Source organism: Silene latifolia, chromosome 2 (genome assembly GCF_048544455.1).
Source record: "Silene latifolia isolate original U9 population chromosome 2, ASM4854445v1, whole genome shotgun sequence".
NCBI lineage: Eukaryota > Viridiplantae > Streptophyta > Magnoliopsida > Caryophyllales > Caryophyllaceae > Silene > Silene latifolia.
This window is the reverse complement of record NC_133527.1, coordinates 191808122-191952300: the sequence shown is the minus strand read 5'-3', so window position 1 is coordinate 191952300 and position 144179 is coordinate 191808122. Positions and strand designations below refer to the sequence as shown.

The following is a 144179-nucleotide window of genomic DNA, read 5'->3' as shown; positions in this document are numbered from 1 at the left end:
TAAAAGAAATATAATCTAATAATCAACTTTAACATATGCAAGTTATTCTAAAAATTGAAAAATTTCATGATACACTACATTAGTAGTCGTAGTAGAAGTACACATATCTGAGTCACGAATTAAAATTTTCAAGCCTTCTTTTCGGGTGACCCTGGAAACTGCGACATAAAGCTGGCCATGACTAAACACTAGTCTTGGAAGATAGATGCTAACCTGAGATAAAGACTGCCCTTGACTCTTGTTTATCGTCATTGCAAAACAAACAGCGATGGGGAATTGTCTTCTACTGAAACGTACCGGAAATCTACTGGTGTCCGATGGAGTAAGTGTTAGTCGAGCAATATGCACTCTATCACCTTTATGACTACCAGTTAAGACAGTACATCTTATCACGCGTGCCCCTAGATCAGTCACAATTAGTCTCGTGCCGTTACACAACCCACGTGATTGATCAATGTTTCGCAGAAGCATCACCATAGCACCGACCTTCAACTTCAATTGGTGATTCGGGAGTCCGGCACATTTAATCACTTGTAAATTAAAATAAAATTTATTTATTTGTTTTTTAGAGTAAAAAAAAATTAAAAATAAATTTAAATGCTTGTTGAAGACTATATTAACTCGGTTTCCTATCATTGTCGCCTACCAATTTCGGTGTGCGCGGCTGATAGCTAAGATGTCGAGTTTTATATTCCAAGTACATATGCTGTCATTATTGTTTTTTGAAAAAAAAAATTTGTACCCTGTAGTTTTAAAAAATTATGTTGTGAATTTGTGGTACAATAATATTAACAAAAATACATGTAATTCATTTTTGTAATTCATTTCCGTTGTATGTTCGATCCCGTATATAACTGTAATTCCTTCTGTAATTTTATTGTGTAATTTTGTTTTAAAAATTATGTAATTTAATCACATTTACTCGCATTTGTAATTAATTCTGCGTAAATTTTATGCATTTTCTTTACACGGAATGTATTAATTCGAAGAAGTATTCCATAAGATTATTTTATATAATTTGTTGCGACACAGAATTTAGCGCATGTTCGAAAAGACGGATATCTGAATAATTAAATACGTTGCACACTCATGGGTCCCCACCATAACCTGGATTTTCCAAAAAAAAAATGCATTTATGATGTGGCGCGTTGTACAATGAGTATTGTCTTCTGAATTTATATAGATAAGATCACTAATTTTGTGTAAAAAAAATTTTTTTTATTAAAATACACATTTCATGTCACTAAATAAATCTTTTGATTAATTTTGTTGTTTTAATTTATTTTCTCAAATAAAATAAAATAATGAGAAACGTTACAAAAGTAATGACTTGTAAATTTATAATCTATAAATAATATACTAAAAACTAAAACTCTATAAATACCGTGAATGTAGTACACGGGGTCTACACTAATTTAATATACTAATGCACTATTTAGTAAAGAAAAATTACCGAGAGTATTACTAACTTCAGTAGATCCTTACCCATCACATGTGGCGGATACGACAACGATTTCCACTTATGGCAACGACGATGACAATGACGGTGAAGGTGAAGAGGAGGAGGAAAATGAGAAGGCGTCATCGGGTATTACCCAGTTTGTGCGCCACCGGAGTTATAATAGGAAATTGCACATGTAATTTCAATTCCCTCCTTAATTTTCAAATTTAAAACAAATTAATGATAGAGCGTAATTTAGGCATTAATATAATATATTTGATGAAAAAACTGTTTTAAATAAGATAACAGAATAGAAGATTTTATCATATAGCTATTTTCTAGGCAAGGAGATAAATTACGCCATTGACATTCATTGTTAGCATCTATCACATACATCAATGTTGCATTATCTCACTAGGTGGATTATAAATCTGATGCACTACCTCCAATTTTATAGTTTCTGAGCATTATAATAAAGTTTTTGAGTTTTGTTTCAAAAATTAGGAGTTTTACTATAAAATTTCTGAGTTTATTCACTTAAACATTAAGCTTAAAAAAATTACAATAAAACTCAAAAACATTACAAATAAATTTAGTTAAATTTGAGTTTTGAGGGAAAAAAAATAAAAATCTAGCATATAAACTTTAATATGCTAAAAAAAATACACATATGCTCAAAAAAAAAAATTCTTAAACATTGGAACTAATAAAATATAATATGACATAAGAAGAACTTAATATAAAATTCTTCTATTGCTATTTACTCTAAATGAGCGAGTGAGAAATTAGCGTAATTAATACTATTATAAATCCCGCGCACACGCGGTTTGTTTAGATAGGGACATTAGAGAATTTAACAATTATTTAATTATATTTAACTTATTTGAACTCCATTTGAAATTTTAGTATAGAATAAAACTTAATATTAGTAATATTTTGTATTAAGAGATAGAAAAAAATTTTTTTTACTCTATATAAAATTGTTGAAACTATTTTGTGTGTATATGTGTAGTAATAAATGTACTTATGTATATATTAAATTAAAAAAATTAAAAAATTAACCAAAATTTAAATACTCGCATTGTATAGAGTAGAAATAGATATTAAATTAGAGTGTGAGAAAAATATATATTATTGACAATTTTTTTGTTTTAGAAGTAAAAAAAATATATGAACGCTCTTATCTTGTAGTAGGTTAGTTATTGTATGTAATTAATCAGTATTGGCCCAGTTGTAGGTATATAAATGTATAAATAAAATGGAATTATATGAAATTAAGCAGTTTGGCCCAATTGTAAATAGAATATAATGAAGCCCAAATATGGAATATTCATTTAGGCGGGAAACTATTAGAATTTTCTTATTCTTTTAGTTTAGTGGGGATTGGTGTAGATATTGACTCACAAGATACTTATGTGCAATGATTTTACGACTTTACACTTGCATAATTGTTAAACACAAATTCTCATTTGTGACGGGTATATCCGTCGCAAGTTTGCGACAGGTCAAGTATTAATCATGTGAGATAGATAAGACAAATCAAATTGCCTAGGGAGTAGCAATCTGTTTTGTCTTATCTACCCACATAAGATATTACTTGAACCGTTACAACCTTATTACAGATATGTCCGTCACAAGAGAGACTTGTTGATTATTAAAACCATCTTCTCTTCTACATTACTACATACAATGATACAATCACAAAAATCGATATTATAAACCGTCACACACAAGACCTTGGGAGCGACTATGATAAGCTAATATTCCAGATACCCTCATTTGGGGGTTGTCCGCAGACGGAACTTTCTCTACCAAGACAGCAACTTGGTTAGCGCAAGGTTTGTTCGATCAAGCTCTTGACAAATGTGAATTTCAGTGGATTTGGAAATTGAATATTCCTCCAAAATTGAAATTTTTTCTTTGGAAAACATGTGTTGACGGTCTCCCAACGAAAAGTAGACTTCTTAAGAGTCATATTGATGTCCCATCTCATTGTGTTCTATGCAACAATCCTATTGAAAGCAAAGATCATTTCTTTTACGAATATCCCTTGATTGGATCTGTCATCCAAGACCTGAACATTATTAGTTTCAATGAGTTTGTGTCAAAATATGATAATATTACAAGTTAAAGTTTTCTAACGAAACTTAATTTTCTCAAAGATTTAATTTCAAGAGATGATTTCACTAAGATTATCTTTATTTGGTGGAATGCATGGTTTCATAGAAATGATATTATCTTTAATAATGTTAACTTAAATATCAGCAAACTTATTACTTTATGTAATAATAACATTAAGACCTGGAATGTGACGAGATTTAAGGATCTCAACAATCCCGAGATGGAAGAGTCAGCTAGAAACAATCCTAGGAAGGAAGAAATTTGGTGGGAAAAACCTAGAAACGGTTTCCTAAAGCTAAATTTTGACGGATCGAGAATAGAAGGTAGTAAAGCTGCCTTAGGATATTCAACAAGAGATCACAATGGTAAAGTCGTTTTGTTAGGAGCAAAAAAGTGCGGTTCCAATAGTATTCTTGTTGCGGAAGCTCTCGCTTTAAAAGAAGGCATTTTAGCAGCTAAATATTTAGGAATCTCAAAGTTAATTATGGAGGGTGATAATTTATGTGTGATTAACTCGATTAGAGGTACCTAGCAAATTCCTTGGGAAATTTCTAGTATTATTAAGGATGTGAAATTGGACCTTCATTTTTTCGATGAAGTGATAATTAAACATTGCTTTCGTGAAGCCAATAAGGTTGCTGACTTCATGGCTTCTATTGGACATTCATGTCCAACTCTTTCGAGGTGGTTTGATAGCCGGTGGCTTCAACTTACCTCCCTCATTCGAAAGGATGAGATAGGTTGGTCCTACCCTAGAGGATCAACCTAGTTTTCTTACCTTATCAAAAAAAAAAAAAAAAAAAAAAAGATGATGTGCTAAACTTATTAGGAGTACAAAAGTAGGACAGGGTCCCATGCCTAGTCCTCTATTTTTTTGGTACTTGTGTGTACGAAAAAGTGACTAAATAAATCATTACTACTCATAATGACCCACACAGCACACCATTTCAGTCAGCACAACACCGTTATTTAATAACTCGTCCGTATTCAATAGTAAAAAATGCAGGGCTAATTAAAATGGGGAGTGCTAGGGCGACACCGGGTGTTACTGAGTTCGGTAACACCCTAATAAAAAAAATAGAAAAAAATAAAAAACAGAAAAATGATTTTCGTTTTGCGTCAAATTCGTAGGGATAAAACCGTAATTTGCAAATTTATTATATTAATAACATAAAATATAAAAGATGATAATTAAAACTAAACTAAATCTAATATCTCCTATCTAATAGACAACAATAATCATAACAAACACATATCTTCATCTCTTCTTGATCATCGATAGTTGTATTCATGTCAAACTAAGCTAGGTATACGTTTACCAATTATCAAAAAAAAAAAAAAAAAATTGTACTGTCAAACCTGAAGCAACAAAATACGTTACAGAAATTTCCTCCACTGGATCGATAATTATTAAGGTACGTTCAAGTGTTGAATGAAAGATGAAATATAATTTTTTTCATTGAATTTGTTGTGTATAATTGTACAAACGAAAGATGAAATTTGCTCGATCATATTTTTACTACTCTGTAGATTCAATTGATTGTTTAACATGCTTCTATTTTACTTTGGTTTATGAGATTGATTCCGTTAAACATAAACATCAAATTATTTTCCCTGATGCTCGACGGTATTAAACATACACATTTTTTTTTGGTGTAAGGTAAGGTATATTGATCTCAAAAAAATAGATACAGAGTGCCAAAAATGTTACAACCAGTGCCTATATTTTGCAAAAAACTGTATAAAGACGACATTTTAATAGTCAAATTCGCCAACCACCTACAGTCACTTGGCTTCATAGTGCTTGCATTCATCCTCATTAATTTGGCTTTGATCTCCCTCCTAAGTTTTTGGATAATGACTTCAGGCCGAGTAACCACCTGATGCATCCGTGCATCATTTCTAGCTTTCCACAGTGCATACATCAGAGCAACATGACATGCTCCAATATAATTCCTCACTAGCTTTGATTTTGCCCTTCCATTTCTATACCAATCAACCAGGTCCTTACTGCACATTAATCAGATCCTGCAAAATCTGCAGACACTTCCCACTAAAGACACAGTCACATAGCAAATGATCATGAGTTTCAGGTGATGCCATACATAAATCACAGTTGCCATCAATCTGTAAACCCATAGCAATCAGTCTATCCTTTTGTGAGCAGCCTGTGATGCATCCAAGCTTAAAAAATAAACGAATGCTTAGGGACATTGAGTCTATTCCAGCAAACATACCTCCATGATACTTCGGGAGCAGCCTGCCTTAGCCAATTGCATCCATCAGCAACAGTATACTCAGCATCAGAATTCTCAACCTTTCTAGAACCCCTACACCCACATCCCCAGGGGCGGATCTAGGGGGCCCGGGTGGGCACGTGCCCACCATGAAATCCTAAAAATCGATAATAAGTATTTAACATAGGCTATAGTATCAATAAGATGAAATGGCGCATTGGTAAGAGATTTGTACAATCTCCACGGTGATCTGGGTTCGACTCTCCCTGCCAACAATTTTTTGATAAATTATCAAAGAGGAAGTAAAGGTTATATAAAATTAAATGTTTATGTTGGTCGTGGGGTTCGAACCCCCACCGTCTTTATCAAGGTTTTTAAGGTATGAGTTTATGACCACTTTTACAACCGCCATTCTTGTTGATAAGAGGAATTAAAAATTATTATAAACTAGATATTTAAGGTTATTCCTATCATATTTAAATCATGATTTATTGTCATTCGAGTTTGTAGCCTAATATATCTATAGATATAGACAATAAGGGTGGTGTATTAATTACATTAATAATGTTTTATTTTCAAAAATTCATTCAAAATTTACTAATTTTGCATCAAGGATTTTAACAATCGAGTGAAATTCCATTGTTCGATAATCGATTTTTCCGTGTTTATCGCAACCATATTTTCAAAAGATATTTTCCGCGACGGAAACAAATTTGTGCCCCCCTTGTAGGAAAATCCTGCGTCCGCCCCTGCACATCCCTTTCTTAATTCTCTTGTTTTCTTCCTTTTTTTCGTCCTCTTTTCTTTCTATTATAAACTCTACATATATACAGAAATCACAATATATCTCTACTCTCAAACTATCTCCATTTCCTCAGGAAAAAATCTTGCATGAAAATCTTTCCATTATGATACTAGAATCTCAACAAAAGTGCATATATTCTTCCATAATTTTCTAAGAACTATTATTATTATTTTTGTTTAGAAAAATCATGTATTCAGGTTCATTTTTATCAGGGTTTTATTGCTGGGATTGGGAATTTTTAACTGCCCTTTTGCTTTTTAGTTCTCCTTCTTTTTAAAAAAAAATCAAATCTTTCTTCATATAATCATATTATTACTGATTAACTAGATTAGATTAGCGAAATTAACAGTATCTCTTATAAAGCGGTTTTACACAAACTCTTGCGTAAGGCGGCCTTAACACAAAAATTTACTATTAATTAGAAGAAATGGGGCAGAGATCAGTACCAGGATGATCCTGTGACAAATGATGTGATATCCTGGGGAGATGAAGGAACAACGTTTGTTGTATGGAATTATATGTATATGTGTGAAGCAACATTTGATTTACTCTTTAAAAATCCATGCCTTCAGTAGTTATAATCAAAGGACAAGGAATTGGTACAGATGACCAACAACGACCGGGTTTATTCTTATAATCAGTATAAATGACAAACGTGCTAGTACCTTATTAAAATTGATGAATGTTGATAATACTATTAAGTTATTAATTTTTCTTTTCTTTTGATAATGCAAGTTATGGACTCTCAAAGTTATTAAAATATTAACGAGACGCAAGATAAAGTAAATGATGAAGCAACTCATTGGGAAGAACAAGATGGAGAAATTAATTTTGAAACCATTGACTTATTAGATGATGAAGAAGCTATTCCAGAAGATTATTTGGCTAGTTTAGAAGAAAACATGAGTGATGACGGTGAAGAAAACAGTCCGAGCAACACTGAAGATGAATTCGATGGTGATAATAATGATCATTCAGTTATTGAAAATGTGGAAGCACCACAAGATGGCATGGAATTTGAAACAAAGAGAAGAGTTAAAAAAACACCTCCGTAATTATGCTAAGCAATGTGGTTTTTCAATTCGACAGAGAAATGTGAAGCCGTCACCGAAAACAAAGTTACAACCTAAGCATATTTTATGGGTTTGTAACAAGGCTGGAAAACAAGTGAACAGGTCGCAAAATAAAATTAAACCTAGACCATCTCAAATGATCGGGTGCAATGCGAAATTCAATGCCAAGGAGTTTGAGGGTCGGTGGAGATATACGAAGGTAGAACTGGGTCATAATCATGACCTTAACCCCGAGGATGTGAGATATTTGAGAGCTTATAGAAAATTGCCAAAAGAAGTAGAGAGGAGAGTTTTGATAAATGATGAGGCTGGCATAAGGCCATCTCGATCCTATTTGGCAGAGGCTGTGAAAAATCATGGTTTTCAAAACCTTTCATATTTAGAAAAAGATGTGAGAAACTTTTTGCAGAAGAAAAGACAAGAGAAATTGGCCGGGCCGTTTTCCATCGCTATGTATCACTACTTTATGAAGTCCAAGAAGGAGTCAGACAATTTTTTTTTTCATGTTAGATTTGGAACGTGATGGCCACCTTCGCAATGTAATGTGGGTGGATGCTAGGAGTAGAGCGGCTTACAAAGATTTTTGTGATGCCGTTGGACTTGATACCACATATCTGAATAACAAGTACGAGATGCCATTCGCTCCTTTTATAGGGATAAACCACCATGGTCAAACTATACTTTTAGGTTGTGCACTACTATCTAGAGAGGATACAGAGTCTTTTAGGTGGCTTCTCAGAACTTGGGTAGATTGCATGGGTGTGGCACCTAGAGCCATTATCACTGATCAGAGTATCCCTATAACGAAAGCTGTTGAGTTGGAAATGCAAAATACTAGGCATAGGTGGTGCCTTTGGCATATTATGGAAAAACAACACAAAAAATTGAAGAATTACAAGAACTTTGAGAGTATCCCTATAAAGGTCGGGTCGAATAGGTCGGGTCGAGTTTCGAGCCTAAAATAAAGGGTCGTTTCGGGTTCAAGTTCTTTCGGGTCACAGGTCAAGATTTACTGGTCTTTGACCCTAAAAAACATGTCGGTAATAATAATAATAATAATAATAATAATAATAATAATAAAATGTAAATTATAATTCAGTTTAACATAGTTCAATTCAGTTTAACGTTGTTATTATTTAATTGGATTAGGTTTAGGTTGAAGGGGTTCGTGACCCGTCCTAAGCCCTCAAACTCGCTTCTCTGTAACCGAGAAATTTAACGTTAGCCCGCTCATGTCGGGCCCAACGCACTTGTCCACCTTTACTATTTACTTGTTATACGAGCACGAACTCGACATAACCCTATTAGTTTGCCTTGTCTATGTGTAGGCATGTAGCTCATCAATTTAGCTAAACTCAATTTAGGCCCTGTTCTTTCTGGCTTTTTAGAGTGAATCAATCAATCGAATCGAATGGAGCTGAGCTGAATGAATCGAATCGAATGAATTGAATGAATCAATAAGTGAGCTGAGTGAAATCAATCAATCAATAATAGAGCTGAAATAAATCGAATCAATAAAGTTAATTGAATTGAATCAATCAATAATAATAATAATAATAATAATAATAATAATAATAATAATAATAATAATAATAATAATAAATAAATTATTAATAACATTATTATTAACAATATTATTAATTATAATAATAATAATAATAATAATAATAAAGAATAAAAAATAATAATATTAAAAAAATAGTATTATTGATAACAAAATTAATAATAACTATTAAATTTAAGATGAGTAAAGCTGAAAATGAGCTGAACTTAATGGAGCCGAATCAATCAATCAATCGAATGGAGCTGAATCGAATCAATGGAGCTGATCTCAATCAATCAAATCGAATGGAGCCGAATGAATCGAATCGAAAGCTAAATCGAATCGAATAGAGTGAGCTAAAAAATGAAATGGGCTGAAAATAAGCCAGAAAGAACAGGGCCTTAGTCTAATTCAATTAAATTTAGTTAGTTAAGAACAACTTAGTTCAACACACTTCAAAAGTGAAAGTTTAACTTAACTTAGCTCAATTCAATTTAGTATGTTTTTGTTTAGCTCAATTTAGTATAGCTCAACTTTACTTATTTCAGCTTAGTTCACTAAAATTTATAAATTATCGTTATATATTTTAAACAACGATACACTAGAATATATTTGAACATATAGTTTTGTCATCAATATAAAGTATAAAATAAAAAATTGTCAAAATGAAAGTTTAGCATATGATATTTGCTTCTTTAGGCCCTGTTCTTTTGAACTTAATTTCAGTTCATATAAGTTCTATTCAGTTCAGTTCAGCTCTGTTAAGTTCAGTTCAGCTCCATTCAATTCAGTTCAGTTCAGTTTCAACATTTATAATACTATTCTTATTTTATATTCTTACTGTTATCATATTATTATATTAATCTATTTAATATTTTTTATTATTATATTAATTTATATTTTTTATATTTATTATATTACTATTGTTTTTATTATTTTTTTTCTAATTATTTTGTTTATATTTAATATATTTATTTATTATTATATTATTATGATTAATGGCAATATAGGTAGTATAAATTATTAATATTTATTATTATTATTATTATTATTATTATTTATTAATATATTCATTTTGATTAATATTATTAATAACATATTTATTATTATTTTTATTTTTATTTTTATTATATTACATATATTTTTATTATTTATATTAATTTTTAAAATTATTTATAATATTTATATTATATTATACTTATCGTATTTCTTTTTTTAGTATACTTAATATATTGTATTATTTAATATTATATTATTAGTAATAATGTTCTCGTTTGTATTACTAATATATTATTGTTACCAATCGTTGGTTGGCGCAGTGGTAGCATGGGGCTGCGCTTGGTAGGGAGGTCTGCGGATCAATCCCCCACAACTGCGATTGGGAGGGGTTTAAATACCGTAATCCTTGGACACGCCCTGAAATCCGGATTAGTCGGCCCAATGTGGTTCGGATTACCGGATGGTTTAGACAAAAAAAAAACTAATATATTATTGTTATTATTACTGTATTTATTATATTGCTATTTTTTATATATATATTATTAGATTATTATTATATTATATCAATATATTAATAATAATAATAATAATGAATAATATTGTTATAATATTTAGTATTACTATTGGTATTAATTTTATTATTATTATTATTATTATTATTATTATTTTTTTTTTTATTATGAAGGGATGCGCGCAGCTTTCATTAAAATAAAAATAAAAGTTTACATGAAATTGGTGGGGAGCCGAGAGACAATCTGGGCTCCCACACCCTTAGCAATAGCAAGTGGACATATCAATTATTATTATTATTATTATTATCTTTTTTTTTTTCAATTCAGTTTAGTTCAGTTGAGTTCATATCAAATCAGATCAGTTCACCTACTTCATTTTTGAGTGTCTTAATGAATTGTTTAACTTTCTATTTTGGGAATGTTTTTAATGAACAATTTGAAGATACGTGGACAATTTCGTCCACTTGTTATCTAATAATTGTCCCCTTACAAAGGCATACAAATGATCGAGACGGGGGGAGTAATATGTAAACAAATGACCACACAAAGACTGTATAAGATAAAGTATGCTTTAAATCTTTTGTTTTTTGTCTCCTATAAAACAATAAGTCACTCTAATATGAATATCGGTTTCAATTACTTAAATACGTAAACCCATATTAATATCCAAAATTTAACAAAAATATTTTTTTAAAAGAACAAAATAATAAGTTAACAAGTCTCGAACCTCCAAGTACTCCCTACTGACTAGTCAGTATGTAGTCACTACCTAACATAAGTCAATACCACAATGACGTGTGTTTTATGTGCTCTTAATTGAATCATCTATTGCTAAGTTTAAGTTAAGTCATGTTCTTGCCAAAGACAAGGAAAGATCACTAATTATGCACGTGATAATGAACATGTATTCCCAGTAGCGGACCTATGATTTATATACCACAGGGGTACATTTGTTTTTAATAATTATTTTTCAGTTAAAAACTTTTATTTTAGAATTGTTTACGTAAAATAACATTAAAGAGTAAAACAAATAGAAAAAAAATTAAATAAACGAACTTATTGACAAATAATATTTCTAAAAAGTGGAATACTAGTCTAAGATATAACCTTTTTTTAAAACTTTCTAACAATTAACATTAGTTGTTCAATGGTTTAGAGTTTTATATATTGCTCAGAGGTCTGAGGATCAAATCTTCTTTCAAACATTTTTTTACTCTAAATAAGTAAATAAATGGAGATTGTCTGAAAAAGCAAATAAATCTTGATTAAAATCAAAAATTGCTGCAAACTGGATTTGAACCGCCGACCATTCAATCACAAGGGGAGACAACTACCAACTGAACAAGAAGACAATGCTGCTTATAGAAGATTATATTAGATATTTATTTCTATATTGATTACAGGGGCACGTTCCCCGCCCCCACCTAAGGTCCGCACCGTGAGTATTCCATGTACGCAAATAACGCTTAATCGGTTATGAATATTTTTTTTTGGAAGGGATTTTTTTTTTAATTTATTATTATTATCTTAAATTAACTAACTAATGTTAGTTTTCTAAACTACCCTTTACCACCAATAAGTTTAAAATTTGAATGTTGATGGAGGGAACACAAAATACATGAGTAAGTTACAATAATACCCCGGGTGTCGCTCACTTTGAGTAACACCCGGTGTCGCCAAATCATTTTCCAATTAAAATTGAAAAACAATGGCATTTTCGAAATCGTTACATTCTAGGATGTCATTTTAGTTTAATGTTTTGAGACATTTTCCCATAAAAATATATAATCAAATAATGTGAAAGCAATGTATAGTCATTAAACTAAATTAACCGTGTACACACCATGAGTTTCATACTTAGGCTCTGTTCTTTTGGACTGAAACGAATCTGATCTGAACTGAACTGAACTTATAGGATCTGAACTGAATCGAACCGAACTGAACTTATAGGATCTGAACTGAACTGAACTTATAGGATCTGAACTGAACTGAACTTATAAGATCTGAACTGAACTGAACTAAACTTATAGGAGCCGAACTTAACTTTATTTTATTTTATTTAACTTAACTATTATTATTATTATTATTATTATTATTATTATTATTATTATTATTATTATTATTATTATTATTATTATTATTATTATTATTATTATTATTATTATTATTATTATTATTATTATTATTATTATTATTATTATTATTAGCCAAGAGAGAACATTGATAAAAAAAATTATAGTCTAAAACACAAGGTAAAATAATAAAAAATTTACCAAGGATGTCTTAGTCTAGTGGTTAAGACGGAGGTATTGTCGACAATAGGTCCCAGGTTCGAATCCCCCCTCCCCCTTATTGTAATGCGACTATGTGCGCGCTTCGTGAGACCAAAAAAAAAAATAATAAAAAATTTCCCCTTTATATGCATTGGTTTGTTCATACATTATACTACAATTACATTACGATAACAAATAAATCACATATTATATCTTTTTTTCTAACCATTTATTTCTATATTATCATAATCCTCATCACTTTCATCTTCACTATCACTCTCAACAACGGATCCATTGCCTCCCCAAATATTTTTGACTATGTTGTTTCGTACCTAATACATGGTCTTATTCCGCTTTTTATCAAACATGCCCAAATCTATTGTGACGCTGAAATTATTAATGAGAGGAGTGATTTTTTTTTAAATAATAATGTATGTATCGAATAATTAATGTCAAATATTTTTGTATCGGTCTTTAAAAATAATACTCCGTATATAGCTTTTCTAAACTAAATTTATAGGATCTGAATTTTTCTGAACTGAATTTATAGGATCTGAACTGAATTTATAGGATCTGAACTGAACTGAACTTATAGGATCTGAACTGAACTTATTGGATCTGAGCGAATCGAATCGAACTTATAGGATCTCGAATCGAACTTATAGGATCTCGAATCGAATCGAATCAACTTATAGGATCTGAAGTGAACTGAAATTAAGTGACTTTAAGTCCAAAAGAACAGGGCCTTAGTAAAGTGGTCCACGAGAAATCATTAGAAGGTTGTTTAAAAGCTGTCATTACAAGTTGTTATTATAGAGAATTGTTATTTACCTTTGTTCTTTTCTTCCATTAATTCTCTCTTTTTTTATGTTGTCTTCTACTTAATAGGTTTTATTAATTTTTTTAAATAATTAGTGCGGATGTAAATAAATCAAGTTGGATCGATTTGTATGGTATAAAGAGTCGATTTATATCCAAACTTGATTGATACTCCCTATTTATTTCGGGTATAATTAGATACATACAAGGTTAAATGCAAGTATTAAACACGATTTTGTTCTGCGATTAATTGATTCGCGTAGTGGACTCAAAATTTAAAACAGCCTTGTATTTACTCCAAAATTTTGTCATGCGCCCATGCTCTTGTATTTACTCCCAAGATTTTGTCACGCAATTAAATTACTCTAAGTTGCACGAGGATATTTTCTTTGAAAATTGAAGAAATCGAGTCACTGCCATTCTTCCCCTCTATTTATACAAGAGAGTTTCCATCACAATTCACAATGTAAAACATTTTGTAATATCTTCCTTTCTTTTAAGATTATCTACAATTAATTAAAATTTTGTAATATATTAATGACTTTGTTCTATTTACAAATGTATCATTTTATAAACTACGGAGACTATTATCAATTGGTTATGAGATTTTCCTTCCCTCCAGGCTCCAGGTAAGGTTCATACCAATTTTCATATTATATTTATCAATATCAAGCGATGTCGACCTAAAATTTTATGGGACTTGCTCAAATTTAATCATTGATTGACAAGTTTAATTTCATGTCAGGTCCATGTAGTCCGCACAATGGCAAAGATAATTTGGTCTTGCACTTGCATATATAGACACAGAGTAGTTACGAGTTACGACTGGTATAAACTTGTTCGAAATTGGAAAGAAGACTTTTGAGAAGTTCAAATATGTGTGAGAGTATGTGATGAAAAAGGTAATCCCAATACAAACCTTGCATTTTTTTTTTGGCGTTTAACAATTCAAATTATCTATCAGTAGGCATCTTCTATGTCTTTTCCGACAAGTTGGAAAAAGTTCGTCCAACAAGTAAACGGAGTTGTAGTCGTTTTACTACTATATGGGCTCCCTAATTCTTACAAGATAGAACAACCGCGACCAGTGAGGCTAGCAACACACCGGCAACTAAAGCAAGATGGCCTCCAGCACATTTGGGTATTAAGAGCCCATATATTAGTAAGACGACTATAACTCCGTTAATTTGTAGGACCGACTTTCCCCCATTTGCTGTGAAAGCCATAGAAGACGCCATCTGATAGATACTTTGGATTGTAAGCCCCAAAAAAGCAAGGCCTACGTTTGGGGTGACTTTTTCCATAACATAATCTGACACATTTTTGAACTTTTCACAAGTCTTCTTCCAAATATAAACAAGTTTATATAATCGTAAGTTGTCCTTGTTAATAGAGTCCGTTTTTGAAATAATGCTCAAAAATAAAAGAATTGTCGTTTTGGGTCGGTTTTGAAAACATTTATCGAAATGGTGTCCACGTAGGCTCGGTTTTGACGAGCCTGTATGAGGCTTAAACACGCCATACGTATTGGCGTGTTTACTTCAAAGAACACGCCATATGTAATGGCGTGTTTAGGCGATCAAAAATCTAACCCAAAGTCGATGGTTGAAAAATATAAGCAAAGGAAACACGCCATTACGTATGGCGTGTCTTAAGAACAAAACACGCCATTACGTATGGCGTGTTTAAGTAGCTATATTTTCCAGCCCAAGTCCAGTGGCTGTGTTTTTGGAAAGAAAGAGAACCCGCCATTACGTATGGCGTGTCTTATAGAAGAAACACGCCAATACGTATGACGTGTTTGCTGAGATTCTTTTTTTTTTAACAACTTTCTTTTTCCCGTCACTTTCTACCACAAAACACACACCATTCACCATCTCCGCCTCTCAAACTCCCCAAGTGCGATACAACAAACCTCACTCCCCTTCTTATTTCTTCACCTCACACTCATCTCCGGCGAATCTCCGTGTCTCCATTATATTGGGTTTTTGCTTTTCAAATTATACATTCTACCTAATTAGCAAGGTAATTTAATTCTTTTAACTTATTTAATTTCATCTTTTGAATGTAGATTTTGCTTTTTTGTCTTCATTGTTGGTAATTATGTTGTTTTGTGCCTAGATCTACAACTTATATGTGTTAATTTAAGGTTGTTTAAAAAAAGCCCCAAATTTTCGAAACCCTAATTAGGTAGGATGAACGATTTATGATTTTTAATTGTTGTTTAGGTATGTATTTTAGGGAAATTAGGTTATTGGTAGTTGATTTATACTAATTTGTTCAATTTTTTTTTATAGAATGGAAATTTGTGATTTTCCTCTTATTTGTTATTGGGATGGAGAAGTGTTGGAGCAAAATGGATGTGTAACCTATAGAGGAGGGAATCAATGTTTTATTCTAGCTAGTACAAAGATGACATATCTTGAATTAGTTGAAGAGATTTATAAGGGAATCGGTGTTCAAAGTTTGGGTACTCAATTGAAGGTAATGATGAAATTTCCGAGTGCTTAGGGTGTTTCAAAATTGTTCCCCTTAATAATGAGGGAGCCTTTAAAGCGTTATGGGCAAGTATTCGTCATTCACATGCTCCTTCAATGGACATATTTGTAGAAGTTTCTACTAGTCAAATTGTCATTCCTACACCAAGTATTAGGCTAGATGATGTTGCTCAATTTGTTTCACTTGAAACTAATTATGTAAATGATGGGGAATTTTATGGTAACTTAGAAGGTGATGAGATTGATGAGGAATTGGCAATACTTGATGAGAATTTGTTGGCAAATGAAAAAGATGGTGGTGATGATCTTGTCTTTGCTAGTGCTCCCATCGTTGAGTTTAATAAGATTGATCAATTAGATGAGGATGAATTGAATAGCTGGAAAACTTGGGAAAATATGGTAAGATATGAACATGGGAAAGAGTTTGCGGTTGGACAAGTGTTCCCAAACAAAGCTTCACTTAGCGATGAGGTGACATCATATTGTGTTAAAGCAAATCAATTTTTCAAAGTTGCCGAATCAAAGCCTAATACTATTACCTTCAAATGTGACCGGATTCCTACACCATGTAATTGGCGGTTAAGGGCTACACAAAAAGACTTTCATTCTGAAGTTTTTACCATTGTGACATACAAAGGTCCTCATGATGAGTCTTGTGTTTGTGACATGGTACCTCAAGACCACATGAATTTGAAACGAGCATTCATAAGTCATGAGATTCGTAACCTTGTTGAGGGAGATTGGGGATATAAAGTAAACTCTGTTGTTACTTATATTTTAGATAAGTATGGTTACACAATTTCATACACCAAAGCTTGGAATGCAAAACAAAGAGCAATTGAGGAAATATTTGGAGATTGGGATAAATCATATGAGTTGCTACCTCGTTTCATGCAAGGCTTAAAAGAATCTAATCTTGGCACTATTGTTCAATTTTATACAACACCAACAACTAACCCAAATGTGCAAAAATTCAAGCGTGTTTTTTGGGCATTTAAACCATGTATTGATGGCTTTGAACATTGTCGGCCAATTTTAAGCATTGATGGAACCCACTTATATGGAAAGTTCAAGGGAACAATTTTGACAGCTATGTCAATTGATGCTAATAATGAAATGGATGAGAAGAGTAAGAACAAGGTCACATGTAGTTTGTGTCGTGGTTTAGGCCACAATAAAAAAAAACATGTACTTTGAGAGTTAACAATTCACAAGGGTATTCTACTACTTACACTTGTCTTTAATTTTTTTTATTACCATAATTTTTTTAATTATTTGAACATTTATTTTCATGCTAATCTAATAATCTTCTTTTAAATGTGTAGGAATAATGGAACAACATCAACAACAAGGCCCGGTGAACCCGGAACTTCTCACACAACAAGAGGTACACCAGAGCAAGACAATATTGGAAGGGCGGGACGTTGGTTCCCTTCGATGTAGGTCACACTTAGTTTCGCACAAAGGGTTTTTGGTAAGTGATCATGTAGTTGATTTCATTAGGGACACTCAGTTTTTTTTTATTCATAGGTTAGTGGGGTTGAAGTTTAATGTGGAATTAATAAGTGCTTTGGTTGAGCGATGGAGGCCGGAAACCCATTCATTTCACTTGACTATTGGCGAGGCTACTGTGACCTTGCAAGATGTTCAAGTGTTGTTAGGGCTACGGATTAGAGGGGATATTATTAGTGGACCAACCGCTTATAATTGGCCCTTGTTAATAACTGAACTCTTAGGCAAAACACCGAGTAGTGATGACCTTAAGGGGGCTTCTTTGAGGATTGGTTGGTTGTTAGAACAATTTAGTGGTCTTCCGGAAGATGCAAATGAAGATGTTCTACATCAATATGTGAGGGCATATTTGCTTATCTTAATGGCAACTATCATGTTTCCGGATAAGAGTGGTAATGACATACAAGTTGTTTATTTGCCTTTGTTGAGGGATTTGAGCAACTTAGATAATTACTCTTGGGGAAGTGTTGTACTTGCTACTTTATATCGCAATTTATGTAGAGCAAGCAACGTAAAGTCCAGAGACATTGGAGGTCCCCTTGTTCTATTGTAATTGTGGGCATGGGTGAGGATTAGTATTGGTCGACCTACACTCATGAGACCCGTTAATGCTACCCATCATGGACCGAACCCATTAGGTTCTCAACATCAAATCAGGATTGACTCATTGGGTCGTAGGTGGGCAAGTGTGATTCGTAAGAGGCCGGAAGGGGTGACCACACTAATTGGGTATAGGGATGCTTTTGATTCAATGCGACATGATCAGTTTACATGGCAAACTTACTCCCGACAGATTTTGTCTTTTTTGCCCCCGTTTTGTTATGATGACTCCGACGATTGGACAGTGATGGCCCCTATGATTTGTTTCGACATTGTTGAGTGGCATTTTCCAAATAGGGTAGCTCATCAATTTGGGTGGAAACAAATTATCCCGTTAAACTCTGATACCGAACCAAAATTGCACAAAGTAGACAAAAGGGGTGCCTCTTCACGGAATTGGATGAAAAAACATCAACCCTACATATCAAATTGGGTTAGGAGGGGTGATTTTCGGTTCCGTGGTGAAGAGGATGATATTGAAATGAGCTACTACGACCCTTACATGGTTTGGTTCCGGGATCGCACTATTCTTCGCTTGAACCCTTTTCCCCCACAAGCTACTTATCAAGCACCCTTTGGAGCCACAGAATATCTTGTAAGTACACTTAATACACTTGTCTTAAAATTCTTAACCAATATATCATAAAATGTGATTAGCTTATACTACTTATTTTGTTTTAGGCGCAAAGTTTCGTCAATGTCCATAATACATGTGATACGGAGCTTCGACAAATGCCTCTTGAGGTGCCTCCTCATTTCCGGACAATGGTTTCACACCTACGGGACTACTCCTCTCAATCGCTTGAACATGTAGGCTATTCCCATCTCCTTCAACCAACCGTAGAACCAAGGGAAGAAAGTTCACCAATGGTTCAAGAGTCCCTCGACTCAATGAATGTGGATGACGATGCACCATTGGTTCAATACACAAGGAGGGGTAGACGCTCTAAGTCATCCATGCCGGCTAGACACTCTATGTCTTCCATGCCTTCCATGTCTTCAATGCCGGCCATGTCTTCAATGCCTTCCATGTCTTCAATGTCACCCGTCAATGAACAAGGTACCCCGGAGCCTAAGAAAGGGTTTTGGAGTCGCATTCGAGGAAAAAGCAAGAAGAAGACTTGAGGACTTGATGTAATAGTTAGAGGATTAATGGTTTGTTTGACATTTTAGATGGTTAATTTGTTTGACATTTTAGTTGTAAAACTTAGAATTTAATCCCCTTGTGCGAAGCTTATGCGGTGTGTAAACTCGGTTTTTATTTATAATAGGCAATGGTTTGTGTTGTCCTTTGCATTGTTGAGCATTGTTGAGCATTGTTGAGTTTGGTTTTCTGTTTTGGCAAAGGAAAGATACGAGAACGAAGGGAATTTGTGCAGCAATAAAAAAAAAAAAAAAACTGGCTAAACACGCCATAGCGTATGGCGTGTTTCTTGAGTAAGACACGCCATACGTAATGGCGTGTTTAGTATTTGGCATTTTGATCAGTTACTGGAAAGGGGCTGGAAAATAGAGCTGCTTAAACACGCCATACGGAATGGCGTGTTTTGGTCTTAAGACACGCCATACGTAATGGCGTGTTTCCTTTGCTTATATTTTTCAGCTACTGACTTTGGGTTAGATTTTTGGACTGCCTAAACACGCCATTACATATGGCGTGTTCTTTGAAGTAAACACGCCAATACGTATGGCGTGTTTAAGCCTCATACAGGCTCGTCAAAACCGAGCCTACGTGGACACCATTTCGATAAATGTTTTCAAAACCGACCCAAAACGACAATTCTTTTATTTTTGAGCATTATTTCAAAAACGGACTCTTGTTAATAAGCAAGTTCTTCATCATTGTGAGTACCTGGCAAAATGAAAGGAGTTCACATAAGTTGGACTAAAACTTGTATGATCAAAGATCAATTACTTGGTAAATTATACTCGTCCGACCCGATTAATTGTTATCTCATATTCCGTATCATGGTTTCATTTTATATTTCACTAGCAATATAATTCATTTTGTATTCATATAATTATCGTATACAAGATTAATTATCGGGTAGTATATATGAATTGAATAAATACAAAATAATAAATCAAACTCACGCATTATACAATTGCTCTTTTATAAGACGGTTTTACATAATAAATCAAACTCACGCTGAGTCTGATTAATACAATGATAGATGAACCATCTCAACCAAAGCCTTAAGGCTATAGTTAAGGCCCACCTATTATAATTATTCTTATTAGTCGCGTTGTTGGGGGTAACTCCCGCATGATATTAGCAATTGCATGCACGTCTCGGTCTCGGGAAAATGATTGTCATCCATAATATTTCGAATCGTATCCATCGGTTCTACATATATACGTTGATGAAGTCCATGATGACATATTGACAACCCATATGTGATATGTCGTTGCTACTTCCTTCATAAAAGGGACCTTACAAAATGCAAAATATATAAGTTCATGTATGTTCAGGTTAAACCTAATTTAATTACAAAAGTTGGCTGGACCCAAAAACTAAAGACGGACCTAGTTGAATTTCGAAATTGGTGAATGATTAATGAGATTGGAATCAACTCGGCCAAACTCTTTTCCTACAACAACTATTGGAATAGATGATACAGTTCCATGTATCATCTTGGGAATTAGCATTCAAACATGGTTTTTTGCACAATCAATGATTAGTGAGGTTCGGTTCAGTATAGATAGTTCAGTTCAGTTCAATTCAGTTGATATAAGTGTAACACCCCCATACTCTAAGTGCCTTACCAGGACCACTCAGGTATGAAGACATTACCATCTCGGTTACCCGAGGCAATGATAATCGAACAACAATAAAGAAACAACGTTTAATATAAATAGTTTAGTGAATAGATACAATCCTCAAACCAAACCAAAAGTACGATACATTATTTCAAACTGACTGTCTAACTGAATTATAAATAAACTAAAGGCTACAGCGGAAGACTCCTATCATCATGTCGTGGCATCCCAGCTATCCCAGTACTCATCTCAATACCTGCTCAATATCTGCTCACCATCCCCGAATGGATCACCGCAGTTTACAAAACAACACCGGGTCGATAAATCACACAATCAATATAGATAACAATAATAAGATAAACAGACAATTTGAATCACACACACACACACACACACACCAACCAATTCCCATCATCTCAATCTCGATCGTCCACCGGACCCGACCACACCGATGGGGGACCGCACCGTTCCCACCTAAGCCCCGCTCATCATACCGAGCGATAACCTTGTCCATTAATGTGCACATCCCCTTCCGTGGCGGGTTCCACGAAGGGCGAAACTAGGGCGTGAAGTCACTCCCGCAAGTGACCCCACTCACCGAGAACGCATCTCGAGAACCATCAACAAAGAATCACAACCACAAACACAAGACAATCATTATATCAAACAACTGAATACAACACATCACCAATATCCCATTATGGGACTAATACCGAGTAGGAAATCCTACCTGAAAGCACAACATCAGACGGTATCAACAAATTTGTATCAAAAAGCCTCTTCTACGAACCCTCCTCCTATCATATAACACATAAAGGCTACACATCACATACTACACATAAAAACCCCCAATCTCTAAATTAGGGTTTAACCAAAACAAGGGAAAGACAATAAAAAGGGTACGTAGATCTTACCCTCGACGCAAGGAACTCAACGATACGAATAACGACAAGAACCGACCGTCCCGAACTCCGGAATTGCTAAGAATGCGATTAGGAAGATGAACTGGTTGCTTTCTCTCTTAAACGGGGTTTTAGGTTTTGTAAAAGTGATTTAAAACAATGACGACGATACTTAAATACCTAAATCGCATAATTAACAAAACCCGAGAAAACTCCCCGTAAAAACCGGACACTCGATCGAGTACCCAAGGTACTCGATCGAGTACCTTACTCGATCGAGTACCCCGATTACTCGATCGAGTACCCAACAGTCGAAACTATTTTATTTCGCAACTTGCCCTTACTCGACAGAGTAAGGGCTACTCGATAGAGTACCCCAAGACATATAAATACGGAGTATTACAGTCTTCCCTCCTTAAAAAGAACTTCGTCCCCGAAGTTCAAACCACTACCAAACCAAGGTACTCCCACAACATTCCCGACTCAACAATCAAACAAAATTCAACATAAAACATGATACTACCCTAACTCATCCCGACAAACATACCGACACAACATATAAACGGGGTATAAAACTCTTAAAAACTGCTCGCGATCATCTCCTACCCCCCTAAAAGAAACAAGGTTACGTCCCCGTAACCATACATACCTGATCAAAAAGGAAAGGGTAACGCTCTTTCATGATATCCTCTGCCTCCCATGTAGCTTCCTCAGTCTCGTGGTTAGACCAAAGGATCTTAAGCAAAACTGTCTCACCACTCCTAGTCTTTCTAACCTTTCGGTCTAGAATCTGCTTAGGCACCTCAAGATATGATAAGGACTCATCTAACTCTAAACTCTCTGCCTCCAACACATGTGACGGGTCACTCACATACTTCCGCAGCTGCGATACATGAAACACATTATGCACTCTCTCTAACGCAGCCGGTAAAGCCAGACGATAAGCTACTTCCCCAACTTGCTCTAAGATCTCATAAGGCCCTATAAACTTCTGACTTAGCTTGCCTTTCTTCCCAAATCTCATAACTCCGCGCATAGGAGACACTTTCAAAAGAATTTTGTCCCCAGCTTGAAACTCTATGTCCCGACGATGTAGATCTGCATAACTCTTTTGTCGATCCTGGGCTGCTCTCATCCGTTCCCTGATCATCTTAATCTGTTCCACCATCTCATGCACCATCTCTGGTCCTAAAACCACTGCCTCAGCACTGTCGTCCCAACAGATTGGACTCCTACATCTCCTCCCATACAAAGCCTCAAACGGTGCCATGCCAATACTAGTGTGGTAGCTGTTGTTGTAAGAAAACTCTATCAAGTCCAACCTCTGCTCCCAGCTACCACCAAAATCCATCACACAAGCTCGCAACATATCCTCAAGGGTCTTGATTGTTCTCTCGGTCTGCCCGTCTGTCGCAGGATGAAATGCTGTGCTCATCTTCAAAGTTGTTCCCAACGATTCCTGCAACTCTTTCCAAAACCTCGATATAAACCTCGCATCTCTGTCATACACTATGTCCTTAGGGACTCCATGTAACTTAAGCACGTTCTTTCGATAGGCCATAGCCAATTGTGCCTTAGTCCATGTATCTTTCATTGGAACAAAGTGAGCTGACTTGGTCAGACGATCCACTATCACCCAAATCATGTTGTTACCTTGTTGACTCTTAGGCAAACCCACAATGAAATCCATGGAAATGGATTCCCACTTCCACTCAGGCACCTCTAAAGACTGAATCTTACCTTGTGGTCTTCTCTGTTCCCCTTTAACTCTCTGGCATGTCAAACAACGGGACACAAACTCAGCTGTCTCTTTCTTCATCCCAGGCCACCAAAACGTTTTCTTCAAATCCTTGTATAGTTTGTCTCCACCTGGATGAACTGAATATGGTGTGCAATGCGCCTCTGTCATGATCGTCTTTTTCAACTCCTCATCATTAGGAACACACCACCTACCATCAAACCTCAAACTACCATCTGTATGAATAGAAAACCGGGACACTGTCCCTTTCTCTACTCCAGCTCTCCACTCAACTATCTTAGGATCCAAAGCCTGTTTACCTCGAATATCATCATAAAACTCAAGTCATCTTTGTCATATCACCCATGGCATCTCCTTTCCGCATCATATGTATCCCAAAGCTCGCTACCTCATCCCTCACCTCATCAAAGATAGAGCTGTACACAAGGAATGTACACTCTTCCTACTCAAAGCATCAGCAACAACATTGGCCTTCCCTTCATGGTAGATGATTTTCATGTCGTAATCGCCAATCAACTCCATCCACCTCCTCTGTCTCATGTTCAACTCCTTCTGCGTGAAGATGTACTTAAGACTCTTGTGATCAGAAAATACCTTAAAGATTGCTCCATAAAGGTAATGTCTCCAAATCTTGAGAGCAAACACCACTGCACCCAACTCCAGATCATGAGTAGGGTAGTTCTCCTCATAAGGCTTCAACTGCCTAGAAGCATAGGCAATCACTTTACCATTCTCGCATTAACACACATCCCACCCCCATTCTTCGAGGCATCCGTATAAACCTCGAAATTCTCGCTCCCTTCAGTAATGCTAGGACAGAGCGTGGTCAAACGCTCCTTTAATGTTTGGAACGCCGTCTCACAACTCTCATCCCAACGAAACCTGTTCTCTTTCCTCATCAACGCTGTCATCGGTCTAGCTATCTTGGAGAAATCTTTCACGAACCGTCTGTAGTATCCAGCTAAACCCAAGAAACTCCTAACCTCAGCAACATTCTTTGGTGCTTCCCACTTTGTCACTGCCTCAATCTTCGCCGGATCCACAGCTACCCCATCTTTAGAGATCACATGCCCCAGAAAAGCAACTTTCTCTAACCAGAACTCACACTTGGACAACTTAGCATACAACTCATGCTCCCTCAAAGTCTGCAACACGATCCTCAAATGCTCCTCATGCTCCTCCTTAGTCTTAGAGTAGACTAAGGTATCATCGATAAACACCACTACAAACTGGTCTAAAACTGTCAAAGATTCTATTCATCAAATCCATAAACACTTTGCCGCGCATTAGACAACCCAAACGGCATCACCACATACTCATAATGGCCATACCTCGACGTGAAAGCTGTCTTTGGTATGTCCACCTCTCTAATCTTCACCTGATGGTACCCCGACCTCAAATCAATCTTAGAAAAGACTGTTGCACCACTCAACTGATCAAACATGTCATCTATCCTTGGCAAAGGATACTTCTTCTTTATCGTCACACGGTTCAGCTCCCTGTAATCTATACATAACCTCAAACTCCCATCTTTCTTCTTCACGAACAGGCGGTGCTCCCAAGGCGATACACTTGGTCTAATGTATCCCTTCTCTATCAAATCATCCAACTGCTTCCTAAGCTCCTCCATCTCCTTAGGACCCATACGGTGCGGTGCCTTAGAGATTGGCCCCGTCCCCGGCTTCAACTCTACGGTGAAATCTATCTCCCTCTTCTTGTGGCAACCCCGGAATCTCCTCTCGAAAAACATCTGCAAACTCTCCCACCACTGGTATCTCATCAACTGTCGGGCTCTCTATCCGGTCATCTCTCACATGGCACAAGATCGAGGACGTCCTTCCTCGATAAGACTTCAAGGTAACAAATGTTGTAATCAACTTAACTTTGGGTTTGACGAGAAACCCACGGTAAGACACACTAACACCCTTTGGACCTCTTAAGGACACTTTCTTTTGATGACAGTCTATCTTAGCTTTATACTTTCCTAACCAATCCATCCCAACTATCATCTCAAAACCGTTAAAAGGAAACTCTAGCAAGTCTACAGGAAATCAACTTGCCCAACTATCAAAGATACATCTCTAAACAACCTCCCACACGATACAGACTCACCCGAAGGTATGAAAACTTGCTCACTAACAGATTCATATACTCTCAAACCCAACTGTTTAACATGACTCGAAGACACAAACGACTGAGAAGCCCCCGAATCGAACAAAACAAAGGTAGGAATACCATTAACAAGGAATGTACTAGGTGATAACATGCGCATCTTCCTCACCGCTTTCTTCTCCATCATGAATAACTTGCCATCGGTCTTCCGCCCACCTCCCGGACAAGATCTTGGGCGATGCGGTCGGCTTAGCACCCGACCCTTGATTGTTGTTGTTGTTTGTCGGTGTTTTTCGATAAGAATTACCGCCGTTGCGGTTGCCTCCACTCAACTCGACTTCCCGGTTTGGCCATGATCCAGCCGGTCAGTTGCTCGCGAAGCTCAGTGCAGGTCTCTGGAAAGATCTGTAGACACCTCGTTTCTGCACCTCCCGCAAACCACCCGGTGATGATTGGGCCGCATGTTTGATACGCGGAACGATTTGTGACAGTTCGTAAGATTATCGTCAAGTGATTGCTCAAACATTAATGTCTACCTCATTGTTGTCATCTAGGTGTCATTACGGTCGTTTTGGCAGTAATTAGAGTACATTTGGAGTCCGGGTCAAAAAACCGTCTTCATTTCTTAAAACTGTCAAATCCCGAGTCAAAGCAATGTGCTTGTCTGCCTAAGGTTAGGATGTCATAAAATGTTGAGATTATATCTCATTTTGAGTCTCATGTCATTTCTTTAGGCTAAACTTAAAGTTTACATTACAAAATGTGCATTTCATTTAGTTAAAATGACAACCCGACCTTTAGGCCCATTTTACGAGGTCATAACGAGTTTTATGGGTCAGGCCTATTTCACAGAAAGTTCTAGATCTCTCTCTTAGCTTTCCAACGCCACCGAAATCACCTTAATACGAGTCTTGTAGAGAAAGTTATGCCTAAAATAAGACAGGCTGTCAAACGCGTTTTCTACGCGCAGAGGAACCTACCCGGGAAAGGACGCAGCAGGTGCTGCGCCTCTTCCAAGGGACGCAGCACCTGCTGCGCCTTTTCCTAGGGCTTTTCTTTTTGTCCAAGTTTCCGTGTTTAACCTAAGTCGGTTATTTCCGGATCTTTCCTTCCGTATCCTAGTCTTACCATAATTCCGTCACGTGATTAGTATAAATAGGAGCCTTCGTTCCTCATATTTCTCACGCGAGTGTCCGCCCTTCTCTTCTCCCTTTGCATTCTAGACTTTGTTCTTACTAATTGGCGCCTACGTGCTTGAACATTCGACCACGTAAGCTCGGATCCTTCCGGTACCGACCTCTCCCGTTGCATGACCGACCAATTTGACCAACTACACAATAATCAATCAATTTAATCAATCAACTTAATCGTTTTCCTCTTACGAGGGCACTCTCTTTGCATTCGCGTCGAGCATCACTAATCGATATCTTAGTCCTTCTCGTTTCGTCAACATGTAAGTCTGAGGGTGTATAAATCCTTATTTATTTATTGTACTTTTATTTATCGTATCACAATTGTAAGATTTATGTCGAAAATACCGATTAAAACCGATTTCTAAAACCGTCTTTAAAACCTCTTTTTATGGATTTTCAGAAGACTGACAGTCGAGAAAAGACGCAAGAATCGCCGCCTCTCTTGAAGGAGCGCAGCCTCTGCCGCGCCTCTTCGTGAGGGCCGCCGAGCTTCTCGCTTCTTTTCTTCTTCTTCGTCCTCTGTAAATTCCGTTTTGCTTTTATTTATTTTGTTTGTTTGATTAATTCTTCGTCATAATCATCATCAATAATCATGTATATAATTCATCATTCATCCATATGTTTTAATCATCATAAATCCGACTTAAATCCCTTATAATTCATATTTGCGGGTTTTCGTCATTAATATTCAATTCGGGTTTTAGAAATTCAATTCGTTCATATTGAGTTTCTGGGATTCATTGTTGATATATTCTCATCTGTTTATTCATTAATTCGTCATATATCATCACGTTTAGTCTAATTAATTTGTTTAGTTAGTTTGTAATTCATTAATCATTCGTTCATTCACGTAATTAATCCATCTTAATTCCGGCTCACTCATGTTGTACTGTTTTATGACCCATTCACATGTTAAATAACCTATTAATCACTTTCATCCGAGTAAATATTATCAATCAACCATTAAAATCACCAATTGACATTAACGGCTTGCAATTACGGCTTCACAGCCAGAACTGAGCCAAGAACAGACGCAGCAACTGCTGCGCCTATTCAAAGGGACGCAGCTCTGATGCGCCTGTTCCTGGCTGAGTTCTGTCCCTGAACTCCGTTTCTGCCTTGACTTAGTTTAATTAGTCTACATATTAACTAACTGTTATCCGTATTATCGCGTTAATTCCTGTTCGTTTAATTTTTTAATTCATTCTTTTATTTCTTTTTCTCAAATTATCCGTTTTAAAGGTATTTTCGACATAAATCGCCTAATCCGATGTAATTAATGTAATTTTCATTATTGTAATTTTCTTTTATTGTATTTCTCCTATTCGTTTGTATGTTTTCACATGTAAATCAATATTAAATCCTACTTCGACCCAATTGTATGTTAAATTAATTGTTCACCAACTTAGCTAAATTCTCACATGTTAGGATTAAAACATGGATGTTGCATTGCATGCATACAATCGACGATATATCGAGTACGAATAACTTCCCTAATCATTAGTAGAGGCCGCTATCGAGGCGGGCGGGATTAGGTGTTCGATCAAAAGAGCTTCCTAATACGTACCCTCACCCCTTACTCCAGATCTCCGTGAGCACCCGTGTTCATTGGCATCCACGAGAGTCATTCTAGACATAGAATGCTAAGGGTAACGATTGCTTAGTGTTCATGTCACTACTTTATGTCTTGACATGACATGAGGTATTCGAACGGTTCCAATTTCCCATAAAAATTGGTGGCGACTCCATACAAAATGCAAACGCTTGTTTCCGCTTCTCACCAAGCGCCTCCGTGGGCGGCCCGCTGTCCACAGTTTGGCGACTCCGCTGGGGATAATACACTTACGTGTAGCTAGGGTGAAACTCGAACAAGGTTAGGGAATAGTTTGTACAAGACAATTGTCGGTTTTCATAACTCGGTCTTCCTAGACCGTTTAATTCGGCCTTCCTAGGCCCAACCCAACCCATTCGACCAATCGTCCCGTCTAAACGGTCCTAATTCTTATTTGGGCCTATGGAGGGATAGCGATTGACGTCATCCGTACCATGATGCTTACTCTTGTTTGTGTCAAGGACCTTCACTACTTGAGGAAATGGACTAGGAATCGGCCTTACTCTTGTTTGGTACGAGCCTCTCCACAGACTTCGGGTTTGATGGTTCGGTATGGCAACCCACCCTTTAAACCAAAACCCTTTTAAATGCACTCAGCATCCCGTTATAATGCTTGTATAAATGTGTAAACCCTACGTGATCACCACTTCTAAACAAAACCATGACGATTTTCTGTAAAATCAAAATCCTTTTAAAAATACAAATTTCGAAAAAAAGGGAAGGCCTATGATTAGCGCAAATTAAGTCGAAACTCTGTCCAAATGTCGAGTCAAACTTCGGGCCTAAAACCCATTTCAAAACTAAAGACAAAAAAAAAAGTCCGAAAAAAAAAAGTCCGAAAAAAAAAAAGAGTCCGAAAAAAGAAAAAAACAAAAAACCAAAATATTTTTCAAACCTTGTAAATGCAAATATGTAAATTCAATTGGGCTAAGTTAGAGTCAAAGTTCAAACCGACTATGTCCTAGTCGAAACTCCGTCAAGTCATGAACCCGTCTCTCCCTTTACATTTTGGGTCTTTTCAAATTCAAGTCAAGTCCTAAGGCGTCACGTCGTCATTTTGGACCCCATACCCCAATTCAGTTAGGATCTAAAGATTTCCGACACTCGAGTCACACGTTCCGAGGCTTAACACACGAGTCTCAATGGGCATCATATTTGAGTCTAAACTACAACAGTCTTCTTAACACCTATAAGCAAACCTCGAGTCCAGAATCAACACGTGTCATCAATCCCGTCAATAAGGTCAATCACATAAACATCACTCTGTCAAAGTCAACACTCGAGTCTAAAGGTCAAGGTCAAACACCGTGAATTCAAACACGAGAAGTCGCTCACGACATTTCACGAGTTCACAAGTCAAGTCTAGATGTGTCATTTTGTCCCTTCCTTGTTTGTTGCCTTGGTATGCGTGATCCCATGTCGAATCGAGTTGTAATGCGCGTCATTTCTGTCGAGTAGGAATCCAACAAGTTCCGTCAATCAGCAAGGTCACGAAAGAGTTCAAGCCACAATCACCATGTCTCTCCAAGACGTTTATGCCATGGTCCTACGAGTCCAAGCTACAGTGGAAAATTTGAGCATTCGCGTCCTCACCCTCGAGAATGGAATGGTGGAAAAGAACACACCAACTAGAGAAACCTCTAGTATAGGTCGTCCAAAGTTTACCTCTTGCAATAACCATCGTCCTGGAAAGCCGAAAACAGCTGAAAGGAAACCTGGGAGGCATCAAAGGGTTCTTACCGATTTAGGCATGTCCTTATGCCGATGCTTTGAAGAGACTCTCTGCCCAAGGCAAGCTACATCCAATAGGTCCGACTCCGGATCCACCTTTAGAGAAACATGTAAACCTCTGGAAGGGCAACAAATACTGCTTATATCACCAAGGTAGAGGCCATGATATTGAAGAGTGTTTCCTCTTGAAACACACCATTCAGGATATGATCGAGGATGGCAAGCTTCCAACGCCACCATTTGTGGAGCAATTCGAGGGGACCGACCCTCTTGGGTCTAACAACACTAAATACGATGAAGGATCATTCCTAAACTTTTCTCATCTCCTCGATCCTCGTGATGACAAAGAAGTCAAAACGCCAAAGCAGGACGATGTCCAAAGTGGAATGCTCATGCTTTCCAAGATAGAGGGAGCCATTGATACTCTAAACTCTCGGCTTTCCCACATGGGGAATCAATTTACTGAAATGGATAGGAAGCTTGAGACCCAATCTTTCAAGATGAAGAATGTCCAGACAAACCCTCAACCTCATGGTCTCGAGGAGAAAGCAATAAGTGAGCGATCTATTCCTAGTTCTTCTCATCTAGGAGTCAAAATCAAAGGCAACCTCATGGAGCCTTCCTCAAAGGAATTAAACAACTCTCCCAGGTCATTTACAAATCTAGGAATACCTTATGCCCTAGCCTTGAACCAATTATCCTCTCTAGGTCTTCTTCAACCAATAGGACCCACATCAGATCCAGAAAAGAAATCTAAATTGTGGGATGGCAATTCATATTGTCAATACCATAGGGGTAGGGGGCATGGTACCGAAAATTGTTATAAGCTCAAGCATGTTATACAAGACGGGATTGAGGATGGTAGGATTTCTATCTCACTCCTGAAATGTTTGGGTACAGAAGTTAAGCGATCTTATAGGGAGTTCAATGTCACAGATGATCAAAAAGATGAAAGATCCACCAATCATTTGGTGAAAAGAAGAAAAATAGATTCACAAATGCCCAATCAGTCGAAGGAGGCGACATTGGTTGAGGGCGTTATTGACTGTCTACACCCAGTTTACGCCTCTCATTTGAAAGGTGGCATCAAAACCATTGAAAACCTATCGGGAGAGATTGTTCGTATCAATGAAGTCATTCAAAAAGGTTCACCGTCCACATCTAAACCCAACAATCAAACAATCTACATTACCGACGTAAAGGTTATAGAACCTTCACCAGAAAGAGGAACTCGGCATTCAAGGTCATTCTCCAATTTAGGCATGCCTTATACGGTAGCCTTTAAAAGACTCTTTGCCAAAGGACTGATCCAACCAATCGGTCCAACCCCAGACCCTAGGTACGAGAGGAGAGGTCGCTTCTGGGACGGTTCTCAATATTGCTTATTCCATAGGGGTAATGGACACGACACTGAAGAATGCTCCAAACTCAAATATACTATCCACTATATGCTCGATCACGGCAAGATATCTTTATCGACCCTCGATCCGTTAAGAGAACAGAATGACCCTCATGGGTGTCCTACTCTTCAAAGACAGGAATGTCTCTTGGGCCTTTACCCTTCTAGTATTCCCAATGATGAGGATGAGGTGCTCAAATGGGTGAATACTCAAAGTCAGATGCCAAAGCCAGTTGCTGGAAGAGAAAATGCTCAAGCATGGGCCGACGATTACGAGTCTAGATCTAAGATCACGTCAAAGTCCGAGTCCGAGTCCGAGTCTTAGGCTTTCTATCCCATAATATTTATTCTAGTGTCTTTCTTTGTGTCCACTTCCATTCTTAGTGACAACCTGGGGGCTGTCCCACGAGTCACATGTCTTCTCAAGTCTATGTTAAATACATTCATTACTCATTTCAATAAAAATACAATTTTCAATCCACATATTCTATCCTATCTCCTCCTTTACCATTTCCTGTGACAACAAGAATTGATTTGAGACATTTTTTTAAAACGAACAACGCATGACAGTCGATGTGAGTACACTTAGATGATGTTCCATTCCAAGTTGTAGAGGACCTGAAACTCCGTGTTCTTTCTTTACCTATTCCATGTCTGGCAATAGAAACCACAATATAACCCCAGTTTAGACGAGCATATCTCTAGAGATTCTAGGACGAATCCAGACCATATCCCTTGTTAACGATCCATGACGGAAGGCAAGCCCATTCCCCACAATAAACAACCCGTGTTACTAAAAGACCAACCCGTTTCACACTAAAGGTGCTAGCTTGACCCAAATCCGTGGTAACAAGAAAGTCCAAGACGATACGAGCCGTGATCAAAGATAAAGGCTCAATCAAGAGAAATGACCAAGATCAATATCCAACACAAAAGAGTCAAAATAAGAACAAGGCTCAATCAAATCAGCCTATGTAAATACCCAAGGTCAAAATCATCCTCAAAAAAAAAAACCTGAATCAAAAATATGAGCAAAAGCCGAAATATATCATAGACCAAGAATCTGAGTTTGAATCAAGACCGAATATGAAATCAGATGCTATATAGAATACTGCTGAAGTCTATAGAATCAAGACATCAATGAAGATGGTCAGCTAGCACCCTCATTTAGCCTTTCATACATCACACACCCTAAGTCCTTCTCGAGACCGTTACAAGGAGATAGTTAGGAATTTTGAGAATCCTCTCAAGCTCGTCAAGTATACCCATCCTTTAGGGCCAAGACATGGAAACTTGATCCCACGTCGTTTTAACCTACCTTTATGTGCTCAGGCTACATCAAGCCAAGAGACTCCATTTCCAAGCCGCATTACAAGCCTTAACCCCATCAAGCCTTAACTCCACAAAATCAAGCTCCAGAGATTTTGTTCATCAAAGCCTCTTATTACCGAGCTCCACATTCCAAATATACAATCCAGTTTCACCTTGACCCAAACACGGAGTCTTCAAATACTTTGCTACCCAGAACAGGACATACCCATATCATCCTTAGGGTCCACTAAGTGTGCTCACGCAACAAGGAAATTTTTACAAACTTAATTACACCTCTTTGGTCTATGATCAGAGGGAGTTATCTCAAATCGATTCTTCGAGTCACCAAAGGAATACACCCTTATGACCCCTGCACTTTAAGGCCCTGACAGCATAGCTTAGGCACACACTTGAACTACGAGCATGGTTTGATTTCACCTCTTCAGGTGGATACGTAGGCAGTCCTTTCTTACACAAGAAGGATACAACCACAACACCCAAACAAAATTAACCAAACCTAAGAACTACAATCTGGTTTGATTTCACTTCACGTGAATACGTAGGCAGTCCTCAAGGACAAAACCATCCCCACCTCCAACTTTCAATCTCAATTATCAACCATCCCTTTCTAATTTCAACCTTCCAATCTCAATTACCATCACCTTCCAACCTCAATTAAACCAACACCTCTATACTGGGGGCTCCTTATTGTCGCCCAACCTCTTTTTTATCAAAGTCCAGAGTCATCTTCTCATCCTGGGGGCTTCTCTTCCAAGATACCACCCTTCCTTTATTCCTCTAAGTCTAGCTAGTACTCGGTCCGGACAATGACAAAGGTCTTAGATCGATTCTCAAAGTTATCGTGCCTCAAGAGGGACCTCTTTTACAGCAAACGGTGTCAAAAGAAGTCCAAGTGAACAGCTGATCTATGGCTCATGTCTTGCTTTTATATGCCCCCATCTTTCTTGCAATTCTTCTACCTTTGGAATTGATACGCGTTGTCACCCATACTTGGCTAGGGGTTTCGCATACTTAAGCAAAGTCTGTCAAGGTCATCCCCTGTGTCGCGTCAAATCTAAGTCTACATTTCGCGTCAAGTCCATATAAGGTCTACGTCGCGTCAGTCACGTGTCTAAAGCCCATTGAATATGCATAACGCATTACAAACGACAAATTTCTTTGAACAAGTTTTAAACGACTTTTATAAAGAAACAAGTTTTGCAAAGCCTGTGTGTTTCCTCATTCGAGGTCCATGTGATAATTGCTTACGTGCATATATTAGATTGCATTCTTGTGTGGCTACTAACCATGCAGGTGAGCTTCCAAATGCAAGAATATTTTGCGATTGCTCGAATCCTTATATCCAAATATAAGATTTTTGCGGATTGCTCAAATCCTTATATCCAGCGCAGTAGTATTTTGCAGTATTGCTCACTCAAGATTTCTCCCATGACGATCAAGATGTTCCTAGTCGTCAATATAATCACCCAGCGAGAGTTTGCTTGAGGACAGAGACAGGCAGATTCCCCAAAGTCATCGCTTTATTCCCCAGTGAGAGTTTGCTTGAGGACAGAGACAGGCAGATTCCCCAAAATCATCGTTTTATTCCCCAGTGAGAGTTTGCTTGAGGACAGAGACAGGCAAATTCCCCAAAATCATCGTTTTTATTCCCCAGTGAGAGTTTGCTTGAGGACAGAGACAGGCAGATACTCCCTGGCGATCATTCATCCTTTTAGTTAAGTCCCCTTTCAGTCCTTTAGAGAGAAGTATCCTTCAGCCTTCCCTTTGGAGAGAAGTATCCTTCAGCCTTCCCTTTGGAGAGAATTGTCCTTCAGCCTTCCCTTTAGTGAGAGGTAGCCTTCAGAGTTAGCCTTCAGAAGTATTAAGAGATTCCTTCAGGTTCCCTATGACCCCTAATGCCTTCAGACACCAAGTTATCTTCAGACCAAAGAGTTTTGTCGAAGCGTCTTCAGTCCCGTTTCACCTAGGGGTATCTCAGGTATGGTCTCTTCTTATGGCTGGCGAGCTTCCTTACGTAGTCTAATGGACTTTAAACGACCCTCCCGATAGTCGACGGACTCTAAAATGTTCCCGACGACAGTCCTTGGTTCGACCCCTTGAGCCGCCTCGCGTCGCCATAGTCGTGAGGTTGTAATCTTCGATTGAACTGATGGCTATACTTTGACTTTCGCCTTGTCCAAGCCTCGGTCAAAGTGGGGGCTCAGAGACACCTCGTTTACGCACCTCCCGCAAACCACCCACTGATGATTGGGCCGCATGTTTGATACGCGGAACGATTTGTGACAGATTAAAGATTATCGTCAAGTGATTGCTCAAACATTAATGTCTACCTCATTGTTGTCATCTAGGTGTCATTACGGTCGTTTTGGCAGTAATTAGAGTACATTTGGAGTCCGGGTCAAAAAACCGTCTTCATTTCTTAAAACTGTCAAATCCCGAGTCAAAGCAATGTGCTTGTCTGCCTAAGGTTAGGATGTCATAAAATGTTGAGATTATATCTCATTTTGAGTCTCATGTCATTTCTTTAGGCTAAACTTAAAGTTTACATTACAAAATGTGCATTTCATTTAGTTAAAATGACAACCCGACCTTTAGGCCCATTTTACGAGGTCATAACGAGTTTTATGGGTCAGGCCTATTTCACAGAAAGTTCTAGATCTTTCTCTTAGCTTTCCAACGCCACCGAAATCACCTTAATACGAGTCTTGTAGAGAAAGTTATGCCTAAAATAAGACAGGCTGTCAAACGCGTTTTCTACGCGCGAGAACCTACCGGAAAGGACGCAGCAGTGCCGCGCTCTTCCAAGGGACGCAGCACCTGCTGCGCCTTTTCCTAGGGCTTTTCTTTTTGTCCAAGTTTCCGTGTTTAACCTAAGTCGGTTATTTCCGGATCTTTCCTTCCGTATCCTAGTCTTACCATAATTCCGTCACGTGATTAGTATAAATAGGAGCCTTCGTTCCTCATATTTCTCACGCGAGTGTCCGCCCTTCTCTTCTCCCTTTGCATTCTAGACTTTGTTCTTACTAATTGGCGCCTACGTGCTTGAACATTCGACCACGTAAGCTCGGATCCTTCCGGGTACCAGCCTCTCCGTTGCATGACCGACCAATTTGACCAACTACACAATAATCAATCAATTTAATCAATCAACTTAATCGTTTTCCTCTTACGAGGGCACTCTCTTTGCATTCGCGTCGAGCATCACTAATCGATATCTTAGTCCTTCTCGTTTCGTCAACATGTAAGTCTGAGGGTGTATAAATCCTTATTTATTTATTGTACTTTTATTTATCGTATCACAATTGTAAGATTTATGTCGAAAATACCGATTAAAACCGATTTCTAAAACCGTCTTTAAAACCTCTTTTTATGGATTTTCGAAGATCGATCGAGAAAAGACGCAAAGAATCGCCGCGCCTCTTGAAGGAGCGCAGCTTCTGCCGCGCCTCTTCGTGAGGGCCGCCAGCTTCTCGCTTCTTTTCTTCTTCTTCGTCCTCTGTAAATTCCGTTTTGCTTTTATTTATTTTGTTTGTTTGATTAATTCTTCGTCATAATCATCATCAATAATCATGTATATAATTCATCATTCATCCATATGTTTTAATCATCATAAATCCGACTTAAATCCCTTATAATTCATATTTGCGGGTTTTCGTCATTAATATTCAATTCGGGTTTTAGAAATTCAATTCGTTCATATTGAGTTTCTGGGATTCATCGTTGATATATTCTCATCTGTTTATTCATTAATTCGTCATATATCATCACGTTTAGTCTAATTAATTTGTTTAGTTAGTTTGTAATTCATTAATCATTCGTTCATTCACGTAATTAATCCATCTTAATTCCGTCTCACTCATGTTGTACTGTTTTATGACCCATTCACATGTTAAATAACCTATTAATCACTTTCATCCGAGTAAATATTATCAATCAACCATTAAAATCACCAATTGACATTAACGGCTTGCAATTACGGCTTCACAAATGGGATCGAAAGAAGAACAGACGCAAAGAATCGCTGCGCGCTTATTCAAAGGACGCAGCTCTCTGCTGCTGTTTCTCGGCCGAGTTAATCCCTCGAACTCCGTTTCTGCCTTGACTTAGTTTAATTAGTCTACATATTAACTAACTGTTATCCGTATTATCGCGTTAATTCCTGTTCGTTTAATTTTTTAATTCATTCTTTTATTTCTTTTTCTCAAATTATCCGTTTTAAAGGTATTTTCGACATAAATCGCCTAATCCGATGTAATTAATGTAATTTTCATTATTGTAATTTTCTTTTATTGTATTTCTCCTATTCGTTTGTATGTTTTCACATGTAAATCAATATTAAATCCTACTTCGACCCAATTGTATGTTAAATTAATTGTTCACCAACTTAGCTAAATTCTCACATGTTAGGATTAAAACATGGATGTTGCATTGCATGCATACAATCGACGATATATCGAGTACGAATAACTTCCCTAATCATTAGTAGAGGCCGCTATCGAGGCGGGCGGGATTAGGTGTTCGATCAAAAGAGCTTCCTAATACGTACCCTCACCCCTTACTCCAGATCTCCGTGAGCACCCGTGTTCATTGGCATCCACGAGAGTCATTCTAGACATAGAATGCTAAGGGTAACGATTGCTTAGTGTTCATGTCACTACTTTATGTCTTGACATGACATGAGGTATTCGAACGGTTCCAATTTCCCATAAAAATTGGTGGCGACTCCATACAAAATGCAAACGCTTGTTTTCGCTTCTCACCAAGCGCCCCCGTGGGCGGCCCGCTGTCCACAAGATCCCGGTGCACTCGTGCACTCATGTCTCTTGTGGCCTACACCACCACATCCAAAGCAGGTCACTCCCCAACTATTACTCACACTCCCACGGCCACGCCCAAAGTAAGCCCCAGCACTAAACCCAGACCCAGAAGAAAATCCTTTAGACTGATTGTGGTTGCCTTTCTTGTAGTTAGATTGGCCACCACCCTCGCTCTCAGACTTCCTCTTCTCACCACCAGACCTCTCCTGAGCCATCTCCACCAACCTCTCGGCTCTCCCAGCCCTCTCATAAGCTTCCTTAACATCGGTAAGGATTCCCACGGGTAACTTATCCATAATCTTGGTGGTCAACCCCCTCTCAAACCTCAATGCCAGGTTCTCCTCACTCAAACCCATATCCTCAGCATACCTGGACTTCTCATTGAACTGTCTGTAGTACTCGGCTACCGACATCTCAGCGGTCATCTTAAACTTATCAAACTCTTCCCTCAACTTACTCCTCACATGCTCCGGTACGAACTCCTTCCTCACAGCCCTACGAAACTCCTCCCAAGGTATAGCAGGTAAGCCTTGGTTAGTGTATATCTCCTTAGCACTCACCTTCACTGAATCCCACCACTTGCCTGCTGCCTCCCTCAGATAGAACGCAGCCTGTTCCACTCTCATCTCATCAGGACAATGAACCAGGTCTAAGATGTTCTCCATCTCTCTCAGCCAACTATCAAGCAGATTAGGCTCCCCAACTCCCTTGTACTCTTTCGGGTTAAACCTCGCAATATAGAGGCTGATTTTAGAATGATCAACCTCATTTTCCTTACCCTTATCCTTATCCTCATTCACTCTCTTCAGGGTCTCAGTAAGAGCATCCTGGTGCTCTAACATCTTAACGATGTCATCCGTGTTCATAAGCTCAGTTCTCGCATACAAAGCAGTTCTCTTGGGCGGCATCTTGAAGCTATATAAGAAGGGTAAACATAAACACACGTACTAAACCTCAAAACACGAAAACACGCTGCCCAGAACCCACTCGATCGAGTTCCCAAACACACTCGATCGAGTAACGGGCTACTCGATCGAGTGCCCCACGTACTCGATCGAGTACCCAAACTCCAACCCAAACAGGACCTTCCGATCTCTTACCTACTCGATCGAGTATCTAGGCTACTCGATCGAGTGATTTCTACTCGATCGAGTACCCCTAGCTACTCGATCGAGTGCCCCAAAACTCGATTCTGGACTCAAAATCGCCAAAAACCCACCCGATCGAGTCAGTCTCACTCGATCGAGTAGCACTAATTCGTAGAAGCTACCCGCATGTTACGTCATATGCTAACATGCTAAACTTTATAAGTCACATTATATCATAATAAGCATACTACGCATTTTTTTTCTACTATCCGCGAAATCATTTCATCATATTATTAAATGCCACATTGTAAATCATCCAACATGTTATCATCTCATCAACAAGTTTCCTCATATCACCATTTTCTTTCACATGCTCAACTTTCTACTTCAACATCCAACAATTAACACATTCCATCACATTCATAAACCAGTTAACCAAACACACATACGACTCGACAAACACTTCCCCCATGTGACCGGTTCAAAGTTGTAGGGCGACCCCTGCGACTTTAGGACGTCTCCCAAGCCTTTGCACTAGCTCCTATAACTTTTACCCCGGGTTCATTTTAATTGACTCCATATGTTCATTAAGTTCATTGGTTACAGGTTTCAGGATCGTCGCTCTGATACCATTTGTAACACCCCCATACTCCAAGTGCCTTACCAGACCACTCGTATGAAGACATTACCATCTCTTTACCCGAGGCAATGATAATCGAACAACAATAAAGAAACAACGTTTAATATAAATAGTTTAGTGAATAGATACAATCCTCAAACCAAACCAAAAGTACGATACATTATTTCAAATCGATCGTCTAATCAATTATAAATAAACTAAAGGCTACGAAGAAGACTCATATCATCATGTCGTGGCATCCCACTATCCCAAATATCCCAAGATTTCATCTCAATACCTGCTCAATATCTGCTCACCATCCTCGAATGGATCACCGCAGTTTACAAAACAACACCGGGTCGATTACTAATCACACAATCAATATAGATAACAATAATAAGATAAACAGACAATTTAATCACACACACACACACACACACCACCAACCAATTCCCATCATCTCAATACGATCGTCCACTTTGGACCCACCGCCGATGGGGGACCGCAGCCGTTCCCACCTAAGCCCCGCTCATCATACCGAGCGATAACCCCGTCCATTAATGTGCACATCCCCTTCCGTGGCGGGTTCCACGAAGGGCGAAACTAGGGCGTGAAGTCACTCCCGCAAGTGACCCCACTCACCGAGAACGCATCTCGAGAACCATCAACAAGAATCACAACCACAAACACAAGACAATCATTATATCAAACAACTGAATACAACACATCACCAATATCCCATTATGGGACTAATACCGAGTAGAAATCCTACCGAAAGCACAATCGATCGACGGTATCAACAGCTGTATCAAAAAGCCTCTTCTACGAACCCTCCTCCTATCATATAACACATAAAGGCTACACATCACATACTACACATAAAAACCCCCAATCTCTAAATTAGGGTTTAACCAAAACAAGGGAAAGACAATAAAAAGGGTACGTAGATCTTACCCTCGACGCAAGGAACTCAACGATACGAATAACGACAAGAACTCGACCGTCCAACTCCGGAATTGCTAAGAATGCGATTAGGAAGATGAACTGGTTGCTTTCTCTCTTAAACAGGGTTTTAGGTTTTGTAAAAGTGATTTAAAACAATGACGACGATACTTAAATACCTAAATCGCATAATTAACAAAACCCGAGAAATCTCCCCGTAAAACCGGACACTCGATCGAGTACCCAAGGTACTCGATCGAGTACCCCCTTACTCGATCGAGTACCCCAGTTACTCGATCGAGTACCCAACAGGTCAGAAACTATTTTATTTCGCAACTTGCCCTTACTCGACAGAGTAAGGGCTACTCGATAGAGTACCCCAAGACATATAAATACGGAGTATTACAATAAGTTCAGTTTAATTCAGTTCAGATCGGTTTCAGTCCAAAAGAACATAGCCTTATATTTAATAGTTTATAACTAATAAAGAGTGAATGAATTCACAAAATACTTGTGTACAATGATTGTACGACTTTACACTAATATTACTGTAAAACCGCCTCTTATTAAAATACGAAGTAATTATCCTTTGTATGTCTCTTTTGATAATAAAACCGATATTATAAAACCGTCCAACCAAAGACTTTTTGGAATGTACTATGATAACCGGACTACACAATCTTTGATCAACCGGAAAAACTTAATCAAACATTAAAAAATCAGTCATCATCAAATCATGTGCCAAACATGAAGAGTCCAAAAGCATCCTAGACTAGTCCTCTGTTTTTTTGTATTAAAACTTATTTAAAAGTGACAAATTATGACTAAAGTCAAAGACAATTTATTTGTAATTATTTTGTATGACAAGTTATTTTATACATGCGCTGACATAAAAATTGATTAATATTCATGTAACATGACCCCTTTAAACATATACTACGTATTGATCAATATTTATCGTAATATGATTATCTTTTCCGTCGCATAATACAAATATACTCGTATAATTCAATGAAAAATTGGTAGAACTCAGAAATTGGTGGAATGACGAATAAGAATCAACTCGACCACACTCTTTTCCAAAGTGATATTAGTAATACAATAAGTTTTGCTTGTGACGGAATTTGTCATAGCCTAGCCCAACTACAACCAAATTGTGAAGAACAATGGTGACTAAACCGTATAAACAAGCCAATGAGAAATTAGCTTAATTAATATTATGTAGATAATGGCTCACTAAATACTTATGTCCAATGATTTTACAACTTTACACTTACATAATTGTTAAAACCATCTTCTCTTTTACATAACTACATACAATCAGAAAAGGTCGAGTTAATCGGGTCACTAATAGTTTCCCTCTTAATCACACCTTAATTATCTTGACCCACTTTAACCCTTTCAAACAGAAAGACACGACCTAGGTAAGCAATCCAATCATTTTCCACTTTCTAGCCAATAAGAGAGTGACACCTATCAGGTCATCATACTCAATCAAAGGTCGATCACCTTCCCTTTGTTTTGACGGCGGGTCCTTTTATTGTTTCCAGCCAATGGAAGAGTGACACCTACCCGGTCACCAACTCAACTGAAAGTTACCAATTGACCCTGAGTATTTCAAGGTCACTAAAATCATGCCCCTTAATCCTAATTTAAGGTTTAAGGTGTGTTATACAGAAAGTATAACTAGTAGCGAAATAACATAACATGTCTCGGACAAATTAGCTTATGTATTATAAAGTAAATAATATAATTGTAATTATGATAAATAGTTATGAAATAGTAAAAGGAGAGAGCTTATCTGGATAAGGAGGAGGTTGTGACGTGACTTGAGGTCACTGTCCTAAAGTCAAATATGCCTCATCTACTACACACGGCCTCAATGGCATTCGACCCCCAGGATTAACACAATCGCTGCGACTTCGGTGTAGACATTCGACCCCCAGGATTAACACAATCGTTGCGACTTCGGTGTAGGCAAAGACTCAGATGAGAATAACCAAGATCATTGACAGAAAACCTCAAAGAATACTCCGTATTTCTTAAGAATGTATGGGAGAAGAATGATTTTTTGTTGTCCCTCAAACTAAAGGAGAAGACTTGTTTATATAGGCTAAAAAGACTTAAAATTAACGAAATCAAATTTTGGAAAATAAGAAAGCATGGTAAATCGGGCGATCAGTTTGGATGACCACAACAGTCAATTCCATAGACTGCGCCAATCAGTCTCGGAAATTAAACCTATGAAAACATCTAAAAAAAGTTTCAAAAACAACTTAATATTTTTCCAATGTGGAACAAAAAGACAATTAGAGCCATTATCCAACAAGGTGACCCAACAAAATTACACAAATTCTCATTGAAGACATGACATATCCGTCACAAGCTGAAGACGGATACCATTTTACCTCACAATGTACCCACTTTTTCTCTCTCTGCAACACTATTCATGTGGTCCCCTTTCTCCACTAACCCATTTTGTTACCATTTTATCTCACAAAATATCCGTCACAAATGGTAACCCGTCACAAGGGAGACCAATTGACAAAATTATAACCCAATCGATACCTTATTTGGGGAGGGAATAAACCGTCACAAACACAAAACCTTGGGAGGGAGTAGGGACTATGATAAGCTAACCAGAATAATATAGTGCAACAGAAAAACGTTGTACCTCGTGTGACAAATTGACAAATGATATGCTAAACTTTTAGGAGTACAAAAGTAGGACGGGGTCCCTTGCCTAGTCCTCTGTTTTTTGGTACTTGTGTATACCAAAAAGTGACTAAATAATCATTACTACGCATAATGACCCACACAGCACACCATTTCTGTCAGCACACTGCACAACACCTTTAATTAAGGAGCAAAGAGTCAAGGACACCGTTAATAACTCGTCCGTATTCAATAGTATAAAATGCAGGGCTAACTAAAATCGAAAAACAATTACGTTTTCGAAATCGTTTCATTCTAGAGCGTCATTTTAGTTTAATGTTTTGAGTTCAATAGTGTAAAATGCAGGGCTAATTAAAATTTAAAAACAATCGCGTTTTCGAAATCGTTTCATTCTAGAACGTCATTTTAATTTAATGTTTTGAGACATTTTTCCCTTCAAAATATATAATCAAATAGTGTACACATCATGGTTCCCATACTTAGTAAAGTGGTCCACCAAAAATTGTTACCCTTAGCTGTCATTAGAAGGTTGTTTAAAAGCTGTCATTGTAAGTTGTTATTATAAAGAATTGTTTCTTTTGTCTTTAATAAAAATCTCAACATTATTTACCTTTGTTCTTTTCTTCCACTAAAATTCTCTCTTTTTTATGTTGTCTTTTACTTAAGGTTTATCATTTTTTTCACATAATTAGTGCGGATGTTGTATGGTATAAAGAGGCGATTTATATCCAAACTTAATTGATATTCCCTATATGTTTCGGGTATAATTAGATACATACAAGGTTAAATGCTATTAAACACGATTTTGTCCTGCGATTAATTGATTCGTGTAGTGGACTCAAAATTTAAAACAGTCTTGTATTTACTCCCAAGATTTTGTCATGCACCCATGCTCTTGTATTCACTCCCAAGATTTTGTCACGCAATTAAATTACTCTAATTAGCACGAGGATATTTCTTTGAAAATTGACAAAATCGAGTCACTGCCATTCTTCCCCTCTATTTATACAAGAGGATTTCCATCACAATTCACAATGTAAACATTTTAACAAGTCATATAATAACTTGAGAATTCCAAATATTTAGAATGGTACAAATATCTTCCTTTCTTTTGAGATTATCTACAATTGTAATATATTAATTAATGACTTTGTTCTATTTACAATCTAATATCTACCCACTCTGTACAAAACACAATCTTAATTATGTATTTTATCTATTCACAACTTCTATGCATATTTCACCTATATAAAGGCAAGAGATATTGCCGTTCCGGACATGAGAAGGACACCACCCGTCAAGGCAATGCGCCCCCCGGCATGTCTGGGCATGAAAAGCCCAAACAGTAAGAGTAGAACCGCAATCCCGTTCATCTTTTGGATTAGGTTCTGTTTCAAGGCAATCCCCTGAGCATATTTAACCTCATAGATGTTCTGGATGCCGACCGCTAATAACGCCAGTCCCATTGTTGGCGTGACTTCGTCTATCACATGCAGGGTACCATTTCTAATCTTCTGGATAATATTCATCCATATCATAAGGATTTGCAGCCACTGGTTACGCAGAAATAAGTTGATGAAATCAGTTACAAAATGGTTGTTATTGCTTCTTCCTGCAGGAGCGGAACCTTGCAAAATGCAAATAAAAAAATATCCAACCATGTTCAGATTAAGGTTAACGCAAACATAGAAGTTTGCTCGATTAAAAAAAATAGCTTGATTAAACTTCCCCCATCCCAATCATTTGTTTACTTTTAATCGAATCTAAACAAATATTGGGACGGAGGGAGTATCAAGGATATAAAATCATTTCATGGTGAACACGATTCCGTTTCTCAACGGAGTCCTTTTTCCTCTCCTTAGTCTTCTCCTAGATTTTCTAATCTTTTGAAATCACAAATACAATCAATTTGGCCATGAGACGATTTTATATTCTAGACAAATATCGCCTCTTATTGTAACTCATATAGTGAAAGTAGTCATCTTTTGTATTGTCTCTTTTGATAATAAAACCGATATTATAAAACCGTCCCACCAAAGAACTTTTTGAAATGGACTATAATAACCTGACCACACAATCATTGATAAACAGGAAATCTAACATTAAATAATCAGTCATCATCACATAATGACCCAACTTCAGGAGTCCAAGAGTATGACAGAGGGGTCCCCTGCTTACAAGTCCTCTGTTTTTATAAAGGGTTTAAATCATACTTATAATTTCAAATAAATATAAACAGTAAAGTCTCCCTTGTGACGAGAATATCCGTCTCAATCTTATGACGGGTCAAGCATTACCCAAGTGGTTTATTTGACCCGTCAAAAGCTCGTGACGGATATTATACATAACAAATGAAAAATTATGTATAAACAAATGATTGATATAAAGGAAGTAGTTTATTCGATTAGAATTGTAAACCCATTTCCCTTCACATGTCCCAATGAAGATTTTCAGATTTATTGTCGTCAGTGAAGTAGAATAAAATAATGTAATTAGCCAATAAAATCCCTGGACAATTAAATTCTCTTCTTTTTTCAACTGAAAAGTGACAATCCATAATAAATTGGAATTTCCCAGATTCCATGTCCCACAACTTTCAGTGACGCACCTACACTTTTAATTAATTAATACCATAAAGACACAAATTTTAACTAATCCATAACTATCATGCTCCTCAATAAAGCAAAGTAGTACTAGAATTTAATACTATACTACTTGAACTATTTTAGCAAAGAAAATTTACCCTGAGTGTTACTGACTCCAGTAGATGTAGTAGATCCAGACCCATCATCTCTTACGACAATGATTCCCATTGATGGCGGCAGTGCTGACAATGATGGTGAAGATTGGTTATTCTCCATAGCATGGATTAATTGATTAATTGATTAAGAAAATAAAAGTTGATTAATTGATTAAGAAAATAAAAATTGAGGTTAGGGACAAAAGTTTAAGGAATGAATTACTGTGCACTGAATATAAGCTGTTGCATGATGGTCACATAGAGTCCACATATAGGTCGCTTTCAGCAAAAAAATAAAGGAAAAAGAATTGTCATGACCCATAAAGTCAACATTTTTTTAAGCACAAATTCTGATTATAGACGGGCACTATCCGTCTATACGTATAGACGGATACCATTTTCCCTCACAAATGACCCATTTTGCCATAAAGTGGGAAGCACATGAGGGGTGCCCCACCTTGTCCCCCCTACCCATTTTATTAGAGGTCTTTACCCGTCTGTTCGCCCCACCCGTCTATACCAAGACCTATTGTGTTTTAAGACATACCCCTTTATAGGAAGTAATGGATAATGACTAATTAAAATGGAAAATAAATTTTATTTGACAGTAATTTGCAGTTTGTCATGTGCTTCCCACTTTATGGCAAATTTCTCTCTCTGCAACACTATTCATGTGGTCCCGTTTCTCCACTAACCCATTTTGTTACCATTTTAACTCACAAAATATCCGCCACAAATGGTAACCCATCACAAGGGAGACCAATTGAATGAGAATTTGTGTTGACAGTAATTTGCAGTTTGTCATACAATTTAAATTCCAGGTTAGACTTGAAAGTGATAGGAGGAGAAGGAAACGCGGGATAGTGACATAGTGTACTACTTCTACCTACGTAATAGACAATTAGACATCATTATGTTCGATATGAAAAAACCCTATTATACAAGTATACATTTCATAATAATTTTTTTACAATATTTTAAAATGAAAAATAATAAATACATCAAAAGGCAGTTCAACCCAACTCTCAATTAGTCAATACTTAAGGTAATCAAAGTTCTATTTCCTTTTTAGTTTGGGTTATCACGTAGGCGTCGAGAGTAACCCGCTCTCATATGAACTGTAACAACCCGATTTTCCATACAATAAAGAAATTGATATATCCAAGTTCATTATTACAAATGCCCTAGGTGGCGGAATCATCGAATTATAACTAAACTTAAAAAATTCAGCTCGCTCACTAGCCCAACCAACCCAAGCAGTTAATAAATCATCCAAGTATTTGCGACTCCATCATAAATTATGGCCACATTTCACTGGGGAGCAACTCACACGATCTCCAAAGTCATATTACATCATAATAACTCCATACACGACCAAACAACATCATAAGTAGACAACTGCAGTTATCATGTTAAAGCAAAATAAGAAGAGAAGCCAAAGTAGCGTTAATCCCCCACGCTGAAACCTTGGTTTGTCAATACCACTACGTGTAACCCCTACAATGGGATGACGATAAAAATACTGTCCTAGTCTAAGTATGGTCGTACACTCAAGCCAAACATAACTCGATTCAACAACTAACTAAGTCGACAACTGGATAGATGAAATAGATGAGACGTAACATAGAGGTAAATAGACAAATTTGAGAAGATGAGAAAATTACGGTTAAGGAGCATCCCCGAATATCAGATATATGTGTTGAAATAAGAAGTTTATCAAATTTTGGTGAAAAATATTAGAAGTCATAATTAGGAGAAGTTTAAACTGAAAATTTAACCGTGCCCCCTCTCATTCCCAAATAATAAAATACAAACAACAAAAAACTCCTCGTGCCTTCGTACATATTCCGATCCCATAAACACCAATGCTCCAACAATCCAACTAACTTCCTCTAACACCGTCGAACTCTACTCACTCATCTATCCCCTATGACTCTAGTCTTTCGAAAGTCAAATCATTTACAATACTAAGTGCCATCAAAAATTATTATTGACTGCACCTAATCAACCATAACTACCACAAGTGTAACCAATTACAAACTAATGACCTCGAATAATATAACCACATATCAACATGATTGATTACCAATACGGCTAATCCGGCTACCAAAGTTCAAACATGCGTTTGCCCGATAATTGCAAGAGAGTTTGAGTAATACACTATTACTGGTTACAGGAGTAGCTGGCTAACCATTAGATGGTCAGAAAATTTAAATTGAGACCCAAAATACAAATGAAAAATTGTTCATCCATAATACTGAATTTGAGGAATGAGATATTTCCATTATCAAAAAAAATTCTTAAGTTCATACTGACACACAGAAACAACAAGGACACAAACAGTCTATACCTCATCTCAGTCACAAACATAGGTCGGTCTGTAATGTTTTCAATTATCATAATCCATGGTACATCACCATGACCTATACGGCAATACCCAAAATTATATTACGTAGCATCAATGTCCCAGGACAGAGATATTATATCCCCACCCCCTCACACCAAAAAAAATTAAAAAAAATAAAAACATATAAAAATATGTTACAATCATCTTCACAAAAAACTGCCTACATAATACATCGAAGAACATTATACTGATTATAGCTAGAGCTGGCCATCAGCACAGGCTGACCCGGCCCGTCTTGGCCCGTTATTTTATGCAACTTGGCCCGGCCCGGCCTCAGCATGCCGTTAACCCTGGCCCGGCCCGGGTCCTGAAATTCCGGCCCGGCCCGGCCTCAGCCCGCCAATTTAGCAAAAATAAAAAATAAAAAAATAAAATGGTAAGGCCCGCCAGCTCGGCTCGCCCTTAGCCCGCCTCGGGTCCTGGCCCGGGTCAAGCATGTCTCAGCCCGACCCGACCCGACCCGACCAAGCCCATCCCTTCTCCCTGGCCAGGCCCGGGTTTGATCAGGAGAGACCGCCCCGCCCACTGGCCAGCCCGGCCCGGCCCTAGCCCCGGCCCGAGCACAGGTCTAATTGTAGCATTGTTTCAGAAAGCCAAACAGTGTAGCCCATTCAAAAAAAAATTAACTAAAAGAAACACGCAAACGCACTATAACATTTGATCAAACTTTAAAAGAAAGAAAAAAAAAATTATCTCCTTGAAATCTAGCTCTAACATATAAATGTGATTATTTGCCATTTCCTGTTCAAACAACACTGTTATTCTCTTATGTCTATATGCATGTCTAAGATTCTAAAACGTCAGAATAAAATGCTCGAATGCAATTTGACTCAACTCCTAAAATAACAATTTACCAGATGACAATCAAAGAGAAGAAAAAAGATGGTGTCTGAAAAAAGAATTTAAGTTAATTTTAACAGAAATCCACAACACATTGGCAAAAAAAATAGCTTGATTACTTCTCATTAAGACCTTTAATTGACTCCTAGTTAGTTGAGGACTCAAATTCTTCATTTTTAAATTGATGGAAAATTAAAGAAGCAAAGTGGGTCATTAAAAGGCATGCAATTCTTAGTGCTTGTATCGTGAGTTAGCATAATTCTCATTGAAGTTTTAAATTTTAATCTGGTTTAACTGAGAACAGTTGCGCACCTTTGAATAAGGTTACTACACATTACGTCCGTACCCCTCTTACCTCCAAATGATAAATAGGCAGCCTCCATTGATATCAAAAGAAGTGGAAGACTTGCATTTAAGCTAATTAATTTTGACATGAGATTCAAAAAGACAAATGACGGTTGACATCAAGTCGGTTTCACAAACAAATTCAAGTGCCCTAATATATAGTATAAAAATTAAGATGTGAGAGAAAATCTAAAAACCACAGAAGGGTGAATGTTATATCAGATGTATGTATCCCTAATTCTCTATGGCCTGCTGTAAAACGTACTCCTAAAAGTTAAGTACAAAATGAACACCTTGCATTAAGCAAATACAAACAAACTGGTGATGCAATTCTTATCACACCGCCTAAGCGATCCCATTTATCTTTGTAAGTCAGATCAAAGCAAGGACAGAAACTTGAAAAGGACGGTATGCTAGTAATATTCCACAACCTACTCTATAGAAGAGATAAAGTATACCTGCAAAAGAAGACGTGTTGTATAAAAGCACGCTCCAAATGATAAGACTTGCTTCTTAGCATGACAACCTTGACCATCATGAGCATCAAAAGGATAAGCCTTGCTATCGGAATACATTTTTTTTCCAATCCAAACTCTTATCAGCCTTTTAACTTTCCAAATTTTACTCAAAGTACACCTGTAATCTTCTTTTCATTAGAAGAGCATTGCAAATAATGACTTCACTTCAGTAAGATGATTTGCACCCGACAACTAGGGACTATTACTGCTACCCCCTCTTTGTCGGCCCCAGCTAGATCATCTGGGTGGACTCTGGGACAGTCCTCTAATTCATCCGAGTGGGACCTGATGTCAGCTGGAGATGCGTTTCCTAATCTGCTATCTTTGATAAGGAGGTCAATGCGCCCCCAATTGCCCTTGATAAGACTCAAGGCCTGGCCCAAATTTACCGTCCCACGTAGCTTTTCGGTCCATCTCCATGTCATCCATACCCTTCTCCAATCCCCATGTTCGAACTAACAAAGGCTGCATCCAGCACCCATGGTCTGGATGGCAGCAGAGGCTCATTGGGCACCGTGGGCCAGAATTCTTCTTTGAAGGATGAATACGCGTACAAAACACCTCCTTCAAATTCTCTACTACCTCCTTAATGTATGGGCTTGTTCCTCGATCATATCTATATCTGAAATTTAGTAAGTTGTTTGCAAATGTGAGTATGCACGAGCTGGTTATTAGACTTGAAACAAATAGGGCATCATAATACTGCCTAGCTTCATTTAAAGCATTATTTATGTGTAAGTTGTTCCAAAATAATACACCTTTTTTACTTTGGAAAAATGAAGACTTGGAACAAATGCTCTTTTCGGTAACACTCTTTCTTGATTAAATAAAGCTTTTATAATTTGAAGTCAAATGCCAATTTGATATTTCATCATGATTTCTTAAAATGACCGATTTGATTAGGCGATGCCACTAAAAACGAAATGGAAAAAGTATAAAGCTATAACATGTAAACTTGTAGAGGGTGCATAATACCTGCTTGGTACTAATCACGTAATAAGGTTTAAAATGGAACGCTCTAAGACCACCAACAAACCAAACAAAAATGTCGAGGCAGGTGTCTTTAACATAGGTTTCCAGATTGAGGTGTCTTCTGCATCCATAACCCTCTTGATGTGGAGTTGTAGACCCAGCAAAACAATACATGTATACACAATATCGTGGTGATAGAGACAACAGGAAGAAGAATCAGTATTTTATCTGCACGAAGAAAGCACCAAACAACCATTAATAGGTTTCCAAGGTTCCCTAAAGGCCTAAACCCATTTGAGACATAAAAGGCTGCATTTATAACGCAACGACCAAGGCCAAGCCGTGACATTCGGTTGTAATATCCCATCTCAGACCAATATTTAATACCATAAACAAGCTTAAAGAGTACTAAAAAGAATCAACCCTAAGAAAATACAAACTGATCAACCGTATAGTCCCGTGTCCAGCCAAAAATAAAACACCACCCTGAAGATACTACTTAAGATGATCACCTCATTCCTACCAGTATACAAAATACAGAATAAAAAACAAAGCATTCTAGTACCACATAGGGAAAAGCAAACGTTTGGTATATAACATGGGAATAACATTAAGCAAAAAGGGGAAGGCAAGCTCCTATAGCATATATTTGCTTGATTTTAAACTCTAAACAATGAACATAAACATATCCGCTCCCCAACGACTACAACGGTCTCCTTCTCCGACCGGCAACCTCCGATAAAACAATGAACATACACAGATCCATCAAACAAAACATAGAAAACCGAAACAAGCTGCAAAACTTTAAATTGACAAGCTGCAAAACCCTAAAAAAACAAAAAGAAAATTACAGAATAATCTGCAAAACCCTACATTGACAAGCTGCAAGACCGAAACAAGCTGCAAAACCCTTAAAAAAAAAACAGAAAATTACGAAAATTGGGAAGCACAAATCAAAGTTCTGATAATTAAACCATAAATTGATGTGGAAGAAATACAACTTACTTAAGTGAGAGGGAAGGTAGTACGGCGGATTGGCGGTGGTAGAAGTCGGGTAAAAATGGTGTGGAAGTTGAAGGAAGAAAGAGGGAAATTATTATTATCTAGGTTAAATTGAACAAGGGAGTGGAAGGAGAAACGGTAAAGGAACTCCTCGCTGTTAAAAGGCCAAGTATAGGAGGACATAGGTAAATTATACCATGCACCCAGGAGTATGGTGCATGGTACTCTATTTTCTTAATTTTTTTCTTATAATAAATAAATCATAAATTTAATAAATTAGAAAATAATAAAAAAATATATTATTATTCATAATTTTTTTTCCTTTACAAATAGAGATCATATTTGATATGTTTTGTTATTTATTTTATTTTTTCTCACATATTCACATAACGTAATTGACATATTCATATATCACATAATTTTTTTCCTTTAATTATTTTGTATTATACGATTTTGGTATGATATTAAACGTTCATGATTATTGTTCAATATATTTGAACCAATAAAATCATATTCACTAAACTATAAATGTCATATTCACTCAAGTGTAAGTGAATATAATAGAATTATGGGATGAATATCACACCACATAATACATATTCATCAAACTATACCGTCATATTCACAAAACTGAAAGTGAATATGATAGTGTCCTATTGTGAATATCGCACTTTAACGCACATATTCATTAAACACTATTGTCATATTCACTAAACTTAAAATGAATATAATAGTGTCATATCGTGAATGTAACGCTACGTAACATTTAAATTGAATATGACCGTGGTAGCTTTTTCTTAAAAGTAGAAGTTAATTTTTTGTTTTAAAATTTTATGAGGAAAAAAAAAGCAAAAAAAGAAAATAAGAAAAAAAAGGGGGAAGTTGAGGATGAGTGGGGAGTGGGGAGTGGGGAGTGGGGAGTGGAGGGAGTATGTAGTATCCTACACATGAGTGTAGAATATAAGAATTGGGAGGACATAGGTACACATTAGAGTTGTTAAAATGCGGATTTGGTTCGGACCCGATATGGTCTGGGCCACATTAAAGAATTTACCTCTTAAGATTGTAACGGGTGGGCCATATTAAAGAATTTACCACCCCGAATAAATCACCACAGTTTTCAAAACATTTAAACGGATTTAGTTACGGATTACACAGAAACAATACAACAGAAACAAAGCACAAGTTAGCAATCTTCATCACAACTCCACATACCTGACTACACATTAAGCCCATTTCAACAAGTATTCCACACCGCCAGTGGGGGACCGCAGCCGTTCTCACCTAAGCTCCGCTCATCTCATCCGAACGATAACCCATGTTCCTTAATGTTCACATTCTCTTTGTGGCGGGTTCCACAGAGAGCGAATCAAGGGCTTGTAGTCACCATCGCAAGTGACTACACTCATCCGAGGACGCATCTCGAGAACCACAGACAAACAATCACAACCAACCACATTATACAACAACAATTACCAATTTCAATACGATATGAATCAACAACAATAAACCACCATCAACAACATTATGTAATCACTAACCGAGTAGGGAAACCCTACCTGAAAAGACAAACACCTAGATCGTCACAATCAGTTAATCAAAACTGTTCTTCAACGCAATCACCTCCTATAATAACACAATCATACAATTACTATCTAATACACATCATACTCCCAAAATCCACCAAAATACCTAATTAGGGTTTTAAACAAAATCAACGAAAAGGTATAAAAAGTTAAAAACTATACAAGGATCATACCCTCACACGACGAACTCAACGGTGTAAAGAACGTGACGATCCGACAACCTTAGCCTTTGGGATTTGATAGCAACGCGACGAAAGAGAGCAACGTAACTTGTTTTCTTTTTAAAAGGTTTTAGAAAAGGTGAAAAGTGACAAAGAAAGTGATGGAAGACTTTATATATTAATCACGTGTTAGTGTGTTACTAACAAAACCCAGCTAAAATAACCCGCATAACCGACTTAATCGATCGAGTGTCACACGTACTCGATCGAGTATCCACCAGGCAGACTATAATATAGAAATTACAATGCATATATTAAGTCGGTTTCTACCTATCCACACGCTTAAAATACATTGGTTGTGATACACATTGGATGTGTGTCTTAAGCAATACTATAGTAAGCAAATCCTAATTTCTCCTAAATGATGGGACTTAGGAGGATAGATATTTAATTTCCACCTTCTTCATTTTAGATAAGCTTCAATTTAAATTTTAAATAATATAACCGTCTAAAAGTAATGAAAATTATATCATTAGATTCGTTACGAAAAAAATTATATAAGGGAAGCGTGTCAATTTAGCCAACATGTAGCACTTAACAAATTCCATAGCGTTATTATATTAGAGAATAAATAATATAGATGCGAACTGAAAATGAATACGGAGTACTTCATTTAAATACTTAGGATATGAGTTAATAACTCATCATTATTTAACAATATAAAATTGGTTCATTTTAAAATATGTGCCATTTTATTTACTTACCCCTTGAGGCGGCTCTAAAGCCTGTTCTGCTTAAGAAAGTTTTTGATTGAGGCCCCCCCCATGCAAGCACCACCCGACGAAGGGGGCACGGGGAAAGCTACAGTGGCTTTTTCTTTTATGAAAGCCTGTATTCCCGGCGGCTTCACATCACAAGTGAGGAAAGGAAACTTGGCCCGTCAAGGAAAACGTCTAGAAGGTAGATTTCAGAGGCGAAATCCGTAGGCTTCTTCAGGCTTCTTCCGAGATCTATCTAATCTCATTGCCACGTTTTAATCTCCTCAGGTGGTAGGACCTTAAACAGGGCCCTTTATCCTTCTTTCGAGACATGTTTTCTTAAAAATAAATAAACAAATAGTGTGAAATCAATATATTGTCATTAAACTACCGTGGTTCCCATACTTATTAAAGTGGTCAACGTGAAATTATTACGCTTAGTTGTCATTAGAAGATTGTTTAAAGGTTGTCATTACAAGTTGTTATACTCTAATTGTTACTTAGTCGTTAATAAAAATCTCAACATTAATTCTCTCTTTTTTAGTTTGTCTTTTACTTTATAGGATTATCAATTTTATCACATAATTAGGGTGGATGTAAATAATCAAGTTGAATCGAGTTGTGTGAGATTAAGAGTCGATTTATTATATCCGAACTTGATTGATATATGTTTCGAGTATAGTTAGATACACTTAAGGTTAAATATTACTTCCTCCATTTCAATCATTTCTATACGTTCGTTGAATATATGTGAGTTATATTTTAATCAAATGTATGAAATTGATTGGAATGGAGGGACTTTTAAACACGAGTTTATGGATGATTAGAGTTGTGCTAAGCTTGATTTGATGGTTGTATTTTTTGCTTGGATATGAGGTTCTTTGATTGATTCTCTTCCTCTTGGCCGCATGTGCCTATAACAGGGAGAAAGCCTAGTCTAAAAGGGTTTCGAGAAAGCCTCTGAGATACCTATAACTTTTATACTTAGTGAGGGTCAATAAGGTTACTCGTGAAGAGATGCATTGAGAAAGAGTGTTGAAGATTAGATATCTTAGGAGGTTAATAGTGTTCCAAATTTATAGGTAACACTTGTACGGCTTGAGGGTGTCGATTGGACTCGCTCGTACTGCTGACTTGTCATGAGATAAGAGCTCTTGTCTGCTCCGCGCAGAATTCTGTAATCTCGACTCGACATGGGTTTAAGCCTCGGCTGCCGCTAGCACCGTCGAGCATGTTTTAACCCATTTAGACATCATGTTTATTGCTTTTGGGCTTCGACAGGGGTCTCAGAAGCTTTAGACTTATATTTGGGCCCAATTGATTGAGCCTAATTTGTCTGCCTAAACAATGTTGTAAACTTCAAACATTCATATCCAATCCAAATACGAGTGTATTTCTTTTCCAAAATCATACTCGACTAGTTGGAAAGCCCGTGCGATTCACGGGGCTTCCATTAGGATTATTTGTAAAAATATATTCTTAACTTGATAAAAAAAAAAAAAAGTTCTACTATGTTGTCATTGATGAAAAAAAATTCGTGATTGGTGTAGATGATAACCGATGAATTATTGGAGGTTTTAGCATAAAAGTTTTGCCATGGATTAGCATAAAGTTATAGTATGTAGCTAACTTTTTCATTATTATAGGTACAACCGGTTTTTAATTAAATACAAAACACTCTCTCGATAAACTTGGTGGAACTCATCATTATGAACCCTTAATAACGGAGACATGTCTTTATGAGTTTTGCAAACTATTTTATAAAAAACAGCAGGTATCATAATTATATATATTTAGTGCTTTGAGGAAAAATATTTACTCATAGATCTCTTACAACATAATTTTACCCTAACTATTTACAATTAAGAGTATTTACTCCTTATAAACATCTCGCAAAATCAAATTCAAACTGAATTCCAATAGAATTAGTAGTCTTTAAACACGTATCATATGTGGCAACTTCAGTTAGTAGTATACTCCTTCCGATCCAGACAGATGTAAACATAAGCAAAAAGTGATTATTTAAGAAAATGTGGAAAAGTGAGGGGTAAAGTAGAAAATATTGATTGGGGCCACATGAGTTTAGGTGGATTAAATAGGTAGTTGGTGAGTGGGTGAGTGGATGGTAAAATTGTAAATAGGTAGTTGATGTAAGGGTAATTTAGTTATTTTTCATGTCAAATATGGTATGTTACCATTGGTGTGGTTCATCCATTTTAGGTAAGTGTTACCATCTGTCTGGATCGGAGGGAGTATATTTTAAGGTACTGCTGAAAACGTTATTTTACGTTATCATGGTCTGATAATAGAAAACTATTAAATTTAACAAAATGTCAAACTATGCTAAAAATGGGAGCAAACAAAATTTCTGGGGTTGATTTAGATGAGAACAGATTAATCATCAGTTCCTATAACAAAAACGCAACGAAAGCGTTGTGGGCCTTGTGACATTTGATATTTAACTATATCAGTTGTATACTAATATTCAGAGATATAGTTGGATTATAGAGTTACCGTCTTATTGTCTCAGCACCATCAGTTTTTAACCGAAATAGTCTTTGACTACTTATCCCTAAAAACTCCATGCAAGAACTCCATGCAAAATATATAATACGACATTTAAATTGGTAAATTGTGAAAACTTCTTTGTAAACAATGTCCTTCTTGTGGCCTTGATACATTTGTCCTCTATCATCGATGTAGAATTTTGATCTCTCGGATGACGTTGTTCTTGACGCTTCTACATAAAGCTGGCCATTCATAAAAAATGATTTCGGCAGGTAATTAAATTTCAACATGATTTAGTGACTATCCCTAACTCTTGTTTATTGTCACGGGGCAGCATTAGAGCCGATAAACAATGAGACACGAAAACACAACACGAATCTGATAAAAAATTAACGGGCTTGGGTTGACATTTAACGACCTATTTATGCAAGTGGGTTGACACGAACATGACACGAGATTTAATTGGGTTAGGTTTGGGTTAAGCACTCTACACACGAACCCGACATGAATAATCTATTTACTAAATTAATCCCAACTTTTCTTGATTCCACATAAATATACTTACACTTTTCAAATATTGACATGACACAAAATTAACGGGTTACGGTTGAGGCTTGATGACCCATTAATGTAACCGGATCGACACGAACACAACACGAGATTTAATTGGGTCGGGTTTGGATTGAAGAGTTCATGACCTGTTTAAATGTCACACCTGAACCCGACATACCTGATCTGTTTGTCACGTCTACGTAACATGGGCTCTATGTATATTGTCTCTGCTTAAGAACGAAATGAATCTTTGTATCCGAGGAAGTCATTACTATCCCCGGGTTCAGTATGTACCTTTTGCTGACTTTGGAAGCTGTAAGTATCTTCCCTTTTACTATGAATTTTTCAAGGCGGTTGATAATAAGACATATTCCGTTAGATAATTCTCTTACCAAATTAATGTTCCTCAACAATATAACCGGTATACGACACTTGATAGAGCATACCATTATGAGATATTAAAAAATTCATCATACATACTGTTCCGGGTGTAATTCGGAGCAGTGTTTGTTACCACGTAAGCTTTGTAGAATGATGACTTGGGGGATACGGTACGGCCTAAGCAGAACCAAGCCGAGGAAGAAGAAGCCGGGGCAGAAATTTTTACTTGCGCAGAATATACGCTCAACACACATCGGAGCCCATACCACGGCATAGACTACGCTGGGGGCAAATTGATGGGGCATATTCTGCACCCGCTGACCGAGTCAACATATTGACCAAGGTCAAAGACATCCACAGCAATTCGACATATCAGACAGACTAGCCGATGCAGCCTGCCGGCCTGTCATTTGGGTCCCGGCTAGGACAACTAGCCAGCCGGGATACATATCCGCGTACTCATATCCAAGACCCCTCGGCCGGCCTGCCATGGGTCCCTCGACCGAGGGTAGAATGGTCTTTCCACCTGCTAGCCACTTGGCCACTTGGCCAGTACGTGACAAAAGGTGAAAGTCTATAAATACTCCACTTCTCTCAACGAGAAAAGGATCCGAAATATAACCTAATCATCTCACAATACTCTAATATGGTATTAACTCCCTTATCTCTCTACAATATACTTTGCCAAGTTACACACAACTTAATCCCTTTTAAGTTTACTGACTTGAGCGTCGGAGTGAGTACGCTCGGTGCCAAGCCGAGCCCTCAGTTTGTTCATTGTTTCAGGAGAGGCCGAAAGGAAGAGTAAAGCAAAGTCATCATTCTACAAAGCTTACGTGGTAACAAACACTGCTCCGAATTACACCCGGAACAATTGGCGCCGTCTGTGGGGAACATACTAAAAGCTAGTCAAATCCCTTAAAAACACAAAACGAAACCCACCCAAAAATCTAAGAAGATGTCAAAGCAACAAGAAGCAATTGTGAGCGACGAACCTGCATTCTACCAGGATGACACAGTACCTAATTCTGAGATCGAACATTCCCCCACCGGCCGAGTAATTCAACCGCCGTACGGGATGCCGATACTACCAGAAACACCGCTGCCCGCCGGCCAGATCACTATAATGGGACATGTGGTCGATGCAGCCAAATTGAAGCTACTCCTGGACCTGATGGGTAATACGCCGATCACCCCCGCCGCAACGACGGTGACGGCAGCACACCCACAGGTGACCAGGGTCCATAAAGTGACTCCTAACAACTTGACCGGAGCAATGCAAGAGGTTGGGTGTACCAAAACGCCAGGGGTGCCCGTGTTGTTAGTGGCAGACCAAAGTCCTCCCCCCCTCGCGGTAGGACAGCGTCGCCGCGGCACCAACGAGGTCACCCCCGAAGAAACAAAGAAAGGAGCCCGACTCACCAGAGTCGGATAACAAGAGGCCCCTCCCGCTACGAGGAGAGAGGCCGGACTAGGAATGCGAGGAGCCGATCGCCGCGTGTCATTCGGCACGCGGTCAGACAGCCCCTCCATGACTACGTCCTCGAAGTCTCGGTGCCAACCAAACTGAAGCTGCCGCCCCTATCATACAAAGGGGACAGTGACCCAACCGACCACGCCGAGGCTTTCGAGTCTTACATGTCGGTATGGGAGCAGCCTGATGAGATATGGTGCCGAGTCTTCCCAACAACCCTACACGGGATGGCCCAGAGTTGGTACAAAGGGCTACCTAATGGCTCGGTGTACTGTTATGCCGACCTCAGGGATAATTTCATAGCCCAGTACGCTTGCAACAAGCGAAGGGCCGTGGAGACCTCGGATCTCCTGACTATCCGACAGGGGGATGACGAGTCCCTCCGGAGCTACGTCAAGAGGTTCGACGCTAAGGTTCAGCAAATCCGAGAGCTGAACACTGAACTGGCGGCCTTCGCACTGATGAAAGGCCTGCCGAAAGGCGAGTTCAAAGATGAGCTCATCAAGTGCGAGGACCTCAACTTAGACTCCGCCAGAAGGATGGCCGATCAAGCCATCAAGGTGGAAGACCATCACAAAACCTGGGTAGGCCACAGCGAAGCTGGGCACCCAGAGAGGAAGAGTCGCCGGGACAACACAGAGGAAGGAAGCCGTGACGAGAATAGGTCACGGCCTGACATATCTAATAGGAAACAGAGTTCGGCGGGCGCCGGGGGGAGTTCGGGACCGTACTACCAGAAGCACTACAGTAATCTCACCCCCCTGGTCGCCACTCCGGCCGAGGTCTTCACCCTAAGCAAGAACGATGGCCAGAAGTGGGCAAGACCCCCCAAAGCAAAGGGGGACGGCGACATGAGCCAATTTTGCGAGTACCACGGCCACGCCGGCCATAAGACCGACAACTGTCGGCATTTAAGGAACGCCATCGAAGAGCGGGTCCGAAGTGGGGCCCTCAGCAAGTATGTAGCTGGCGGCCCAGAAACAAGTGCCGATGGGGCAAATAAAAAATCCGTTTTTCAACGGGTGGGAGTAATCCAGTGATGTCCATCCGGGCCCTGACATTGATGTACGTCTTGGACCGGGGGGAAGCACAAAAGCTCGTCTGCCGGGGGGGGGGGGGGGTACAATATGGCGGTGGAGGTGTCCAAGACCGTTGTGGGCACCCCAACGTGTGATTATATCTAATGAAAAGTGTTCCAAGTTTTCCATCAAATACTCGTCCCCTCCATAGTCCTACCAAAGTGGACGCCACGGCAGTCACAGAAGACGCAGTCGAGCCATAACCCCGATTACCTCGGCCAAAGCCATGAGTGACGGGGGAACGAGCCGATATGCAAGAAGAACAAATGCGTATTAAGCACTGTTGAGACGCAAATCTGACTGCCCCGGCCAATCCGGGAGTGGCAGAGGAAGCGATCAATATGTCTACATATACGGAAAGCAGTCGAACTGCCAACAACAGCTGTTAACTCGCCACAACGACCAGCATGCTTAGGAACGTATAAGCACTGTTGAGACGCAAATCGGACGCCTCGGCCAGACCGAGAGTGAAAGAGGAAGCGATCAACACGTCTACAGATACGAACACCTCGGCCGTTAACCCGATTGCCTCGGCCAGACCGAGAGTGACGGGGACACAACGACTGATACGCAAACATGTTTACAACGGTGGTTGGGATAGCAAATCTGACCGCCTCGGGCGGTGGAGGAAGCGACCGACATGCCAACATGTTTAAAAAAGACGTTAAGTACAGTTGAGATACGCGTTCTAACTGCCTCGGCCAAGCTGAAGGTGAAAACGAACAGGGAAAAAGCGCTCAACTAATAACGCAAGAAGACAACTCATATAAAAATGAGATAAAGACCTCGGCCAAGCCAGAGGCAAAATAAACAAACTCTTATTCAAAATGTTTACAGGTAGTACAAGAAAGAAGACGACGGCCGTCCCCACGAGGGATAGCCTAAACACAACCTACCAATGTTTGAACAAGAAAGACAAAAAGTACAGACATAAGATTTGAAGCGCCAAAAGCTTGGCAGGGAGGAAAGGCTCAAAAGTTGGCCCCCGAACAGCTGAAGCTGTCCGAAATGCCAGGTTAATCCGGTGACGACCGCCCGTCTCCCTACGCCTGTTTCTGCCCTTCATTAGCGGCAGTAGCAGCATCATCATCAGTGGGCGGCCCAGAAGCTTCACCTGCCTTTATTCTATCAGCTTCCTCGTGAGCAGCCTTCACCTGGGCATCCCGGGCTGCCTTCTCTGCAGCCTCCTCAGCGGCCTTCGCCGCCTCTGCCTCCTCCGCATCCTTTGCCTCCGCAGCAGCCGTCTTCTCGTCAAGAAGCCGGTCAAAATTTTGCCACGGGAAGGAGTCCCCAGGAAACAGCTCTTTAATTACATCCCTGGTAGCATCTTCGGCCCGGTCCCGGTACTGGGCGCACATGTCAGGGATGACGACAGTTTGGAGCGTCTTAATATCCTTCTCCCTCTGAGCAAGGATAGCCTTTGTGTTCCTGTGCTCCTTCGCCTCGATCTTTTGCAGGGACTTCCATTCCTCCCTCTTACCAACGGCAGCGTCGAAAGCACCCTGAAGCTTGTCCCGCTCCTCCCGCAGCTTAGCGGCATCAGACTCGGCCTTGGCTCTCTCAGCCAAGATCGCCTTCTTCAACACGCTCCTTGACAGAATGCCAATCGACGTATCTTCTTCAACACGATCCTTGGTATCTACTTGCCAAACGGCCCGCTATTCAACCGAGCTTGACAGCACCGACTGGGGGCAATCAAAAGCACACGGCACTCACAACCTCGGTCTCAGCTAGCGCCATTTTCTTTTCCACATTTGATGTCCATTACACATCCATGTGGAGGGGGGATATGGTACGGCCTAAGCAGAACCAAGCCGAGGAAGAAGAAGCCGGGGCAGAAATTTTTACTTGCGGAGAATATACGCTCAACACACATCGGAGCCCATACCACGGCATAGACTACGCTGGGGGCAAATTGATGGGGCATATTCTGCACCCACTGACCGAGTCAACATATTGACCAAGACCAAAGACATCCACAGCAATTCGACATATCAGACAGACTAGCCGATGCAGCCTGTCGGCCTGTCATTTGGGTCCCGGCTAGGACAACTAGCCAGCCGGGATACATATCCGCGTACTCATATCCAAGACCCCTCGGCCGGCCTGCCATGGGTCCCTCGACCGAGGGTAGAACGGTCTTTCCACCTGCTAGCCACTTGGCCACTTGGCCAGTACGTGACAAAAGGTGAAAATCTATAAATACTCCACTTCTCTCAACGAGAAAAGGATCCGAAATATAACCTAATCATCTCACAATACTCTAATCTGGTATTAACTCCCTTATCTCTCTACAATATACTTTGCCAAGTTACACACAACTTAATCCCTTTTAAGTTTACTGACTTGAGCGTCGGAGTGAGTACGCTCGGTGCCAAGCCGAGCCCTCAGTTTGTTCATTGTTTCAGGAGAGGCCGAAAGGAAGAGTCAAGCAAAGTCATCATTCTACAAAGCTTACGTGGTAACAAACACTGCTCCGAATTACACCCGGAACACATACTCTCTTCCCTTTTTAAACATCTTCCACCTTGTTTCTTAGAGGTCAAACTTTTATAACTTTGACCATTAATATGTCGAAAATCATGGTCAAACTTCCGCATTGACGATTGTGTAGAAGCAATACGGAAGATCATTGTGAAGAAGATGAAGTACATTTAGTGTGAAATACCTAAAAGATAATGAATCTTACTCCCAAAGTCTACACCAACTAAAATACTCTACCAAATCTCGCATAATGAAAACAAAAACCGACTCCTAAAAGCAAGGATGTCATATGGGGGTTAAGACATGGCGGATGTAAGCCTTCTTATACCCGTATTTAATAGAAAAATTACACACCACTACTTGTCGCAGGTAAAAATTTTCAAAACCATAACCGCTTCAACTTGGGGGAGATCTTAAAAAAGTTACGTTCCATTTAAATGTCATATACTCATCTATTCTATAACTTTGTCAAATAATTATGATATTATTTTTACTCATATATAACAGCACGATTTAAAATTCAGTTTGAGTCGAAAACTTTATTTATATTCGTTACATCCAATACAAATGCGATATAATTGGACACTTGTGATAGATTTTCCATTTGTATCAAATTTGCTTTTTCTTATTGTAGAGCTAACAATAATTTTTATTCTTATGTGGAAAGCTAATATTTGTTTTGAACCAATTACTTTTTTATTTTGTTCCTCGATATTTTGGAGTATATATGTACCTTGTGTTACAATGCCTAATTGTTAATATTTGTTCTGAACCAATAACTATAATGGAGATTATAAAATTTGATGGGGCATATTCTGCACCCGCTGACCGAGTCAACATATTGACCTTGGTCAAAGCCAAAAGACAACAAGTCAAAGGAAAAACAGCCTAACCGACGCAGCCCGGTCGGCTGTCACTTGGGTCTCGGCTCGGCAACTAGCCGGCCGAGAAGCATATCCGCGTACTCACATCCAGTCCCCTCGACATGGAGTCAACCAGGCCTGCCGGCCTGCCATGGGTCCCTCAGCCGAGGGTAAGACAGTCTTTCCACCTGCTACGACCACTTAGCCACTTGGCCACTACGTGACAAAAGGTGAAAGTCTATAAATACTCATCATCTCTCATTGAGAAAACGATCCCAAACTAACTAGAAAATCTGGTATAAACTCCCTTATCTCTCTACAATATACTTTGTCAAGTTAACATACAACTTATCTCTTTAAGTTTACTGACTTGAGCGTCGGAGTGAGTACGCTCGGTACCAAGCCGAGCCCTCAGTTTGTTCATCTTTACAGGAAAGAGTGAAAGGAAGAGACAAGCAACGAAATCATTCTACAAGCTTACGTGGTCACAATCCTGCTCCGAAATTACACCCGGAACAATTGGCGCCGTCTGTGGGAACAAATACTAAAATCTAGTCACCTACCTTAAAAAAAAAAAGAACCAAAACCATTCAAAGAGCTAAGAAGATGTCAAAACAACAAGAAACTATGAGTGAAGGAACTGCATTCTTCCAGGATGACACGTTCCCTAATTCTGAGATCGGGCAGTCCCCCACCGGCCGAGTCATTGAACCGGCGTATGGGATGCCGAAAGAGCCAGAAACACCGCTGCCTACCGGCCAAGTCACTGTCATGGGACATGTGGTCGATGCAGCCAAATTGAAGCTATTCCTGGACCTAATGGGTAGTACGCCGATCACCCTCCCGCCACGACGACGGTGACGGCAGCGCATCCACAGGTGACCAGGGCCCATAAAGTGACTCCGAACAACTTGACCGGAGCGATACAAGGAGCTGGGCATGCTAGGACGCCTGCGGAGCCCGTGGTGCCAGTGGCAGACCTAATTCCTTCCCCCACTCGCGGGAGGACAGCGTCGCCGCGGCAACAACGAGGCCCGCCCCGAAGGAATGAAAGAAGTCCGACTCACCAGAGTCGGATCAGAAGCCCTTCCTGCCAGAGGGAGAGAAGCCGGACTAGGGTTGCGAGGAGCCGATCGCCGCGTGTCATTCGACACGTGGTCAGACAGCCTCTCAGTGCCTATGTCCTAGAGGTCCCTGTGCCAACTAAGCTGAAGCTGCCGCCCATATCATACAAAGGGGATAGCGACCCGACCGACCATGCCGAGGCTTTCGAGTCGTACATGTCGGTATGGGAGCAGCCCGATGAGGTGTGGTGCCGAGTCTTCCCAACGACCCTGCATGGGATGGCTCAGAGTTGGTACAAGGGGCTACCTAATGGCTCGGTATACTGTTATGCCGACCTGAGGGACAATTTCAAAGCCCAGTATGCTTGCAACAAGCGAAGGGCCGTGGAGACATCAGATCTCCTAACTATCCGACAGGGGGAGGACGAGTCCCTCCGAAGCTACGTCAAAAGATTTGACGCTAAGGTTCAGCAGATCCGTGAGCTGAACACCGAACTGGCGGCCTTCGCGCTGATGAAAGGCCTCCCGAAAGGCGAGTTCAAAAATGAGCTCATCAAGTGCGAAGACCTCAACTTAGACTCCGCCAGAAAGATGGCCGACCGAGCCGTAAAGGTGGAAGACTATCACAAGACCTGGATAGGCCACAGTGAAGCTGGGCACCCAGAGAGGAAGAGCCGCCGGGACAACGTAGATGAAGGTCGCCGTGACGTTAATAGGTCACGGCCTGAGAGATTTAATAGGAAACAGAACTTGGCGGGCGCCGGGGGGAGTTCGGGACCGTACAACCGTGAAGCGGTACAGAGTCTCACCCCCCTGGTCGCCTCTCCAGCCAAGGCTTCACCCTAAGCAAGAACGACAGACAGAAGTGGGCAAGACCCCCCAAGGCGAGGGGGGAAGGTGACGCAAGTCAGTTTTGCGAGTACCACGGCCACACTGGCCATAAAACTGACAACTGCCGCCACCTAAGGAGCGCCATCGAAGAGCTAATCCGAAAGGGGAGCCTCAGCAAGTATGTAGCTGGAGGCCTAGGAGCAAGCTCCGACGGGGCGAATAGAAAATCCGTTTTTCAACGGATGAGAGTGATCCAGGTTGTCATCGGGGGAAACGAGAACGGTGGGTCAGCTAATGGGCACAAACGACACCTGAATGAGCTTTACCAAGCCATCAACTTTGTGCCCACCACAGCGATCCCCGCTTCCACCATCCCCGATATAACCATCGGAAAGAAGGACTACGAAGGAGTCGTTGCCCCGCACAGCGACCCGCTCGTAGTCCACCTAGATATAGCCAACCACTTGGTCAAAAGGTGCCTGATTGACACAAGCGCCTACACGAACATCATGTTCAGGGAATGCTTTCTTAATCTCGGTCTGAAGATTGGAGACCTGAGCCCCTACACTAACCCGCTGTACAGCTTCTCTGGGACCGACCTGGTACCCCTGGGGTCAATCAGACTGCCGGTGATGTTCGGCCAAGCCGACGCGGCTAAAAATGTTTTATCTGAGTTTGTGGTTATTGATGGTTCGTCTGCCTACAACGTTCTCATAGGCCGGGTCACTTTGAGCGAGGCCGATGCCGTGATGTCCATCCGGGCCCTGACATTGATGTACGTCTCGGACCGGGAGGAAGCACAAAAGCTCGTCTCAAAGGACGAGAGAGACGAAGTAGTCAACATCCAAGTATCTGCCAGGGAGTGCAACATGCAATCCCTCAAAGTGGCGAAGAAATCAGAGAAAGGGAAGAGCCCATCCTTACAGCAGGCGGGCGATCCGATGAATACTAATGTCGACATGGTCGAAGGAGCCCAGACCGAGGAAGTGGAAATTGACCCAGAGCGCACCGTAACTATCGGTGCCGACCTGGAGCCAAAATTCAGGGCCGATCTACTAGACCTGCTGAGGAAGAACAAAGATGTCTTCGCATACTCAGCAGCCGAGATGCCAGGCGTGAGCCGGGAGGTGATCGTTCACAAGCTGAACGTACTCTCCACCGCTCGCCCGTCAAGCGGAAAGATGAGGAACTCCTCGGCCGAGAAGGATGAGGCCATCAAAGCTGAAGTAGACAAATTATTAGAGGCGGGCTTTATCATGCCTTGTACTTACCCTGAGTGGCTAGCAAATGTTGTAATGGTGAGGAAGTCAACAGGGGCGTGGAGGATGTGTGTTGATTTTACCAATCTTAATAAAGCGTGCCCTAAAGATTGCTATCTCTTGCCTCGAATAGATAGTTTAATAGACGCCACAGCAGGCTACACTATGCTGAGCCTGCTAGACGCCTTCTCAAGGTATCATCAGGTATTCATGGCCGAGGAAGACATGCCTAAATGCGCATTCATCACCATACACGGCACATACATGTATAAAATGATGCCGTTCGGTTTGAAGAACGCTGGCGCAACTTACACTAGGCTGGTGGACAAAGTGTTCCAAAATCAAAAAGGGCGAAACATCGAGGCTTACGTCGACGACGCTATTGTAAAAAGCAAGTCTGACAGCGAGCACTTGGCCGATTTAAGCGAGACATTTTGTTCACTAAGGAAATATAGAATGAAGCTCAACCCAAAGAAATGTAACTTCGGTGTCCGGGCCGGCAAGTTCCTCGGCGTGCTTGTCAGCGCCAGGGGAATTGATGCCAATCCAGAGAAAGTCCAAGAAATACTAGACCTACCGGAGCCGAGAAATCGAAAAGAGGTTATGACGCTGACCGGCATAATGGCGGCTCTTGCCCGCTTCATCTCTCGGTCGGCCGACAAGAGCACTCCGTTCTTTACGGTGCTGAAAGGGAATAAAAACTTTAGCCGGGGAGCAACGAGCGAGCTTTCAAACAACTCAAAGCTCACTTCGACACTCCGACCCCGTCCAGGCCGATCTTTGGGGAGACGCTATATCTATACTTAGCAGTTACCTCGGCCACGGTCAGTGCCGTAATCGTCAGGGAAGAAAATAAGCAGCAATACCCAATTTACTTTATCAGCCATACACTGCTGGACGCCGAAAGGAATTATCCACTAATCGAAAAGGCAGCCCTCACCGTCGTCGTTGCCGCAAGGAAGCTGGAACTCTACTTCGACGCACATCCCGTGACGGTCTTAACCGACCAGCCATTGGAGAAAGCGTTAGAGAAATTCGAAAAATCCGGCAGACTTATCAAATGGGCAGTGGAGCTCTCCGGCTTCGGCATTCAGTACAAATCGAGGCCCTCGATAAAGGGGCAGGCGCTTGCAGACTTCCTGGCCGAGTGCACTTATCAAGAAGAATCATATCCCGGTGTGTGGGAAGTGTATACCGACGGGTCCTCCACGGCGAACAGCTCAGGAGCCGGCATCCTTATCATCAGCCCTAACGGGGACGAGTTTGAGTACGCCATGAAGTTTACCTTCTCGGCCTCAAATAACGAATCCGAATATGAGGCGGTGATAACTGGAGTCGAGCTAGCTAGAGCTGCCGGGGCGGAGCATGTTGTGTTGAAAACAGACTCGCTCTTAGTGACTAATCAAATCAGAGGAGAGTATGAGACTCGAGACGATGGGATGGTGAGGTACCTGGAAAGAGTAAAAGCTGACACCTCAAAATTGAAATCTTTCCAAATACAATGCATCCCCAGGTCTGAGAACAACCGAGCCGACGCTCTCTCAAAACTTGCCAGTTCAAGCATCAAGAATGTCACGAACCGTCTGGTGGATATCAGAAATGCTAAAAGCATCACTGAGACCGTCGGCATGGTGGGCGACATCGAAGCCGAGACGACGTGGATGACTCCGATAATGAAGTACAAGCTGACAAAAGAGTTACCGGAGGACCGCAGTCTGTCTGAGAAGATAAGAAGGATCGCCGCAAGATACTTGGTGTTCGAAGGAGAATTATACAGAAGGTCCGTGATAAGACCACTCTTGAAATGTGTCGGCCCAGCCGACGCGGAGCTTATACTGACAGAGATTCACGAAGGCATCTGCGGACACCACATGGGGGCGAGAACGTTAGCCCACAAAGCTCTCCGAGCCGGCTACTTCTGGCCTACCATGCTGAAAGATTCCAGGGCAAAAACCAAGAAGTGCAAGAATTGTCAGATGCATGCTCCGGTGATACATGCACCTTCCCGAGACCTGCAACCAGTACTTAGTCCCCTACCATTTGCACAGTGGGGGATGGATTTATTAGGACCATTTCCGACGGCCTCAGGAGGAAGGAAGTACCTGATTGTCGCCGTTGACTACTTCACCAAATGGGTCGAGGCTGTCGCGGTACCTGCCAAGACCACAGCGGCCGTAAGAAAGGTGATTTGGGAGAATGTCATAACCCGTTTTGGGCTACCCCAAGTCATTGTATTTGACCACGGCCGAGAGTTTTGGAGCGACATGGTGATGAATTGGTTGGAAGAGCTCGGTGTCAAATTTGCATACTCCTCCGTCTGCCACCTTCAGAGCAACGGGCAGGCGGAGGCAGCCAATAAAACAATACTGAACGGGCTAAAAAAGAAGGTTGAAGATCTAAAGGGAAGATGGGCTGATGAACTACCCGGCGTCCTGTGGTCCCTTCGAACCACGGAGAAAGAAGCAACAGGGTACAGTCCATTCCACCTAGTCTATAGGTCCGAGGTCGTCTTGCCAATTGAAGCAGCGGTGCCGACATTCAGAACGCAAACCTTTAACCCAGTCGATAATGAGGAAGGCCTGAGAGCCTCCCTAGACCTGGTCGAAGAAAGTCGAGATACGGCACGACTCAACTTGGCAGTATATCAAAACCGAATGAGAAGAACCTACAACCATAGGGTCCACAAAAGGGACTTAAGAGTAGGAGATCTAGTCCTGAGAAAGTCGGCCGCAACCAACAAAGGAAACATCCATGGTAAAATGACGGCCAACTGGGAGGGACCCTACAAGGTGGTTGAAGAAATGAGGCCGGGGACATACCGGCTGACAGACATGGAGGGTGTTCCTCTAATGAGCCACTGGAACACAGACAACCTTAGGAAATACTTCGTATAGCGGCGGAGGTGTCCGAGACCGTTGTGGGCACCCCAACGCGTGATTATATCATATGAAGAGTGATCCAAGTTTTCCATCGAAATGCTTGTCCCCTCCGTAGTCGTACCAAGGTAGACGCCACGGCCAAAGCCGTGCAGTCACCGCAAATGCAGTTGATACTCGCGAAAGCGACCAACATGCTTAGTAGACGCCACGGCAGTCACTACAAATGCAGTTGATACTCGCGAAAGCGACCAACATGCTTAAGAACGTATAAGTACAGTTGAGAACGCAAAATCGATCGCCTCGGCCAATCCGGGAGTGGCAGAGGAAGCGATCAATATGTCTATAGATACGAACGCTGTCGAGCCGTAACCTCGATTGCCTCGGCCAAAGCCGGGAGTGACGGGGAACAACGACCGATACGCTAACATGTTCACAACAGCAGTTGGGAAGCGCAAATCTGACCGCCTCGGCTAAGACCGGGAGTGGAGGAGGAAGCGACCGACGTGCCAACATGTTTAAAAACGTTTAAGTACAGTTGAGATACTGCCTCGGCCAAGCCGAAGGTAAAACGAAAAAGCGCTCAATATGTTTAAAAACGTAAGAAGACAACTGAATGGAGGATGAGATCAAAGCCTCGGCCAAGCCGAAGGCAAATAAACAAAACTTCATTAAAATGTTTACAAGTGAGACAAAGTCGACGGCCGTCTCCATAGGGATAGCCTAAACACAACCTACCAATGTTTAACAAAAAAAGAAGGAACAACAAAAGGTTACAGACATCAAGACATGAAGCGCCAAAAGGATGGCAGGGAGGAAAGGCTCAATAGTTGGCCCCCAAAGTGAAGCCGTCCGAAGGGCCGGTGAATCCGTGACGACCGCCCGTCTCCCTATGCTTGTTCTTTGCTTGCCACACGGCAGCGATGAGCAAAGATTACCAACGATGGGCGGCCCGGAGGACGACTTGCCAGCTTCACTTGCCTTTGCCCTCTCAGCCTCCTCCCTAGCCTCCTTCACCTTAGCTGTATGGGCCGCCTTGGCCGCAGCTTCCTGAGCAGCCTTCGCCGCCTTCGCCTCGGCAGCGGCCTTAGCCTCCGCAGCATCCGCCTTCTCATCCAGAAGCCTGTCAAAATCTTGCCACGGGAAGGTGCCTTCAGGAAGGAGCTCCTTGATCGCATCCCTTGTAGCATCTTCAGCTTGGTCCCGGTACTGGGCACACATGTCTGGGATGATGACGGTTTTCAGCGTCTCAATGTCCTTCTCCCTCTGAGCAAGGATAGCCTTGGTGTTCTTATGCTCCTTCGCCTCGGCCAAATGCAGGGACTTCCATCTTTCCCTCTGCTCAACCATGGTATTATAACCGCCCTGAAGTTTGTCCTTCTCCTCCCGCAGCTTGGCGACGTCAGCCAACGCAGCCTCAACCTTGGCTCTCTCGGCCAGGACCGCCTTCTCAGCGTCCTCCTTAAGCTTCCGCTCAGCAAGGAAGTCCTTCATGGTGGCCAGGAAGTCCTTCTTCATCCTCTCGGCCTCCTTCTTAGAAGCGGCAAGCTCAAGCCTAAGCCGTTTGAGCGCAGGGGCAGTTTGAGCCATGAGCTTTTCTTGCTCCATAATATGAGCGCCGGCAGTTTCAGCCCACTTCACCAGCCTTTTGGCCAGCCTTATGCCGTCCGCCCTGTGCTGAACGGGGGAAGCCTTCTGGGATGAGGAGTCGACGGTGACATTTTTATCGCCCGTCTGCACAGGCTGCTTCTCCAATTGCCGTTCAGTGAGAACAACAGCTGGCGACGGCTGATCTATAAAAAATCCAGACAAAGCGTCCATGTCAACATTCATTGACATATCAGAAAGCATGTCATCAAGAATGCATAAGGAATCTGCTAAATCCGAGCCATGGGTTAGATCCGTACCAGTCCTGGCCTTCTTGGATTGAGGGCCGGCTGACCCCTCCTCTTTCCCTGCCTCGGTAACAGCAGCAGCAGCAGGCGTTGCTTCCTTCCTCTTATTTGAAGGAGGAGGAGCCTCCAGAACGGTGACGTCCTCATCAACATTGACGACCACCTTCTCCTTTTGGACTATGGGGATTGGAGATCGGGTCGGAGTTGACGCCGTAGCCGCCGAAGACATTGCTCTTGGTTTTCGGCGCTACACGTGTCCGCCAATCTCTGCCTGAGCCGCCCCTACATCCATAGCTTTCAACGCCTGCTCCATTAGTTCGTGCGGGGCCAGTCTGCGATCACGCGGTGCGGCCCTAGGGTGCAGCTCAACAACTCTCCCGTCCTGGTCAAGTCCCAACTTGTTTAGGATGGAGACAGACAGATCCCGGCCAAATCGATCTGCAAGAAACAAAGCAGGAGTTAAGCAAAAGAAGTAAACCGAGGCTCAAATACAGAAGCATAAAAAGCAAAGGTGGGCCTCATACCGACCCCACTCACCCTGGCCGAGGGCCGGTATGAGGCCGACGTGACAAAGCGGCTCGTCTTGGAGGACGATCTGCGTCGGAGGCATCCATCCCTTCGGCGTGCCATCCTTCGTCGCCTCGAACATGCTCATTGCCCGCGTTTCGTCATCCTTAAGATAGACCTTCTTGGCATCCATCTTAATCTTATTACGGGAGACATATCTATCATGCTCCCCCTGGCTCTCACACCGCAAATTGACGCGGCTCTGGAAGGACCGGGGCAGTGGATAGTCCTCCGGAACCTCGACATATACCCACCGCCCCTTCCAGTCTTTGCAAGAAGTCAGCTTAGAGACGGTCACATAACCCGGCTCGGTCTGTATGCTGTACCACCCCATGCCGCCTAGGGTAGTCTGCCGAAGATGGTGGAGCCGGCGGAAAAGGTTCACCGTTGGGGCCTCCCCCTTAAAGAGACAGAGCCATACGAAGCCAATAATCGTTCTGATGGCCAACGGATGTAGTTGTGCCACGGCGACATTCATGGCTTTAATTATGGCCGCGACGTGTTCATTAAGAGGAAATCGGAGCCCATACTCCAGATGTCTGATGTACACGCCGATACAGCCTTCGGGAGGGCAACAGACCGCCTGATCACCCTCAGGGATAATGATTCTATACCCCCTGCCGAAGGAGTAATGGTCTTCAAAAAGTAGAGAGAGAAATTTTTTGAAAAAAATGAAGTTTGCAAGTCAAAATGAGGGGCACACTGCTCTATTTATAGAGCAAAGCCCATTCAATTGACCAATCAGAGCAAAGCCCATGAAGCGTCAACCAATCAGCACCAGGCCACGTGTCAAGCATGCAGCCACGGAATGTCAATCGACATACAGTAACCAATCTTCTTTGACACGCTTCTTGGTATCTACTTGCCAACGGCCAGCTGATCAACCAAGCTTGGCAGCACCGGCCGGGGGCAATCAAAAGCACATGGCACTCTCAACCTTGGTCTCGGCCAGCGCCATTTTATTTTCCACATTCGATGTCCATTACACAACCATGTGGAGGGGGGATATGGTACGGCCTGAACAGAACCAAGCCGAGGAAGAAGTTCAACATGCGCAGAATACGCTCAACACTCATCGAAGGTCCATACCACGGCATAGACTACGCTGGGGGCAAATTGATGGGGCATATTCTGCACCCGCTGACCGAGTCAACATATTGACCTTGGTCAAAGCCAAAAGACAACAAGTCAAAGGAAAATGACCTAACCGACGCAAATGCCCGGTCGGCTGTCACTTGGTCTCGGCTCGAACTAGCCTGCCGAGAAGCATATCCGCGTACTCACATCCAGTCCCCTCGGCATGGAGTCAACCAGGCCTGCCGGCCTGCCATGGGTCCCTCGGCCGAGGGTAAGACAGTCTTTCCACCTGCTACGACCACTTGGCCACTACGTGACAAAAGGTGAAAGTCTATAAATACTCATCATCTCTCATTGAGAAAACGATCCCAAACTAACTAGAAAATCTGGTATAAACTCCCTTATCTCTCTACAATATACTTTGCCAAGTTAACATACAACTTATCTCTTTAAGTTTACTGACTTGAGCGTCGGAGTGAGTACGTTCGGTACCAAGCCGAGCCCTCAGTTTGTTCATCTTTACAGGAAAGAGTGAAAGGAAGAGACAAGCAACGACATCATTCTACAAGCTTACGTGGTCACAATCCTGCTCCGAAATTACACCCGGAACAAAATTAAAAAATGAACTTGAAATCATCTCGTAACAATAGGGTCAAAAACAAGTGAACATTGGCAGAAAAACATCAAGAAGTAATTAATTAGATATGAGAAAGGTCGAGAGATCATGAAAAATCTCATTTTTAGTCTTTGTTTAAAAGAAATAAGCTTTTGACCAAAATTTCATTTATCTTAATTTTTTTGTAAGTATTTGATAGGTAAATTATTTACCAAAATAAGAGTAATTTGTGAGAAATAAGTTACCTGTTTTTTTTGTATTCCTTCAATTTATAATATTAAATACAGAGAACTTATTATGTCCTTTTATATCATTTTACCAAAAAAACAGCTGCCTTTCGGTTAGTTTGTCAAACATTTTTTACGTAATCAATTAAATTATCAGCTCTTAATTTTCAGTTATCTTTTAGTACTTTTTTAGGTTTCGGCTAACTTTTTAGTGAGTGTAACTAATGAAATTTAAGATATAGTATATGAATAATGTTTATGTTATTTTGAGTATCACCTACTTATATATTAGAATAATCTTATTAAAATAAATTTAATCTACTTTTATTAGGATAACTTTATTAAAATGTTAAGAAATCTACTTTTATTAGGATAGTTTTATTAAATTTGTTTCTAAATCTACTCTTGTTAGGAATTCTAAAAAAGTTGGACTCTCTAATATCGCTCGAAAAGTTTCTGCTTTATATATATGTATTGATGATTGATGATTTGTTGTATTCGACAAATAATATAATCAAAAATCTGATCCCAAAATTAATTCTATTATAAAAAGATTCACTGTGTAACAAAAATTGAAATTTCAAGTTTAATATGACTTCTTTCATGTCAAAACTGAGTTGACATTAGAAATTATCCTTGGATGACCTTTTTTGATAAAATGCAAAAAAGGTTTGTCATTGTATTCAAGTATATATACTTCCTTTGTTTTGATCATCTAATTACCTTTTTTATTTTTCATGATAATTATTTTAATTAAAGATAAATCGATGAGACGGAAGTAGTTGATTTTCATATTTGCCGGGATCTACTATATCCTAGTCACATCGTAACAAAAAAGAAGGTTGGATCTTAATTATATAGTGTTTGGTAAACAGCATATTTGGGGTCAATATGCTGTTTTACAATATGCTGCTTACCCCAGCATATTGGTTAGCATATTGTAAAATAGGAAATTTTTCTCCATTTTACAAAGAAAACTAACAATCTACTAATCGTAATCTACCAATTACCAAACACTCAAATCAATTCTGCTAATTATAATATGCTAGTCAAACCTTCTGATAAAATCTGCCATTTATAATCTGCTTTTGCAATCTGCTTATGCTGAAACTAATCCGCTGTTTACCAAACAGGGCCATAATCATTTGCCATTATTATTTATTGATTTGCCCGTGCTCTTGTATTTATTCCAAGATTTTGTCATGCGCTAAATTGCTCTTTGCACGAGTATATTTACTTTGAAATAATTGAGCGAGTGTTATTCTCCGTCTCTATATATAGAGTTCCAAGTTCCAACACAATAGATTGAGTAACAATTGAAAGACACTTGATATGCAAGTAGACAATACAATGAAATACATAATGCCCATGTCAACTTACGGATTATTCGAGGTATGTACACAATGATTATTCGAGTATGTACACAATGATTATTCGAGGTAGAAGTACAAAATACTATGAAATATAATTGCTCTTTGCACGAGTATATGTACAAAATAATCTGGACAAGCAATGATTCTGCACGTAATTATATTTACAATTTGTACATACAATTTAGTTGCTTTCTTGTTAAGATTATATTCACAAGTGTCTTCTGTAATAAGTTTTACCTAAATGCGACAGCTACTGCCGATCCTGCGACAAGGATAACACCAATGAACGTGGCAAAGCGCCCTCCGGCATGATTGGGTATCAAAAGTCCATATAGGAGAAGAATAACGGCAATTCCGTTTACCCTCTGAAGTGGAGTTTGTGTTAGAGTGTTCCCCTGGGAAAACGCGACCTGATTAATATTTTGTATGCATACCGCGATGAATGCAAGTCCCACTGTTTGGCTAACTTCCTGTATGATATTTGCTATCACACGTCTCAGCCTCGGGAAAATGATCGTCATCCATACTATTATGAATTGTATGCATCGGTTTTGCATATGAAAGTTGATAATGTCCATGATGACAGCCCAGTTGATGCCGTTCCTACTTCCTTCATCGGCGGGACCTTACAATCAGAAATGAAGGCTAACTTAGGGGTTACATGATTACAGAAGTTGATCGAACAATGAAGTTGATTGTCAGAAATAATCGATGCAATTGGGAATATAGGGATTTAGGGAATTGGCGTTTAGGGTTTGTGAGAAATGATCGGATAATATGAGAGTAATCTTGGTATTTAGCATAAATTGTGGCTTAACAAGATGGGAAATTAAAAAAGAAATGCCGCTCTATCATTGATCAACAAGAAAAACTTAATCAATGCTGTTTCTTTTGATTTATCATTAATACAATAAAACCTTCGGATTTTCCCCTAAAAAAAAAAGAATAATCAGTCACCATCGCATAATTAAATAATCAGTCATCACACATTAAACTTCAGGAAGCCTATCCTAGATTAGAATAATCATAGTCATATTCAAATGATGTGCCAAAGTTTAAGGAGTCCAAAATTTTTAGGGTCCTCTGTTTTTTGGTACTTTGTATTAAAAAGTGATAAATTGACTTGTAAGTATTCAATGATCCCACACAGCACGACATTTCAGTTAGGACAACAAGTCAACAATACCTTTAATTAAATAAATATATCCATATCCATACTACTAAGTAGTGTAATTAATACTACTCCAGTCAACTAGAATTAGATAAGAGTGCAAAGCTAGTACCTTGAGCAGCAGTAGTAGCAGTAGCATTTGCACCTGATACGACAACTATCGTCTCAAGTGGTGGTGAAGATGACGGCATTGACGACGACGAAATTGTTGACTCTGCGGCATTCTCCATTTGTCAAACCTTCTTATTGTCTTCCTTTTTGATTTGGTTATTCTTCGTTATTCAACCAACAATGCAATGAGGAAATATTTAAGACTATAATACCAACAACAATACAATTCAAATGAGAAAAAACACAAATTTAAGAATGTAGAAATTACAATGTATCTACTATGTCGGTTTCTAGCTATCCACGCGCTTAAATTTCATTGGTTGTAATTCAAATGGGAAGTGTCCTACGCAATACTATAATAAGCAAATCCTAATTTCTACTAAAGGATGGACTTAAGGAGGATAGATAGTTAATTTCCACATTTTTCATTTTAGATGAAATTCAATTTAAATTTTACAAAAGTATAACCAACTAAAAATTATGAAAATTATATCATTAGATTCGTTACGAATAAAGTTTTTATATGAGTATACATATTATAATGTTTTTTTCCTACATTTATAAAAAGAAAAATAAATACCTCGAAATGTGAAAATGATAAGCCATAACATACTACTCGTAGTAATCAAGGAATTCATTAACTCGTATAAAGCATATTTCATATTTCATCACACAAATGTAAAATTCCAAGGTAGACTTGAAAGCGAAAGGCGGAAGAGGATAACGCGGGGATAGCTAGTGTACTACACTACTACTAAGTACTACCTACGTAATAAGAGACAAATGCGTAATTCTCCCAAAAGATTGGTGGATTGTTTTGTATCAATAAATGAGAAACAAACACAGAATTAAGTGTACTTGCTGCATGGTGCCAATTTCCATTGTTAATAACATCCTCATTTTTTTTGTTTTTTAAAGTGAGCTTAATACGGAGTATAAATTTTACAAAATATAACCGTTTAAAAATTATGAAAATTGTATTATAAGATTCGTTAAACATTTTATACTCTTTTTCACTATATTTTAAAAAGAGAAATAATTATCTTGAAATGTAAAAATGAATAAAGCAAAGTGAACGAAATATCCCACCTTGACTTTTCGTATGTTTTTTTTTTTGTTTATTTGTCTATGTTTCTTTTAAAAAAAAAAACTCTTTTAATCACACATCATTTATTTTTTTTTGATTAAAATATTATTCATAAAGAATAAATTAAAAAGGGGAACAAAACATTGGAACAAAATGGATAAAAATTGGAAAGTGATACGGCGACACCCGGTGTAACCGAATTTGAGTAACACCCTAATTAAAATAATAAAAATAATATAAAAATAATTTCAACATCTAGATTTTGCGCCAATAGCACAAAGGATAAATATGTAATTAAACTTTACCCTTATAAATTATGGTTGGAAGTTTGAAGACACGCTCAGTATTTATTGAATCGATATTGATAATTATAGAAATAATTAAACACATTATCATTCACGAGTCACGGCTAGTGAAATTCAGCGGATGTGATTACTATAATTTACGGCTTAAGATTCTATTATATTTTGATAGATTATTAGGACTTCATGCAATTGCTAATGACTACAATTTTTTTTTTTTTTTTTTTTTTTTAAACAAACGATGAACTAACTAGTAATATAAGATAAACTGGGCAAGTGCACGATACATACACATTCATAGTTTCATACTTTACCTAGTTGACATTCATACTACTATTAAATTAGTGCACCACCATATCAATTTTGTTTACCACGCCATTGATGATGACTCCAACAAGATGGAGAGAAAACTAACATACCTGATGTCCTGATTGTGCCGTATAAAATCCAATTTATTTTCTTTCAAAAAAAAAAATTCAATTTATTTAGTTCCTTATTTTTAGTGTTCGGTTAGGCAGATGTAGCTTGACATAAATTTCCAATAATACCCTTTTGTATATTAATCAATTCAAAATTTTAAAACTTAAAAAAAAGCCACGAATATGAAGTAAATTACAATTATGCCATGGGTGTTACTCAAATTAAGTAACACCGGGTGTCGCTATCTCATTTTCCATAAAAATTTACCTAAATTATCATTTGTGATGGATGTGAATACGTCACTTGGTGACGTGAGAGTTAAGACAAGCTTGCAACTTGCAAGTGGGAGAGGCAAGTGGGAGTGCCCCTTTTATCCAATAGTGGAGTTAGGGAGGGGCTAGCAGAGGCGGTGGCTCCCGCTGGCGTTTGAAAATTTCGAAATTTTTAGTTAATATTTTTGAATTTTTATGAGACCTCCTTATAATAATACCGTTTTGCCCCCACTGAAAATTTTCGCCCCCGCTAACTTACATTCCTAGCTCCGCCACTGCTTTTATCTCTTATAACGTGTTCACAACTGTCATAAGCTCTTAATTATTTGTCAACCATTAATTAAAATGGATAGAAGGATGTAACAAAATCGGCATAAAGTTTGCAACAATTTAATATCACTAGCTCTTACATGGGAGCGATGATTGGACATAATCAACGTCGTATTATTTCTGTTTGTGTACCTTACAGGAGCAGTTAATGTACTATACAACCGGTTGTATACATAACTTATTTAGTGTTGTGGAGTTTTGTTACAAAGTTGTCGAGCTCTATTAACAAAATTATCGAGTTATGATACAAAGTTGTTGAGTTTAACAAAATAATTATTAAGCTTAATAACTTCGTAAAATAGCTCAATAACTTATAAAATAACTCAACAACTTTGTGTGAGAGCTCGATAACTTTGACGCGGTTGTACATAATTATTATACAACTAGTTGTAGGATAGTATTTGTGCTTACAGGAGCGATGATTAGTAATCTTAGGAAGAATTAGTCGTTGTCTCATTTGAATAATAGCTACGGAGTAAGTAATTATGCCGTTTTCGTAAGCTTGTCTAAATACAACTTATGATATGGAACCTATTTCGTTTTGTTATAGTTAGGTGTGATAATGAGACGAGACAGCATCAAAGCAATTTTAGTTTGGTTCGGTTAAAGCTTGAGCCGGGCTCGGTTGAACAGCTTAATGAGAGACAAGTCGAGCAAACGCTAGCTCGGCTCGAAAAAGTCACGTGCAGTTCAAACGAGTTCGATTAGATAAGATATTGCTCATATTTTTTAAATGATTTTTCTAACCTATACTCACTAGCCATTAGATAAGAAATCAAAGTAGAAAATAAATAAATGTATTTCTTTTAAAGAAAAGTAATAGTGATAGGATATTGCAATTTCCCATCAAAATATCATTTAATTTTTTTCCTTTTGGATTTCTTATCCTATGTCTAATGGATATATGTTAAAAAACCGTTTTATAAAAATATTTTATCATGATTATATTTTTGAGCCTGGTTATTGCAAATTTCGAAGAAGAAAAAAAAATCAAAACTTTAACAATTATATATAGATTCGATTTGAGCTCGAGCTCGCATTAAAGCTCGCAAGCTTGATAGCGAGCACATTTTTTTCAAGCTCGGATAGTCTCGAGTTATGGTTCATGAGCAAAAGCCAAGTAAGACCAAACTCGAGCTCAACTCGGCTCATTATCAGCTTCGCCTAGAGCTGATGATCAGCACGGGCTGACCCGGCCCGCCTTGACCAGTTATTTTATGCAACTCGACATGACCCGGCCCGGCCATAGCCCGCCGTTAACCCTTTCCTGGCCCGGGTCCTGAAATTCTAGCCCGGCCCGGCCTTGGCCCGCCATTTTAGCAAAAATAAAAAATAAAAAAATAAAATGGTAAGGCCTGCCAGCCCAGCACGCCCTTGGCCTGCCTTGGGTCCTGGCCCGGGTCAAGCATAACCCAGCCCGGCTCAGCCAAGCCCGGCCCTTCCCCTGGCTTGGCTCGGGCCTGGCTTGGAGAGCCCGGCCCGCCCCCGGAACAACCCTGCCCAAGTACAGGTCTACATCACCCATTAATTGATTCGCGCAGTTGACTCATAATTTAAGATGATCTTATTTCTTTACTCCCAAGACTTTGTCATTGTTGCACCCATGCTCTTGTATTTACTCCCAAGATTTTGTCGTGGGATTAAATTACTCTTTGCACGAGGATATTTTCTTTGAAAATTGATATAATCGGGTCACTACATACCATTCTTCCTCTCTATATATATAGAGGGAGAGAGTTTCCATCACAATAGATGAATAACAATTGAAAGATACTTGATACGTAAGTTTATGCATGCTACGTACCTACAACATTTCTACCATACAGAAAGGTTCACCAAGTCGAAACTTTTGTCAAAGTGCACAACAAATTGAAAAATAATAATAATACAACGAGATACATAATATCAATGTCAACTAAAATTACGGATTATTCAAGGTATGTACAACTTAACTAAATGTATATACAACGAGGATGAGTATTATTTTTCATATTTATGCATGGTTATTATTTTAAGAACATCTACAACTGAATTTGTAATATATGCATGGCTCTGTTCTATTCACAAGTGTAATATATACGGAGTAATCGTATACTCGAATAATCTAATATCTATGCTCCCTTGCTAACTAAACACAATCAGTATGTATGAGATACTCATTTACAAACTTAAACTATGGTTTGACGCTAACTCATGTGTATTTGTTGTATATGCATATGGTAACTACCTAAAGGCGAGGGTCGCGGCTGATCCTGACACAAGAATGACGCCTATTGTCATGGCAATGTGCCCTCCGGCATGTCTGGGCATTAAAAGCCCAGACAATAGTAGAACAACGGCAGAGCCGTTTATGTTTTGGACGACTGTGATCTTATCTTTGGGGGTGAGGCCCTGAGAAAATTTGATCTGGTATATATTTTGGATACTTAGAGCCAAAAATGCCAGACCCATTGTAGGGGTCACTTCTTGCGTGATATTAGCTATGACACGTCTGAGGCTCTCGAAGATAATCTTCGTCCATAGTTTAAGAAACTGCCACCACGAGATAATCATCATCATCATCCATGTTATAAGGAATTGCAGATATAGGTTGATGAAGTCCATTATTACAAATTGGCTGCCATTGTTGCTTCTCTCAGGAGGAGAGGAACCTTGCAAAATGCAAAAATGTGTCAAATCACATTCGGATTTAAGATAATAAGCATGATTAATATTGATGTAACTAATCTCTTATTTTACATAACTACAACAAAAAAAAAAATCTATATTATAAACCGCCGCACACAAGACCTTGAGATGCAGTGGCGGATCTTGGAGTAAACAACAGCAAGGAGACGAAGGTTTACATTAACTTCGCGTGTTAATATTTAAGGTTTAATTATTAAACCAAGGTACACCAGATGATAATTTTACACTAAAATATGAATTATTAGCAGGAATTGAAGTCTCTTCCAACATAACTAAGATCCTCCACTATTAGGATGGACTATGATAAGCTAACTGGAAAATCATTATGCAACAGAAAAACCTTATTAATTGACCATAGAATAATCATAACAAGTATTCAAATGATGTGCCAAAGTTTAAGGAGTCCAAAAGTTTTAGGGTCCCCTGCCTAGTCCTCTGTTTTTTGGTACTTTGTATAAAAAAATGCAATTAGGAAATATTTAAGACTATAATACCAACAACAATACAATGCAAATGAGAAAGGAAAAACACAAATTTAAGAATGTAGAAATTACAATGTATCTACTATGTCGGTTTCTAGCTATCCACGCGCTTAAATTTCATTGGTTGTAATTCAAATGGGAAGTGTCCTACGCAATACTATAATAAGCAAATCCTAATTTCTCCTAAAGGATAGGACTTAAGGAGGATAGATAGTTAATTTCCACATTTTTCATTTTAGATGAAATTCAATTTAAATTTTACAAAAGTATAACCAACTAAAAATTATGAAAATTATATCATTAGATTCGTTACGAATAAAGTTTTTATATGAGTATACATATTATAATGTTTTTTTTCCTTCATTTATAAAAAGAAAAATAAATACCTCGAAATGTGAAAATGATAAGCCATGACGTATTAGTAATCAAGGAATTCATTAACTCGTTATTTATTTACTATTAATTAAAGTGTTATTAAAAAAGAATAAACAAATTAAAGTGAACACGTGGTTGGGATAGAGTGAATAAGCTTTGAAGCGTACAACAATTTGAATTCGCTAGTTCTTACATGCGTAAAGGCTCAAGGATGTAAGGAAATCTAAATATACTACATTGTCACATCGATCTTAATCATTTTTCTCTTTAATTTAAATAATTTTTACAATTCATTAAATAGATAAACAAATAAATAAGATGAGAATTAATGTTTTTTTTTCCATAAAGGGAAGAGGTGGTGTTTTCTTGTGCTACAATAGAGAGGTAAACTTCTACGAGTAATAAGTAAGACAAGAGAGTGTACGTTTTCCCAATGATAGAAGTGTATTGTTAATTAAGTGCATCAAAATAAAGCATAGTGAAAAAACAATGGAGAATTTGTAAGAAAGATTTTATCTTTAATGTCGTTTATCAACTAAATATCCATTATTCGAAAGATAAATCCGATTGCCCGAAGACGTTCCAATAAAACATATACATGAGGGAAGCGTCCCGGTTTAGCCAATATGTAGCATTTAATCAATTCCAAAGAGTTATTATTATATAGAGAGTAAATAATACGTACACAATTAGAAAGATATACATATACAATTAAAAAATTTGCAAAAGAGAAGTATATTTCATATTTCATCACACAAATGTTAAAATTCCAGGTAGACTTGAAAGCGAAAGGCGGAAGAGGATAACGCGGGGATAGCTAGTATACTACACTAGTACTTCGTACAACCTACGTAATAGACAAATGCGTAATTCCCCCAAAAGATTGGAGGATAACCATATGTGTACTTGGTGCATGGTGCCAATTTCCATTCTTTAATCCTCATTTTTTTTGTTTTTTAAAGTGAGCTTAATACGGAGTATAAATTTTACAAAAATATGACCGTTTAAAAATTATGAAAATTGTATTATAAGATTCGTTACTCATTTCATACTCTTTTTCACTATATTCTAAAAAGAGAAATAATTATCTTCAAATGTGAAAATGAATAACGCAAAGTGAACGAAATATCCCACCTTGTCTTTTTATATGTTTTTTTTTGGTTTATTTGTCTATGTTTTTTTTTATAAAAAAAAATACTATTTTATTCACACATCATTTATTTGTTTTTGATTAAAATATTATTCATAAAGAATAAATTGAAAAGGTGAACAAAATACTCGAACAAATGGATAAAATTTTACTTAAATTGTCATTTGTGATGGATGTGAATACGTCACTTGGTGATGTGAGAGTTGAGACAAGCTTGCAACCTGCAAGTGGGAGAGGCAAGTGGGAGTGTTCCTTTTGTCTCTTATAACGTGTTTACAACTGTCATAAGCTCTTAATTATTTGTCAACCATTAATTAAAATGGATAGAAGGATGTAACAAAATCGGCATAAAGTTTGCAACAATTTAATATCACTAGCTCTTACATGGGAGCGATGATTGGACATAATCAACGTCGTATTATTTCTGTTTGTGTACCTTACAGGAGCAATGATTAGTAATCTTAGGAAGAATTAGTTGTTGTCTCATTTGAATAACAGCTACGGAGTAAGTAATTATGCATGCCGTTTTCGTAAGCTTGTCTAAATACTACTTATGATATGGAACCTATTTCGTTTTGTTATAGTTAGGTGTGATAATAAGACGAGACAGCTCCCGAGCAATTTTAGTTTGGTTCGGTTAAAGCTTGACCCGGGCTCGGTTGAACAGCTTAATGAGAGACAAGTCGAGCAAACGCTAGCTCGGCTCAAAAAACTCACGTGCAGCTCGAACTAGTTCGATTAGATAAGATATTGCTCATATTTTTTAAATGATTTTTCTAATCTATACTTACTAAGTCACTAGCCATAAGATAAGAAATGTATTTCTTTTAAAGAAAAATAATAGTGATAGGATATTGCAATTTCCCATAAAAATATCATTTAATTCTTTTTCTTTTGGATTTCTTATCATATGTCTAATGGGCATATGTTAAAAAATCGTTTTATAAAAATATTTTATCATGATTATATTTTTGAGCCTTGTTATTGCAAATTTCGAAGAAGGAAAAAAATCAAAACTTTTAACAATTATATATAAATTCGATTTGAGCTCGAGCTCGCATTAAATGTAACACCCTCGTACACCAGGATGCCTTACCAAGGTCCGTCCCAGTATATGAAGGTGTTACCATCTCGGTTACCCGAGGTAGTAGATCAAATTGACAATAAAAGAACATTTATAATACATTACCGTACTCTTTACAACTCGGTACAAATCTAATTACATGTGATGATAGAGACTACTATAACTCGTGATTCTGCACTTCTAAACCGGTAGCGTGATGACTCGATCCCTTCCAAGCCCAGCAGCCACAACCAACAGTACCTGCTAAGCCAACTGCTCACCATCCCCGAATGGATCACAACAGATACCACAAAACAACAACAACGGGGTCAGTACTGTCTAATCAAGATAAGACAAACAAACAATGTAACCGGCTGATCATCCTCCACCTCATCTCACACCGTAATTGACTACACACCGAATTGTGTAGCCCTGCCAGATTACCCGTCGCAACAGGTAATCCTCGCCGCCAGTGGGGGATCGCAGCCAATCCCCACCTAAATCCCGCTCATCAACGTGCGATATCCCTGTCCACAATTGTTGTATAAGCTGTAACTTGTAGCCTGTGAGCATGTCTTACATAAGTACAACGACTATATTATATACAAAACTTATTACTCCCTCTGTCCCGTTCATTTATTATCCTTTGATTTTGGCACAAAAACCAAGGAAAGGAGAAGGGATCAATTACTAAATGACAAGTGGAATAAATTGAGTGTGAATGATCAAATTACCCATCAAATTTATTCTTATAATAGAAAGGACAACAAATGACTGAGACACCCAAAAATAAAAAAGGACAACAAATGACTGGTACAGAGGGAGTAGTTGACAATTACTTAGAAGATTAATGTATTCCGTATGAAGATTTGCTTTGTATTCAATATACAGAGTAGTATTGTATTTAATTTTCATATTTGTCGAATCGTCAGAGATCATAAAAATAAATGTTGACATGCACCTGTGCTCTTGTATTTCACTCGAAGATTTTGTCATGCGATTAAATTGTTTTTTGCACGAGTATATTTACTTTGAAACATTCGAGTTAGTGACATTCTCCCTCTATAATTTATATATATAGAGCTTCCAATACAATAGAGTGAATAACAATTGAAAAACACTTAATATGCAACTTTATGCTACATACAACGTTTCTACCATACAAAAAGGTCCACTAGGTGTTGTAACTTTAGTCTAAGTGCTCAACAAATTGAAAAAAATAAAATTATCCATGCCTTTTTACCCGATTTCATTGATCTACAATCCAGAAACTACAACGCAATGTATAATACAAATATCAACTCGAATAACGGATTATTTTAAGGTATGTACAACTTAATTAATTGCACATGACAAGTTATTTTTCACATTTAAACCTGATTATTTTGAGAATGTTTTGAACATTTGTTAGTGACACATTTTTTCTAATATGACTAATGTAGTAATGTATGTGCACTATGCTTTAGGCATCACTATAAACAAATAATATATACTCCCTCCGCACATTATGTTCTTCCCATTTCAATAAAATGTAACTTACATATACTCCGTATTAGAGAAATGATAATAACAGTTTTGTGCGGAGAGAGTACATATATAGACATCACTATAAACAAATAAGGAGTATAAAAAATTTAAAGAGAAAACGAAATTGGCTATTCTTCTTTTCTACTCAATTCATTCATTGTATTTTGTTTTACCACAATCATTTATTTACGTTTGATTAAGTTATATCTTATTATATAAAAAATAAAAAGAAATTAAATCCCCTATTTACTAAATGAATAGGTGAACTCCAAAATTTTCCCTCCAAAAAACATCTTTATAAATAAGGAAATTATTGATAATTTAATTGTATTCACTAAATAAGTTAATTAATAATTAGAATGTATTTCATTATATAATTTTTTTTCATTAAATATTAATTTTTTCATCAAATTTTATAGTTTTCACTAAACACTAAACTATAGTATTTTAATTAAAATTTAAAGAATATAAAGCTATAAACTATTAAATCTTTTATTGATGCTATTATTTGAGAATGACTTGACTCATACTATGTGTAAACAAAATTATAAATCGTTTTGATTACTTTCATGACAAAAACAAATGAGAGAATTAATAAATTGAAATCATTAGCTTTGTGGTATAAAAAATAGTTTTAAAAAATACATTTCAGCACGTTACTCAATTCTCTTTGACTAAATTTCAGTTTTAATTTTTTTTTTTTTTTTTGAAAAAAGTTACAATAACGAGAAAATGAACAGGTAATTAGATACCACTATTATTGTGCACTTCAATTTTACTCGGTTTTCTTGAATAATTTTACAGTTCAATTTTTTTCTCATATCAAAATATAATGACATGAAATATGAAAAATTAGTAAGGTATTAATTTAGCATTATTAAGTAATATAAAAGTAAAAACTTAATTAGTTATTAAGACAATAATCAGCCAAAATGCCAGACTAGTCCAATTCCGACAAAAGTCAAAGTCCCAGACAATATCTCATAACTTGGTTATGAAAGTCAAGAAAGTCAAGAATCTGTAAGGATGACTCAATTTCACTGCTAGCAAACTAAAACGGATGCCGGATGCGAGTGTAGAAGTCACTGATGGTAAAATTGTTTACAAAAAAAAAATCGACTACTCTCAACCTAACTCATTAGAGACGACTTGTCGACTTATCCCGGAGACAAGAAAACGTACTCAAACAAATGCATATATACACAAGATTTGCACATTATCAAAATCGTGCAGCATGAAAACACAATTTCAAATTAGAACAAGATGGGAACCAGATAAAACGTCAACCATGCACGACCTCCACTGTCTCAACTCAAGTAGAACACACCCATAACTGACGACAAGCAATTATCATATAGGTCTTTGAGCAGTTCAACCAAACTCTCAATTAGTCAATACTTAAGGTACTCAAAGTTCTATTTCCTTTCTAGTTTGGGTTATCTCGTAGGCGTCGAGAGTAACCCGCTCTCATATTAACTGTAACAACCCGATTTTCCATACAAAAAAGTAATTGATATATCCAAGTTCGTTATTACAAATGCCCTAGGTGGCGGAATCATCGAATTATAACTAAACTTAAAAATCTATAAAAAAAATTTCAGCTCGCTCACTTGCACAGCCAACCCAAGCAGTTAATAAATCATCCAAGTAATTGCGACTCTCCATCATAAATGACGGCCACATTTCAATGGGGAGCAACTCGCACGATCTCCAAAGTCATATTACATCATAATAACTCCATACACGACAAAACAACATCGTAAGTAGACAACTGCAGTTATCATGTTAAAGCAAAATAAGAAGAGAAGCCAAAGTAGTGTTGATCCCCCACGCAGAAACCTTGGTTTGTCAATACCACTACCTGTAATCCCTACAATGGGATGACGATAAAAATACTGTCCTGGTCTAAGTATGGTCGTCACTCAAGCTAAACATAACTCAATTCGACAACTAACTAAGACGACAACTCGATAGATGAAATAGATGAGACGTAACACAGAGGTAAGTAGACAAATTTGAAAAGATGAGAAAATTACGGTTAAGGAGAATCCCCGAATATGTGATATATGTTTTGAAATAAGAAGTTTATCAAATTTTGGTGAAAAACATTAGAAGTCATAATTAGGAGAAGTTTAAACTGAAAATTTAACCATGCGGCCTCTCATTCCCAAATAATAAAATTCAAACACAAACAACTCCTCGTGCCTTCCTACATATTCCGATCCCATAAACACCAATGCTCCAATAATCCAACTAACTTCCTCTAACACCGTCGAACTCTACTCACTCATCTATCCCCTATGACTATTCAATGTTTGCTTTCGGGCATATTTGACATCTACTAAGATTTGACAGTCTTAAGTCTCGATGAATTCCTCAAACCATGATTCACATTACCAAAAACTTATGCCAACAATAACCCTTAACTCTGAACTTTCTAGCCATCTTGTAATGTCGTTTGAATTCTTTAATTCCTGCAACATCACATCCTAAATTCAAACCAATAGGCAATAGCTCACAGCCATAAGTGAACTATAATCTTTCGAAAGACAAATCATTTACACTACTAAGTGCCATCAAAAATTATTATTAACTCTACCTGATCAACCATAAGTACCAGAAGTGTAACCAACTACAAACTAACGACCTCGAATAATTTAACCACAGATCAACATGATTACCATCAGGCTACCAAAGTTCAAACTTTACTCAAAACTTCGTTAGTTACAACCTTGTAACAACAATACAGATTTTCACAGTACTAAAGCAACCTTTCCAATAAACATCAGACTTCTCTAAGGAACTCCAGAATTGAAATCAACTTCTCTCAACTCAACTCCAATGCAGGCAGTCAATATTGGTGATCTAAGATCTATTTCCTTTTTAATTTGAGTTATCGCGTAGGCGTCAAGAACGAGAGTGCTCTGACATCAACTGTAATAACCCGATTTTCAATTGATATATTAAGTGAAGTTTATTATTATAAATGCCCTAGGTGGCGGAATCAGGGGCGGACGTAGGATTTTTGTTTTGGGAGGGCACAATTTTTCTTTTCCCGTAATTAGTAGAAAAATATCAATACCCTAAAAACTCCCTAAAAACTCCCTCATACGTATTTTTATTTAGAGTTATTTGAATTTGAGGTATACTAAGCATTTGTAATAAAACAAAAAAAAATTGTGTAAAAGATGTCACTGAGGATGTGAGTGTCTTGGAAAACGGAAGAAGAAAGAGAAGTCTAGGTTGAAAACAAAGCAAGTTTTTGCTAAAAATTTCCTTACGTGAGAGTTGAACCTCAAACCTCACCCAACTTAAATGCAAAGTCCCTTTTAACCACTGAGCCCAACCCATTTATGTGAAATATTTGTTCAGAAATGTTTATTATCTCTATGTTGCGTGATGGCACTTGCCTACCCATTCCACCCCCGAGATCCGGAATCATCGAGTTTGGGAAGATTAGAGAATGACGGTTAAGCTCCCCAAATTAGAAATGTTTCGAAATGAGAAGTTTATCAAAATTTGGTGAAGAATATTAAAAGTCATAGTTAGGAGAAGTTTAAACCGGAAATTTAACCATGCGCTCTCATTCCCAAATAAAATTCAAACACAAAAAACTCCTCATGCCTTCTCACATATTCGAATCCAAAACACGACAATGCTCCAAGCCTACAACTAACTTTCTCAAAATCCATAACCGTCAAACTCTACTCGCTCATCTATCCCTAAGGATTATCATTGTTCTCTAACTGTTCAGTAACTTAACAATTCCAAATGTATAATTTGCTTTAAGGCATATTCGAGCAACTGCTAACATTTGACAATCTTAAGTCTCCATAAATTCCTCAAGCCAAAATTCACATCACCAAAATCTTATACCATCAATAACTCTCAACTCTAACTTTCTAGCCATCTTACAATTCATTTGAATTATTTTATTCCTGCAACGTCACATCCTAAATACAAACCAACAGCTCCCAGCCACAAGTGAACTCTAGTCTTTCGAAAGTCAAATCATTTACAATACTAAGTGCCATCAAAAATTATTATTGACTACACCTAATCAACCATAACTACCACAGGTGTAACCAATTACAAACTAATGACCTCGAATAATATAACCACATATCAACATGATTGATTACCAATACGGCTAATCCGGCTACCAAAGTTCAAACATGCGTTTGCCCGATAATTGCAAGAGAGTTTGAGTAATACACTATTACTGGTTACAGGAGTAGCTGGCTAACCATTAGATGGTCAGAAAATTTAAATTGAGACCCAAAATACAAATGAAAAATTGTTCATCCATAATACTGAATTTGAGGAATGAGATATTTCCATTATCAAAAAAAATTCTTAAGTTCATACTGACACACAGAAACAACAAGGACACAAACAGTCTATACCTCATCTCAGTCACAAACATAGGTCGGTCTGTAATGTTTTCAATTATCATAATCCATGGTACATCACCATGACCTATACGGCAATACCCAAAATTATATTACGTAGCATCAATGTCGCAGGACAGAGATATTATATCCCCACCCCCTCACACCAAAAAAAATTAAAAAAATAAAAACATATAAAAATATGTTACAATCATCTTCACAAAAAACTGCCTACATAATACATCGAAGAACATTATACTCCTAAGAACATTATACTGATTATAGCTAGAGCTGGCCATCAGCACGGGCTGACCCGGCCCGTCTTGGCCCGTTATTTTATGCAACTTGGCCCGGCCCGGCCTGGCCTCAGCATGCCGTTAACCCTGGCCCGGCCCGGGTCCTGAAATTCTGGCCCGACCCGGCCTCAGCCCGCCAATTTAGCAAAAATAAAAAATAAAAAAATAAAATGGTAAGGCCCGCCAGCTCGGCTCGCCCTTAGCCCGCCTCGGGTCCTGGCCCGGGTCAAGCATGTCTCAGCCCGGCCCGACCCGACCAAGCACATCCCTTCTCCCTGGCCAGGCCCGGGGTTTGATCAGGAGAGACCGCCCCGCCCACTGGCCAGCCCGGCCCGGCCCTAGCCCCGGCCCGAGCACAAGTCTAATTGTAGCATTGTTTCAGAAAGCCAAACAGTGTAGCCCATTCAAAAAAAATTAACTAAAAGAAACACGCAAACGCACTATAACATTTGATCAAACTTTAAAAGAAAGAAAAAAAAAATTATCTCCTTGAAATCTAGCTCTAACATATAAATGTGATTATTTGCCATTTCCTGTTCAAACAACACTGTTATTCTCTTATGTCTATATGCATGTCTAAGATTCTAAAACGTCAGAATAAAATGCTCGAATGCAATTTGACTCAACTCCTAAAATAACAATTTACCATATGACAATCAAAGAGAAGAAAAAAGATGGTGTCTGAAAAAAGAATTTAAGTTAATTTTAACAGAAATCCACAACACATTGGCAAAAACAATAGCTTGATTACTTCTCATTAAGACCTTTAATTGACTCCTAGTTAGTTGAGGACTCAAATTCTTCATTTTTAAATTGATGGAAAATTAAAGAAGCAAAGTGGGTCATTAAAAGGCATGCAATTCTTAGTGCTTGTATCGTGAGTTAGCATAATTCTCATTGAAGTTTTAAATTTTAATCTGGTTTAACTGAGAACAGTTGCGCGCACCTTTGAATAAGGTTACTACACCGTACGTCCGTACCCCTCTTACCTCCAAATGACAAATAGGCAGCCTCCATTGATATCAAAAGAAGTGGAAGACTTGCATTTAAGCTAATTAATTTTGACATGAGATTCAAAAAGACAAATGAGGGTTGACATCAAGTCGGTTTCACAAACAAATTCAAGTGCCCTAATATATAGTATAAAAATTAAGATCTGACAGAAAATCTAAAAACCACAGAAGGGTGAATGTTATATCAGATGTATGTATCCCTAATTCTCTATGGCCTGCTGTAAAACGTACTCCTAAAAGTTAAGTACAAAATGAACACCTTGCATTAAGCAAATACAAACAAACTGCTGATGCAATTCTTATCACACCGCCTAAGCGATCCCATTTATCTTTGTAAGTCAGATCAAAGCAAGGACAGAAACTCGAAAAGGACGGTACGCTAGTAATATTCCACAACCTACTCTATAGAAGAGATAAAGTATACCTGCAAAAGAAGACGTGTTGTATAAAAGCACGCTCCAAATGATAAGACTTGCTTCTTAGCATGACAACCTTGACCATCATGAGCATCAAAAGGATAACCTTTCTATCGGAATACATTTTTTTTCCAATCCAAACTCTTATCAGCCTTTTAACTTTCCAAATTTTACTCAAAGTACACCTGTAATCTTCTTTTCATTAGAAGAGCATTGAAAATAATGACTTCACTTCAGTAAGATGATTTGCACCCGACAACTAGGGACTATTACTGCTACCCCCTCTTTGTCGGCCCCAGCTAGATCATCTGGGTGGACTCTGGGACAGTCCTCTAATTCATCCGAGTGGGACCTGATGTCAGCTGCAGATGCGTTTCCTAATCTGCTATCTTTGATAAGGAGGTCAATGCGCCCCCAATTGCCCTTGATAAGACTCAAGGCCTGGCCCAAATTTACCGTCCCAAGTAGCTTTTCGGTCCATCTCCATGTCATCCATACCCTTCTCCAATCCCCATGTTCGAACTAACAAAGGCTGCATCCAGCACCCATGGTCTGGATGGCAGCAGAGGCTCGTTGGGCACCGTGGGCCAGAATTGTTCTTTGAAGGATGAATACGCGTACAAAATGTAGAGAATTATGATTTGTATTGAATAATCGTTGAGTTACAAACTGATAGATACATCAATATATAGGACTAGGTTAATGTGAGACTCCTAAGATAAGAGAATTAGTTAGCTAGGTTAAGCCTAAGATTAAGGGACTAAATCTTTGACTAAGCTACACAAGATACAGTAGTTACATAAAGAATAATTTGGTTAATTATTCTCTAATATCCCCCCGCAAGACGGACGGCCGGGACGAAAGACCGATCTTGGACATTAGCATTTCAAAGCGAGACCGGGAGAGAGCTTTAGTGAGGGCGTCAGCGAGTTGATCATCATTAGCAACAGGGGTGACGCGCATTATGCCGGACTGAACCTTTTCCCGAATAAAATGATAATCAATAGCAACATGTTTCATACGGGAGTGAAATACGGGGTTGGCACTGAGATTAGTCGCTCCAATATTGTCGCAATAAACAACGGGAGTCGAGGGAAGAGTGACATGAAGCTCTTGAAGAAGATAACCAAGCCATGTAAGCTCAGCCATGGCATTAGCAACGGAGCGATATTCGGCCTCAGTGGAAGACCGGGAGACAGTGCGATGTTTCTTGGAGCTCCACGAGATAGGGGTGCGACCAAGATAGACCACGTAAGCACCAGTAGAGGTAAGATCATTAGGATTACCTCCCCAATCAGAGTCGGAATAGGCGTGAAGGCTCAATGGAGTGTGGCGACAGATTGTGATTCCATGAGACGATGTACCAGCTAGGTAGCGAAGGAGGCGCTTAAGGGCAGACCAGTGACAAGTGGTTGGCTGATGCATGAATTGTGAGAGTTTACTCACGGCATAAGCAACGTCAGGACGCGTGAGCGAGAGGTACTGGAGGCTTCCAACCAAAGCACGGTATTCGGTGGGATTGTCAAGGAGAGGACCATCACCAAGACGGAGTGTAACCGAGGAGTCTAGGGGAGTGGAGCATGGCTTGGCTTCGGCCATATTAGCACGGGCAAGCAGATCACAAGTGTACTTGTGTTGAGTGAGGAACAGACCCTTTTGACACGGTTGAACTTCGACCCCAAGAAAGTAGGCAAGGGGACCAAGGTCCTTAAGAGAGAACCGTTGGGCAAGCGCTTTAATGAAGGAGTCAACCTGAGATGTGGAGGCACCTGTGACAATAATATCATCAACATATACAAGTACAAATAGATCGTTAGTGGCATTAAGAATAAATAGCGAGGTGTCGGAGACAGAGTTGCGAAAACCCGTGGCTAAGAGATGTGAGCGGAGCTCATTGTACCAGGCCCGAGGAGCTTGCTTGAGGCCATAGAGAGCCTTTTTGAGGCGACACACATGAGACGGTTTTTGAGAATCAATGAAACCCGGAGGTTGCGCCATGTAGACCGTGTCAGTGAGTGTGCCTTGGAGAAAGGCATCATTAATGTCAAGTTGGCGAATTGACCAATTCTTGGTGACAGCAAGACAAAGCAACAGTCGGACCGTGGCTGGTTTAATGACGGGGCTAAAGGTTTCATTGTAGTCTAAGCCGGGTCGTTGGTGAAAGCCTTTGGCAACAAGGCGGGCTTTGTGTTTGTGGATGGTGCCATCGGGGTTGTACTTGGTGCGAAAAACCCACTTACAACCCACGATGTTTTGATCGGGTGAGGACGGGACAAGCTCCCAAGTGTCATTATTTGTGAGAGCCGTGAATTGGGCTTCCATGGCAGCGCGCCAGGTAGGGTCAAGAAGAGCTTGTTTTGTGGTTTTAGGTTCGGTGGGTTGTAGCTGTGCATTGAGATTGAGTTTGTTTATGGGTTTAAAAATATTATGGGAGGCTCGGGTGGCATGTTGATGAGACGGTGGGGGTGGTGGAGGGGAGAGTCGGTGAGAGGTAGTGGGAGAGGAGGGCGAGGCAGGTGAGGAGGCATGTGGAGTGGTGTGACGACGGTTGTAGACATGGGTGATGGGAGGCCGGGAACGCGGGGTGGGAGGTTCCTGGGCAGTTGTGGGAGGTGTGGTGGGTTCCTGGGCAGCCGTGGTAGGGGTTGTTGGGGTTGGGTCAGGCGTGGCAGTGGAGGGAGTTGGAGAGGATGAGGAGAGTAGGGGTATTTCTAGTTGACACCAGGAGTCAAAGGAGGGAAGGGGAGTGGTGTTTGAAGACGATGCAAATGGGTATGTGTTATCGACAAAGCGAACATGACGGGACACATAGATGCGGTCAGTTGTGGGGTCGAGACACATATAGGCATGTTGGGTAGGGGAGTAGCCGACAAAGGTGCAAGCTACAGAGCGAGGGTCGAGTTTGTGAGTCGTATAGGGCCGGAGCCAAGGGTAACACAAACTACCAAAGTTGTGAAGATGGTGATATTTTGGTTGAGTGCGGTATAAGGTAAGATAAGGGGAGTGGTGACTGAGAGTGGAGGTGGGCATACGGTTGATAAGATACACCGCGGTTTGAAAGGCGAGGGACCAATAACAAATGGGCATTGAGGCGTGAGAGAGGAGAGCAAGGCCAGTGTCGACTATGTGACGATGGCGTCGTTCCGCAAAGCCATTATGTTCAGGTGTGTGGGGGGGTGATGTGAGATGTTGGACGCCATTAGCAGCGAGGTCGGGTTTTAATTTTTCGAACTCGCCGCCATTGTCGGAGTAAAGTGTTAATAATGGACGGGAGAATTGTTTTTCTACAAAGGCTTTGAAATTTAAAAATATACGATGAGTGTCGGATTTCTTTTTGAGAGGAAATAACCACGTAAATTTCGTAAAATGATCAACAAAAATTACGTAGTATTTGTATTGGTCGAATGAATATACTGGTGATGTCCATAAATCACTGAAAACTACCTCGAGAGGAAATTGAGTTGTGAGAGACGAAATAGTGAACGGTAATTTATGACTTTTGTAAATCGAACAAGCATTGCAATTATTATTATGGGCGGAAGATAAATGTTTAATGTTTAAACTAGAACAAATTTGATTAAAAACAAGGGAATGGGGGTGTCCAAAACGATGGTGAAGATCAGCTTGGGACACTTGGGCAGTGTGTGCTTGCGGGAACGACGTCGAAGGCCAATAGTAGACACCGTCCTTGCCAGGGCCGGTGAAGAGGGTGGCTCCAGTATCACATGCCTTGACAATAAAAGAATGAGAAGTGAAGTTAATACAAACATTATTGTCAACACAAAATTGTGAAACGGAAATTATGTTTTTATGCATTTGCGGAACATGTAAGACATTATGTAAAGTAAAAGAAGAGGAAGAGGAATAAGGAAGAGAGGCGGAACCAGAGTTGGAGATGGGTAGCCCGGAACCATCACCAATGACAATTTCATCGGTGCCATCATAAGGATGATGGAGAGCCAGATTAGCAAGGTCGGTGGTGACGTGATGTGAGGCACCACTGTCTAGGAGCCAGGGGGAGGGCACGGGCTGGGGGTTAAGGGTAGTGGGGTTGGCTTGAGCAGTGGGAGAGGGGGTGGATGGAGTACGGGTGTAAGGGGGTACACGGATATCGGGGTAGAGTGCTTTGAAGATAGGGCAGAAGAACAAGGTATGGCCTTGTACATGACACCACTGGCACTTACCTCGAAAAGGATTTTTGGGGTTTTGGTTGGTGGTGGATGGGGTCTGGTTCACGGCAGGGGTGCGGGTGAAGGAGTGAGGAGGGGCAGCGGAAGTGCGTGTGTAAGTGGGGTGAGCCATGGGAGTGAAGGTCGAGGTTTGGGAAGACTCGGCTTGTTGGAGTGTGAGTTCCTGCCGAATCAATTTTTCATGGAACTCAGTGAAGGTGATTGGTGTATCTCGAGCATTGACCGCATCGATGACAGGTTGATAGGATGTGGGCAACCCGTCAATGATGTAATCAGTGACATCTTCTTGGGAAAGGATGGTACCAAGAAGAGCGAGATCATCGACAATATTTTTGATTTTGTTCATATAGTCAGTGATAGAGGAAGAGCCTTTGGTGGTGTGTTTTAGTTTGTGACGAAGTTGTTTTATGTGACCACGAGATGGACGGGCATAGGATGAGGCAAGGGCATCCCAAGCCTCTTTCGTGGTGGTTAAGCGATTAAGGATAGGGCTAACGGATGGGGTGAGGGTACTAGCCACGGCACCGAAAAAAGCCCTGTCTTGACGGAACCAAGTCTTGTACGCGGGATTGGGGACGGGTTGTTTGTCCTTCTCCTCAAGAAGTTGTGGGGGAGGAGGAGTACCGTCAATGTGGGATGTTAATTCATAGCCTTGCAGGAGCGCATCAAATTGAGTGCGCCATTGTTGATAGTTGGAGCCGTCGAATTTGGTGACGGCGTGAATGTTAATGAGCACAAGGGGTTTGGATGGCTCGGCAGAATTTGGAATTGTGTTGCTCGACATTGATGAGTTGATCGAGGAACACGGGTTTGTGTGATTTTATTGTGTGATGAGGAGATCGAACCTTTCTCCTGATACCATGTAGAGAATTATGATTTGTATTGAATAATCGTTGAGTTACAAACTGATAGATACATCAATATATAGGACTAGGTTAATGTGAGACTCCTAAGATAAGAGAATTAGTTAGCTAGGTTAAGCCTAAGATTAAGGGACTAAATCTTTGACTAAGCTACACAAGATACAGTAGTTACATAAAGAATAATTTGGTTAATTATTCTCTAATACAAAACACCTCCTTCAAATTCTCTTCTACCGCCTTAATGTATGGGCTTGTTCCTCGATCATATCTATATCTGAAATTTAGTAAGTTGTTTGCAAATGTGAGTATGCACGAGCTGGTTATTAGACTTGAAATAAATAGGGCATCATAATACTGCCTAGCTTCATTTAAAGCATTATTTATGTGTAAGTTGTTCCAAAATAATACACCTTTTTTACTTTGGAAAAATGAAGACTTGGAACAAATGCTCTTTTCGGTAACACTATTTCTTGATTAAATAAAGCTTCTATAATTTGAAGTCAAATGCCAATTTGATATTTCATCATGATTTCTTAAAATGACACCTTTGGTTAGGCGATACCACTAAAAACGAAATGGAAAAAGTATAAAGCTATAACATGTAAACTTGTAGAGGGTGCATAATACCTGCTTGGTACTAATCACGTAATCAGGTTTAAAATGGAACGCTCTAAGACCACCAACAAACCAAACAAAAATGTCGAGGCAGGTGTCTTAAACATAGCTTTCCAGATTGAGGTGTCTTCTTCATCCATAACGCTCTTGATGTAGAGTTGTAGACCCAGCAAAACAATGCATGTATACACAATATCGTGGTGGCAGAGACAACAGGAAGAAGAATCAGTATTTTATCTGCACGAAGAAAGCACCAAACAACCATTAATAGGTTTCCAAGGTTCCCTAAACTCATTTTGAGACATAAAAGGTTGCATTTATAACGCAACGACCAACATCAAGCCGTGACATTCGATTATAATATCTCGTCTCAGACTAATATTTAATACCATAAACAAGCTTAAAGAGTACTAAAAAGAACCAACCCTTAAGAAAATACAAATTGATCAACAGAATAGTCCCGTGTCCAGCCAAAAAAAAAACACCACCACGAAGGTTACTACTTAAGATGATCACCTCATTCCTACCAGTATACTAAATACAGCATAAAAAATAAAGCATTCTGGTACCACATAGGAAAAGCAAACGTTTAGTGTATAACATGGGAAAAACACTAAGCAAAAGGGAGAAGCTAAGCTCCTATAGCATAAACAGACCCATCAAACAAACCCTAAAAAACCGAAACAAGCTGCAAAACCCTAAAAAAACAAACAGAAAATTACAAAACAAGCTGCAAAACCGAAATATCTAAGTTTACTAGTATGGCGGATTAAACACTAAAAAAAAAAAAACAGAAAATAACAAAAATTGGGAAGCACAAATGAAAGTTCTGATAATTAAACCCTAAATTGATGTGGATATTGAAGAAATACAACTTACTTAAGTGAGAGGGAAGGTAGTATGGCGGATTGGCGGTGGTAGGAGTCGGGTACAAATGGTGTGGAAGTTGAAGGGAGAAAGATGGAAATTATTGAACAAGGGAGTGGAAGGAGAAACGGTAAAGGAACTCCTCGCTGTTAAAAGGGCAGTAATAGGTCTATAGGAGGACATAGTTACGCATTAGAGTTGTTTAAATGCGGGTTTGGATTGGACCGGATATAGTCTGGGCCATATTAAAGAATTTACCTCAATATTGTAGCGGGTGGGCTAGATTAGAATAACGGGTTATATAACTTGTTCTTAGTTCTTACACGTTTTATATTGATAAAAGTCGGGTGGCTCATGGAATACCGAGTTCTATACTTTATTTATTAACATTTTGTAGTCACTAGTTGTTCCTCCGCGCGCGATGCGCGCGGAGTTTTAAGGCCATATCCGTCTTTTTCAAACTATAAAGCTTGCGTAAAATGCGTATAATCCAAGACGATAACAGAAAAGGACGTGAGCTTTAATTTCCAGCGCTCCTAAATTTAGGATTCTTAGGTAAGAGTCTACATACATATGAGCTCCAAATCAAGGCAAGAAAAATGAAGTGCTTACTCCTTTAAAAATAACTCGTCATACAGATCAAATGATACACAAGCGTATAACAAATTTCTCCTACTATAACAATCAATATTAGTTGCATTAAGTTTCTCCTACTTTAACAATCAATATCAGTTGCATAAAGACCACTCTTTTAGGACATCAAAGCTTGATAGCATTCATCCGTCTTGCGGTGGCATTGCTGGCTCAACCCGTCTATTTTCTTTTCATATTTGGCCATCAATTTCAAATGAATGCCTTTCTCCTGATACCAACAATCAACACAGTTAGAACAGCATATGAAGTAAACATTTAACTTTCAAAACTAAAGAATGTAATCTCAACAAAGCCAAACACAAACACATACGCTCTCCTTCCCTTTCCCTCTCCAAACCTCCCTTCTGAATCTGAACATGACCAAGCACAAACTCCCTATACCTACTCCTCCCCATTCATCCATCCATGCCTCTCTTACTCCCTCTCCAATCTCCATCTCTCAATCTTAATATGACTAAAACCATGCTCAAACTCTTTACACATCCTTTCTTCCCCATGCACACATTCCCCCATCTCTCCCATACTATACATGCCATAATTGCTTCAATGATTAGATGTTTCATGAAGCAGAGAAAATATTTATGCCCAAATATTCATGTTTTAACTTTTAAGGGTAATTACATCAAACAAATTGTTTTTCGGTCAATTTGTATGAAATACTCTGATAAAGTTTGGTCCAGAAGCTATTGAGTAACCAAAAAGGATATTGCGGAGTCGCTGGTTTTGGGATATGTGATGTTATATGTCCGGCAGAATTAACTGTGCCAATCACTAATCCGAAATCTGAATAAATCATCAACATATTATATAACAAATGAATACAAAATGCACAAATTTACTAAGGTGCTTACGAGACAAATCAATACTATATATTAATTCCAGAAACCAAGGGACTTTAATGTAATTAAAGAAAGTTATACAAATTAATTATATTATATAGTTTTAAATCACTAGCACCGTGTGATGGACCCAATTAAGGGATCTCAATGCAAATATTATATAGTTTGGGTTAAAATTAAACTATATAGAAGCTTGGTAATTTTCCTAAACATTTGTAAGAGACTAAAACATGGTCAATTTCCTTAAAATAAAATAATTAATTAAGACAATCAATTTCCTTGAAATAAAATAATTAATTAAGATGGTCAATTTCAAGGAGACTAAAAGAAAGAAAATGTTTGGTAATTTTCTTAAATATTTATAGAATACTAGAAGATGGTCAATTTCCTTAAAATAAAATAATAAATTAGTATAAACATGCACACTTATGGTATTAATTATTATCACCATAAAATTATATATTAAATTTAAAATCTATGCAATTTTTATTAAACGTTATAGTTTATTAATTAGATGTATAGAGATGTTAATTATTTAACATACAATACAAAAATATAATATAAGTAGGTTATAAATAATTCAACTTAGATTCCATAATATATAATATTGCATAATTTTTTCGATTTGATTTAATGCATATATGTAATATATTTATATAAATATATAATCCTCTTAAAATTGCATGCCTAAGTAGTAAAAGTAATTTCGTCAGTAAAGAAAAGAATTGTAGTAACATTAGATATAGTTATATGATAGTAATCACTCATTTGAATAGTAAAAGTAACAATATTATCAGTGAGATTAGTGAAAGTGGTAGAAACAACAACGGGAGTAGTGAAATAATCAATATTAATGCGGCAATGGAGAAAGTAACAATAATTACGGCGGGAGTAGTGAAATTATCAATATTAATGCGGCAATAGTGACAGTAACAATAATTACGGCGGGAGTAGTGAAAGTAACAATGATTACGGGCAAGTAGTGAAATGTTATTACTAATGTTTCATTAATAAGAGTAAAATATTAATAGCGGAAGTAGTGAATTTGTCTCAAAATTTATTTCATCGTTATTTTAGGATATGTCATAGAAAAATATATTAATGATAAATTTATGAGTTATGCAACTTTAAGTAATTTTATTTAATGAAAAAAAAAATTAATGGTAAGTAGAGGTAGCCCGGGCGAAGCCGGGCACCAATACTAGTATATCATATGCTTGAATCACTATTAAGCCCAATAGAATCAATTTTAATAGACTTCATAAAATACAACAACTCTCCTATAAGACCGTCTTAATCATAGGACTAACCCAATAGGAGAATAGCCCACACTTTATATTTAATTTTGTTTACATTTTATTTTTATTTTGATAACCGACATTTTAGGATGAATACGAACATATATAAATGTTTAAGTTATCAAATTATAATATTATGTTATTAAAATAAATAAAAAATGTACAACTATATTAACTATTTTATTTGGGTTTTGGGTTATTGGGCTAGTCTTATTGATGAATTGGTCTTATAGAACAATTATACTGGTGTGGATCAGAGTGTTATATTAATATGACAAATCAACAACAAACATTCGTCCATGAGAAGGCATAAAGACGTATGCAGCAAATGTTTCACTTGCTGAAACACATAACTATGCGAGCATATATTTTCTTTTCAAAAATTCATACTCGATATATTGTATTCAACCCATAATATAATCAAAAATCTGATCCCAACATTAATTCTATTATTAAAAAATTCACTGTGTAAAACAAAAATTAAAATTTCAAGTTTAATACTTTCTCCGATCCAGACAGATGGTAACACTTACCTAAAATGGATGAACCACACCAATGGTAACATACCATATTTGGCATGAAAAATAACTAAATTACCCTTACATCCACTACTTATTTACAACTTTACCATCCACTCACCAACTACTTATTTAATCCACATAAACTCATGTGGCCCCAATCAATATTTCCTACTTTACCCCTCACTTTTCCACCTTTTCTTAAATAACCAATTTTTACTTATGTTTACATCTGTCTGAATCGGAGGGAGTATAAGGTGTGGTGTCAAGTGAGCATTTGTAAGCTATTTCGACATGAATATTCGAACAAAATTGGCACAAATTCGACACAAGATTAGGAAAGACTTCATATCTTCATGTATAAAGCATGTAGCATTTACATTATATACAAAACTGAGTTGGCACTAGAAAATTATTCTTAAATGACCTCTTTGATAAAATGTAAAAATGTATGTCATTGTATTCAAGTATATATACTTCCTTTATTTCGATAATTTGTTTATCTTTTTTTTTTTTATGATAGTAACTTTAGTTAAAGATAAATATATGAATGAGACGAAAGGGGTGATATTTATTTTAATAACTACGGAGTATTTGATTTTCATGTCGGTCGGGATCTACTATACCCTCGTCACATGTAACAAAAAAGAACAAATGTTGGACTCTGGCATATGATGAATTGTATGCTACGGTAGAAGGTTAGATCTTAATTATATAATCATTTGCCATTATTATTTATTGATTTGCCCGTGCTCTTGTATTTATTCCAAAATGTTGTCATGCGATTAAATTGCTCTTTGCACGAGTATATTTACTTTGAAATAATTGAGTACGTGTTATTCTCCCTCTCTCTATATATATAGAGTTCCAACACAATATATATAGTGAATAACAATTGAAAGACACTTGCTTTCTTTTAAAGATTATATTTATAATTAATCAAATTCTTTAACATATTAATGTCTCTGTTTTATTCACAAATCACAAATATGTAATATACAGAGTAATCGTATACTCCAATCTAATATCTACACTACTCTTTGTACATAACACAATCTTATGTATTCTAGTGTAATAAAAATTAAACAAACACTATGAGTTATCTATTCACAATTATGGTTCACGTTATTCTACTTATACTAAAGTGGTGTATTTGTATATGCATATTGCACCTACTACGTAAAGGCAAGAAATATTGCTGTTCCGGACACGAGAAGGACACCAATCGTCAAGGCAATGCGCCCCCCGGCATGTCTGGGCATTAAAAGGCCAGGCAATAGAAGAAGAAGGGCAATGCCGTTGATCTTTTGGATTGGATTATCTTTAACGGCAATCCCTTGAGAATATTTAACTTGATAAATATTTTGGATGCATAACGCTAATAACGCGAGTCCCATGGTAGGGGTGATCTCGTCTATCATATGAGCAGTTGCATTTCTGACCCTCTCAAAAATCTTCATCCATATTATAATGATTCGCAACCAACAGTTACACAAATATAAGTTGAAGTAATCCATTACAAAATGGTTATTGGTGCTTCTTTCAGGAGAGGAACCTTGCACAATGCAAAAAAGAAATATCAAATCATGTTTGGATCATGGAATCATTTTTTTTTTTTTTTTTTTTTTTTTTTTAATGAAAGTGACAAATTAGGACTAATGTCAAAGTCAAAATTAACAATTTAACATGTAATAATTATTTTGCATCGCAGATTATATTATACAACCCGACGACATAAAAAGTGACAATTTTTGATAGCTATTGACGATTTTATACTAAAAAGTATGGAGTAATCACTATTTTAAATAACATGACCACTTTTTAACATATAATAATGGGCAGTTTTTATCGTAACATGAACATTTTTCGTCGCATCATACAAATACTAGACAATAATGGCTGATTCTAAAGAAGTAGTACTGCTTTAATTAAGTAATAAGTAAAGTAGCTAATCCATAACAATCATAGTCCTCAATAAAGCATGAGAGTTGAATTTAATAAAGTGCATTAATTAATTACTTAATTACTCCTAGTCTCCTACAGTACTAATTAAGTAGAGTAGTTAATTATAGCTCCAGTTCATTAGAATTTGATGCATTGCAAAATTAAATGCAGTACAGTATTTAGTAAACAATGTGTACCCGAAGTAGCATTGATGTCGGTTGATTGCAACACTTCTTGACCCGCATTTGGTACAACCATGATCTGTACTTGAGACGACAACGGCGACGACGGAGTAGATGAGTTGTTTTCCATTGTTAAACTTGGTTCACAATTGCTTTTGGCTCCTTTGCTCTTCAGTTTTGTTCCACAATTCAGCTAAGGAAAGGAAAATAAGAGACTTGGGAGAGTGGGGGTGAAAATAGTAACAAGACTAACGTATTGTACAATGCATCTTACCCCATATCACTTTCCTAGAAGGGTTCATGCCCCACGCGTATTTATTACATAGCTAGTGATGTGTCACTAAAAGACAAGGATAATTTTCGTTAATTAAGTTAATTTAATAAAAGAGAATCTTTTATTTCCCTACACAATTGCAGGTAATGAGAAAATAAAGTGTGGTTAAAGACAATTAGAAAACTTGCAATAAAAATTATATTCCTAATTAACGATGATTTTAATTCGATCGAGTCTCGACTCAAGTACTATTAATCGAAAATAGACCGAAGACGATCAATCTTCTTAATTAAAAAAAACAAATATTAAAAAGTGAAATCTAAATTATTTATAAGCATATTTCACATTTCATCACAACTCAAATGACATAAGTTCATTCAGTCCGTCTTGCTTCAGAACGCCATATTTCAGACCGTAATAAGACCTTTTATAAGTGAGAAGCACATGGGTGGTGAGACACCCCATGTGCTTTCCCACTCACACCCTAAATAGGTTTTTGTGAGAGGAAATGATATCCGTCTGACAATTTCAAACGGATATAGCGGTTTGAAATAAAAATTTGTGAAGTTCATTATATTTTTCGGCTCTCACAAATGTTAAAATCCAGGTAGACTTGAAAGCGAAAGGCGGAAGAGGATAACGCGGGGATAGCTAGTGTACTACACTACTAAGTACTACCTACGTAATAGACAAATGCGTAATTCTCCCAAAAGATTGGAGAATTGTTTTGTATCAATAAATGAGAAACACACACAGAATAAGTGTACTTGCTGCATGGTGCCAATTTCCATTCTTACATCCTCATTTTTTTTTGTTTTTTAAAGTGAGCTTAATACCGAGTATAAATTTTACAAACATATAACCGTTTAAAAATTATGAAAATTAATTCGTTATACATTTCATACTATTTTTCACTATATTTTAATAAGAGAAATAATTATCTTGAAATGTGAAAATGAATAACGCAAAGTGACGAAATATCCCACCTTGTTTTTTCGTATGTTTTTTTTTTGGTTTATTTGTCTATGTTTTTTTATAAAAAAAAATACTCCCTCATATTCCGAATAACTGTCCCATTTGGACAATGGCACGAAAATTAAGGAATGAAGTTAAAATAATGAAAAGTATTGTATAGGGGTAAGAATATAAGAGTTAAATAATGATAAGTATTAAATATGATGGTTTATGGGTGGTTGGGGTGGTAAATAAAGAAAAGAGTCAAGGGTAGGAAGGTCAAAAAACATGTCCAAATATGGCAAATGGGACAGTTATGTGAATAGACGGAAATGACAAATAAGACAGTTATTCGGAATAGGAGGGAGTACTATTTTATTCACACATCATTTATTTGTTTTTGATTAAAATATTATTCATAAAGAATAAATTAAAAAGGTGAACAAAATACTGGAACAAATGGATAAAATTTTACCTAAATTGTCATTTGTGATGGATATGAATACGTCACTTGGTGATGTGAGAGTTGAGACAAGCTTGCAACTTGCAAGTGGGAGAGGCAAATGGGAGTGCCCCTTTTGTCTCTTATAACGTGTTTACACCTGTCATAAGCTCTTAATTATTTACTAACCATTAATTAAAATGGATAGAAGGATGTAACAAAATCGGCATAAAGTTTGCAACAATTTAATATCACTAGCTCTTACATGGGAGCGATGATTGGACATAATCAACGTCGTATTATTTCTGTGTGTGTACCTTACAGGAGCGATGATTAGTAGTCTTAGGAAGAATTAGTTGTTGTCTCATTTGAATAACGGCTACGGAGTAAGTAATTATGCCGTTTTCGTAAGCTTGTCTAAATACTACTTATGATATGGAACCTATTTCGTTTTGTTATAGTTAGGTGTGATAATGAGACGAGACAGCTCCCGAGCAGCTTTAGTTTGGTTCGATTAAAGCTTGACTCGGGCTCGGTTGAACAGCTTAATGAGAGACAAGTCGAGCAAACGGTAGCTCGGCTCCAAAAACTCACGTGCAGCTCGAACTAGTTCGATTAGATAAGACATTACTCATATTTTTTAAATAATTTTTCTAACCTATACTCACTAGCCATAAGATAAGAAATCAAAGTAGAAAATAAATAAATGTATTTCTTTTAAAGAAAAGTAATAGTGATAGGATATTGCAATTTCCCATAAAAATATCATTTAATTCTTTTCCTTTTGGATTTCTTATCCTATGACTAATGGGCATATGTTAAAAAAACCGTTTTATAAAAATATTTTATCATGATTATATTTTTGAGCCTTGTTATTGCAAATTTCGAAGAAGAAAAAAATCAAAACTTTAACAATTATAAATAAATTCGATTTGAGCTCGAGCTCGCATTAAAGCTCACAAGCTTGATAGCGAGCACATTTTTTTCAAGCTTAGATAGATTCGAGTTATGGTTCATGAGCAAAAGCCAAGTAAAACCAAACTCGAGCTCAACTCGGCTCATTATCAGCATCACCTAGAGCTGACCATCAGCACGGGCGGACCCGGCCCGCCTTGACCCGTTATTTTATGCAACTTGGCCAAAACCCGACCCAGCCTTAACCCGCAGTTAACCCTGACCTGGCTCGGGTCCAAAAATTTTAGTCCGACCCGGCCTTGACCCGCCATTTTGGCAAAAATATAAAATAAAAATAAAATAAAATGGTAAGATCAATATGACTAAACTCAAAGTCAAAATTATGACTAAACTCAAAGTCAAAATTGACTTATAATTATTTTCTATCCCAAATTATATTATACCACATGACAATATAAAAAGTGACAATTTTTTATAATTATTGGCTATTTTATGTTGAAAACTGAAAAGTGATCAATATTTTATATAACATGACAGCTTGTTAACATATACTCAAACGTAATTTGGTCAATATTTATTATGACATAATAGCCTCTTATTGTAACTCATATAGTAAAAGTAGCTATCTTTTATATGTCTCTTTTGATAATAACACCGATATTATAAAACCGTCCAACCTATGAACTTATGAAATGGACTATGATAACCTGACCACACAATCATTGATAAACTGGAAATCTAATAGGAGAATATGTAATAGAGCTATTAGTTTTTAAATTGGAGGTAAGTAGGATCGATGGAGGTGACCGAAGTATACTCAGCCTGTGGTTGGCTGATTTCATTACTTTCATTCTCTTTCAGGTACAAGTGTCGGGGAAGAACAAGTGTGAGAAATTTCAGATAGGATCAATGACCTAATAGGAGAATATGTAATAGAACTATTAGTTTTTAGCTTTAACAAGTGTATTTATATTAATTTTTGTAATAGCCTTGTATTTTCCAGATGGGAAATACGGCGGTGACACCCTATAATTCCGCTGCTGTCTATTATTAATAAAAAGAGTTATTTTGAGCTGCATGTCTACTTTTCCGGGGCGTTACATCACCATACTCAACCAAAGGTCGATCACCTTCCCTTTGTTTTGACGGTGGGTCCTTTTTTGTTTCCAGCCAATGGAAGAGTGACACCTACCCGGTCACCAACAAGGTCATCAACTCAACTGAAAGTTACCAATTGACCCTGAGTACTTCAAGGTCACCAAAATCATGCCCTTAATCCTAATTTAAGGTTTAAGGTGTGTTATACATAGAGTATAACTAGTAGCAAAATAACTTAACATGTCTCGGACAAATTAGCTTATGTATTATAAAGTAAATAATATAATTGTAATTATGATAAATAGTTATGAAATAGTAAAAGGAGAAAGCTTATCTGGATAAGGAGGAGGTTGTGACATGACTTGAGGTCACTGTCCTAAAATCAAATATGTCTTGTCTGCTACAAATGGCCTCAATGGCATTCGACCCCCAGGATTAACACAATCGTTGCGACTTCAGTGTAGGCAAAGACTCAGATGAGAATAGCCAAGATTATTAACAGAAAACCTCAACGAATATTTCTTAAGAATGTATGAAAGAAGAATGATTTTTTTGTTGTCGCTCAAACTGAAGGAGAAGGCTTGTTTATATAGGCTAAAAAGACTTAAGAATTAACGAAATCAAATTTTGGAAAATAAGAAAGCATGGTAAATCGGGCAATCAGTTTGGACGACCACAACAATCAATTCCGTAGACTGCGCTAATCAGTCTCGGAAATTGAACCTATGAAAACATTTAAAAAAAAGTTTTTAAAAACAATTTAATATTTTTCCAATGTGTGATAAAAAGACAATTAGGGCCATTATCCAACAAGGTGACCCATTAAAATCATAACCCAATCGATGACTGTCACAAACACAAAACCTTGGGAGAGACTATGATAAGCTAACCAGAATAATATAGTGCAACAGAAAAACGTTGTACCTCGTGTGACAAATTGACAAATGCTATGCTAAACTTTTACTACAAAAGTAGGACGGGGTCCCTTGCCTAGTCCTCTGTTTTTTTGGTACTTGTGTATACCAAAAAGTGACTAAATAATCATTACTACGCATAATGACCCACATAGCACACCATTTCTGTCAGCACAACACCTTTAGTTAAGGGGAAAGGAGTCAAGGACACCGTTAACACAAATTCTCATTGAAGACATGACATATCCGTCACAAGCTTGTGACGGATACCATTTTACCTCATAATGTACCCACTTTTTCTCTCTCTGCAATACTATTCATGTGGTTTTCTTTCTCCACTAACCCATTTTGTTACCATTTTATCTCACAAAATATCCGTCACAAATGGTAACCCGTCACAAGGGAGACCAATTGCACCGTTAATAACTCGTCCGTACTCAATAGTATAAAATGCAGGGCTAATTAAAATCAAAAAACAATCACGTTTTCCAAATGGTTTCATTCTAGAGTGTCATTTTAGTTTAATGTTTTGAGTTCAATAGTATAAAATGCAGGGCTAATTAAAATTGAAAAACAATCACGTTTTCGAAATCGTTTCATTCTAGAACGTCATTTTAGTTTAATGTTTTGAGACATTTTTCCCTTGAAAATATATAATCAAATAGTGTACACATCATGGTTCCCATACTTAGTAAAGTGGTCCACCAGAAATTGTTACCCTTAGCTGTCATTAGAAAGTTGTTTAAAAGCTGTCATTGCAAGTTGTTATTATAAAGAATTGTTTCTTTTGTCTTTAATAAAAATCTCAACATTATTTACCTTTGTTCTTTTCTTCCAATAAAATTCTCTCTTTTTTATGTTGTCTTTTACTTAAGGTTTATCGATTTTTTCACATAGTTAGTGCGGATGTTGTATGGTATAAAGAGGCGATTTATATCCAAACTTAATTGATATTCCCTATATGTTTCGGGTATAATTAGATACATACAAGGTTAAATGCTATTAAACACGATTTTGTCCTGCAATTAATTGATTCGTGTAGTGGACTCAAAATTTAAAAGTCTTGTATTTACTCCCAAGATTTTGTCATGCACCCATGCTCTTGCATTCACTCCAAGATTTTGTCACGCAATTAAATTACTCTAAGTTGCACGAGGATATTTTCTTTGAAAATTGAAAAAATCGAGTCACTGCCATTCTTCCCCTCTATTTATACAAGAGGATTTCCATCACAATTCACAATGTAAACATTTTAACAAGTCATATAATAACTCGAGAATTCGGGATCCAATCATATCATTCCAAATATTTAGAATGGTACAAATATCTTCCTTTCTTTTGAGATTATCTACAATTGTAATATATTAATTAATGACTTTGTTCTATTTACAATCTAATATCTACACACTCTGTACAAAACACAATCTTAGAATGGTACAAATATCTTCCTTTCTTTTTGTTTAATAATATTGTATAGATTTGCCAATTGCCATTATTATTTATTGATTTGCCGGTGCTCTTGTATTTATTCCAAGATTTTGTCATGCGCTAAATTGCTCTTTGCACGAGTATATTTACTTTGAAATAATTGAGCAAGTGTTATTCTCCGTCTCTATATATAGAGTTCCAAGACAATAGATTGAATAACAATTGAAAGACAATTGATATGCAAGTAGAAAAATACAATGAAATACATAATGCCCATGTCAAGTTAAGGATTATTCGAGGTATGTACACAATGATTATTCGAGGTAGAAGTAGAAAATACAATGAAATACAATTGCTCTTTGCACGAGTATATGTACAAATTAATCTGGACAAGCAATGATTATGTTCTAATTTCATGCTGGGTTATGCACGTAATTATATTTACAATTTGTACATACAATTTAGTTGCTTTCTTGTTAAGATTATATTCACAAGTGTGTTCTGTAATATATTTTACCTAAATGCGACAGCTACTGCCGATCCTGCGACAAGGATAACACCAATGAACGTGGCAAAGCGCCCTCCGGCATGATTGGGTATCAAAAGTCCATATAGGAGAAGAATAACGGCAATTCCGTTTACCCTCTGAAGTGGACTTTGTGTTAGGGTGTTCCCCTGGGAAAACGCGACCTGGTTAATATTTTGTATGCATACCGCGATGAATGCAAGTCCCACTGTTGGGCTAACTTCCTGTATGATATTTGCTATCACACGTCTCAGCCTCGGGAAAATGATCGTCATCCATACTATTATGAATTGTATGCATCGGTTTTGCATATATAAGTTGATAATGTCCATGATGACTGCCCAGTTGATGCCGTTCCTACTTCCTTCATCGGCGGGACCTTACAATCAGAAATGAAGGCCAACTTAGGGGTTACATGATTAACAGAAGTTGATTGTCAGAAATAATCGATGAAATTGGGAATTTAGGGTAAACTTAGGGGTTACATGATTAACAGAAGTTGATTGTCAGAAGTTGATTGCCAATTGGGATTAGAAATAATCGATGCAATCAGAAGTTGATCATATAGTGAAAGTAGTCGTCTTTTGTATGTCTCTTTTGATAATAAAACCGATATTATAAAACCGTCCAACCTAAGAAATTTTGAAATGGACTATGATAACCTGACCACACAATCATTGATAAATAGAAAATCTAACATTAAATAATCAGTCATCATCACATAATGACCAAACTTGAGGAGTCCAAGAGTATGACAAACAGGGTCACAGGGGTCCCCGGCCTACTAGTCCTCTGTTTTTATAAAGGATCTAAATCATACTTATAATTTTAAATAAATATAAACAATAGTGTAACGGGAATATCCGTCTCAATATTATAACGGGTCAAGTATCACCCACATGATTTATTTGACCCGTCACCAGATATATCATTATCCTGTCGCATAATTCCCAAAATTCAATGAGACCCACAATCTCGACTGCTTTAACTGAGTATAGTAGCTAATCCATAATAATCACAGTCCTTAATAAAGCAAGAGAGTTGAATTTAATAAAGTGCACTAATTAATTAGTTAATTAATCTTACTAATTAAATAATTAATGGTCCAGTCCATTAGAATTTGATGCATTGCAAAACTAAATAATGCACTAGACTTCTAGAGTATTTAATGTAGTAAACAATGTGTACCCGAATTAGCATTGATGTCGGTTGATTGCAACACTTCTTGACCCGCATTTGGTACAACCATGATCTGTAGTTGAGACGACAACGGAGTTGACGGAGTAGATGAGTTGTTTTCCATTGTTAAACCTGGTTCACAATTGCTTTTTGCTCGTTTGTTGTTCAGTTTTGTTCCACAATTCAGCTTAAAGGAAAATAAGAGACTTGGGAGAGTGGGGGTTGAAAATAGTAAGACTATATACATACTCCCTCCATTCAACTCCACTTTGCAACTTTCATTTTTACACGGATATTAAGGAGCGGATTAAAAAAGTATTAAAAGTACATGGGGAAAGAGAAAGAAGAGGTTAAAAATATTAAAAAAACATAAAGGTGGGTTTTATGGTGGGTTTGGGTGGGGTTTGGGTGGCATTTTGTGTAAATAAAGATTTTCAATAAGGATAGAATTGTCATTATTTTAGCCAAATAAGGAAACCTGTAAAGTGGAGTTGAATGGACGGAAATGGAATACATGTAAAGTGGAGTTGTACAATTAGACCTGTCAAAACTCGACCCGACCCGTAAACCCGACCCGACCCGACCCGTTTTCTTAGGGTTACAAACCCGGTTTTCTCGACCCGCGACCCGTTTGACCCGAACCCGAAATGACCCGTTATTTTAGGGTCGAGACCCGACCCGAACGGGTCGACCCGTTGGGTCAAGGGAAAATCATGAATTTTATTAAAATTATTATTATTTATATATTATATTTGAAAATATAGTTAAAAAATTATTTTTTTATTACTTAAAATTAAAAATTCAACTAAAAAGTCAATTTTATATAACTTTTATAATATTTAATAATAAAATAATTATTAAAAAAACTTTATTTTAATAATTATATCAATATAGTTATTGTATATGATGAATATGACTAAAATAATAATTTAAAATATATTTAATTTTTTTAAAAAATATTTTTTAATTAAAAAAATTGTTTAAAAAAGCGTTAAAAATTATTTCTTGACCCGTATTCTGACCCTAACCCGACCCGTGACCCGTATGACCCGACCCGTATTCTGACCCGACCCGTATTCTGACCCGACCCGTATGACCCGACCCGGGACCCGACCCGCCCGACCCGTTTGACAGGTCTATGTACAATGCATCTTACCCCATATCACTTTCCTAGAAGGGTTCAAGCCCCACGCGTATTTATTACATAGCTAGTGATGTGTCACTAAAAGACAAGGATAATTTTCGTTAATTAAGTTAATTTAATACGAGTAAAAGAGAATCTTTTATTTCCCTACACAATTGCAGATAATAAGAAAATAAAGTGTGGCTAAAGACAATTAGAAAACTTGCAATAAAGATTATATTCCTAATTAACGATGATCTTAATTCGATCGAGTCTCGACTCAAGTACTATTAATCGAAAATAGACCGAAGACGATCAATTTTCTTAATTAAAAAAACAAATAAAAGTGAAATCTAAATTATTTATAAGCATATTTCACATTTCATCACAACTCAAATGACATAAGTTCAATATATTTTCTGGCTCTCACAAATGTAAACAAATGTAAAATTCCAGGTAGACTTGAAAGCGAAAGGCGGAAGAGGATAACGCGGGGATAGCGAGTATACTACACTACTAAGTACTACCTACGTAATACTCCGTATAAGACAAATGCGTAATTCTCCCAAAAGATTGGAGAATTGTTTTGTATCAATAAATGAGAAACACACACAGAATAAGTGTACTTGCTGCATGGTGCCAATTTCCATTCTTACATCCTCATTTTTTTTTGTTTTTTAAAGTGAGCTTAATACGGAGTATAAATTTTACAAAAATATAACCGTTTAAAAATTATGAAAATTAATTCGTTATACATTTCATACTATTTTTTACTATATTTTAATAAGAGAAATAATTATCTTGAAATGTGAAAATGAATAACGCAAAGTGACGAAATATCCCACCTTGTTTTTTCGTATGTTTTTTTTTTGGTTTATTTGTCTATGTTTTTTTTATAAAAAAAATACTATTTTATTCACACATCATTCATTTGTTTTTGATTAAAATATTATTCATAAAGAATAAATTAAAAAGGTGAACAAAATACTGGAACAAATGGATAAAATTTTACCTAAATTGTCATTTGTGATGGATGTGAATACGTCACTTGGTGATGTGAGAGTTGAGACAAGCTTGCAACTTGCAAGTGGGAGAGGCAAGTGGGAGTGTTCCTTTTGTCTCTTATAACGTGTTTACAACTGTCATAAACTCTTAATTATTTGTCAACCATTAATTAAAATGGATAGAAGGATGTAACAAAATCGGCATAAAGTTTGCAACAATTTAATATCACTAGCTCTTACATGGGAACGATGATTGGACATAATCAACGTCGTATTATTTCTGTGTGTGTACCTTACCGGAGCGATGATTAGTAGTCTTAGGAAGAATTAGTTGTCTCATTTGAATAACGGCTACGGATTAGTTAATTATGCCGTTTTCGTAAGCTTGTCTAAATATTACTCATGATATGAAACCTATTTCATTTTGGAGACGAGACAGCTCCCGAGCAATTTTAGTTTGGTTCGGTTAAAGCTTGACTCGGGCTCGGTTGAACAGCTTAATGAGAGATAAGTCGAGCAAACGCTAGCTCGGCTCGAAAAACTCACATGTAGCTCGAACTAGTTCGATTAGATAAGATATTGCTCATATTTTTTAAATGATTTTTCTAACCTATACTCACTAGCCATAAGATAAGAAAATAAAGTACAAAATAAATAAATGTATTTCTTTTAAAGAAAAGTAATCGTGATAGGATATTGCAATTTCCCATAAAAATATCATTTAATTCTTTTCCTTTTGGATTGCTTATCCTATGTCTAATGGGCATATGTTAAAAAATCGTTTTATAAAAATATTTTATCATGATTATATTTTTGAGCCTTGTTATTGCAAATTTCGAAGAAGAAAAAAAAATTCAAAACTTTAACAATTATATATATAAATTCAATTTGAGCTCGAGCTCGCATTAAAGCTCACAAGCTTCATAGCGAGCACATTTTTTTCAAGTTTGGATAGACTCGAGTTATGGTTCATGAGCAAAAGCCAAGTAAGACCAAACTCGAGCTCAACTCGGCTTATTATCAGCATCACCTAGAGCTGACCATCAGCACGGGCTGACCCAGCCCGCCTTGACCCGTTATTTTATGCAATTTGGCCTGACCCGGCCCAGCCTTAACCCGCCGTTAACCCTGATCTGGCCCTGGTCCTGAAATTCCAGCCCGGCCCGGCCTTGTCCCGCCATTTTAGCAAAAACAAAAAAAAAGAATAAAATGGTAAGCCCGCCAGCCCAGCACGCCCTTGGCCCGCCTCGGGTCCTGGCCCGGGTCAAGCATATCCCACCCCGGCCCAGCCAAGCCCGACCCTTCCCCCTGGCCTAGCCCGGTTTTGGCTTGGAGAGCCCGGCCCGTCCCCGGACAGCCCGGCCCGAATACAGGTCTACTTCACCCATTAATTGATTCGCGTAGTTAACTCATAATTTAAAACGATCTTAGTTATTTACTCCCAAGATTTTGCCATTGTTGCAACCATGCTCTTGTATTTACTCCCAAGATTTAATTTTATCGTGGGATTAAATTACTCTTTGCACGAGGATATTTTCTTTGAAAATTGAAACAATCGGGTCACTACATACCATTCTTCCTCTCTATATATACAGAGAGTTTCCATCATAATATACGAATAACAATTGAAAGACACTTGATACGAAAGTTTATGCTACGTGCCTTCTACCTTACAAAAAGGTCCCCTAAGTCGAAACTTTTGTCAAGGTGTTCAAGAAATTGACAAAAAAGAAATACGGCGAAATACATACTACCAATGTCAATTACAATTACGGATTATTTCGAGGTATGTACAACTTAACTAATTGTATATAACAACATATAATTTTCCACATTTATGCATGTTTATTTCGAAAATGCTTTGAAATAACCAGTCCGTCTTGCTTCAGACCCCTTTATTTCAGACCGCAATAAGACCTCTCACAAGTGAGAAGCACATGGGTGGTGGGACACCCCCATGTGCTTTCCCACTCACACCCTAAATGGGTTTTTTGTGAGGAAAAATGGTATCCGTCTGACCATTTTAGACGAATATGGCAGTCTGAAATAAGAATTTGTGATTTGTTATTAGTGACACATTTTCTCTAATATAATCAATTGTATGTGTACTACCCTTGTGAAATGTAAAGGTGTTTGCTATATTTCGCCTAGAAAAAATACCGTTTTGTCCCTGAGTAATTAAAACCCCACATTTTAGTAACTTTTCTTTTTCTTTACGTATTTTGGTAACGTTGATTTCTGTATATTATATTAAACGATAATTAATAACAAAAAACAACTAAATTAGAAACAAAAACAGACGAGATGTTTAGAATATCTGAAGATTCTGAACACAATGTAAAACACAATACTCCGTATGTATGAATTATGGTTGCTTTTTACTGTAATATTTACAATTGTACAAGTAACTTGCTTTCTTCTAAGAATATTATTTACAATTGAATTCTATAAACTATTCACAAGTGTTATGTAAGAGTAATCACTACCACTCCTATATATGAGTCCTATGACTCCTATCTAATTATAGTGTACGAAGATTATAATATATTCACAAGTATTTTATCTAATATATTACCTAAATAAATGCGACAGCCACTGCCGATCCTGCGACAAGTATGACACCAATGGCCATGACAAAGCGGCCTCCGGCATAATTGGGTGTTAAAAGCCCATATAATAGAAGCACAACCGCAACGCCGTTTACCTGTTGGAGTGACTTTTTTGGTAGGGTAGACCCCTGAGAAAAAGCAATCTGGATTATATTCTGGATGGATACTGCTATAAATGCAAGTCCCATTGTTGGTGTAATTTCTTGCATAATATTAGCCGTTGCACGTCTTAACCTTGGGAAAATGAATGTCATCCATAATATGACGAGTTGTATCAATCGGTTCCGCATAAAAAAGTTGATGAACTCCATGATGCCAGCCCGGCTGCTGTTGCTACGTCCTTCACGAGAGGGACCTTACAAAGTGCACAATTTTATAATTAAAATCACGTTCGGGTTTAGGCTAATGAAAAAATAGAAGTTGGCCGACCCAAAATGTAAAGACGGACAAAGTTGAACTTCCAAGTTGGTGAATGACGAATAGGAATCAACTCGACCAAACTTTTTTCCAACAACCACCGATTTGTGAAGACACGATGGTCACTTAACCCTATCGGAGACCCGATAATAAGTACTCCGTACTTGGCATAGCAAATGAACTCTCAAAATGAACTCTCAAAATAACTTAACCCTTGTAAAAACCGTCTCTTATTGTAACTCATATTGCGTAGTAGTTAGCTTTTGTACATCTTTTTTTATTATAAAACCGACATAACTTTTTCATTGTGACCGAAAAAAAACGACGTTTTAAGACTGTCTCTGACCTAACCACACAATCATTGATCAACAAGAAATCCAAGATTAAATAAATGCATCATCACATAATGTGTCAAACTTTAGGACGCCAAAAGTATCCCACCCTAGATTAGTCCTCTGCTTTTTGTATTAAAAGTGAAAAATTATGACTAAACTCAAAGTCAAAATTGACTTATAATTATTTTCTATCCCAAATTATATTATACCACATGACAATATAAAAAGTGACAATTTTTTATAATTATTGGCTATTTTAAGTTGAAAACTGAAAAGTGATCACTATTTTATATAACATGACCGCTTGGTAACATATACTCAAACGTAATTTGGTCAATATTTACTATGACATAATAGCCTCTTATTGTAACTCATATAGTGAAAGTAGTCATCTTTTGTAGGTCTCTTTTGATAATAAAACCAATATCATAAAACCGTCCAACCCAAAAACTTTTGAAATGGACTATGATAACCTAACCACACAATCATTGATAAACAGGAAATCTAACATTAAATAATCAGTCATCATCACATAATGACCAAACTTCAGGAGTCCAAGAGTATGACAGACAGGGGTCCCCTGCTTACAAGTCCTCTGTTTATATAAACAACAGTTAAGTCCCTTGTGACGGGAATATCCGTCTCAATCTTATGACGGGTTAAGTATCACCTAAGTGGTTTATTTGACCCGTCACAAGTATCTTATGACGGGTTAAATATCCGTCTCAATCTTATGACGGATATTATACATCAGAAATGAAAAATTATGTATAAACAAATGATTGATATAAAGGAAGTAGTTTATTCCATTAGAATTGTAAACCCATTTCCCTTCACATGTCCCAATGAAGATTTTCAGATTTATTGTCGTCAGTGAAGTAGACTAAAATAATGTAATTAGCCAAAAAATTCCCTGGACAATTAAATTCTCTTCTTTTCTCAACTGAAAAGTGACAAATCCATAATAAATTGGAATTTCCCAGATTCCATGTCCCACAACTTTCAGTGACTCACCTACACTTTTAAGTTTTAATCAACACAAAATTTCATTGAAGACGGTATGTATCCGTCACTTTGGAGTGACGGATACCATTTCCTCTCACAAATGACCCAAATAGAGGCTGCCAAAAAAAAAACATTGTGTGAAAGTAGCTATCCAAATTCTTATTTCAGGAGCTATTTTCTGTTTGAAATAAGACCGACCAAATGTAACAATTTTACGATAAAATGCTACCATCAATTTTAGGGAAAAAAATGACAACTTTATTATAACATTTTATCATTAAATAGTTACATTCTATTACAAGTCGGTCTTATTTAAGACCGTTTGAAACAAGACTTATTATGTTTTGTGCATCTCTTTTGATCATAAAACCCACATAGTAAGACTGTCTCTAACCTCACCATACAATCATTGATTTAACTCAAAAAAAAAAAAAAAAAAAAAAAAAAAAAATACAATCATTGATCAACAGAAAATCTAACATTAAATAATCAGACATCATCACAATGTAAGCCAAACATCAGAAGTTTAATTTTGATTAAATATAAACTGACCAAGAGTATTGGTACATAAAACGGACAAATCCCAAATTATGACTAAAGTCAAAGTCCAAACTGACTCGTAATTCCCATAATTCTACCTCTAATTAATTACTCCATCCGTTTCATTCACTTTTTTTCTCTTATTAGGAGAATAAATGATTAATTATACTTATAATTTCGAATAAATATAAACAACAATACCTTTCCCTTGTGACGGGAAATGACTGAAACAGAGAGAATAGTTCAATTTTCGTTTCACATGTCCCAATGAAGATTTTCAGGTTTTATTATACTTCTACAGGATTTAATTAATTGTCCTCAGTGAAGTGACAAATTAAATTCTCTTCTTTTTTCAACTGAAAAGTGACAAATCCATAATAAATTGGAATTTCCCAGATTCCATGTCCCACAACTTTCAGTGACGCACCTACACTTTTAATTAATTAATACCATAAAGCAAAGTACTACTAGAATTTAATACGGAGTACTATACTACTTGAACTATTTTAGCAAAGAAAATTTACCCTGAGTGTTACTGACTCCAGTAGATGCAGTAGATCCAGACCCATCATCTCTGGCAGGTACGACAATGATTCCCATTGATGGCGGCAGTGCTGACAATGATGGTGAAGATTGGTTATTCTCCATTGCATGGATTAATTGATTAATTGATTAAGAAAATAAAAGTTGATTAATTGATTAAGAAAATAAAAATTGAGGTTAGGGACAAAAGTTTAAGGAATGAATTACTGTGCATTGAATATAGAGTCCACTATAGGTCGCTTTCCACAAAAAAATAAAGGAAAAAGAATTGTCATTACCCATAAAGTCAAGAAATACCCCTTTATACTCCCTCTAATAGATAAATGTCCCAGTGTGAATATGGCACAAGAATTAAAAAAGTGAGTTTAGACCACACAAAACGAACAATGGGACAGTTATGTGAATAGACGGAAATGAAATTGAATTTGAACCACACAACACTTACCAAAAATGGATAATGGGACATTATTGTGAATAGACGGAAATGGACAATGGGACACTTATTTAGAATAGGAGGGAGTAGGAAGTAATGGATAATGACTAATTAAAATGAAAAATAAATTTTATTTGACAGTACAATAGGTCTTGGTATAGACGGGTGGGGCGAACAGACGGGTAAAGACCTCTAATAAAATGGGTAGGGGAGACAAGGTGGGGCACCCACATGTGTTTCCCACTTTATGGCAAATGGGTATTTTGTGAGAGAAAATGGTATCCGTCTATAATGAGAATCACAAATTCTTGTTTGTAACGGCACATATCCGTCACTCTTGAGTGACGGATACCATTTTACCTCACAAAGTACCCACTTTTTCTCTCTCTGCAACACTATTCATGTGATCCCCTTTCTCCACTAACCCATTTTGTTACCATTTTAACTCACAAAATATCCGCCACAAATGGTAACCCGTCACAAGGGAGACCAATTGAATGAGAATTTGTGTTGACAGTAATTTGCAGTTTGTCATACAATTTAAATTCCAGGTTAGACTTGAAAGTGATAGGAGGAGAAGGAAACGCGGGATAGTGACACGGTGTACTACTTCTACCTACGAAATAGACATATCCTCATTTTTTTATTTTCTAAAGTGAGCTTAAATATAATTTTTACAAAAATATAACCGACTAAAAATTATGAAAATTCTATCATTATGTTTGATATGAAAAATCTTACTTGTATAATTATACATTTCATAATATTTTTTTTACAACATTTTAAAAAGAGAAATAATAAATACGTCAACAAGCAGAGCAAATAATCAAGGGATTCATTTGCTCGCACTTTACTCTTTTAGTATGTTTATTTTCCTGGTTTATTCTTCTATGTTCTTTATATTAAAAAACTAGTTTGGATGCCCGTGCGTTACAACGGGGTAATTAACTTAGTTAAAAAAAATTGGTTATAAGGTCTTAATATTTACATCTTATGACTAATCATTTATTTAGATATGATCAAAAGTCAAAACATCTTATTTAAGAGACGCAAAAGATGTTAGGTTGATACCTAAGTTCCAAGGATGCCTCATATTTATTATCATAAGACCACTATATCTTATGTTAATCTTTCGATGTGGGACAATTCTATTATTTTTATATAATCCTACATTATTTTTCAATGTGGGGCATATAACATACTAAGAAGTACACAATTTTATATATGTACAAATTATATGAAATCTATACGCTAATGATATCATTTTTACCACGAATCAAATTATGTTATTTTCATAATTTTCTTAATGATATTTTTTTGTCAAATGAAATGTAAATTTTTTTATATAAAAATTAGAAACATCACTTGAATATAATAATGTAGGAAATAAATTTTATAATAATTAAAAGATTCTCCACTTTATTTTTTACATCAAAAAATATTATTTATAATACTTTCCTAAATTAATTTTTAAGATCACCCCACCTTATGATAATTTTCTGATGTGGAACAATTCAACTATTTATATGTAGTATATTTACCACACCTACATTATTTTTCAATGTGGGACAAATAACACATGAAAAAGTACACCATATTTTTTGCATCTATTTCGATATCCAACCCGATTTAATAATGAGAAAATATTATACTATCTATTTATATTCGTACGTTTTTTTTCCATTTTTTGTCATAATTAAAATATGTACAAATGTATGATTTAAATTACATTATTTTTCCTAACACGACTTTTAAGATGTAATTGAGGGAGCAATAGAATATATAAACAAATGCAAAATATTTTTTTTTTCTGGTGCGATTTTGATTAATGGTTAAAACTTATGATGTATTTTAGTTACTCAAATGTAATGAGGCATAATAATAACCTATATTTGAAAGTTAAAAAGATTTAATTCTACTATTTATCAAAGCAAAAAAACTCATTATTGATTTATTTGTGGATTCAAGATCTTTTTATGCAACACTACTTGATTGTATTATAATTCGTAAATTTTCTATTTTAGTGCAGAGATTATCATTATATGACACAAACAAATTTATGTATATTTAGCACCCATTTTATTTTTTAATTATGACTTTGTCTTAAATAAAGTTATTATACTATCGATTGTCTTAAAATAAACATTATAATATCACTAATATAGTAATCGCTTTTATAAATATCTACGTGATTAATATTTGTATGGTATTGTTGTAACTAAGGTTTGCCGTTAATACAAACTCTTATAAGAACTCTCTAAGATAAATTTTAAGCGATTCAAAAGATTTTGGATCGATACCCCTAAGTTATGACTCATATTTATAATCATGTGATACCTCACCTCATGATAATCTTCTAATATGAGACAATTCAACTATTTATATGTAGTATATTTACCATACCTACATTATTTTTCAATGTGGGACAAACAATATACTTAGAAATACACCATTTTTTTACACCTAATTCGACATCTAACATCTAACCCAGTTTAATAATAATAATAAGCAAATACTATAGGAGTACTATTTATTAATATTCGTATAGTACATTTTTTTTAACTTCTTATCGTAATTAAAATATGTACAAATAATATGATACTATATTCTAATGCTAGCATTTATTTACCATGAATCTAATTATATAATTTTTCAAAAAAAAAAAATTATGTTACTTTTTTTGCTAAATGAGATGTATAAGTTTTTATATAAAAATTATAAACATCACTTGGACATAATATAAAATATATATATATATCATATCATGGAGTTAATGATATAAACTCTTAAGAGCTCTCCAAGACAATGCTTAAGAGACTCAGAAGGTTTTGGGTTGGTATTTAGGTTCTAAGGACGCCTTCTATTTATAATCATATGATCACCCACCTTATGCTAAACTTTCGATGTGCGACAATTCTATTATTTATACATAATATATTCACCACACCAACATATTTTTCAATCTGAGACAAATAACATACATACTTAGAAACACAGCATCTTTTTCGCACATAATTCGACATCTAACCCAGGTTAATAATAATGAGCAAATACTATACTCCCTCGATTCAAGACCAAATATAACATTCCTTTTTTTACACTATTCATGAACGAATAAAATCTTTACGATTCCTTGCAATATGTAAGACAAAATATGGTCATGTGGGATTTTATTTGATTCACCTATAAAGTACAATGAGAATATCAAACTTTAAATTTTTTATAATATAAACTTAAAGATATTTACGTTGTAATTTGTGTCTTGACAAAAGTGTAAATGAAAATGTTGTATTTGGTCTTGAATGGAGGGAGTACTATTTATTAATATGCGCACGTTTTTTTTATAATACTTTTTTGGCAAATGAGATGTATAAGTTTTTATATAAAGATTATAAACATCACTTGAATATAATAAATAATATAGAAAAAATATGTATATATCATACTGTGAAGATAATGATATAAACTCTTAAGAGCTCTCAAAACAATACTGACTCAAAAGGTTTTTGGTTGGTATATAAGTTCCAATGATGACTCCTATTTATAATCATAGGATCACCCACCTTATGTTAATCTTTCGATATGGGACAATTATATAATTTATACGTATTATAATCACCACACTAACATTGTTTTTCAATGTGGGACATATAACATATTAAAAGAAGTACACCATCTTTAATACTCGTATGTGCAAATCATATGAAATCTATACTCTAATGAAAGCATTTTTTACCGCAAATCTAATTATATTATCTTCATAATTTTTATAACAACATTTTTTTGCCAGATGAAATGTCAAAGTTTTTATATAAAAATTAGAAACTTCTCATGAATATAAAATAGGAAATATAGATATAGATATTATAATAATTAAAAGATTCTCCACTTTATTTTTTATGTGAAAAATTATTATTTATGAAACTTTCCTAAATTAATTTTTGATGATGTGGACGCTCTAGAATCGCTCGAAAAAACTCTCTTTTATATATATACTAGATACTCCCTCCTAATCTGAGTGTTGGTTCCCTTTCTTTTGAGCACCAAAATTAAGGAAATAAATTTAGACCACACAAAACATCCTACCCCACATGAAATTGACTTTGGACCACACAAAACTTACCAAAAAAGGAAAGAGGAACCAACACCCGACTAGCATGGAAATGGAAAGAGGAACCAACACTCAAACTAGGAGGGAGTAACTTTTATTATCTTATAATTTTATTTATCTTTGATAAAAAAAAATTCAAAAAATAAAAAAAGTGAAGAAATGAATGAAATAAAGTGAACAAATTTTGTAGTGTACAACACTACAACAGTTTATACAACACTACCTTATGTGCTTACTCACATCATATCTTCATTCAAACCAAGAAAATTAATGTTTCACTAGTTTTTACACCAGTAGATGGGCGTAAAAAAGTATCTAAATATATTCTCACCATATTAATTATTTATTTACCTTTGACTAAAATATTTTTATAAAAAATAGAAAACGGTAAATAAATAAATAAATAAAAAGGAATAGGAGAGTCTTTTGTTCAAAACAGGAAGCAACCCCAAAATAAATTTAAAATAAGAATTAAACGAGATGTAAATCATTCACGAGGATGGTGCACAAAATTCACACTGGTATCTGTCCATTAATTAGTGATTTACCACCACAAAAGAATTTATCTAAGTGAAGTCTCAAATTAAAAGTATAAAACCTCATAATAGACCGTCAAAGTGCGCACCGAAGATAACGGTTACGGGTTTCCTCGTCATCCAAGACAAAACAGTCAATAAGATCAATCCTTTAAAGATAAAACTCTATTACATTAAGCTCACTATCTAGAGAAATTTAACACGAACAGTAATTTTTGCATAGGGTTTTTAATCAAAACAACGGAATTGAAGCAGCAATTCTCGACATCCAAGTATAAACAACATGTCAACCAAGCTCACAAACAGTACACTAAAGACTAAGGCCCTGTTCTTTCTGGCTTTTTAGAGTGAATCAATGAATCAATCGAATCGAATGGAGCTGAATCGAACTGAATAAATCGAATCGAATGAATGGAGTGAATCAATCGAATGGAGCTGAAATGACTGATCAATCAATAATAAAATCGAATTGAGTTTGATCAAATAATCATATTAATATTAATAATAATAATATTTAATATTATTGTTATTATCAACTGTACTAATAATAATATTCATAGTATAATACTATTTATACTAAAATTAATATTTTTAAGAAAAAAAATTATAATATTATACTCCCTCTGTCCCGGTAATTTGTTGTCCTATTTCATTTTTGGGGTGTCTCATTCAATTATTGTCCTTTCTATTTTAAGAATGAACTTGATGAGCAATTTGATCATTCACACTCAATTTGGTCCGCTTGTCATTTATAATTGGCCCCTCCTCTTTCCTTGGTCTTTGTGCCAAAAACCAAAGGACAACAATTGACCGGGATAGAGGGAGGAGTATATGAATAATCATAAATTATAATAATGAAAAAATAATAATTTTTTACTAATAATATTCTTAATAACAATAATAAATAATAATGTCAATATTAATAATGATATTAGTAAAAATAATTGTTTCGAATAAAAACACTCAAGTAAGCGTTGCTCGAATCCGGGTCGGGTCAACGCGCTCCTTTCAGACGATGGCACCTCGAACCTATGCTTGCTCTCTCCGGATGGATCTTTCACGCGTAACAAATAGGGCCTCGGAGGGTTCGCAATAGGTCCTTCTCTGATGCCTTACGGTACTGGTGGATAGTTGGGACCTTGCTTGAAGCTAAGGTTTCCGTGCCTTCTCATAGTAGCTCGAGTAGTCTTACTTCTAGAGAGAGGAAGTTGTTGGTGAGAAGTATTTTACCATTGATGGGTGAATAATGAGGTATTTATAGATTTCTATGTGTACCTCAAATGATGGCTGACAAGCATGGTTACCATATTCGCTATGAATACACCTTATCGATTCGCGATTCGCTTATAGAAAATGTGTTATATGTATTTTCAGTAATCAGTTGATAGAATTCGCTTTTAACAATTCGTGATTCGTAGAGTATCAAGCGAATCCGTAACCATGTTGGCAAGCGTGTTGACTTGTATGACCCCGTATTGGCTATTGGGTCAAGTCGGTTGGGCGTGCCCCATCAATAATATTAATAATAAATGTTATTAATTTTAATAATAATACCAATAATTATAACAACCACAACCACAACAATACTAATAATAATAATAATAACAATAATAATAATAAATAATATTATTATTAACATTAATAACATTATTATTCATTTTAACAACAACAACAACAACAACAACATTATTATTCATTTTAATAATAATATTCATAATAATAATAATAATAAATAAATTATTAATAACATTATTATTAAATATAATAATAATAATAATAATAATAATAATAATAAAGAATAATATTAAAAAATAGTATTATTGATAACAAAATTAATAATAACTATTAAATTTAAGATGAGTAAAGGTTTGAAATGAGTTTGAACTTAATGGAGCTAAAGTTAATCGAATGGAGCTGAGCTGAATGCCGAATGAATGGAGCGAATCCGAATCAAGTAGGCTGAAAATAAGTCAGAAAGAACAGGGCCTAAATATATCTCTTCACATCTCAGATGGCTTCTTCCATCTAACCCTCAGCTACTAATCTCAACCCAACTCATTCGGGACGACTTGTCGACTTGTCCCGGAGATAAGAAATGTACTCAAACAAATGCATATACACAAGATGGAAACCAGATAAAACGTCAACCATACACGACCTCCAATGACTCAACTCAAGTAGAACACACAACACACCCGTAACTGAGGACAAGCATCCTCAGTTAATCAATATTTAAGGTTATCTAAGTTCTATTTCCTTTTTAGTATGGGTTATCGCGTAGGCAACGAGAGCAACTTACTCTCATATGAACTGTAACAACCCGATTTTCCATACAATAAAGTATATGATATCGAATTTCATTATTACAAATGCCCTAGGTGGCGGAATCATTGAATTATAACTAAACTTACAAATTATAAAACTGAATGCAATAACAATCTATAGTTTTTTTATCAGCTCGCTCGCTCGCTAGCCCAACGACCCCAAGCAGTTAATAAATCATCCAAGTATTTGCGACTCTCCATCACAAATGACGGCCACATTTCAATGGGGAGCAACTCGCACGATCTCCAAGGTCCTATTACATCATAATAACTCCCATACACGACCAAACAACATCGTAAGAAGACAACTGCAGTTATCATGTTAAAGCAAAACAAGAAGAGAAGCCAAAGTAGTGTTAATCCCCCGCGCTGATACCTCGGTTTGTCAATACCACTACCTGTGACCCCTACAATAGGACGACGATACAAATACTCTCCTAGTCTACACTCAAGTTAAACATAACTCGATTCAACAACTAACTAAGTCGACAACTCGATAGATGAAATAGATGAGACGTAACATAGAGGTAAATAGACAAATTTGAGAAGATGAGAAAATTTCGGTTAAGGAGCATCCCCGGATATCAGATATATGTTTTGAAATAAGAAGTTTATCAAATTTTGGTGAAAATATTAGAAGTCATAATTAGGAGAAGTTTAAACTGAAAAATTAACCATGCGCCCTCTCATTCCCAAATAATAAAATTCAAACACAAACAACTGCTCGTGCCTTCCTACATATTCCGATCCCATAAACATCAATGCTCCAACAGTCCAACTAACTTCCTCTAATACCGTCAAACTCTACTCACTCATCTATCCCCTATGACTATAGTAACTTCACAATTCCAAATCAAATATTGCTTTCGGGCGTATTAGAGCATCTACTAACATTTGACAATCTTAAGTCTCGATGAATTCCTCAAGCCATGATTCACATTACCAAAAAACTAATACCATCAATAACCCTTAACTCTTAACTTTCTAGCCATCTTGTAATATCGTTTGAATTCTTGAATTCTTTTATTCCTGCAACATCACATCCTAAATACAACCCAATGGCTCACAGCCATAAGTTAACTATAGTCTTACGAAAAACAAATCATTTACACTATTTAGTGCCATCAAAAATTATTATTGACTCCACCTGCTCAACCATAACTAGCACAAGTACAACCAATTACAATTACTATGTTACTGAGACTCGTCCACTCGTATCCGACAAAATACATCGACGGAGTATCTGATACGGCTATTTGTGCGAAATTTTCAATATTTTAGTCTAAAACTAAGTATCAAAGCGTCGTATTGTATCCGACAAAATACGTATCGGATACGGAATACGGCAACTAAGTGAAGTATCCGAGTAACATATTTACAAACTAACGACCTCGAATAATTTAACCAAAGATCAACATGATTACCAATCAGGCTACCAAGGTTCAAACTTTACTCAAATTTTCGTTAGTTATCTTGTAACAACAATACAGATTTTCACAGTACTAAAGCAACCTTTCCAATACACATAAGAGTTTTCTAAGGAACTCCAGAATTGAAATCAATTTCTCTCAATTCAACTTCAATGCAGGCAGTCAATATTCAAGGTGATCTAAGATCTATTTCCTTTTTAATTTGAGTAATCGCGTAGGCGTCAAGAACGAGAATGCTCTGATATCAACTGTAATAACCCGATTTTCAAAACATTAAAGTAATTGATATATTAAGTGAAGTTTATTATTATAAATGCCCTAGGTGGCGGAATCATCGAGTTTGGAAAGATTAGAGAATGACGGTCAAGCTCACCCTTAGTTTGAGAAGGCGCAAAGAGCACTGAGGCGATGGGGTCCCAAGGGGCTGAGCCGCTGCCGCTGAGGCGCAAGGCGCGCGCCTTTTGCACACGAGGCGCACTGATTTTTCAGAACATCCATATTTTACAATCAAATTTTGTGCGAAAATAATCCTTTTTTTTTGTTTTAAAGAGGGCGAACATGTAATTTAAAAGTGAAAATTAAGGATAAGGGGGAGAAAACAAGGGTAAAATAAAAGAATTTGGAAAAAAAATATGGAATTGCACACTAATGCGCCTCGTGTGCACAGCCTCACTAGTTGCGCCTTGTGCGCTTTGGCTGTGCCTCATGCGCCTTAGGTGTGCCTTTTGTATCCCATGCGCCTCACTGTGTGGCTGATGCAACTTGGCTGGCGCCTACGAGCGCCTCAGGCGCGCTTTTTTAAACTAAGAGCTCCCCAAATTAGAAATGTTTCTAAATAAGAAGTTCATCAAAATTTGGTGAAGAATATTAAAAGTCATAGTTAGATGTTTAACAGAAAATTTAACCACGCGCTCTCATTCCCAAATTATAAAATTCAAACACAAAAAACTCGTCGTGCCTTCTCACATATTCCAATCCAAAAAACAACAATGCTCCAACTAACTTCCTCACAATCCAACACCGTCAAACTCTACTCGCTCGTCTATACCTAGGGATTATCATTGTTCTCAAATCGTTCAGTAACTTAACAATTCCTAATGGATAATTTGCTTTAAGGCATATTCGAGCAACTACTAACATTTGACAATCTTAAGTCTCGATGAATTCCTCATGATTCACATCACCAAAATGTTATACCGTCAATAACTCTCTACTCTTACTTTCTAGCCATCTTATAATTCATTTGAATTCTTTTATTCCTGCAACGTCACATCCTAATACAAACCAACAGCTCCCAGCCATAAGTGAACTCTAGTCTTTCGAAAGTCAAATCATTTACACTACTAAGTGCCATCAAAAATTATTATTGACTACACCTGATCAACCATAACTACCACAACTGTAACCAATTACAAACTAACGACCTCGAATAATTTAACCACAGATCAACATGATTACCAATCCGGCTACCAAAGTTCAAACATGCGTTTGCCCGATACTTGCAAAAGAGTTTGAGTAATATTGGTTACACGAGTAGCTGGCTAACCATTAGATGATCAGAAAATTTAAATTGAGAACAAAAGTACAAATGAAAAACTGTTCATCCATAATACTGAATTTGCGGAATATGAGATATTGACTATTGCCATTATCAAAAAAATTCTAAGTTCATACCGACACACAGAAACAACAAGGACACAAACAGTCTATACCTCATCTCAGTCACAAACATAGGTCGGTCAGTAATGTTTTCAATTATCATAATCCATGGTACATCACCATGACCTATACCCAAAATTATACTACGTAGCATCAATGTCGCAACACAGAGATATTACATCCCCATCCCCTCACACCAAAGAATTTTAGAAAATAATAAAGACCACATATAAAAATAAGTTACAATCATCTTCACAAAAAACTGACTACATAATACATCGAAGAACATTATACTCCTAAGAACATTATAGCATTGTTCCAGAAAGCCAAAACGGTGTAGCCCATTCAAAAAAATTAAGTAAACGCAACACGCAAACGCGGTAAAACATTTGATCAAACTTTAGAAAAAAATATAAAAAAAGTTGCCTCCTTGAAAGCTAGCTCTAACATATAAATGTGATTATTTGCCATTTCCTGTTCAAACAATACTGTTATTCTCTTATTATATGCATTTCTAAGATTCTAAAATGTCAGAATAAAATGCTCGAATGTCATTTGATTCAACTCCTAAAATACCAATTTACCAGATGACAATCAAAGAGAAGGAAAAAGATGGTGTCTGAAAAAAGCATTTAAGTTAATTTTAACAGAAATCCGCAACACGGTGGCAAAAAAATTAGCTTGATTACTTCTCATTAAGACCTCTAACTGATTCCTAGTGAGTTGCGGACTCAAATTCTTCATTTTTAAATTGATGGAAATATAAAGAAGCAAAGTGGGTCTCCAAAAGGCATGCTTTTCTTAGTGCTTGCATCGTGAGCTAGCAAGATGTAATTCTCATTGAAGTTTTAAATTTTAATCACGGTTTAACTGAGAACAGTTGCGCACCTTTGAATTAGGTTACTACACCGTACGTCCGTACCCCCTTACCTCCAAATGACAAATAGGCAGCCTCCATTGATGTCAAAAGAAGTGGAAGACTTGCATTTAAGCTAGTTAATTTTGACATGAGATTCAAAAAGACAAATGAGTGTTGACATCAAGCCGGTTACACAAACAAATTCAAGTGCCCTAATATATATAAAAGACAAGATCTGAGAGAAAATCTAAAAACAACAGAAGTGTGAATGTTATATCAGATGTACGTTTTCCTAATTCTCTATGGCCTGCTGTAAAACGTACTCCTAAAAGTTAAGTACAAAATGAACACCTTGCATTAAGCAAATACATTCAAACTGCTGATGTAATTCTTAATTTCTTATCACACCACCTAAGCAATCCCATTTATCTTTGTAAGTTAGATCAAAGCAAGGACAGAAACTCTAAGAGGACGGTATGCTAATAATATTCCACAACCTACTCTATAGAAGAGAGAAAGTATACCTGAAAAAGGAGACATGTTGTATAAAAGCACGCTCCAAATGATAAGACTTGCTTCTTAGCATGACAGCCTTGACCATCATGAGCATCGAAAGGATAAGCCGCTATCGGAATACATTTGTTTTCAATCCAAACTCTTATCGGCCTTTCAATTTTCCAAATTTTACTCAAAGTACACCTGTAATCTTCCTTTCACTTATAAGAGCATTGCAATCATGCCTCACTTCAGTAAGATGATTGCACCTCGCAACCAAGGACTATTACTGCTACCCCTCTTCGTCAGCCCCAGCAAGATCTGGACGGACCTCAATTTCATCCGAGTGGGGACCTAATGTCCGCTGGAGATGCGTTTCCTAATTTGCCATCTTTGATAAGGATGTCATTGGCGCACCAATTGCCCTTGATACGACTCAAGGCCTGGCCCAGATTTAGCTCCCCACGTAGCTTTTCGGTCCATCTCCATGTCATCCATACCCTTCCCCAATCCCCATGTTCGAACTACCAAAGGCTACACCCAGTACCCTTGGTCTGGATGGCAGCTGAGGCTCATTAGGCACCATGAGCCTGAATTGTTCTTTGAAGGATGAAGGGAGCATAATACCTGATAGGTGCTAATCGGGTTTAAAATGGAACGCTCTAAGACCACCAACAAACCAAACAAAAATGTACTCCGTAGATAATAAGAGCCATGGAGGCAGGTGTCTTAAACATAGCTTTCCAGATTGAAGTGTCTTCTGCATCCATAACCCAGTTGATGTAAAGTTGTAGACCCAGCAAAACAATACATGTATACACAATATCGTCGTGGTAGAGACAACAGGAAGAAGAATCAGTATTTTCTCTGCACGAAGAAAGCACCAAACAACCATTAATAGGTTTCCAATGTTCCCTAAACCGTATAGTCCCGTGTACATTTTTAATACCATAAACAAGCTTAAAGAGTACTAAAAAGAACCAACCCTGAAGAAAATACAAACTGATCAACCGTATAGTCCCGTGTCCAGCCAAAAAAAACACCACCCTGAAGATACTACTTAAGAGGATCACCTCATTCCTACCAGTATACTAAATACAGAATAAAAAAACAAAGCATTCTAGTACCACATAGGGAAAAGCAAACGTTTGGTGTATAACATGGGAAAAACATTAAGCAAAAGGGAGAAGGTAAGCTCCTATAGCATATATAGGCTTGATTATAAAGTCTAAACAATGACCATAAACATATCCACTCGCCATCGACTGCACCTGTCTCCTTCTCCGACCTCCAATAAAACAATGAACATAAACAGACCCATCAAACAAAACCTATAAAACCGAAACAAGCTGCAAAACCCTAAATTGACAAGCTGAAAAACCCTAAAAAATCAAACAGAAAATTACAAAACAATCTGCAAAACCCTACATTGACAATCTGTAAAACCCTACAAAAAAAACAACAGAAAATTACAAAAATTGGCAAGCACAAATCAAAATTCTGATAATTTAACCCTAAATTGATGTGGATATTGAAGAAATACAACTTACTCAAGTAAAAGGGAAGGTAGTATGGCGGATTGGCGGTGGTAGAAGTCGGGTAAAAATGGTGTGGAAGTTGAAGGGAGAAAGAGGGAAATTATTATCTAGGTTAAATTGAACAAGAGAGTGGAAGGAGAAACGGTGAAGGAACTCCTCGCTGTTAAAAGGCCAAGTATAGGATATAGGTACGCAACTACGCCACCACATTAAGTGAGGACCAAACTCATCTCAGTTGTTCAAATGCGGGTTTGGATTGGATCGATATAATATGGGCCATAAAAAATAAATTTACCCCTTAAAATTGTAGCGGGTGCACTAGATTAGAATTACGGGTCATATAGGCTATAGCCTTGTTCTTACTTTTTATCCGCCTTATCTTATCTTTATTAATTCAGAAGACAATACTCCAGGGCGTGCCACGTCATTAATTCAACTTTTTTTTCTTATTTTTTGGAAATACATGTTATGGTGGGACCCGTTAGTATGCAATGTGTTTATTTCTTCAGAATTTCGGCTGTACAAACATGCGACAAATTCCGTCTTAGAAGAAATACTATGAAATAATTTTATACATTCCAAATAAATGAAATTAATGACATATAAGCGGAATGAATTAAAAACCGGAATAAATGTAACTAATTACAAATAAATGAATTGCATAATTTAAAAATAATAATAATAATAATAATAATAATAATAATAATAAAATTACATAATTAGGAGAAAGAATTACATTTAATTACGGGATTGAATTACATATAATGCGAATAAATTACATGTATAATTTTTAAAAATTAGATAATACGATATATTTTTTTTTTAAAAATATCCTTTGTTAGTTCCTCTTAAACCATTGCATGTGAACAAGTATTTGTAACAAGTTTAAACATTAATTATGTAGATCGCTGATTTAGACCAATTAGATAAGTACAATAGAAATGCAAAAAAAAAAAAAAAAAAAAAAACATTAATACCAGCCAAATACATACCCGTGCAATTTTGCACGGGTTTAAAACTAGTTATTGTTAAATGGCGGGTGGTTTATGGGAAATCAAGTTCTATACTTTATTTATCAAATAAATTTACCCCTTAAAATTGTAGCGGGTGCGCTAGACTAGATTGTAGGTTTTACCCAACCTACAATCTTTGCGACCATTACATTCGCCCTACGCCCGTCCATTGACGGAAACGATTAACCTTTTTCCATATGCCAGGTCGGGAAGCTCACAACCATGGAGATGCCCACCTCCGAGCAATGGTGATGACGGTTACCAACAACCAGGTTTGAAATCTAATGGTTTTAACTTGATTACTCATCTACTAATTTGGAAACTTTTGAGTTTTTAAATTAAACTAGGTTTGTGACTCGTGAGATTCACGGGTTTATCTGTTTTTGTTTTGTTATTTTTATCATATTTTTTATATTTGTCTGAGCAATTAGTTGATCAATTTAAAAAATATAGTCTTGAAAATTGAAATACATAAAAGTTAGTTGGTTAATGCCTTATTCTTTGACAAATTTGGTTTATTTTCAAAACTATATATTGTATGTTAGTTGTTATTTTGATTAATATACTAAAAACATGTGGTTTTAAAAAAAAGTTACATTTCAATGCGTCCGTTAATTTATGACATCATGTAAAAAAAAATTAAATGCTAAAGGTTGCTTTTTGATTAGATTGTATAGATTTTGTACTAAATTTTCTATGTAAAAGTTTCAATTTCGCTTTGTCTTCCGGCAATAAAGTTAGTAAGTAAAGACGAAAGGGCAAATTAATGCATAATGTTGAATTATTTCTCTTTTTTTTTCCTTCTTTTTTTGAGAATAATAAATCTTCCAATGTAAGGAGCTTAAAACATATAGAACTAGTTTAGGACCCGTGCAAAATTGTACGGGTATATATAGAAGAATTTTAGTAAAAATATAAAAAAAAAGTTGATTATTTGAGAGTATATGTGGAGAGTTTTTAAACTTTGTTGCATTGGATTAGATTAATTTTGAGAATAGAAATTATGGTGACTCTCATAGATGACCTCTTACCCAAAAAAAACCAAGTGTTACAAAACATAACATTCTCCATCCCAATTTTTTTTTTCTATATTCGAAATGATTTTAAAGTGTGTATTTGATCATTTATATAACCTATTGTCCACTTGTTATTCAATAACAATAATCACAAATGGTGTTCTTCTCTCACCTTGGTCTTTGTGACAAAACCAAAGGTAAACAAATAACCAAAACAGGAGGAGTATTAATGAACATAAGCACGATTATATACAATGAAGACGGAGGGATTAACAAATAACTCTTCTTTTTCATACCACTACCCAGAACAATACAATGTCATAAATTGACACCCATTATTTCTAAGATTTCATGCTCCATGCTCCAGAATAAAGGCTTCCCTCCTAGATACATTCTTTCTAATTTGGCTGATGAATTTTAATAGAATATCGTGGAATATGCCATAGAATATACGCGATATTATTTGGAAGATATGTGTGATATGTAAATATTGATATTTAGGTAAAGTAGATTATTCGGTTACCTAAATTGTAGGATCGTATCTTGGCTAAACTATGTATATATGTATGCTAGTTCATCGTTCTATGCATCAATGAGAATTCTTCATTATATTCCTTTCTCTGCTTCACAAGTTTAACATGGTATCGTGAGCATCATAACGATCCAACCACGTAAAATCATCTCAAAATGAAAATCCTCAAATCTGAAAAGTTCACCATGACAGGTGACCAAAAGAAGGGAAACGGGAGCGGTCCAAAGACAATTCCCATAACATCACCCCTTTATCTTCATCCTTCAGATTTGCCAAGTCTAAATGTTACACAAATCGTTTTTGATGGCAGTAATTATGATTTATGGGCCGAGGCTGTCAAAAATGGATTGGATGCTAAAAATAAACTAGCATTCATAGAGGGTAAGGTTACAAAACCCGAGAGTGACGGAGAAGAGGAGACAATCGAGACAGTGGCGTGGCGTCAATGCAACGCTATGCTTAGGGCATGGCTTCGGAACGTGATTGATCCAAGGCTGCATCCGAGCATCACCTTTTCGCAACCTATTGCAGACGTATGGGAAGAGTTGCGAGGGAGGTACTCGGCTGGTAATGCACCAAGAGTTCATCAGTTGAAAAACGAACTCAATGAATGCAAGCAAAGAAGGGATTCCGTAGTGGAATATTACACAAGGCTAAAAACAATATGGGATGAGTTAGCCAAATACAGTAAAAGCAAGAACTGTACTTGTGGAGCAGCGGCATCAATAGCAAAGGAAAAGGAGGAGGAAAAGGTACATCAGTTTTTAATGGGGTTAGATTCGAAACTATATGGCCATATACGAACTAACCTATTAATGGAAGATCTCATCGTCCCTCTGAATCGAGCCTATGCCTTGATTTTGAGAGAAGAAAGACACGCTTCTTTAACCACTGCAAATGAAGAGCGTCACGACGCTGCCATGGCTGCCAGGATCTACGGGGGAGAAAAATGGAAAGGTGCTAGCGCAAAAACAGAGTCAGACGGAGGAGACGGACCACCACAGTGCACTCACTGTCGCAAGTACTATCATATGGAAGAAAACTGATATGATAAGCATGGATATGAGGAGGTGAAGGCACGAGAAAGGGGAAGAGGACGTCGAGGCAACAACACCAACCGTGGATATGGCGGCCGTGGCAGAGGCAGGGGACGGGGACATGGTGGATACCAGGCAAACGCACTGACTGGAACGAAGGCAGGAGAAACGTCAAGAGGAAATATCCCATTCACTGATGATGAAATCGAAAAGCTTCGAACCTTGCTAAATGGAAGTCCGAATGGAAACGAGAAATTACAAGGTAAGAATATTGATGTAAATATCGAATGGCTAATAGATAGCGGAGCATCGCATCACATGACGGGAAAAAGAGAAATTTTGCAGAAAAGTTGGATTGAGAAGCCTTCGACAGTTGGCTTACCTGATGGACGAGAAGTAGAAGCCAGTATACATGGAGAAGTCAAATTGGATGCAAATTTCATTTTACAAGACGTCTTATTTGTGCCAACGCTTACTTGTCATTTAATTTCCGTAAGACAATTAATACAGGAGACCAATTGCTTACTAACATTTTTTCCTGATTATTGTGCAATTCAGGACCGGATTACGAGGACGGAGATTGGACGGGGTGAGCATCGACAAGGGGTATATTACTACAAATCGAATAAAGGCGAGACGGTAGAGCATGTTACCGTATCTAAGGAGAGTCGACTATGGCATAAGAGACTCGGCCACCCATCAAAGAGTATTCTTTCTTGTTTTAATGATTTAATTGGTTGGAATTTGAACGATGTTTGCGATTCGTGTAATAGAGCAAAACAGACTCGTAACTCTTTTAAGCTTAATAATAAAACATGTGGTGCTTTATTTGGTATTGTGCATTGTGATATATGGGGAAAATATAGAATTGCTAGTTTGACACAAGCCCACTATTTTCTCACAATAGTTGATGACCATAGTCGAAATGTATGGGTGTACCTCATGAAGGATAAAAGTGAGGCGGGGGGCCTAATGAAAATGTTTTGTCAAATGGTGAAAACTCAGTTTGAAACCCATGTTAAAATTATTCAAAGCGATAATGGTACGGAATTGTTGTCTGGGTCCATGCAAAATTATTATGAAGAAAATGGAATTATTTTTCGAACTAGCAATGTAGATACACCCCAACAAAACGGGAGAGTAGAAAGAAAGCACCGACATATACTTGAGAAAGCAAGGGCGTTGTTATTTGAAGGAAATTTGCCATTACAATTTTGGGGGGAATGTGTTCTAACAGCAGCTTATTTGATAAATCGAACACCAACACCTTTACTAAACGGAAAAACACCCTATGAAATATTATACCGAAAAAAACCCAAATATGACAATGTCAAAGTCCTAGGTTGTTTATGTTATGCCCACAATAAGGAAAAACCACGGGACAAATTTGGGGAAAGGGGAAGACGGTGTATTTTCATTGGGTACCCGCATAGTAAGAAGGGGTGGAAAATGTATGATTTAAAGGACAAGCGAGTTTTTGTATCCCGAGACGTCGTTTTCTATGAGCATGTTTTTCCCTACTCGATTTCGAATGATAAATCCATGTCCCGACAAGAAGATAATGATGCAGCGCAAAATTTATTTGAAGAACCCCATATTTCGATACATGGTGAAGAAACAGGGGAAGATATAAGTAAGGAAAATGAGAGGGAAATAGAAATAACGGGAGCAAACACAAATGAACAATCCAACGTGAGACAAGATGAGGCCTCAATTGATGACCACAACGTGAGGGAAGATAAGGTCACAATTGATGACCAAAACAATGGTCCAAATGAGCAGCCTGGTGGAAACGAAATACCAGGGGCACCTGTGAATGATGAAAATATGGGTCGTGGAGCAAGGCAAAAATTTGAACCAATATGGAAGAAGGACTACTATTGCAAGTCGACAAAAGTAATTACCCCGAAGCCCACTGCTCACCACGCTCGCAATACGTCCTCCCGGTCAGGTACGCGTTATCCTTTGGAAAATTATGTAGTAACAAATTGTTTTTCACAATCCCATAAAGCTTTTTTAGCCAGAATTGATGAACATGTAGAGCCGACGCATTATCACCAAGCCGCAAGAGACGAAAAATGGAGAGAAGCCATGCGGAAGGAAATAGATGCTTTGGAAAATAATGGAACTTGGAAATTGGTTCCCTTACCTGAGGGAAAGAAACCCATTGGGTGTAAATGGGTATATAAAATTAAATACTAAGCAGACGGAACAGTGGAACGGTATAAGGCAAGGCTCGTAGCGCAAGGATTCACTCAAGTAGAAGGTATAGATTTTCACGAGACTTATGCGCCGGTGGCGAAAATGACAAGTGTAAGGTGTCTACTTGCAGTTGCAGTTATCAAAGGTTGGTTCATTGAGCAATTGGACGTGAATAATGCCTTTCTACATGGAGATCTTGATGAAGAATTGTACATGAGAATTCCGCCAGGTTTCGAAAGAAAAGCAGAAAATAGAGTTTGTAAGTTGCTCAAATCGCTCTATGGTTTGAAACAAGCATCAAGAAATTGGTTCGCCAAATTAACCGACTCGATGAAGGCTTACGGTTTTGTACAATCTCTAGCTGATTATTCTTTGTTTACATTCAATCGTGGTGGGATTTTCATTGGAGTTCTCGTCTATGTAGACGATATGATAGTGGTAGGTAATGATAAAAAGGCATGTGCTCACTTCAAAAATTTCCTTGATACACGTTTTGGAATAAAAGACTTGGGGAGAATTAAGTACTTCTTAGGAATCGAAGTTGATCATATGGCGAATGGGTTGTTTTTGAACCAACGGAAATATGCAGTCAGCATCATTGAAGAATCCGGTTTACAAGGAGCTAAGACGGCCTCCACACCTATCCTTCCTCGACACAATTTGGCTTTGGCAAGGGGGGATGTGTTGAAGGACATCATGAAGTATCGAAGGTTAGTAGGACGTTTGGTTTATTTAACCATAACGAGGCCTGATCTTGTTTATGCCGTTCACATATTATCGCAATTTGTACATGAGCCTAGGAAGGAGCATTGGGATGCGGCCTTAAGGGTAGTTCGTTATATAAAAAGGAACCCGAGTAAAGGCATCTCATTAAAGAAGAATGCAGATTTCCATGTTCGTGGCTATTGTGACTCGGATTATGGGACTTGTCCACTTACTAGAAGGTCATTAAGTGGGTACTTTGTTTCCGTGGGGCAGTCACCCGTATCATGGAGGGCAAAGAAGCAACTTACGGTAGCCAAATCGACTGCAGAAGCGGAATACCGAGCAATGGGGGCAGTTACGAGTGAAATGCTATAGATTAAATCCTTCTTAGCTTCGTTGGGTATCTTTCATAAAGGACCAATGAGCTTGTTTTGTGATAACGAAGCTGCACTACATATAGCAAAAAATCCCGTCTTTCATGACAGAACGAAGCACATTGAAATCGATTGTCATTTTGTGCGTCAACATCTAGTATCCAATGAGCTTCGTATCTCGCATGTACGGAGTAAAGAACAAATAGCCGATTTGTTCACAAAAGCTTTAGGAGGAGAGTCCTACGATCATCTACAGTTCAAGTTGGGACTCGGTTTACCAAGTGCTCCAACTCGAGGGGGAGTAATAGAATATCGTGGAATATGCCATAGAATATACGCGATATTATTTGGAAGATATGTGTGATATGTAAATATTGATATTTAGGTAAAGTAGATTATTCGGTTACCTAAATTGTAGGATCGTATCTTGGCTAAACTATGTATATATGTATGCTAGTTCATCGTTCTATGCATCAATGAGAATTCTTCATTATATTCCTTTCTCTGCTTCACAAGTTTAACAAATTTTGTGCCATTGAAGTCACGTGCTCGCATGATCAGGAGGAAAAGATGGTACAAAAGAGATGTTGGACATTTATTCCCCTTGATCGATGCAGAATGGAAATTGTCATATTATACAGTAGCATGATAAGAAAAAAAATGTGCATAGTTAAAGACTTTCAAATAATTGAGGGGGGTAATTAACAACGAATTTAAATATATGTGAAGAATACATTATTAGTAAAAAAGCGTGCGTAGAATGAAAACCACATGATTGATGAAGTATTTTCTCAACTATTGACTATATGGCTTGCATAGTCTTCCTCTCCGCTTTGCAGTGAGCTCGAGCTTAGAGTGATTTGCCTTCTATTGCTCTAAAAATACCAGTTACATTATTAACACATAAGCACCAATCACATTTATATTTCATCGGTAGCAAATAACTTGCTAACTGACCAAAATCCTTGTCTGAGAAATCTTACAATACTACTCGTGCAAAATAAGGAGCATAAACAAAGAAAATCTATCCATCAATGATCTTAGAAGAATCGCACTTATGACTACATTAGCGTAATTCTTGAGACGATTAATCAAAACAATGGGCTGAGATAGGATCCTATCAATAAGCTGAATCAAACCTTTGGTGCCAACTTACGTGGTTATTATTCTCAAAAACAAACAAATTGTTCTTTATGTGTAGCAACTTGTTCTCTAACCCATGAATTAAGTAAAGCAACTCTTCCGTGTTATCTCCATGTAAACACAATACCTTCTCATTCTTTATCACCCGGATCTTCTACAATTTTGTCCAAAAAAAACTATTTTCTCCAACATATATTGTTCCTAATTATGGTGAACGGATTTTATAACCTTTTAGCCTTTAGATCTCGAGAAGCTGATATTGCATTATCTCCTTGAAGACTTCAATTGCTTACACTTATACGGTGTACATCTTTTCAGAACCAATTTTTTTTCCTGAATTGTGTTGATGTGCCTCCTACATTATAGAGCAAGTTGAGAAAAATACCAGTTAATCAACTTTACCATCAAACATTATAAACCAACACAAAATTCAATGACAATTTGTTCAAAAAATAAACTACATAATATTCTGTACTTCTCTAGTTCTGTAGCATTAAGGGAGAATTAAGTCACATAAAAAATGTAAAGATGCATTTATTTCCAAAAAAAAGAAGAGATAAAAGCAATATTGCATGATTGCAGATACGGAAACCTATTCGGAATAATAATTTTGCGGCATTTCATCAAACATTTCACATACACGGCTCTATGAAACTAAATGCATAAAAAAAGCTAAGAATCATGATTTAGCTCAAGAGTCTCAAACATCTATTAAAAATACTACTCCGTATAAACTTCGTTAATCAAATTATATGTGCTGAAAGTAGTGATGGTACAACGAAATATCTTGTCTCTAGCTAGTTCATGCATCTTATTAATTAATTCATAGATCACCATATTAGATGATAATGAATAATGGACAACATGTAAATCTTACCCAAAAGATTGTAAATATTAAAACTCAGCGCGCTATACATGCATGTCGCTGAGAAGGAAAGAAAATAGATTCAAGTGATTGAGAATGAATTGAAGAATAAAATCAACTTACTTGTGTAGTATTATCTAAAAATCAATAATCAATTGTAATTAGTTCAATATTCTAGCCTGATTGTTCACAAAATACATCTATTTGGTCGGGAATGTGTTGATTGTGAATTTGTGATCGTCCTTCAAAGACATAAAAAGCTGACATATTTATGATGAAATATCAAATATGTCCATTCAAATAAGCATAAAATTATTACCCTTCAAAGTCCAAATCCATCTTCTACAATCAACAATCCTATATTACGGATTAAAATACAATTATAACAAACGCGTAGAAAACTCAAATCCATCGAAAAAAGAAATCAGAAATGACGTCATAAAAAACCAATGGGAAATAAAAATTCCGAGATATCAATAAAAGTAAAATTATGAAAAAACAAAACTGATTTATACAAATTACCTATTAAAATAACCTTCTGCTTTGTCGAGGCTGAGATCGAATTGGAAGATGTCTTAGAAATATGAATTGATTGCTGGGATAGAAAGAAGAGAGATGGACAGAGACGGCTCAGATGAGGGAAACTGAGATAACTCTTGTGTGATTTTGTATTAGGGTTAGTAAAAGTTAGGGTTTAGACTTTAGCATTTACGTTTGGGCGGGAATGTGTTGATTGTAAGGATGCCACATGTTAAGTTTGATGTAGAGTGGTTCTTGTTTTATATTTTTATATACGTAGATTATAAGGTTTTTTATCTTCTCAATATTTTAATTGTCATAAATCATATAGTAGTATAGTTATGAACTTTAATAAATGTTAGTCTTACTATATCATCTATACCAATTTGTCAAAAATTCTAAATTTTATATTTTTGCATAAATGATAAAATGAGTTAAACATTAGCTTACTACAAAATCTCATTACAATCTCTTATGTGTTGTAAGACATATGCATTAGATAATATGATATCTACGCATAGCCATTATCTATGTCAATAGAATTTTTTTGTCCAACTTATTAATAAGATTGAGATCTTCGCAACTCCAATTTCATTCTATGAGAGCTATTTTTGAAAGGAAAAATGATTAATAAAAAAGAAACACATACCCAAATAAAACATACATTTGAAAGTTTCTGAAATACTAAATTTTATTTATGAACCTAAAAACAATTAGTCATTCACATTCATGTAGTCAATTTTGTAGCTAGTTTATAACATAGTATTGAGTGGAATGGAGGGAATACTTGTTTAAGCAACTCTAGTATTTCTCTTCTTCAAATAGTCTTCTTTCTCCAATGAACTATCCCTAAAACAAATCCACTAAGGGATTAATAAAAAACAAAATGGTGGAATTTGATTTATGTAATATTAACCTTATCGTTACTAATTTAAGTTTTTCTTTAAATAATGTAAGAAATAGGGTATTGAATCATAAAGATGTAAGTATATTTACCATTGAATAACACAATTCCACAAATCTTGATAACCCCTGAGAATAAAACAACATATATGTGAAGGTTAAAAATGTGAAGATTACTTCATAACCAATGAAACTTAAAAATAAATAAATAAATTATTAATTTAAAATCTTAGTACACTTAACTTGATGTTGATACATTAATAAGAATATTGACACACACACACA

At 37.4% G+C, this 144179-nt stretch overlaps 2 protein-coding genes and 1 long non-coding RNA gene across 5 annotated transcripts; 1 reads left to right on the top strand and 2 right to left on the bottom strand.

Annotated features, from left to right (window-relative positions):
* The first annotated feature begins 18409 nt into the window (after window positions 1-18409).
* LOC141632126 (serine/threonine-protein phosphatase 7 long form homolog) lies at window positions 18410-19651 on the top strand. Its single transcript, XM_074444705.1, has 2 exons — window positions 18410-19028; window positions 19115-19651. Exons 1-2 carry the CDS (start codon window positions 18429-18431, stop codon window positions 19556-19558), a joined length of 1044 nt encoding a protein of 347 aa, XP_074300806.1. The 5' UTR covers window positions 18410-18428; the 3' UTR covers window positions 19559-19651.
* Window positions 19652-44463: 24812 nt separating this feature from the next.
* On the bottom strand, window positions 44464-133788 carry LOC141644050 (uncharacterized). Of its 3 annotated transcripts, XR_012543877.1 has the most exons (5): window positions 52203-52377; window positions 51201-51425; window positions 50166-50847; window positions 46119-46202; window positions 44464-45002 (listed from the first exon to the last, which is right to left on the bottom strand). XR_012543877.1 is itself a non-coding variant. In XM_074453465.1 (4 exons), the coding sequence occupies exons 2-4, from the start codon at window positions 132090-132092 to the stop codon at window positions 44620-44622; spliced, it is 483 nt and encodes a 160-aa protein (XP_074309566.1). In that variant the 5' UTR covers window positions 132093-132914; window positions 133598-133786; the 3' UTR covers window positions 44464-44619. The 3 variants fall into 3 exon arrangements, 2 of the variants coding, with proteins under 2 accessions (XP_074309566.1, XP_074309565.1); XM_074453465.1 differs by lacking the exons at window positions 50166-50847; window positions 51201-51425; window positions 52203-52377 and adding exons at window positions 132077-132914; window positions 133598-133786; XM_074453464.1 differs by lacking the exons at window positions 44464-45002; window positions 46119-46202; window positions 50166-50847; window positions 51201-51425; window positions 52203-52377 and adding exons at window positions 117132-117715; window positions 120182-120271; window positions 132077-132914; window positions 133598-133788.
* Window positions 98181-99638, bottom strand: LOC141644051 (uncharacterized). Its single transcript, XR_012543878.1, has 3 exons — window positions 99472-99638; window positions 98605-98829; window positions 98181-98251 (listed from the first exon to the last, which is right to left on the bottom strand). It is a non-coding gene; the product is annotated as an uncharacterized LOC141644051 (long non-coding RNA).
* Window positions 133789-144179: the final 10391 nt, after the last annotated feature.

Bases quoted from the DNA above. Each gene is read 5' to 3' on its own strand.
- LOC141632126 (XM_074444705.1), top strand. From the start codon at position 18,429: ATGAGACCCGTTAATGCTACCCATCATGGACCGAACCCATTAGGTTCT. The intron at 19,029-19,114 runs GTAAGTACACTT...ATTTTGTTTTAG, and splicing joins TTGGAGCCACAGAATATCTT to GCGCAAAGTTTCGTCAATGT.
- LOC141644050 (XM_074453464.1), bottom strand. The intron at 117,716-120,181 runs GTAAATTTTCTT...GCACTTTGTAAG, and splicing joins TGGAGTCAGTAACACTCAGG to GTCCCTCTCGTGAAGGACGT.